General features: G+C 41.8%; 5 protein-coding genes across 26 annotated transcripts; 3 read left to right on the plus strand and 2 right to left on the minus strand.

Annotated features, from left to right (window-relative positions):
• Nucleotides 1-5975: 5975 nt before the first annotated feature.
• ZNF667 (zinc finger protein 667) lies at nucleotides 5976-39330 on the minus strand. Of its 7 annotated transcripts, none has more exons than XM_074024851.1 (6): nucleotides 39280-39330; nucleotides 25438-25528; nucleotides 23798-23924; nucleotides 21279-21371; nucleotides 14749-14869; nucleotides 5976-9452 (listed from the first exon to the last, which is right to left on the minus strand). In XM_074024851.1, exons 5-6 carry the CDS (start codon nucleotides 14828-14830, stop codon nucleotides 7873-7875), a joined length of 1662 nt encoding a protein of 553 aa, XP_073880952.1. In that variant the 5' UTR covers nucleotides 14831-14869; nucleotides 21279-21371; nucleotides 23798-23924; nucleotides 25438-25528; nucleotides 39280-39330; the 3' UTR covers nucleotides 5976-7872. The 7 variants fall into 7 exon arrangements, with proteins under 7 accessions (XP_073880952.1, XP_073880951.1, XP_005590523.1 ...); XM_074024850.1 differs by lacking the exon at nucleotides 39280-39330 and adding an exon at nucleotides 38534-38636; XM_005590466.5 differs by lacking the exon at nucleotides 14749-14869.
• ZNF471 (zinc finger protein 471) lies at nucleotides 38831-69835 on the plus strand. 11 transcript variants are annotated; one of them, XM_015441240.4, is made up of 5 exons: nucleotides 38831-39403; nucleotides 51503-51590; nucleotides 56900-57026; nucleotides 59114-59209; nucleotides 65522-69835. In XM_015441240.4, the coding sequence occupies exons 1-5, from the start codon at nucleotides 39249-39251 to the stop codon at nucleotides 67144-67146; spliced, it is 2091 nt and encodes a 696-aa protein (XP_015296726.3). In that variant the 5' UTR covers nucleotides 38831-39248; the 3' UTR covers nucleotides 67147-69835. The 11 variants fall into 11 exon arrangements, with proteins under 11 accessions (XP_015296726.3, XP_073880944.1, XP_073880947.1 ...); XM_074024843.1 differs by having other exon boundaries at nucleotides 39395-39430; XM_005590459.5 differs by lacking the exon at nucleotides 38831-39403 and adding an exon at nucleotides 47669-47740.
• A 9234-nt stretch (nucleotides 69836-79069) lies between these two features.
• ZFP28 (ZFP28 zinc finger protein) lies at nucleotides 79070-94826 on the plus strand. Of its 2 annotated transcripts, XM_065534980.2 has the most exons (9): nucleotides 79070-79352; nucleotides 79749-79840; nucleotides 86337-86470; nucleotides 86717-86843; nucleotides 87018-87113; nucleotides 88174-88337; nucleotides 88982-89096; nucleotides 89425-89520; nucleotides 92639-94826. In XM_065534980.2, exons 4-9 carry the CDS (start codon nucleotides 86810-86812, stop codon nucleotides 94345-94347), a joined length of 2214 nt encoding a protein of 737 aa, XP_065391052.1. In that variant the 5' UTR covers nucleotides 79070-79352; nucleotides 79749-79840; nucleotides 86337-86470; nucleotides 86717-86809; the 3' UTR covers nucleotides 94348-94826. The 2 variants fall into 2 exon arrangements, with proteins under 2 accessions (XP_065391052.1, XP_005590528.3); XM_005590471.5 differs by lacking the exon at nucleotides 86337-86470.
• ZNF470-DT (ZNF470 divergent transcript) lies at nucleotides 85923-105892 on the minus strand. Of its 3 annotated transcripts, none has more exons than XM_065535026.2 (2): nucleotides 105549-105892; nucleotides 85923-86480 (listed from the first exon to the last, which is right to left on the minus strand). In XM_065535026.2, the coding sequence occupies exons 1-2, from the start codon at nucleotides 105865-105867 to the stop codon at nucleotides 86437-86439; spliced, it is 363 nt and encodes a 120-aa protein (XP_065391098.1). In that variant the 5' UTR covers nucleotides 105868-105892; the 3' UTR covers nucleotides 85923-86436. The 3 variants fall into 3 exon arrangements, 2 of the variants coding, with proteins under 2 accessions (XP_065391098.1, XP_045236420.2); XR_006694435.3 differs by having other exon boundaries at nucleotides 86249-86480; nucleotides 105492-105653; XM_045380485.3 differs by having other exon boundaries at nucleotides 86249-86480; nucleotides 105553-105892.
• A 1-nt stretch (nucleotide 105893) lies between these two features.
• On the plus strand, nucleotides 105894-117886 carry ZNF470 (zinc finger protein 470). 3 transcript variants are annotated; one of them, XM_065534981.2, is made up of 7 exons: nucleotides 105894-106457; nucleotides 107182-107307; nucleotides 108974-109065; nucleotides 112549-112622; nucleotides 113040-113166; nucleotides 113284-113379; nucleotides 115350-117886. In XM_065534981.2, exons 5-7 carry the CDS (start codon nucleotides 113133-113135, stop codon nucleotides 117218-117220), a joined length of 2001 nt encoding a protein of 666 aa, XP_065391053.1. In that variant the 5' UTR covers nucleotides 105894-106457; nucleotides 107182-107307; nucleotides 108974-109065; nucleotides 112549-112622; nucleotides 113040-113132; the 3' UTR covers nucleotides 117221-117886. The 3 variants fall into 3 exon arrangements, with proteins under 3 accessions (XP_065391053.1, XP_015297048.3, XP_065391054.1); XM_015441562.4 differs by lacking the exon at nucleotides 112549-112622; XM_065534982.2 differs by lacking the exons at nucleotides 108974-109065; nucleotides 112549-112622.
• Nucleotides 117887-125875: the final 7989 nt, after the last annotated feature.

Genomic DNA, 125875 nt, shown 5'->3' on the forward strand with positions numbered 1-125875 from the left:
AAAAAAAAAAAAAAAAAATCTAGAAATCTATAGTGTGTTCCTCTTCTATTTTTTTTTTTTTTTTTTTTTTTTTTAACCTGAGTACAGATCAGAATATGGATGTGAAGAAACTACCTGAAACTGGGGAAAGAACTGAAAGAACTACAAGGAGAAATAAACCCAGAATTATAATTGTAGATTTCAGCATGCCTCTCAATAGAACATGTAAATAGAACAAATAGGATATTGAAGACTTGAACATTATCACCAGCTTGACCTAATTGATATTTGTGGAACTATTCACCCCAAGAAGAGTAAAACACACATTCTTTTCAAATGAACCCAGAACGTTCACCCAGACAGACAATAATTCCAGGCCTTAGAACACATATCAGTAAATTGAAAAGGATTAAAGTCATTCTTTCTTTCTTTCTTTCTTTCTATCTATCTATCTATCTATCTATCTATCTATCTATCTATCTATCTATCTATTTTTTTTTTTTTTTTTTGGAGACGAGTCTCACTCCATCACCCAGGCTGGAGTGCAGTGGTGCCATCTCGGCTCACTGCAACCTCTGCCTCCCGGGTTCAAGCAATTCTCTGCCTCAGCCTTCCGAGTGGCTGGGATTACAGGTGCCTGCCAGCACACCTGGCTAAGTTTTTTGTATTTTTAGTAGAGACGGGGTTTCACCATCTTGGGCAGGCTGGTCTTGAACTCCTGACCTCGTGACCCACCTGCCTCGGCCTCCCAAAGTGCTGGGATTACAGGCGTGAGCCACCGTGCCCGGTCACACAAAATATATTTTCTAACCAGAATGGATTTAAATCAATAACAGAAAAGTAACTAGAAAACACCCAAATATTTAGAACAAAAGAACACACTTTTCAGTAACCATATTTCTAAGAAGAAATCAAAAGGGAAAATAAATATTTTGAGTTGAATGAAACTTAGAAAAAAGCACATCAAAATGCATGGGATGTACCACAGTACATGGAAAGAAATACAGTGGCACTAAATGTCAATGTTACAAAACAAATGACTCAAATCAATGACTCCAATTTGCACCTAACAAATTAGAAATAGAAGAGCAATGAAACCCGAAGTTAACACAAGAATGGAAATGATAAAAATCAGAACGGAAGCCAATGAAATAGAAACCTGAAAAACAAAAGCTGGTTCTTTGAGAAGGTCAATGAAACAAAAAAATTGCAGGCAAAGAAAAAAAAGATTCTACAAGTTATCAGTATCTGGAATGGCAGATGTGGTATCACTACAAATGATACAGTTATTAAATGAATAAAAGAATGTTATGAACTTTATGCAAATAATTTGACAATTTAAAAATTCTTGAAAGAAGTTAACAAGGTTTACTGAAGAAATATTCAGTTCTATATTAGAAAAATGGAATTAGTGGCCAGGCACGGTGGCTCATACCTGTAATCCCAGCACTTTGGGAGGCCAAGGCAGGCGGATCACGAGCTCAGGAGATTGAGACCATCCTGGCTAACACAGTGAAACCCCATCTCTACTAAAAATACAAAAGAATCAGCCAGGCGTGGTGGCGGGTGTCTGTAGTCCCAGCTACTTGGGAGGCTGAGATAGGAGAATGGTGTGAACCTGAGAGGTGGAGCTTGCAGTGAGCCAAGATCATGCCACTGCACTCCAGCCTGGGCGACACAGCAAGACTCCATCTCAAAAAAAAAAAAAAAAAGGAATTTGTAATTTAAGCCTTCCAAATATTTTCAGATGTCTCTGTTTATTGCAACTTTAATTCTGGTATAGTCAAGGAATATAGTTTGCAAAATAATGTTTTAAATTTATTAATATTTATACTCTGTCTTGGTGAATGTTTCATGAACACTTAAAAAGAATGTGGGTTGTTTGGAATGTTTTATATTAACAAATGTCAACCAGGTCAAGTTGGTTGATTATGTTGTTGAGGTCTTCTATATCCTTACAGATTTTTTGTCTATTTGTTCTTTTTTTTTTTTTTTTTTTTTGAGATGGAGTCTCGCTCTGTCGCCCAGGCTGGAGTGCAGTGGCCGCATCTCAGCTCACTGCAAGCTCCGCCTCCCGGGTCTACACCATTCTCCTGCCTCAGCCTCCCGAGTAGCTGGGACTGCAGGCGCCCGCCACCTCACCCGGCTAGTTTTTTGTATTTTTTTAGTAGAGACGGGGTTTCACCGTATTAGCCAGGCTGGTCTCGATCTCCTGACCTTGTGATCCGCCCGTCTCGGCCTCCCAAAGTGCTGGGATTACAGGCTTGAGCCACCGCGCCCGGCCTATTTGTTCTATTAATTACCAAGAGGAGTGATGAAGTCTCCAATGACAATTGTCAATTTGTCTTTCTCTATTTGCAGTTCTATCATTTTTCCTTGCAATTCAACGTGTACTCATTTAGAATTACATTTTCCCAGCCAGACACGGTGGCTCACACTTGTAATCCCAGCACTTTGGGGAGGCTGAGGCAGGTGGATCACCTGAGGTCGGGAGTTCAAGACCAACATGGTGAAACCCCATCTCTGCTAAAAATACAAAAATTAAGCCAGGCATGGTGGCGGGCACCTGTAGTCCCAGCTACTTGGGAGGTTGAGGCAGGAAAATCGCTTGAAGCCAGGAGGGGGAGGTTGCAGTGAGCTGAGATTGCGCCATTGCACTCCAGCCTGGGAGACAAGAGTGAGACGAGACTCTGTCTCAAAAAAATCAATCAATCAATAAATACATTTTCCCAGTAAACAGACCCTTTTATCATTATGTAATCTTGCTCTTTATCCCTGATTGTATTCCTTGTTCTGAAGTCTACTTCATCTGATAATAATATACTCATTTCTGCTTTTTTGTTAATGTTTGCATGGTGTATCTTTTCCCCACCATTTAACTTTTATCTATGCCTTTATATTTAAAGTATGTTTATAGTTGGATACTGCTTTTTCATTCAATCATAGAATCTCTGTCTTTTAACTGGTATATTTAGATCATTGACATTTGATATTTTTAAATATATAGTTAGATTAAAATCTATCCACCTTGTTAACTCTATCCTTTGTTCTATCTGTTCTTTGGTTTTTGTTCTGTTTTTGCCTTCTATGGTCTAAATGACCATTTTTAATAATTCTATTTTATATTATTGTTTACATCTAATTAAACATTTTCAGTTGTTACTTTACATCTTTAATTGGAATATACATTCAAATAATATACAACTTAACATGTTAAGATCTTATATATTCCCATTTTCTCTGACATCCATTATGCTCGTCCTATTTTACTTTTATATGCTGTTTACCTGGTACATTTTTATTCTAAGACAGCCAGTTACTTTTTTAGATAAGTTTTAAAAGTTATTACATTCATGTATTCCATTTCCGCATCTCTTCATTTATTTGTGTATCTCCAAGTGTCTGTTGTGTTTCACCGTCCTTCTGTTTGAAGAACTTTTCTTGTAGAGTAGGTCTTAATGTATTATTCTCTCAGTTTTGTTTCTCTCAGAGTATTTATCAATTTGAAAGATTTTCATGAACATTTCGTGAAGACAGTTTTTTTCTTTAGCTCTTAAAAGATGCCATTACATTGTCCTCTGGCCTGCAATACTTCTGATGTCTGCTGTAAGTTTCTTAACTTTGTTCCTCTATATGTAATTTTTTCCCCTCTCTGGCTTGCTTCAAGATTATTTCCAGTAGTTTGAACATAATATGGCTGAGGTGGTGTGTGTGTGTGTGTGTGTGTGATTTTAATATTTATCTTTCTTGAGGTTCTCCGGGCTTCATAGATTTGTGTTCTGGATTCATAAATTTTGGAAACATATTGGCCATTATGTCTTCAAATATTTCTTCTGTCCCACTTATTATATATCTTCTGGGATTCCAATTATGTGTATGTGTTGGACCAATGGATATTTTCTCAGAGCTCTTGGATTCTCTGTTCCTTCTTGTCCTACCCCACCCGACTTATGTTTTAGTTTAACTTTTATTGTCCAAACGTCAAATTCATTTACCTTTTCCTTGACTATGTCAAGAATATTGATGAGCCCATAGAAGACATTGTTTTTCTGCTTTTTTCATTCCCAGTATTTCCATTTTATTCTTATAGTTTTGGTGTCTCTGCTCAAATTACCCATCTAATCTTGCCTGTTGTGCACTTTTCCATTACAACTCTTAAGATACTACTCATAGTTCCTTTGAGTTCCATGTCAGTCCAACAGCTATGTATTTCTGAGTCTAGTTCTGATGAATGTTTTGTTTCTTGGTGGGGTAAGGTGTTGATTTTTGCATTTTTGTATGCCTCATAGTTTTTGTTTGTTTTTTCCTGAAAGCCAAGTATCTTCTGTAGAACAGCAGATATGAAGGTAAATAAATTTAATTCCTGGAAAGGGGATGTTTTTCTATGTAGTCTTTAGCGTGTGGGAGATGGGTGGGTAAGATTTTTATTATTATAGCTAGGAATTGAGGAAGGCTTATGGTTTGTTGTTGCTGTATTATCGTAAGTTCACCAAAGGTTTCAGATATGAATAGTGATTCCTTATCTTTAGGGTCAGAACTGATTTTCCCAAGGATCTATCTCAATGTCAGGGTGACCTTAAGGTTTAGGTCCCATTGGATTATGCTTCAGAAACCCCATCTATACTATTTTCATTCATTCAAATATTTATTGAGTGCTTACCATTGAACTATGTGTCATTGTCCTAAATGTTGGAGCTTGTAACTCCCCAAATACTCTATTACTATTTGCTATTATTTTATGCATCTGTAATTTTCTCTTTGCCTTCAGTAGCTTTCCAACTTTTGTGTGCCTAGTAAATTCATGTTCTTCCTTTAATGCTATCTGCAAAACCAATCCCTGTCCCCGTACCTCCATCACCATGAAGTTTATCATCCTCTTCTCTGTACTACCTATGCACCTTATACAGAATTCCATATTACCTGAATTCCCTGGTAAACTGTAAGTGTCTGTTGCAAGGACAGTGTCTTATTCGTTTACATATCCCCAGGATTTAGCAGTGATTGGTCCAGGGTATCTACATGCACAACAAATATGCAGCTAAAATGTTTGCTAATGAAAACTGGAAATCTATAGGTGTCTATTAAAAGCAAAATACTGTAATAATGGGCTCTCCTACAACAGTCTAGGAATAAAGCAAAACATTTTTCTTGCCAGTTTTTTCAGGACTTAAAAAAAAACACAAAGTTGATTTCCTTCTTAGTTTGGATATATTTTTAAAATTCATGTAATGCAAAATAATTTAAATAATAAATGATTCAGCCTATTGGGATGTAACTGAGTTCCAAGCATTTGGAGGACACATAAACCCAAAGTTATCTTACCTTTATGGCACTTTCACAAATGCCTTTAAGAGTTTAAGAAAAGGAGAGAATAGACAAAACCAGATGAAATGAGGATTTTTGACTAGGCCAGAAATAAATCAGTGAAGATATGCAATTCTCACAAGTAATTCCAAGTTAACTTTATCATGTATTGCCATTCTAATGCTCTCTTGAAATCCCCAGGAGGAACAAGAAATGCAATAGGCAATGAGATAAGCCTGAGGAAATTAGGTTACCGCGGGCAGGGCATCCTCTTGCTTCTCCCCAGTCTTCAGGTGTGTCACAATTCATTCGGGACTGACGTGTATTTGTATGGCAGATTGGCAGAGGAATTAACAAGCTAGAGGGTGTGTGTAGAAAAGAGGGGGAAAAAAGGACATGCCTCTGCATGAGTAACCTCTGTGCTGTTTGCTCACCCATTTGCTCCAAGGGGTGGATTTTTATACTTGCTTTACAAATATGAAAGAACAAGTTTAACTGGGAAGTTAGTTGTACTATCCTGTATGCATGCTCACCCCTCACAATTTGGATTGTTGTTTTATCAATTGTGGTCAAAGTTAGGATGACCTAACCCATGTACATTCCACAAAGTCATCTTAAACTTTAGGTATTCTCAAAAATAGCTTTTACAGAAGGAAAACTTACACAGAAGAGCCCAACTGTATATGATCCAATTGCAAAAAAGTTCTCTGATTTTATTTCTTATATATTTGGCACAAACAGCAGAGACTGAAAGTTACTACACATGTTGAACTGCTGACAGGAAAAGAACCCAGTATATAAACCTAGGGTTTCCACTCCATATATTAGTTTGGGCTGCCATTACAAAACATCATAGACTGGGTGGCTTAAACAACAATTTACTGCTCACAGTTCTGAAGCCTGGAAGTCTGAGAACAGGTGGCCAGCATGGTTAGGTTCTGGTGAGGGCTCTCTTCCTGTTTTGTAGACAGCTGGCTTCTTGCTGCATCCTCACATGGTGCAGAGAGGAAGCAGGCTTTCTGATGTCTTTTTTGTTTGTTTGTTTTTGAGACACAGTCTGGCTCTGTCACCCAGGCTGGAGTGCAGTGGCGTGATCTTGGCTCACTGCAACTTCTGCCTCCTGGGTTCAAGCGATTCTTCTCCCTCCACCTCCCGAGTAGCTGGGACTACAGGCAAATGCCACCATGCCCAGCTGATTTTTGTATTTTTAGTAGAGACGGGGTTTCACCATATTGGCCAGGCTGGTCTCGAAATCCTGACCTCGTGATCCGCCCACCTTGGCCTCCCAAAGTGCTGGGATTACGGGCATGAGCCACTGCGCCCCGCCCAATGTCTCTTCTTATAAAGGCACTAATCCCATCATGAGGGCTCCACCCTCATGACCTCATCTAATTCTAATTGCCTCCCAAATGCCTCATTTCCAAGTAACATCACATTGATGGTGAAGATTTTAACATAATGAATTTTGAGGGGGGGGAAACACAAACATTCAGTCCATAACAACTCATATTTCATCACTTATTGCATACCAGTATTGTTACATGAAAATACCAATGTTTATTCATATAAATATAGATGATTTATTTCCAAATAAAACAATACTGATTTCTCCTGGCTTTGAAATCCTCATTCTTCACTGTATCTTGGTTCTTTTACTGATAGCTTGTCTCAGCCACGTTAGATGTTCACACCATGAAGATCATATATTCTCATATCCATGGAGATGGTACAATAAGGTTTCTACTGTTACACACCATTATGAGTGAATGATGCCTTTATCTACCTAAAGACTCACTTTTCTTTATTCTCACCCACAAGTTTGTCAGTTGAAAGTGGCACCCTGTTTTGCCAAGAAGTTCCTGATATTTGATAGTTCTAGATCTGAGAAACAGACTCAAATTCTTTCTTCTGTGACCTTAAACCAGGCTCAGAGCCCCATAATGGACTTCAGAATTATACTTCGTTATATGTGACCAATGAATTATCTGTAAAACTATGCTGGAAGTAAAATATCAATCTTTTTTTTTTGACACAGAATCTTGCTGTGTTGCCCAGTCTGGAGTGCAGTAGCACAATCTCTGCTCACTGCAACCTCCACCTACTGGGTTCGATTCTCCTGCCTCAGCCTCTCCAGTAGCTGAGATTACAGGTGCTCACCACCACGCCGAGCTAATTTTGTATTTTTCAGTAGAGATGGGATTTCACCATGTTGGCCAGACTGGTCTCAAACTCTTGACCTCATGATCCGCCCGTCTCAGGCTCCCAAAGTGCTGGGGTTACAGGTGTGAGCCACTGTGCCCAGCCAGTCATTCTTATCAAATAAAAAATGATCTTCATTTCCTGCCCAGTCAGTGATTCTTATCAAATAAAAAATGATCTTAATTTCCAATGGCTGACCAAACTTCTGAGTTTCCTTCAGTTAATTTCAAATCCTGAGGTCAAAATCACCAATGACTTTTGCTCTTTGGCTTTCAAAGTGGGACATATCATCAAATGGTCCCATATACACAAAATTTACATTATAGACAAATAAATATTTGCCATATCTTTGATAGCCTCATTTGTTGATTTTATAGATTTAAAATCACCTTAGGCTTTTTCTTCAGAATGTGTATTCTGATGTCGAATCAGGGATGAGCTCCGACTATATGCCTTCCCACATTTACTACATTCATAGGGTTTCTCTGAAGAATGACTTCTCTGATGTCGAATAAGGTCGGAGCCACTGCTAAAGGCCTTTCCACATTCATTACATTCATAGGGTTTCTCTCCAGTATGACTTCTTTCATGTAGAATAAGAGATGTGCGCTGACTAAAGGCCTTACCACATGTTTTGCATGTATATGGCTTCTCTCCAGTGTGAATTCTTTCATGTTGGGCAAGGTGTGCGCTCTGGCTGAAGGCCTTCCCACACTGATCACATTCGTAGGGTCTATCTTCAGTATGAATTCTCTTGTGTCGCGTGAGAGAGATTCGGTGGCTGAAGGCTTTTCCACATTCCTCGCACTGGTAGGGTTTTTCTCCAGTATGAATTCTTTGATGTTCAATAAGAAATGATTGGCGGCCGAAAACTTTACTACATTTATTGCATTTGAAAGGTTTCTCTTCAGAATGAATGTTCTGATGTATTTTAAGGTTTGCAGTTCCAGAAAACATCTTCCCACATTCCTTACACTCAAAGAGTTTCTTTTTCTTTGTATGAACTTTCTGATGTTGAATAAGGGATGAATGCCGATTGCAGACCTTCTCACATTTATTGCATCTGTATATATTTTCTCCATTATGAATTCTTAGATGCAGAATAAGGGTTGAAAGCCGCCTGAAGAGCTTGTCACATTTATCACATTTGTATGGTTTCTCTGAAGTGTGAATTCTCTGGTGAAGCATCAGGGGTGAAATCCTATTAAAGAATTTCCCACATTTTCTGCATTTATAAGGATTCTCTAAATGGTGATTTCTTTGCTGTAGACTCTGACTTAAGGCCTTCACATTTTCAGGGATTTTCTCTCCAGCATGAATTCTTTTATTTATAACAAGGGCTGATTTCTTTTTGAAGCCTCTCCCACATTTATTATATTTATGTGTTTTCTTTCCATTGTGAATTCTTTTATGAAGTAAAAGGGATGACATCTGACTGAAGGCTTTCCCACACTTTTTGCACTGGCAGACATTCCCAACAACGTGAATTTTCTGATGTATATTGAAAGACTGACATTGACTCAAGGCCTTCTCACAGTCAAGAATTTCCTTTCCATCATGAATTCTCCTATGTAGAATAAGGGTTGTTCTTTGATTGAAGCTTTCCCCACATTTATCACATTCATGGCTTTTCTTTCCACTGTGAATTCTCTGATGAAGTACAAGGGATGAGATCTGTCTGAAAGCTTTTCTACAATTACTGCATTCAAAAGGCTTCTCTCCAGTATGAATGTTCTGATGAAGTTTAAGAGAGAAGCTTCGACTAAAGGTTTTACCACAGTCATTACATTTTAAAGGTTTCTTCCCGGAATGCCCTTTCTTAGCCTTTATTAGGACTGAATTTTTGTTGCAGCCACTCTTTCGTGTAGGAGCTTTTGGTTGTGCAGAAACTAGTTTCTGGCAGATGCTTTGCCCAGATTTGCTGCATTGATTTGGAGGTAACTTCTTGGTCTCACACTTAGACCCCGAGTCTGAAAGACATAAAGGAATTAAATGTTTCTCCTTTCCTGTGCTGAAAAAATGAAGATTCTACAATATAAATGCAATTATCATTATTAATCATAACAATTTTGATTACCAAAACAATAACTTTTTAGTGTTTTATTATGGTTTTGATGACCATACTAAAGGCTTTACAGAGATATTTAATAACCAGAATTCAGAAGAGTCTGTAATTGGAAAATGAGTAAGTTAAGATTTTATTTATAGGGTAACTTTTATGCCATATACTGCACATTGAACTCCACAGGTTGTTCACTGGATAAACATATGTTTATTGGAGAATGTGTCCAGAAAAGGCAAATCTACAGAAACAGAAGATAAGTGGTTGCCTGGGACTCAAGGTAGGAATGAGGATTAACTGTAAATGGGCATGAGGAATCTTACAGGGGTGATAAAAATGTTCTAAAACTGGATTATGTTGATGGTTACACACTCTGTAAGTTTATCCAAAATCATTTAATTATATTCTAGATATAGTGACTTTTATGATGTTTACCTTAATAAAGTTGTAGATTTAAAAAAATGTATTCTTAAGATCAAATTGAAAAAGAACTAGTAACAATTAGAACTGAGTACAGTCACATGTTGCTTAACAATGGGGATATGTTGTAAGACATGCAGTGTTAGGCAATTTCATCAATGTGCAAACATCTTATAGTAGATTTACATAAACCTAGATAGTATAGCCTATACACCAATGTTATATTGTATAGCCTGTTCCTAGGCTACAAACCTGTACGTGATGTTACTATATTGAATCCTGTAGGCAATTTTAACACTATGATAAGTATTTGTGTATCTAAATATACATACATGTAGGAAAGGTACAGTACAGATACAGTTTTATGATCTTATAGAACCGTGGCCGTTTATGTAGTCTGTTGTTGACTGAAACATCATTATGCAGCATATGACTGTATGTAGATATTTACAAAGGTGAGGACTTTAACAAGAAGCAGGAAAAAACTCAGAAAAATAGGTAAGAGATTAGGCTAAAAGAAGGAATCTATTATTTAGTAAAATAGACCAATATGGCTGGCACAGGGTGTCAAAGTCCAAGATGATATAAAATAACTACTTGTGTAGCAAACTGACTATAAACCTGAGTGAATGTGGAATGATAAACATAGGTTTAGAACTATGCTATCCAATTTAGTAGCCATTAGTCACCTGTAGCTACTGAGGAACTGAAATGTGGCTGGTTTTGAGGTATATTACGAGTATAAAACATATGCCAGATTGTGAAGATTTACTACAAAAAAGTGTAAAGTATCTCATTGTGAAAAGACTGGTTATATGATATAATATGTTGGATCTATTAGGTTAAATAAATATATTACTAAAATTAATTTTACCTGTTTGGAAGTTCTTATACTGCTATAAATAAATACTTGAGTGGGTAATTTATAAACAAAATAGGTTCAATTGGCTCATGTTCTGCAGGCTGTACAAGCATGGTGCTGGCACCTCCTTGGCTTCTGGGGAGGCCTCAGTGAGCTCTTACTCATGGTGAAAGTCCAAGTAGGAGAAGGCACATCACATGGTGAAACAAAGATAAAGACAGAGTGTGGAGGTGGTGCCACATATTACAACAATCAGATTTTGTAAGAACTCACTCCCTATTGCTAAGACATCACCAAGGGAATGGTGCTAAACCATTCATAAGAAATCCACCCCCATGATCCAGTCACCTCCCACCAGACCCCACCTCCAACACAGGGGATTAAATTTCAACATGAGATTTGGTGGGGACACAGATCCAAACCATATCACTGTTTTTAAATTTTTATTTGAATGTGGATACTAAAGATTTTGTCAGTACATATGTGGCTCACATTATATTTCTATTTCCTAGCTGTGCTTTAAACACAGACATTACTGAATTAACTGAGGTGTTTTTCATTTAACTACATAAGCTTGTGACTCACTTGTTAACTCTATTACCATAAGCATATTATCTTGAAAATATAATCACCTACCTCACAAGATTTTCATGAGAATTGGAAATAATGTGCAAAATTTCTGGCACACGCTGTGACCTCTAATCTGCCATTCCAGTATTCAAAAAGCTGAGAACCAAAGTCTTTCCTTTTTTCTTTTCCTTTTTGAATGTTTGGACGTTTGGAGTGAAACCCCGTCTGAAATGCAGTAAGACTGTTCATAGCCTCCATTTATTGCTCTTGGGAAGTCTAGTCTTCGTAGCTATCTCAGTGTGTTTGATTTTGGGGTGCTGCTCCAGCCTCTGCTGGGTATGTTATGCCACATATAGTATATGACCTGTTTTCCTTTCTAAAATCTGCACAATTCTGAATTGTGAAACACATATTGCTCCAAGGGTTCTAGAGAAAGCTTTGTCGACCTGCAGTTGCTTAATAACTGGTAGTAGCTACCATTATAATTATTAATAGTAGAAGTTCCAGAAAACAACCAGACAAAATAAGGAATTAACACAGGAAGACAATGGAAATGTTTACAGTGAAGTTAGCAGCATCAGCAAAACAAGAAACCCAGGATTCCTCCTGTAGTCCTTCCCACCCCACATCCCATTAAGTCACATCAGTTAAGCTGCTTCTCCCTCTCACATTCTCCTAAAACTCTTAGCTTCCCTTCCTTTTCCTTGGTACCTTCCTTTGTTCCTTCTTGTGTGGAATACTAACATATCCTCTTAGCCCATCTCCCCATCTTCAATGTGGAAATCCTTAAACCACACCATACACCAAAATTAATCCCAGGTAAATTAGTTCAATATAAAGTACAAAATCACTACAAACTAAAATAATAGGAAATATACCCCAAATTCTAGAAACCAGATGAATTTCTAACTAAGGAAATAAAAAAAAGAAAAATTACATTGTGAATGCCAACACTTCCAATCACATAAAAATGAAAAAAACTTTCATATAACCAAACAGAAAAATAAGAGGTAAATAAAATAAGTCTTAAGAAAGAATGTGGAAATATTTGAAGTAAAATGTAATGTCATATGGTTAATGCATTTTCTATATGAAAGCTTACTATACAAGCAGAAAATAAAAAACAAAGTCACTGTTAGATAAAAGAAGAAGGATCATGAAAAAACAATTCACGAGAATAATTACAAACAGAAAACAAATGCTGGCAAATCTACAAGAAAGATTTATGGCCTATCCAGTACGGGTAAACTCATGTGGATATCCAGTCTATTCACAAGGGCTCAAGAAACAAACTGGTACTTCAGAGACTGAGGCAGGAGGACTGCTTGAGCCCAGGAGTTTAAGGCTGCAGTGAGCCATGACTTCTCCACTACACTCCAGCCTGGGTAACAGAAGACCCTGTCCCTATCTCCTTAAAACAAACAAACAAACGTGGCGACTCACACCTTTAATCCCAGCACTTTGGGAGGCAAAGGTGGGTGGATCACGAGGTTAGGAGTTCGAGACTAGCCTGACCAACATGATGAAACCCCATCTCTACTAAAAACACAAAAATTAGCTGGGTGTGGTGGTATGTGCCTGTCATCCCAGCTACTCAGGAAGCTGGGGCAGGAGAATTGCATGAACCCAGGAGGCGGAGGTTGCAGTGAGCTGAGATCATGCCACTGCACTGCAGCCTGGGTGACAGAGCAAGACTCCATCTCAAAAAACAAAACAAGAAAAAAGGAGAAAGTGGAGGAGCCAGATGGCCAGAGCCCTCCAGCGATTGTCCCCTCTGCAGTAACACCAAATTGAACAACTATCCACACAAGAAAACACCTTCATAGGAACCAAAAATTAGGTGAGCAATCAAAGTATCAGGTTTTAACATTGTATTCAAAGAAAGAGGCACTGAGGAGGGTAGAAAAGACAGTCATCATTTGCCTGCACCACCCCTCCCCCAATGCCTGGCAGTGCAGCATGGCAACAAGAGAGAATCTATGTGTTTGGAGGAGGAAGAATAGAGTGATGCTGGGACTTTGCATTGGAACTCAGCGCTGCCCTGTCACAGCAGAAAGCAACGTGGGGCAGAATTTGGCCAGCACCCCCAGAAGAAGCATTTAAATCAACTCTAGCCTGAGAATTGTCCACCACAGTGGTGGAAACTTGAGTTCCAGCAAGTACACCTACTACAGACTAAAACACTCTGGTGTCCTAAGTAAATCTGAAAGGCAGTCTGGGCCACAAGGACTGCAATTCCTGGGCACGTCCTAGTGCTGTGCTTGGCTCAGAACCAGTGGACTTAGGGTACGTGCTACCCAGTGACACACCAGCTGGAGTGGCCACGAGAGTGTTTGTATCAACTCTCTCCCACCTCCTGGCAGCACAGCTGGCAGCTCCAGCAGGAGAGGGAAGAGTAAAGAGGACATTGTCTTGCAACTTGGATATGAGCTCAACCACAGTAAAATAAAGTACCAAGCAGTGTCCTGAAGGCCTCATTCTAGGCCATAGCTCCTGGACAAGATTTCTAGACCTACCCTGGGCCAGAAAGGAACTCGCTGCCCTGAAGGGAAAAACAGGCCTGGAAGAATTTACCACCTGATGAATTAAGACCTCTTGGGCTTCAAATAAACATCTGTGGTAGCCAGGCAGTGGTAACCACAGCCCTTGGGCAAGAATGAGTACTATGCTGGCTTCAGGTCAGACCCAGCACAGTCCAGTGGTGGTGGCCATGGGAGTGTTTCTATCACCCCTTCCCCAACTCTAGGCAGCTCAGCACAGACAGAGAGACTCCATTCATTCAGGGAAAGTAAGGGAGAAGAATGACTTCCTGGTAATCTAGGGAATTCTCCTGGATCTTACCAAAAACCACCAAGGCAGTACCTCTGTGAGTCTACAAGAGTCACAGAGTTACTGGCTATGGGGTGATCCCTAATGCAAACATGGCTGCAGTGAACAAAGACACACCCTAGCCCCTTTGAATACATGGCAAGTCTTCTCTGGAAGGACCAGTACAAACAAGCCCAGACTACAAAGATAAGAATAAATACCTAACTCATCAATGACCAGGTACTGACAAACATCCATAAGCATCAAGAGCATCCAGGAAAACATGACCTCACCGAATGAACTAAATAAGGCAACAGTGACCAGTTCTGGAGTGACAGAGATAATGTGAGCGTTCAGTCAGAAAATTCAAAATAGCTATCTTGGCCAGGGGTGGTGGAGCATGCCTGCAATCCCAGCACTTTGGGAGGCCGAGGCAGGTGGATCACCTGAGTTCAGGAGTTCAAGACCAGCCTAACCAACATGGTGAAACCGTCTCTACTAAAAATAAAAAAAAAAAAAATTAGCTGGGCAGAGTGGGACACACCTGTAATCCCAGCTGCTTGGGAGGCTGAGGCACGAGAATCACTTGAACCCAGGAGGCGGAGGTTGCAGTGAGCCGAGATCATGCCATCATTGTAGTCCAGCCTTGGGGACAGAGGGAAACTCTGTCTCAAAAAAAAAAAAAAAAAAAAAAAAAAAAACTATTTTGAGGAAGCTCAACAAAATCCAAGATAACACAGAGCAGGAATTCAGAATCCTATCAGATAAATTTTAAAAAGACATTTAAATAATTAAAAAGAATCAAGCAGAAATTCTGGAGCTGAAAAATTCAACTGACAAATAATGCATCAGAGTCTCAACAGCAGAATTGATCAAGCAGAAGAAATAATAAGTGAGACTGAAGACAGGCTATTTGAAAATATAGTTGGAGGAGTCAAAGGGAAGAAGAATACTAAAGCATGCCTACAGGATCTAGTAAAGAGTCTCAAAAGGGCATATCTAAGAGTTAGTGGCTTTAAAGAGAAGGTAGAGAGACTGAGGTAGAAAGTGTATTCAGAGATAGTAACAGAGAACTTTCCAAACCGGGAGAAAGATGTCAAAATTCAAGTACAAGGATATTACAGAACACCAAGCAGCTTTAATCCAGAGAAGGCTATCTAAGACAATTTAATAAACTCCCAAATGTCAGGGATAAAGACATGATCCTAAAAGCAGCAAGAGAAAATAAACAAATAACATATAAAGGAACTCTAATACGTCTGGCAGCAGACTGCTCAGTGGAAACCTTATAGGCCAGGAGAAATAATTATGATATATTTAAAGTGCTAAAGAAAACAAAAACCTTTATCCTGGAATAGTACATCCAGTGAAAATGCCCTTCAAACATGAAGGAGAAATAAAGACTTCCCTAGACAAACAAAAACTGATTTTGTCAACACCAGACCTATCCTACAATAAATCCTATAGGGAGTTCCTCAATCTGAAAGAAAAGGATGTTAATGGCCAATAAAAAACCACCTGAACATACAACACTCACTAGCAATAGTAAGTGCACAGATAAATACAAAATATTATAATACGGTAATTGTGATGTGTAAACTACATATCTTAAGTAGGAATACTAAAAGATGGACTGATCAAAAATGGCAACTACAACTTAAGACACACACAGTATTAAAATATAAACAACAAAAAGTTAAAAAGCAGGGGAGATGAATTTAAAGTATAGAGTTTTTATTAGTTTCTCTTTGCATGTTTGTTGGTTTGTTTTTGCACAAACTGTCATCAGTTTAAATTAATGGGTTATAAGATGTTATTTACAAGCCTCATGGTGACATCAAATAAAAAAATACATTAAGAGATACACAAAAAAATATAATTCAAGAAATTAAAACATACCATCAGAGGAAATCACTTTCACAAAAAGGAAGACAAGAAGGAAAAAGAAAAGGCCACAAAATAACCAAAACAAATAACAAAATGTCAGTAGTAGGTCCTTACTTATAAATATTAAATGTACATGGACTAAATCTCCAATCAAAAGCCACAGACTGGCTGGATGAATTTTCAAAAAGACCCAATGAACTGTTCCCCACAAGAAACATGCATTCCCTATAAGGACACACATAGACTAAAAATAAAGGGAGGGAAAAAAATATCCCATGCAAATGAAAACCAAAATAGATCAGGAGCAGCTATACTTAGATAAAATAGAGCTTAAGACAAAAAGTAAGGAAAGATACAAAGAAAGTTATATAATGCTAAAAGGATCAATTCAGCAAAAGGATATAACAGTTATAAATATATACACACCCAACAATGGAGCACCCAGATATATAAAGCAAACATATTCGGAGCTAAGAGAAAGACAGACCACAATACAATAATTGTTGGAGACTTAACCACTTCGTTTTCAGCATTGCACAAATCATCCAGACAGAAAATCAACAAAGAAACATCAGACCTAATGGACCTAGTAGATATTTATTTAGACAATTTCATCCAATGACTACAGGTTACACATTCTCCTCAGCACATGGATCATTCTCAAGTATAGACTATGAAATATTAGGACACAAGACAAGTCTTAAAAATCCAAAAAAAACTGGGTGCATTGGCTCACACTTGTAATCCCAGCACTTTGGGAGGCTGAGGCAGGTGGATTGCTTGAGCTCAATGCCTGGGCACCATGATGAAATCCCATCTTAAAAAAAAAACACAAAAATTAGCCAGGCATGGTGGCACATGCTGTAGTCCCAGCTACTCAGTAGGCCAAGATGGGAGTATTGCTTGAGCCTAGAAGGTTAAGGCTGCAGTAAGTCGTGATCACACCACTGTACTTCAGCCTGGGTGACAGAGCAAGACCCTGTCTCAAAAAAAAAAAAAAAAGTCTTTCAAATTGAAATCATATCAAGTATCTTCTCTGATCACAATAGAACAAAACTAGAAATCAATAATGAGAAGAACTTTGGAAAGTTACAAACACATTGAAATTTAAAAATATAATACTGAATGACCAGTGGATCAATGAAGAAATTTCTTTTTTTTTTTGAGACGGAGTTTCGCTGTTCTTGCCCAGGCTAGAGTGCAATGGCGCAATCTCGGCTCACTGCAACCTCCACCTCCCGGGTTCAACCAATTCTCCTGCCTCAGCCTCCTGAGTAGCTGGGATTACAGGCATCCACCACCATGCCCAGATAGCTTTTTTGTATTTTTAGGAGAGACAGCGTTTCACCATGGTGGCCAGGCTGGTCTCGAACTCCCAACCTTGGGTGATCTGCCCACTTCTGCCTCCCAAAGTGCTGGGATTATAGGCATGAGCCACCACCCCCGGCCTGAAGAAATTTCTTAATTAAAATTTAAAAATTCCCTGAAACAAATGATAATGAAAACACAACATACGAAAACATGCTGTAACCTATGGGATACAGTAAAAGCAGTATGAAGAGAGTCTGTAACAATAAACACATACACCAAAAATGTAGAAAAACTTCAGATAACCTAATGATGCATCTTAATGAACTAGAAACGCAAGAGCAAACCAAATCGCAAGTTAGCAGAAAAAAAGAAATAGTAAGGATCAGAGCAGAAAGAAATGAAATTTAAAAACCACAAAAGAGGCCGGGCATGGTCGCTTACACCTGTAATCCCAGCACTTTAGGAGGCCAAGGTGGGCAGATCACCTGAGGTCAGGAGTTCAAGACCAGCCTTACCAACATGGTGAAACCCCGTCTCTACTAAAAATACAAAAATTAGCTGGGTGTGGTGGCAGACGCCTGTAATCCCAGCTACTTGGTAGGCTGAGGCAGGAGAATTGCATGAACACAGGTAGTGGAGGTTGCAGTGAGCCGAGATCATGCCAGTGCACTCCAGCCTGGGTGACAGAGTGAGACTCTGTCTCAAAACAACAACAACAATAACAACAACAATAAAACCCACAAAAGATCAACAAAATGAAATTTCTTCAAAAAGATAAACAGAATTGACAAAGCTTTAATCAGATTAAGAAAAAAAGACATAAGACCAGAGATGCAAAAGGAATGATTACAGCTGATACTCAAAGGATCATTAGAGACTACTATGAGCAACCTAGGCCAATATATTAGAAAACCTAGAATAAATAAGATACATTCCTAGACACATACAACCTACCAAGACTGAATCATGAAGACATCCAAAACCTGAACAGAGAAATAACAAACAATAAGATTGAAGCTGTAATAAAGTTTCCCAGCAAAGAAAAGCCCAGGACTTGATAGCTTCACTGCTGAGTTTTACCAAATACTTAAAAAAAAAAAAAAAAAAAAAAAAAAAACCCAATACCAATCCTACTCAAACTATTCCAAAAAATAGAGGAGGAGAGAATACTTCCAAACTCATTCTACAAGGCCAGTATTACCCTGATACCAAAACCAAGGACACATCAAAAAAAGAGCTACAGACCAATATCTTTCATTAATATTAACTCAAGAATCCTCAACAAAATACTAGCAAACTGAATTCAACACATTAAAGAGATCATTCATCATGAACAAGAGCGATTCATCCCAGGAATGCATGGATGCTTTGACATATGCAAATCAATGATATATATAAACAGAATGAAGGACAAAAAACATATGATCACTTCAGTTGATGTTGAAAAGCATTTGATAAAATTTAACATCCCTTCATGACATGATCCCTCAAAAAACTGGGTATAAAGGAACATTCCTCAACACAATAAAAGCTGTATATGACAGACCCATGGCTAGTATCATACTGAATGGGAAAAAACCCTGAAAGCCTTTCCTGTAAGATCAGGAACATAAAAAGAATGCCCACTTTCACAACTATTATTCTACATTCAACATAGCACTGGAAGTCCTAGCCAGAGCACTCAGAGAAGAGAAAGAAATAAAAGGCATCCAAGTTGGAAAAGAAGACGTCAAATTATTCTTCTTTGCAGATGATATGATCTTTTGGTTGGGAAATCGTAAAAAATCTACCCTAGAAACTATTACAACTGATAAATTTAGTAAAGTTGCAGGATACAAAATCAACATATAAAAATCCAGCAGCATTTCTATATGCCAACAGTGAACAATCTGAAAAAGAAATCAAGTAATCCCATTTACAATAGCTACAAATAAAATAAAATGCCTAGGAATAAACTTAACAAAAGCAGTGAAAGAACTCTACAATGAAAACTACAAAACCTTGATGCAAGAAATTGATAAGGACACAAAAACATAAAAAGATAGTCCATGCTATGGATTTGAAGAATAATTATTAGTAAAATGCCCACACTACCCAAATTAATCTATGGATTCAATGCAATCCCTATCAAAATACCAGAGACATTCCTCACAGAAATAGAAAAAATAATCCTAAACTTTATATGGAACCACAAAAGACCCAGAATAGCCAAAGCCATCCTGAGCAAAAAGAATAAAACTGTAGGAATCATATTGCCTAAGTTCAAATTATACTACAGAGCTATAGTAACCAAAACAGCATGGTACTGAGATAAAAACAGACACACAGACCAATGGAACAGAACAGAGAACCCAGAAATAAATCCATACATCTACAGTGAATTCATTTTCAACAAAGATGTTATAAATATATATTGGGGAAGGGACAGTCTCTTCAATAAATAGTGCTGGAAAAACTGAATATCCACATGCAAAAGACACTAGACCCCTATCTCTTGCCATATGCAAAAATCAAATCAAAATGGATTAAAGACAAATCTAAGACCTAAAACAATCAAACTACTAAAACAAAACACTGGCAAAAGTATCCAGGACATTGGTCTGGGCAAAGATTTCTTGAGTAATACCCCACAAACACAGGCAATGAAACTAAAGATGGACTAATAGAATCATATCAAGTTAAAAAGCTTGGGCACAGCAAAGGAAACAATCAACAAAGTGAAGAGACAATCTACAGAATGGGAGAAAATATAAACTACCTATCTGACAAGGGATTGATAACCATAGAATACACAAGGAGCTCAAACAACTCTATAGAAAAAAATGCAATAATCCAATTAAAAAATAGGCAAAAGATCTGATAGACATTTCTCAAAAGAAGATTGGCCGGGCGCGGTGGCTCAAGCCTGTAATCCCAGCACTTTGGGAGGCCAAGACGGGCGAATCACGAGGTCAGGAGATCAAGACCATCCTGGCTAACACAGTGAAACCCCATCTCTACTAAAAAAAATACAAAAAAAGTAGCCGGGCGAGGTGGCTGGCGCCTGTAGTCCCAGCTACTCGGGAGGCTGAGGCAGGAGAATGGCCTGAACCCGGGAGGCGGAGCTTGCAGTGAGCTGAGATCCGGCCACTGCACTCTAGCCTGGGCGACAGAGCAAGACTCCGTCTCAAAAAAAAAAAAAAAAAAAAAAAAAAAGAAGTACATACACATGGCAAACAGGCATATGAGAAAGTGCTCAACATCACTGATCATCAGAAAAATGCAAATCAAAACTACACAGTATCATCTCACCCTAGTTAAAATGACCTTTATCCCAAAGCAGGCAAAACAAATGCTGGTGAGGATATGGAGAAAGGGGAACCCTCGTACACTATGGGAATGTAAATTAGTACAGCCACTACTGAGAACAGTATGGGGAGGTTCTTTTATGAAGTAAAAGGGATGACACCTGACTGAAGGCTTTCCCACACTTTTTGCACTTTTTAGTGTTTGGAGGCTCCAAACACTAAAAATATGCTGAAATCTTACTATCTAAGGTAATGGTATTAGGAGGTAGGGCCTTTGGGAGGTGTTTAAATCACCAAGGTGGAACCCTCATGAATGAGATTAATATCATCTATAATCACCTATAATCTCTCTCCCAGAGAGCTCCCTCACTCCTTCCTCCATGTGCAGACACAGCAAGAAGGTGCCACCTATGAACCAGGAAGTGGTCCTCACCAGACACCGAATCTGCTCAGGCATTGATCTTGGACTTCTCAGCCTCCAGAACTGTGAGAAGTAGATTTCTGTTGTTTGTAAGTCACCTAGTGTATGGCATTCTGTTATAGCAGCCCCAGTAGACTGAGACATATGCCGTGGTTCTCTGTCACTCACCAGGAGCCCGGCGTCTTCTTACTGGCTCTACCATCCAGGGCGCTTTCCCTTTCTCCAATAAGGTGATCACATTTGGTCTCCGAAAGGAAAGACCTGTACATGGCACAAACATGGGAAATGATCATAAATATGGGCACCACAGAAGTCACAGCCACGTTCTGCATCAACAGGAATGCAGGTGTAGTAACATGAAGGGAGCACGCAGGATGTGAAGGGCAGCTGGAGAATGGGGAGTGTGAAATTGTGATTTCTAATAAGAAACATTATTTGCTTTTCACCCCTATTTCCTGGCACACAGCTCCTTAAACCCTTGGAATCTCCTGCATATGTGCCTTTTGTATGCTAATGAGAAGACTGTGGTTGGGGGCTCCTGGACAGCCTTCAGATGGGGGCCGGTTGCCAACCATGTGATTAGAGGGTTGGAACTTTCAGTCCCACCTCCTGACCTCTGGGGAGGGGTCAGGGGCTGGAAGTTGAGCTGATCACTAATGGCCAATGATTTAATCAACCTTGCCTACCTGAAGCCTCCTTAAAAGCCCCCAGTGGACTGGGTTTGGAGAGCCTCAGGGTTGTTGACCACGTGGAAGGTGGTACAGTAGAAGGTGCATGCTCTGTGCCCCTCCCCTATAACCTGTCCTCTGCATCTCTTGCATCTGGCTGTTCAACTGCATCCTCTGTAATATCTTTTACACTAAACTGGTAAGCATAAATAAAGCGCCTCCCTGAGTTCTGAAAGCTACTCTAGCAAATGACTGAACTTGAGGAGAGGGTCATGGGAATCCCCGAATTTAGAGTTGGTCAGTCAGAAGGCCTCTGAAGTAGGGGACAGTCTTGTGGGACTGGGCCCTTACCCTGTGGGATCTGACACTATCTCCAGGTAGACACTGTCAGAATTAAATTGGAGGACACCCAGCTGGAGTCTGCTGGAGAACTGTTTGTTGTGTGTGGGAAAATCCCCAAACATCTGGTGTTAGAGTGTGCGGTGTTGAGTTTGGTTGTTTAAATCTCACACGTGGAGGCAGAAATCTAAATTATAGCCAGTAGAGTTGTTAAACTTTAATTCTACAAAGCAAACTATTTTCCTGAGAATTAGGTCAGAAGCTCCTGAGGCTGGTTATGAACTTACTGTCTTTCTGCTCCAGACCCCCACCCTTTTATTGTCTGTTTTGTGTGCCAGGGCTGGGGCTTTGCTATCTTCACTTCTGCTTCACCAGCTGCTTCCTGTCAACATCCACCAATAACGGGCTTTGCTGGTTTCAATGTTTGGTTTTTTTTTTAGTTCTGTATTCCCAGAACCAGTTTCATCTGGCCCCTCAGAAGTATAAACAAATCAGGCAGCACACTGCCCCCTCCTTCAGAAGTCTGAGTCCCAGATCCAAGGAGACCTTCCTTGAAGCCCTAAAAACCCTAAACTCTTCCCTTTGTCCCTCCAACCCCAGGGATGGTGGCAGCATCCTGCAGTTACATCAATGTCCACAGTTCACCGTTCAACAACACCTCTTAAATCAATTCCTTAAATTCTATCAAAAGAGGGCCGGGCACAGTGGCTCACACCTGTAATCCCAGTATTTTGGGAAGCTGAGGTGGGAAGATCACGAGGTCAGGAAATCGAAACCATCCTGGCCAACATGGTGAAACCCCGTCTCTACTAAAATACAAAAAATTAGCCAGCTGTGGTGGAGCACACCTGTAATCCCAGCTACCTGGGAGGCTGAGGCAGGGGAATTGCTTGAACCTGGGAGGCGGAGGTTGCAGTGAGCAGAGATCGCGCCACTGCACTCCAGCCCGGAGATGGAGATAGAGCAACACTCTGTCTCCAAAAAAAAAAAAAAAAAGTCTATCAAAAGAACTCAAAAGTTACCTACAGAGTTTCCATATGACTCAGCAATTCTACCCCTAAGTCTATACCTCAGAGAAATGAAACCATACATCCACACAAAAAACTTGTACATGTTCACAGCAGCATATCAAAATAATGAGAGTGGAAACAACCCAAATGCCCGTCAATTAACTGATGACTAGATAAACAAATGTGGTCTATCCATACAATACATATTATTTGACAATGAAAAGAAATGAGGTATTGGCACATGCTACAACGTGATGAACCTCAAAAACATCGTAAATGAAAGAAGCCATGTATTTATGATTTCACACATATGAAAGGACCAGAACAGGCATATCCATAGAGATGGAAAATGGACTAGTAGTTGCCCAATCCGGGGGGTATGAGTGGTTGGGGGAGACGAAGAGTGACTGCTTATGGGTACTGGGTTTTGGGGTGGGAATAATGAAAATATAATCGATTGTGGTGATGGATGCATAACTCTGAATATACTATTATAAAAACCATTTAATTGTGCACTTTTTATGGGTGAATTGCATACTATGTGAATTATATCTCAATAAAGCTCTTTAAAAACAGAAATTGCAGTGGTTTCCATTTTCCAGACCAGACCCAGAGTGATGCATGTCCCTCAGTAGGCTGGTTCTGGATTGTTGGGGAAGAAGAGCCTTACCAAGCGAGACCAGGTTCCGGTAATTCTCCAACATGACATCTTCATACAAATCCTTCTGAATGGGGCTCAGCCATTCCCACTCCTCCTGGGAGAAGTAGATGGCTAAGTCCCCAAATGTTATAGGTGCCTGAAATGAAAAATCAAATGTCTATTCACCATGGACTTGTGCTTCCACGTGGCTGGAGGAAACGGTGCGCACATCTTAAACATGGGAGACACGAGGTACCAAGAATCATTCAGGAAGCATTCAGGGTTCTGAGGCCAAAAGGGGCAGGTGTGTTAAATAAATTAAATAAAATACAATAGAAGACATAGCTGTTATTAAAATTATGTTGCATTAAGAACACGCGGCAGCCTGGATCGACCAGGCATTTACAAAGTCAAGGCATTCTTCTAAGCACCTGACTGTGCTGGTTCACTTAGTGCTCATGTGAATCAGTGACAGAGGCACTGTCAGCAGAATCACAGGATGTTACAGATGAGGAAACGGAGGCCCAGAGACAGAAGAAAACTTCCTGCAGGTCTCACAGCTAGTAAATGGAGAAGCTAGGGTTCAGTCCAGATAGTGTAGCTCCCGATTTAATCTCCTAACCACATGCTCTCCAAGAAACCTGTGAGTATGTTACACATGACAAAAGGTTCTTTGAGGGTACAATCAAGGTTACTGACCACTTGACCTTGGCGGATTATCTCAGACTTGACCTGGCCAGTTGGTTATTGGTTCTTGCTGTCTTGAAGATGAAAAATGAGGGTCAGGTGGAAAGTGTGAGAAGGAACTGAATCTGGCCAATAACCAGCAAGCTTGGAAGAGGACCTCAGCCCCAAATGAGAACACAGCCGACCGACACCTTGATTTCAGCCCTGTGAACTCCAAAGCAGATGACCCAGCTAAACCACGTTGTGCCTGGACGCCAACCACAAAACTGCATGATAATAAACACGTGTTGTTTTGAGCTGCCAAGTTTGCAGCTAATCTGTTAAAGCAGCAAGGGGGAACTAATACACGTAAGTGAAAGCAAACACGCTTGTTATGGGAAACTGCATTTGAGATGCCTGTTGTAAAAATCACTTGATGATTGACAGCGGTGGAGCATGCTGACCACAGGAGGCTGCCCATACCACCTCAGTGCCTGCGCCAATGCACTCAATGGAATAGCAGGGCTATGTGGTGCCTCTGAGTCTTGGGACCTTAGCTGGAGAGATTTCCTCCATGTAAATATGGGTTTTACAAGGAGAAACAAAACCACACAACAAGACTAACTCCAGAGCACATGTCAAATCCCTTCTGCTACTGCAGTCCCCACCTGGGCATTTATCTGCATGCTGAGAAATCACAGTGGCTCTCATCTTCCTCCAGAGAGGATGACATTTCTCCCGGCACTAGCAAAGCCCCTAGAAATGTTGAACCAACAGGCAAGTGGCCATGTGCACACTGGGGAATGGAGAGAGGCCCACTGGGCAGTTTCCTGGCTGCTGGGCCCTTCTCAGGCTCTCATCCCCCATGGCAATGGAAGAAAACCAAGGGCTAGGTGTTGGATGGATCTCCAATAGGCAACAAGTCTCCATGGAAGGAAAGCAAATGGTCCACATCTCACAGGACACGATGGGATGTTCCTGAAGAAACAGGAATTGCCACTTACCTTGGATTTGGATTTCCCCCGTGCAGCTGGCATCCCTTCTCCCCCTTTAGGGTCCACACTCAGAGAGGGGCAGAGAGCTGGTAAGGCGGGGCTGTGGGGAGAAGACAGGTCATGAGGCCAACTGGGTCTTTTGGGCAGTGCCAGAGCGCACAGGCCCCTAACCTGGAGGCGCACACACACACCCAGACGCACACACACACACCCAGACACGCACACACACACCCAGATGCACACACACACACCCAGACGCACACACAGACGTCAGAACACCTGGCGCATTTCTGTCCCCCTCACCCTCTCACGGTCAGGGAGGGGCACGGCCAACACTTTTTGTGCCTAAGACTGCAGCAGGTTCTTGATCAGGAGGCAAATAAGGACTGTACAGACCTCTGGCCATCCATTTGACAAGTATTTACTGAGCACCTACTAGGTGTCCAGCTGTCCCAGGTAGTGGGGAGACAGCAGTGAGTTACAGTGGAAGACTGCCGGCTCCCAGGCACCTTACATTCCAGTAGGGAAAGCAAGTCCATATAAAGAACAATGATAGGCCGGGTGCTCAGGCCTGTAATCCCAGCACTTTGGGAGGCCGAGGTGGGTGGATCACGGGGTCAGGAGATTGAGACCATCCTGGCTAACAAGGTGAAACCCCGTCTCTACTAAAAATACAGCGACTTGGGAGGCTGAGATAGGAGGATTGCTTGAGCCTGGGAGGCAGAGGTTGCAGTGGGCAAAGATCATGCCACTGCAGTCCAGCCTGGGTAGCAGAGTGAGACCCTGTTTCAAAAACAAAGCTAAACAAAACAAAATTAACTCTAATGATAAATGTGTTGCTTTTTACCCTTTCCAATGTAGCTACTGGAAAATGTAAAATTATATGCCTCACATTATGTTTCTGCGAGGCAGTGCTGTCCCATGCTCTAGTATTGTATTGCCCCATTTTCCACACAACACTTACCACTTTCCGAAAACAGCTTGTTTATGTGGGTAGTACCTCCCGCCTCCCTACACACACACAGTGATCTGGGCTGGAAAGCGGAGACTTCGTTTTGTTCGCCGCTCTCCTCCCAGGGCTGAGAACCAACCTAGCACAGAGCAGGTGCTCAAGAAACACTTGTTGACTAACTCAACCAAATCCTCAGTGTGCTGAAACCCCATCCCAGAGACACAGTTCTGTCGTGGCCATTCCCTGGCCCAAGGTGTGAGCATGACTACCAGCTGGGTCCTGGGAGACCCTTGAGAATGCTGGAACCTGGGAGGTGGCCCTGCAGACTCTGAAACATAAGCCAGTAAGAGGTAACCCCCACCTCTTGTTAGAGCTCTTGTGAGAGGGATCCCTGGTTACCAGGCCTCTGGTTTAATAAAACATGACCAGGGTGACTCTGTCTTAAAGTGAGTAGCTAGACGTTCACAAGGCCCCCGCTATAAGGTTCATGCTTACAGTCTGAAAATAGCTACATCCTGAGCTGACCACCTATTATAATTACAGAAAGTTTATGGACACACAGAACATCTCCCACCAAGCCTGCAGAATGTCCAGGTGTCCTGAGAGTGCAGCCCACTTTACTCAGAGATAACATCAATGACCAGGCTTCGGTTGAAGGATGAATGGTCATTGATAGCACAAATAGCCCCTACCTTCAGTGAGCTCATCTGCACATTCCGGGTTTAATGATAGCTGCTTACAGTTTCCCATTCCTTCTCCTGCTTTCTGAGAACACCCTACTCTGTAACAGAGTAGTTCCCAATAAACTTGCTTCTTTCACCGTGCTCTGTGACTCACCTTGAATTCCCTCCTGCGCAAGATCCAAGAAACCTCTCTTATGGTCTGCATTGGGACCCTCTTTTCCAGCAACACTCACTGGGCAAGAAGGGGTGGGGTCCCATGTGGGTGAGCCATGGTCCAGGAGGGGCCTCTAATTAGCACTGTGTGCCACGCCGGCCACATCAGGCTAAGGGGGATACCTGACTTCATCTGCCTGGGAATGGGATCGGGGGACGAGGGCCCTGGGGCATTAGTGACTGTGGCAGACCAGAGTTATGGCCCCCACAAAGATATGGACATCCTGATCTTCAGAACCCATGAATATGGCACCTTACATAGCAAAAGGAACTCTGCAGATGTGATGAAGTTAAGGATCTTGGGGGCGGGGGACATTATCCTGAAAATAGAAAAAACACAAACCGTTTTTCCTCTGCTCTCACACCACAGCAATCAATACAGAAGACTTCCATGACCACATGTGTGAGGAATTTTCCCCACACCCCCAGCTGGTTGTCTTCCAACTCAATTCTGACACTGTGTTCCTGGGCATAGAATCAGATCCTAGAGCTTGAGGGCTCAGCCCCCAAGACTGCCCCACATTCAGATGCAAGTCCGGACTTCAGGAACATGCGACTGACTGGCTTTAAGCTGGGGTTCCCACAATCCCCTTTTGGGGATTATTTATATATAAATATAATAATAATTATTAATAATTATTCAATTAATAATTTGCTAAAGCAGCTCACAGAACTCAGGCAAATACTGACATTTACTGGTTGATGATGAAGGCTACTCTGAATAATACAGAGGGAGAAACGTGTAGAAATACAAGGTATGTGTGAGGTGGTGTGGAGCTTCCATGCCTTCCTTGGGAACCCTCCAAGAACCTCCACGTGTTCAGCTATCCAGAAGCTCTTCAAACCCTGTCCTTCTGAGTATTTATGGTGGCTTCATGACACAGGCAAGATTAAATTACTGGCCCTTGGTGATCGACTTAACCTTCAGTCTTTCTCCCCTCCCCGGAGGTTGGAGGGTGGAGCTGAAAGTCCCAACCGTCTAGTCCTGCCTCAGTCTTTCTGGTGACCAACCCCATCCTGAAGCTACCCAGGGGCTACCAGCCACCAGCCATCTCATTAGCATACAAAAGACATGTAAAAGAAAAGGGCATGGTGGCTCACGCCTGTAATCCCAGCACTTCGGGAGGCTGAGGTGGGCAGATCACTTGAGGTCAGTAGTTCAAGACCACCTTGGCCAAAATGGGGAAACCCCGTCTCCACTAAAAGTACAAAAATTAGCACATGCCTATAATCTCAGCTACTTGGGAGCCTGAGGTAGGAGAATCGCTTGAACCTGGGAGGCAAAGGTTGCAGTGAGCCAAGATCACGCCACTGCACTGCAGCCTGGGTGACAGAGCCTGGGTGACTCTGTCTCAAAAACAACAAAAACTCTGGACCCCAAAATCACTAAGCCAAAGGGAAGTCAAGATGGGAACTGCTTCAGGCAAACCTGCCTCCCATTTTATTACTAACCACATACCTCCCTCACAGTTTGCCCACAAGGAAATCCTTTATGGACAAAGGACACACAGAATTCATGAGACAAACACGTATCTGATTGCTTCCTCTGCCCTATTTCACTAAGCCAGACTAAGGCATACGTGACTACTCCTCTACCCTCCTCTCACATGTAAACTGTGTATTCAGTGAAAGGCTAATCAGAGACTCAAGGAATGCAACTGTTTGTCTCTTATCTACCTATGACCTGGAAGGCCCCTCCCTCCCTTTGAGTTGTTCCACCTTTCCGGACCAAACCAATGTACATCTCACATATACTGGCTGATGTCTCATGTCTCCCAAAACCGTATAGAACCTAGCTGTGCCCCGACCACCTTGGGCATGTGTCAGGACCTCCTGAGGCTGTGTCACAGGTGTGTCCTTAGCCTTGGCAAAATAAACTTTCTAAATTGACTAAGACTTGTCTCCGATATTTTGGGTTCACAGACATCACTTTGGAAATTCTAAGATTTCAGGAGTTGTATGCCAGGGAAGAGGTTAAAGGCTAAATAGATCATTTTCAATAGCATAATCTTGGATTGCCCAAGTGGGCTCAACATAATTACAAGGGTCCTCTTTATAAAAGGGAGGCAGAAGGATGAGAGTCAGAGAGAAAAAGAAATTGCAAGATGGAAGCTATGCTGCTGGCCTTGAAGACGAAGGAACACCTGCTGACACGGCTTCATAGCTCTGCCTTTCAGAACTGTTAAGAGAATACATGAGTGTAGCTTGAAGCCATTAAGTTTGTGGTAATTTGTCACAGCAGCAAGAGGAAATGAACACAGTGACCCTTCCACCATTTCCTTCCAGTCCTCATGCCCAATAAATGGGCTTCTTTGGCTTTGTCAGTGACCAGGTGCTGAAAACATCGGTAATTCAGGGGAATCACAGGGCTACGGTGAGATGAAGAGGTAGGCTCGTGATCACTGAAGTTGGCCTGTGAGGCCACTCCAAGAGGCAGAAAGGATTCCAGAAACACCAGCCCTGCCTGCCTCCCTCTTGCACGCACGCGTGTGCGCACGCACGTGCATCCAGAGCTCCCTCATGCTGAGGAAGCTCAGGGTCTTGCCTTGTTTTAGCCAGAGGGAAGGGCCAGGCGGCCACCAGTGGTGGTAAACACATCACTCTGGGGTCAGATCACCTGAGCGTGGCAAGTGTTCCTATCAGCTGTGTTACCCTGGGCAAGCCACTGGACCTCTCCGTGCTGCAGGTTCCTCACCTCTCAACTGGGGACAATTCAGAACCTACTTCTGGAGGGAGTTGTAAGAATCAAGAATCACATTCGGGTCCCACACCCCCATCCCCATGCCGGTGCTTCCCTGCTAGTCCCTGAAGGGGCTGCCACAGCCCCACCTCACTTCCTTCAGTCTGCTCAAACCTCACCTTCTCAGCAAGCCTCACTAACCATTCTATTTAATAACGCAAGCTGCCCCCACCTACCCTTCACAGCTGGTTCAGATATTTCTTTTTTCAGTAGCTCTTATCATGGTGTAACTCACAGCACAATTTGCTTATTATGTCTAGTGCTTACCGTCAACCGTCCCGAGGACGGGTGTCTCTATTCCAAGTGCCTTAGACCAGCATCCAGCACACGGAAAGGGCTTAAGTGTTTGCTAACTGAATGACTGAACGGCTCTGTAATATTAACTTTCTTTACCAGCACTTTTTCAAGGAGCCTTTCCTCACCCACTAAACCGGGGTAGGGCTATCCTTCGCATGTATCAGGTGCCACTTCTTCACAGGGGAAACACGTTCCATTGTGAGCACATCTGCCTTCTGGCTTCACCTCTTGTCCTTCACCGGACAATGAGTTGACCAATGTTCTCATGTGTGTAGCTGTGTGATCCTGAGCAAGTTACTGAACCTTGATGGGTCTTTATCTCCCCCCTTTACATCTGCAAAGGGAGGACAAAGGGCTGTTGGAGGATGAGATGAGATCATATCAGTCAATGCTCCATTAAGGTAAACTGTATTTACCATCATTGCTGTTGAGGTTACAAGTGCCAGGTGGGGCCAGTTCTGTGGGAGGTGAGTTTGGTAAAATGTCACATTGACCGTCCTTTGCCCACGTGCTCTATGCACGTGCTCAGGTGTGTGTGTTGAATGTACCCCATGCCTGGGCAGCGACATCACCTCTGCAGTTAACAACGATGAGAATAAAAGCTGTGCTGGATCCTTTATATGCATTACACCATCTCCTTTAACCTTTAATGGCAAACCAACCACCCAGGGTTCCTATTTTCCATCGCAGGGATGAGGGATGATGACCCGTCTGTTGTCACAGAGCTTTAGCTGATGGAGCCTGGATTTGAGGCCCTATCCACAAGCTGCACACACTGCACTCCTCACACGGGGCAGAAGTCCACTATCCACCCTGGCAGGGTACAGGAGGCGTCAGTGTGGTGAAATGCTTACTGAAAACATCCCCATGTTTCTGTCATAGTAGAGTGGCCACAGGAGTTGGGGGAAATTTGAGCATATCATGTTAAGACTGAGGAGCGAGGGCTCGGTGACGAACTGAGCAGACTGGCTTTTGATTCTGACTTTTCTGAGCGAGGCTTCCTTCGTACAGAGATGGGGACCAAGGGGCCTGCCCTGAATCCTGGACACCTGAATTCTGGGCTGTGTTAGACCCTATGACAATGGTGTGCTGGGGAATGTTTAACAAGCAGCTTGCTGCAGGGGTGATTTATAGTGTTTACTAACTTCCACGGAGTAAATCCTCTGATACCATTTGGCTCTGTGTCCCCACCCAAATCTCATGCTCAATTGTAATCCCCAGTGTTGGAGGTGGGGCCTGGTGGGAGGTGACTGGATTATGGGGGTGGATCCTTCGTCAATGGTTGAGCACCGTCCCTTTGGTGCTGGTCTCATGAGTCAGTTCTCACGAGATCTAGTTGTTTAGAAGTGTGTCGCAACCCCCGCCTCTTTCTCCTGCTCCCACCATGTAAGACACCTCCTCCCACTTTGCCTTCTGCCATGAGTAAAAGTTTCCTGATGCCTCCCTGGAAGCTGCTGCTTCCTGTACAACTTGCAGAACCGTGGGCCAATTACACTTTTCTTTTCTTTTTTTTTTGTTGAGACGGAGTCTCGCTCTGTCGCCCAGGCTGGAGTGCAGTGGCCGGATCTCAGCTCACTGCAAGCTCCGCCTCCCGGGTTTATGCCATTCTCCTGCCTCAGCCTCCCGAGTAGCTGGGACTACAGGTGCCTGCCACCTTGCCCGGCTAGTTTTATGTATTTTTTAGTAGAGACAGGGTTTCACCGTGTTAGCCAGGATGGTTTCGATCTCCAGACCTCGTGATCCGCCCGTCTCAGCCTCCCAAAGTGCTGGGATTACAGGCTTGAGCCACCGCGCCCGGCCTAAACTTTTCTTTATAAATTACCAGTCTCAGGGATTTCTTTATTAGCAGTGTGAGAACGGACTAATACACACTCCCACCACAGCAGGCTGTAAGCTACTGAACTGACGTCACTTGGCATGGGGCTGAATGGCTTGGGTGAACCAGCTCCAGCACACCACTGCTGCAGGGCCTTCGAGAACAAAGCCCTATTCTTTGCCTGGGAATTCTCAAACTTTGGGCAGATATCCCTGAAGAGTACAGGAGGGCTGATGCCTATTTCTATGGTTTGCGGTAAATCCCAAAGCAGCTGCCCATAACAGAAAACTCTTTTGACTTCTTGTTTTGAAACATGTTCATTTGTGCATACTACTTCAGAATAAATCTGGGTTTGTGTTAATGTAAAAATCATGGGTTTTTTTTTTTGTTGTTGTTGTTGTTGTTGTTTTTTTTGAGACGGAGTCTTGCTCTATCGCCCAGGCTGGAGTGCAGTGGCCGGATCTCAGCTCACTGCAAGCTCCGCCTCCCGGGTTTATGCCATTCTCCTGCCTCAGCCTCCCGAGTAGTTGGGACTACAGGCGCCCGCCACCTCGCCCGGCTAGTTTTTTGTATTTTTTAGTAGAGACGGTGTTTCACCGTGTTAGCCAGGCTGGTCTCGATCTCCTGACCTCGTGATCCGCCCGTCTCGGCCTCCCAAAGTGCTGGGATTACAGGCTTGAGCCACCGCGCCCGGCCAAAAATCATGTTTTAAATGATTTACCAGATAAGCAGATCACTTGGCTTTCCCTGTCCAATTACTCAGGTAAAATGACTTGTTCCAGAAAGTTGTAATGCATTCATCCTGCAGTTTTCACAGGTGTTTGCACTCAGCCACGCACCCCAAATTTGAGAAGCATGATTCTTGTCTGATGTGGTCTGGCTGGGTCCCCACTCAAATCTCATCTTGAATTATGGCTCCCATAATTCCCATGTGTTGTGGGAGGGACCTGGTGGGAGATAATTGAATCATGGGGGCAGTTTCCCCCATGCTGTTGTCAGGGCAGTGAGTAAGTCTCATGTGATCTGAGGGTTCTGGGTTCTGTAAGGGAAACCCTTTCCGCTTGGCTCTTCTCATGGCAGTAAGTCTCACGTGATCTGAGGGTTCTGGGTTCTGTAAGGGAAACCCTTCTCGCTTGGCTCTCCTTCTCTCATTCTCCCTGCGGCCACGTAAGACAGGCCTTTCACCTTCCGTCAGGATTGTGAGGCCTCCCCAGCCACGTAGAACTGTGAGTCCGGTATGTCTTTATCAGCAGCGTGAAAACAGACTCATACACTGTCCATAAAACAATTTTCTTCAAGGAACTCGGCACTACTGGGGAAGAAAGAACAGCAGTTTGATATTAGATAATCCTGGATTCAAAGCTTGTCTCTGCCAATTACCGGCTGTGAAAAAATTACACAAAGCCTTTTTGCTCATCTATACAATGGGGTAAAGAAAACCTACCTCACCTCTGCTGTTAGGATATTTACACGTGATGTCTTCGGTAACTGGAACATGGTCATTGCTTGCCTTCCTTTTCCTCTTCAACTCACAATACAGTGGACCCTTGAGCCACGTTAGTTTGAATTGTGAGGGTCCACCTATATGCAGATGTTTTTCAATGGAAGTTACACTGAGTGTGCCTACCTCTCCTGCCTCCCCTTCCAGCTCCTCCACCTCTTCCACCTGTGAGACAGTAAGACCAGCCCCTCCTCTTCCTCCTCAGCCTACTCAACTTGAAGGCCATGACTATGAAAACTACTCCTACTTAATGAACAGTAAATATATTTTCCTTATGATTTTCTTAATAACATTTTCTTCTATCTTATTGTAAGAATAGGGTATGTAATACATGTAACACACAAAATATGTGTTAACAGATTGTTTAGGTTATTGCTTAGGTGCCAGTAAAGTGACCATTAGACTATCAGTACTTAACTCTTTGGGGAGTCAAAACTATATGTGGATTTTCTACAGTACAGGGGGTTGGTACCACTAACCCCTGCACTGTTCAAGGGTCAACCACATACCACGCATCCAAGAGACCAACAAAGACTAGACCCACTAAAAAGGCTGAGATTAGAATTCTTATCTAGTGCTGGAGGAGAGAAATTGGTATAACCTCAATGGAGGGCAATTTGGCAATGTCTTTAAGACTGAAGATACACATTCTTCACCCCTATTATACTCTTTAATCCAGCAATCTTATTTCCTGTACATGTCTTCAGATGTCTTTGCACATGTGCACAATGAGAGACACACAAAGGTATTCACCGTGGCAGAGTTTATAGAAAGAGGCAGTACATTTCCTTGGGTAAGGGTGTGGGCCTGCAGCAGGCTGTCTAGGTTCAGTATTTAACTCTGCCATCCGCTATCTGTGTGGACTTAAGACACTCTACGTGTCCTCTCCGGGGCTAAGCTTCCTCATCTGCAAGATGAGACAAAACACAGTAATGACTTCACAGGGTTGTGGTGAAGATTAAATGAGTCAAAATAAGCAACACATTTAGAGGAGTGCCAGGAAGCAGGGTCAATGCTAAGAATTTTATTATTACTACCACCATCAGGAGACTGGAAACAACCTAAGGGCCCATCAATAGGAAAATGGTTCAGTGAATATTACATGCATATAATGAGATACCACGTATTAAAAGGAACAAAGTAGAACCATAGTAGTGATTCCTAATTGGGGGTAATTTTGCCCCCCATGAGAAAATTGCAATGTCTGAGGCTGTTTTTGGTTGTCACATCTGGGAGGTGAGGTACCCCTGGCATCCAGTGAGTGGTGGCCAAGGATGCTGCTCACCATCCTGCAATGCACAGGACGGCCCTCCAGAGCAGAGAAGGATCTGGCTCAAAACATCAACTGTGCTAAGGCTGAAAAACCTCCAAGATAAAATGGTATAAGGGGAAAAATATAGAAAAGCCATTTAGAAAACCAAAATATAGTATACAAATACATGACTTTGAAAAGGCGCTGGAAAGATAAACAAAAAGTTTGTAGCAGTGACTGTCCCTGAAGAAAGGAACGAGGTTATATGTGTGGGAATCCACATATATAACATATTTTGGATTTGGAAAAATCCAAAACCCGCTTTTTGCTCTCTATGCTTTGTTTTTGTGTCATGAACGTATAATTACATCTTCAAAACAACAAACGAAATAAAAGAAGGCTGGGTCGCACATACCCCATCAAGGCAGGGCTGTAAACCTGGCTCGTCTTCTGAGTCCCTGATGATAGATGAGAAAGGGCTTTGAAAGGCACAAAGCTACGTCCTCCTGAGGTGAGGACGGCTGGAACATGCTTCAAAGAGCTACTGAACAGTGGTTGTGCCTCCCCTCTGAGGCAAATAACTGAGGGGCCTTCCCCTCCTGCCTTGGCACCCCTTTGAGCCTGGGGGGCTGTGCTGGGTATTGAATTGGGGGAGGGTCCTGATATACTGAAAACCAGCCATTAAATGCACTGCCACAGCCTCACTGCCTCCTTTGGGCCAGTCAGCTTTTGCTGTACCAGCTGTCAAATATTCAAAGATCACTCCTGGCCTGAACCTGCCAGTCCCAGAGGCCAGGAACGTATGTAGGCAATTTCACCAAAGACCGCAGCACAGCTGTTACAGGAAGAACACAGGCTATGCATATGCATGTCTAGCCTGCCATTTCCCCACTTTGTGTGGGAACAGATTAGGTTTCCTCACTTGCAGGATGAGGCTAGGAATATCCCTACTGCAGGAAAGTGCAGCTCTGAGGACTGTTTTTGATAAGATATCCAAGCAGAGGTCACTTGCATCCTCCCCCTGACTCCTCCAAATCAATTTATCTCATTCCCAGAGGCCCCAAAGGAGCCTGGGCTGCAGGCACTCAGAGCTGTAGCTCTCAACTCTGTGCGTACATTAGTCTCTTGGGAGCTTTCTAATAAATAGTGACAGCTGATGGCAGTTCACTATGCCAGACCAAGTAAATCAGAATCTCTGGGGATTGAGTCTGACCCGCCTATTTATTTTATTTTATTTTTTTAATAAAGCATTCCAAGGTGACAGTAACGTGAAGCCATCATTTAGAGTAACGTTTGAGTCTCAGAGCCTCAAGGACAGAGCTAGAGATCTGACCTGTTTCTGTTGAAGTCCAGACCTCAGTGAAGAGAAAAGTCTTTGGTAAGATCAAAGTCAAACTCTTAGATTCCCTAATCAAGGGATTCCAGAGGGTCACTGCTGGTGGCCATTCCTGGCTCTGGAGTTGACCAAGATGCCCATGGGAGACCTGGATGTTGACTCTGAAAAGAACACCTAACAACACCCGGTAATCCTTTTACCCTGCTTTCCTTTTCAAAATACAATCAGCACCTATTATAGACTTTATTTTTGTCTCTCCCACTAAATGCAAGCTCCAGCTAAGTAAAAACCTTGCCTGTTTTGTTGAGTGACTAGCACAGTGCCCAATCCGTGGTAGGCACTCACTGGCTAAACGAATGAATGCATCTCGGAGCTTACCGGGGCTGCAGGTCATGGACACCTTTCTTCTCATCTCAGAACACTATCCCTTTGATCTCTTCCCTCCCTGCCTTCCCCAGCTCCCTTACTCTTCTCCCTCTCATCGTGCTCTGGGTCTGTCCATGCTTTTGCATCACCGTCCTCTCAATCAGAGTGATTTTGCCCCTGCAGAGGACACTTGACAGTGTCTGGAGACATTTTTTTTTTTTCGCTTGTCACAATCTGAAGGGAGGTGCGGTGTGCTACTGGCCTGGTAAATAGAGCCCAGGGTTGCTGCACAACATCCTATAATACATAGAATAGCACCCCCTCCCATCTCCCAACAAAAAACTATCTGGCCCCAAATGTCACAGTGATAAGGCTGTGAAACACTGGTCTGGACAGAAACATTTCCAGATCCATGTGTTATATGAGAACATCCCTTAGTCCCTGTCACTTCAAAGTTCTGTTCTTGACCCCATGGGTTCCCCATGGGCTCCCTAGGGACATCTCCATCAGGAAGATCCTTTGTTCCTGATCCCACCTCCTCCACCCTACTGCTGCCCTCCCAGGACCCTGACTACACAATTCTGAACCTAAGCCCTGATCTAGACGTCCAAGTTATTTTACCTCTGAACCTGAAACCTTTACTCTAGGCCTCATCTTTTTGCTTTTCTACCTATGGATTTTATTCTCCAGGTGTGGGATGCCCGCGATTATGCTACTAATAAAACGATGACCATTTATGTGGCACTTCCTTGTGCCAAGTTCTACTTATGCTCACCATAAGCCTGAGGTTGGTTCTGTTATGACTACTGTTTTACAGGAGAAACCGAGGGGTGGTGGACTTAACTAAGCTCTCCCAGTCACAAAGCTAGCCAGTGGTGAAACCAGGAGTCAACACCAGACAGTGGGGCGCCACAGTCCATACTCTTGTTTCCAAGCTACGCTGGTAGGAAGGGGACACAACCATACGCAGCGTCAGTGGAGGGCTCTGTCCTCCACTCAAATGCACACATGCAGAAAACAGACGACACAGGTGGTTGGCGGGGACAGTGCACCACTGCTCAAATGGAGGTGGTCAGATGCCCTGGTATGTGGACAAAGATCGCCCAGTCCCAAGTTCAGAGATGCAAACTCCTCCAGCATTCACCACTATCTCTGCCTCTGTCTAGGGTCAAAGAAAAACGACCACCAGCACCAAAACCAACACCTAAACACGGTGATTAGTATGTGACAAGGTCTGTCACATGTCAGGGTGTTTCAGCTACGTCATCCCATTTAATCTTCCCAATAACACCCAGGCAGGTGCTATTAATATACTATTGTACCAAGGAGGAGTGTCATGCACAATTAAACAGTTCCACAGATTTCCAGGGCAGCCCATCACACCTTAGAGCTGCTCAGAATTCTCCCCCTGCGGGCCTCCATTTCCATGGTTACAGTGCAATATACACCAGAAGGGCACAGTCACACACTCACAACCGCAAAGCCACTGACGCTAAGTGGCAGACAGACGCCCAGACAAATCACACAGTAACCCAAGGCTACAATAAACGCCCACATCCGCTTGACACTGACACACACGCACACACTCCCGCAACACAAATCTTCACAGCCAGCGTCACACACCCACTCCCGGCTTCCCACTGGCTCCATTGTTTCCTTCGCGTGGGTCACGCAGCGATACACATCCGCAGTCCCGACATAGCTCCCTCACACACAGGCACACATGGCGCGCCTCACACGCGGGCGCACAAACCCCGAGAGCCACAGCAGCGAAAAGGCGCAAACCCCATGCAGTCGCGGGCCCAGAACCCACGCAGGCTCGAGCCCACGGCCCCCGCAAGCACCCGCGCAGACGCCCACGCGCGCCCGGGCAGTAAAGTCCACGCAGTGGCGGGCGCGCCGCCCACGCCCTCAAAGACACACGCGCACACTCTCGCCAGCCCCCTCACCTCGGTCTTCCCAGGCTCCGACCCCAGCGGCGACCACCGTGACAGCCGCGCGGGGACCCAGCGCCTGCGCAATCCCCTCCGGGACCCCGGGACCGCGCGCCGCACCCCCCTTCACACACGCACCACGCAGGCAGGCGCGTGGCCCCGCCCCCAAACAAGGCCACGCGGCGCGCGCTCACCCGCCTCTCGGGGAGGGAGCCACCAGCCCCGGCCTGAGGCCCCGCCCCCTCAACGCCACACGCTCAAGCGCGTTCGCACAATCGGTGCAGTCCTGGGGGCGGACGCTCCAGGCCCCGCGCCTGCGCACACTCCCGGGGCTGGCACGCGCACCGGGCTACTAGGGGACGGGCGCTCGGCCCTGCTTTTCATCCTCTCAGGAGATCACGTGTGGACACTGAGGCCCTTCCTCGAGCTCTTTAACTAAACGCAACCTCCCCAGTTCGCCGCCTTCCCGGCTCCCACACCCACACGTTCCCGTGTGAGGGCTTATTGCCCCCCACCCGCCACCATCCTTCGCCCCCACATTCACGAGGTTTGGAGCCGGCCTCACCCGCGCGTGCGCACTACGCAGTCACCCTGCAACTTCCAGAAGCCACCGGGGTGCAGCGAGGCTGTGGAAGGTCCCACCCACAACGTGAGGTGAAGAAAGCTTGGGCTGCGCTGGTTCTGCTCTGTCCGGGTCGGAGATGAACTGACCCGGGAGAGTAGCACAGGGATGTTTCTTTCCGCCGACGGTGAGGACTCACCTGCACGTTTTGCGAAGACGCCCACAGGCCTTTGCGTGGCGCCCGGACTACATTTCCCAAAGGCCCCTGCGCGGCCTGCGGCTCTTCCTTGCGGTGTTGCGGCTGCGCAGCCGGCGGGCTGGTGGTGAGACTGCGTCGGGGATGAGACGGGGTAGGTGAGGCGACCCGGGCTGGGAGAAGCAGCGAGGAGGGGCGGGCAGCGGAAGGTCCGGGAGTGTCCGCCATAAAGTCTTGTGTGGTGACCGTTGCGTAATTGTGAGTCTGTGAGAGAAGATGTGAAGTATGGCTTCGTCCCGGTCATCTGGGCGTGCGGGTCGCGGGTTTTGATCGCACTTTTGTGTAGGTGAGACCCACATTGTGTTACCCTGAACATGTGTGAGGACGAACCTTTGTGTTTCCTTAGACGTGTGTCTCCGAGCCGAATTTTGTGGTTTTGTACGTCGCGGGGGGGGGGGGGGCATTCATTTTGAATATGTGTGTATGTTCTGGATATCTGTTTAGCTTCTGCATCCACGTTTACGGAAGCGCAGAGTTGAGTAGGTGGCAACAGGTACTGTGTGACCCCACAAAGCCTGAACTGTTTACTATTGACTCTAGAGCCCAGTTTTTGCGGTGTGTACATCCCTGTGGGGAACCACTGATTTTGAATATGTATACTTGTGTATATTTACGTCTATTCTATGACTGCTTTTGCACAATGGTAGGGTTCAGTAGTTGCAGCAGAAATCTTGTGACCTAAAAGCCTAAAATACTGTCCTGCTAAGGTTTCTAGCACTAGCCAGTTTTTGTGATTGAGTGGTGTGTGTGTGTGTGTGTGTGTGTGTGTGAGAGAGAGAGAGAGAGAAACCAGTGTTTTATTTATTTATTTATTATTATTATTATTTTTTTTTGTGACGGAGTCTCGCTCTGTCGCCCATGCTGGAGTGCAGTGGCGCGATCTTGGCTCACCGCAACCTTTGCCTCCCGGGTTCACGCCATTCTCCTACCTCAGCCTCCCAAGTAGTTGGGACTACAGGCTCCCGCCACCACGCCCAGCCAATTTTTTTGCATTTTCAGTAGAGACAGGGTTTCATCATGTTGGCCAGGATGGTCTCGATCTCTTGACCTCGTGATCTGCCCGCCTCGGCCTCCCAAAGCGCTGGGATTACAAGCGTGAGCCACCATTCCTGTCCCCAAGTATCTGGAATCTTATTATGACAACGTGTTTGTGTTTGGAACATGAGGGAAAGGAGGAGAGCAGGGGAAGGGAGGATTTCTGAGCTGATCTTGGGAACTGCAGGACAGACTTGGCGTCTTACAACTCCTTTCTCCCTAACTTTGCCTTCCCAGGACAATTTCTCTTCAAAAAGAGGGATCAGGAGGAAAAAATGAGCAATCAGCTCACTGCAGCACTACTCCTGCCTCAGCCTCCCAATTAGCATGGGACTACACGTGGCTAATTTTTTGTAAAGACAAGTTCTCACTGTGTGGCCCAGGCTGATCTCAAACTCCTAGGCTCAAGCAATCCTCCCACCTTGGTCTTCCAAAGTGTTGGGATTACAGGCATGAGACATGGCACCTTGACAAAAATCACTTTTAAATTTTAAAGTCATGTCCCAAGTAAGTTGGCATTTCCTTCTCCTGTGATTTTCAGTCTTTTCCTTCAGCACCTTGCTGTCTCATAAAGACCTTGTTAGGGTCTTAGTCCTTATTTCTCCCTTTCTGGCAAATGAAAGACCAAAAGGGATGGCTAAAGTAGCCCAGTGCCCTCTGTCGACGTTCTTCTCCGCTTAACCATCATGTATGTATTCACTATAAGCATTGTGCCTACGATTCTGTGAATAACTGGTGGCTGAGAAATGTACCGTCTGTAGAGAAAAAGGGAGCTATCCTTGAGAAGCACGTAAGATGATGAGGGATTGATGCCTTGTTATGAGGTACCATGCCCCAGATAGCTCTAGCCTACTCTGAATATCTGTGAGCTCTGGCTTGCAGTATATTCTAGAAGATGATTTTGTTCTTAAAGGATGAGGTCTGGTCAATGGGGACAGGAAATTTGCTATGAGGAATTAAGATTCCATGGAGTAATGAGGTCCTATTTCAAGATGATACTGTGGCCACATCTGTGGAATGCTGGGGTCTTTTCCTATATACAGAGAACAAAAAAAGGCATATTGTTAGGCAGGATAGAATCAATTTGAGAAAAAAATAACCAGGAAAGTTTTAGGAAAAAAGTGGTATTTAGGAGGGTTGAAGCCATTACATGAAGAAAATATGCTCTTTTAAATAGAATATATCTACACTGTGGATAAAAAAAAAAAAAAAAACTTTCAGAAGAGTAAATGGTAAGAAGTACTGCCACCTTGACCCAATTCCCTCCCTAAGGCTAATTAACTTTTCATTGCGAGATCATTGTAAACTCACAGGAAGTTGCAAAAATAATACCTTTCACCTAGCTTTCCCCAGTGGTAACATTCTACATGACAGTAATATAATATCAAACCAAGAGATTGATATTGGTACAGTACACAGACCTTATTCAGATTTTACCACTTTGAATATGTACTCGTTCATTTTATTAGGGTTTTGCCATTATTATACTCATGATATTGAATCCCTTATCTAAGAATACGATGTGTGTTTCCATTCATTCAGGTCTTTTAACTCCATTGGTAGAGTTTTCAAAGTTTTCATAAAGGTCCTGTTGAGTATATTACCAGATATTTTCATCTCTATTATTGTAAATGGTGTCATTTTACTCTGCCTATTTTCTATGTATTTTGTATGGTGTATTAGTCTGTTCTTACATTGCTACAAAGAAATACCTGAGACTGGGGCATTTATAAAGAAAAGAGGTTTAATTGGCTCATAGTTTTACAGGCTGTATAGGAAGCATAGTGGCTTCTGCTTTTGGGGAGACCTCAGGAAATTTCCGATGGGGGGGAAGGCAGAGGGGGAGCAAGGAGTCTCACATGGCAGGAGCAGGAGCCAGAGAAAGGTGGGGGTAGGGGAGGTGCCACATGCTTTTAAACGACTAGATCCCACAAAAACAAACTCACTATCCTAAAGACAGTACCAAGGGGATGGCGCTAAACCATTCATGAGAAACCACCGCCATGATCCTGTCACCTTCCTCCAGGTCCCACCTCCAACATTGGCAACTACCATTCCACATGAGATTTGGTGAGGACACAGATAAACCATATCAGTGTACTATTTATTTTTTGGATCATATATCTTATTGTAAACATAACACAACTTATTTAACTCTTACTATCACGTAGGTTTTTTTGCCTTAAATCTGGCTATCATAACCAATGCTATCCTGATCCATTTTTCAGCTGATTTTGACCCTCATCTGTAATTATTTCCTTAGGATCCATTTCTATATATTTTTCTTTCCAATTACATTGGAGCATTTTAAACTTAGTTGATCTCCCACTATTTAAAAACTTAATACTATTTGGATGGAACACCAGCAGGGATTTATATATTGTAATTTGAGTTTAGGTCTAAGTAGCCTGTAACATTTGCCTACTGTACAATCTAAGTACTGTAGGAAATAATCACTTCAAATTCATATGCTTCAGTTCATGTCTTTTGCAGGGACATGGATGAAGCTGGAAACCATCATTGTCAGCAAACTGTCACAAGATCAGAAAACTAAACACCACATGTTCTCACTTATAAGTGGGAGTTGAACAGTGAGAACACGTAGACACAAGGAGGGGAACATCACACACCGGGGCTTGTGGGGGTGGGGGGCTAGGGGAGGGATAACATTAGGGGAAATACCTAATGTAGGTGGCGGGTTGATGGGTGCAGCAAACCACCATGGCACATGTATACTTGTGTAACAAAACCACATTCTGCACATGTAACCCAGAACTTAAAGTATAATAAAATAAATAAATTCATATGCTTTTAAAAACACACCTAACAAAAAATGATACACTTGAAAATGAACTTTTTTAGTTGTAATTGTACATTCTAACAAGATAAAGTTAGTTACATAAAGCTTTTTCCTTTTTTTGGCTGTAAAATATGACTCAAACTTGGTAACTTTTTTGCCCTATGATGTATAGGTTTGCTACAGCTGCTATAATAAAGTACCACAGACTGGTGGCTTAAATAGCAGAAATTTGTGGTCTCTTCATGTCATTTTCCCCCATGCATGCGTCTGTGTGCAAATTTCACCTTTAAAATTTTTCCTTTTAATTTTTACAATTTTCTTATTTTTAATTTTTGTGGATACATAGTAGGTATATATATTTAGAGGGTACATGAAATATTTTGAGAAGTTTCCCCTTTTTATAAGGATACCAGTTAGATTAGATTAGAGTCTACCCTAATGACCTCATTTTGATATAACTAATTATATCTGAAACAACCAAATAAGGTCACATTCTGAGGTGCAGTGTGTTAGGCTTTCAGCATAAGAATTTGTGGGGACACAGTTTATAACACATGAGAAAAGCTTTTCTAAATGTCTCCATTTTACATCTTAATATAGTGTTGCTAAAGCATAATCCTATTTTATGTAGCATCAAATGTTAAGCTTAGGTTTTTTGGTTTATTTTTGGCTAAGACAGGTTCCATGTGAGGAGAGGCATTTTAAAACGTACCCTGGATTTTTAAAAATCAGGTATGGTAAGGTGACAGACATGGAGACAACTGCCTTTGCATGAAGAGTTTATTACTTCCATTTCCCAGCAGAAGGGAGCATGCCACACCGTACAGAGCCACATGGGGATGTCTCAAGATTTGGTCAGGAGGCAGAATGAGTGCCTGGGCAGAAGGGAAAAAGCCTAGACCCAGAGCCTTTATCATGTTTTCTTTAGAAAAGGCAGAACCAGGCAGGGGCAACAATTTAGGATTGTCTAGTTTGAATAATGTCGCCAGGCTCTGGGCTACGGGGGTAGTCTCTAGTTGTCTGGTCCTCAGGTTGGTTTAGGGCAGGGGAAATAATGGTTGGTGTATGAGAGTTAGATGAAGATGGTAATTGGGGTTATGGGCTTTGGGTTGGTTGGTTGCATATAAAGGGTATATTTATGGGCAAGCTGTTTACTGCCTTTAAGAATTAGCTAGCTGTAGGAGGGGCTCTCCCCAGCCAACTACAGCTAGCTCCCCTACCCTAATATGTTGGAGCATAATAAAATATAGAAAATAAAAACATATCTCTAGAATAATCAGGCCCATAAATACAGAAAGTAGATTACTATCCGCTTTGTGTTAGAGGAATGGGAGGTGAGGAAGGGGATAGCTAAAGGTTATGGGGTTTCTTCTTGATGTGATAAAAATGTCTAAAATTGACCATGGCGATGGTTATATGTCTATGAATATACTAAAAGTTACTGATTTTTACATTTTATGTAGGTGAATTATATAGCTTATGACTATATTTCAATAGAACTCTCATTTTTTTAAAGATACAGTGGTGGAGTCAGAAGTCAAATTGAAGTAGATGACATTCTTCCTCCCTATTCAGGAATCAGTTGAATGATGAAGATCCTTAGTCTTATCTACTCCAAGAGAGATTTCAGCTGGGTCCCATCTGTTGCCATTTGGAATATTAAATAGTTTGCCAAGGATAGAAACTAAGTCTGTGCAAGAATGTATAGAGAGTCAGAATGGTCACGCTTCTATACCTCCTCCTCCCCACCCACTTCTTCCCCAAGTCATTCTTCGATTCCAAGGGCAAGGTGAGCTACCTGTGGAATGTAAGTATGGCCTATTTTTTTGTCTGTCCTGAATGCCAGCACTTTAGGAGAAGTGAAAAGTAGATTCAGTAACATGAGAATATTAGAAAACCTGGTTGTAGGCTACAGTGTCATATACTAGATAATCTCCTTGGTGTTACCCTAGAGAATACTCAGTCTTCATTAGTTAAATACATCTCTGCTGCACCCACTGTGAAATACTGGACGTTGAGTTGCCCATGTGGGAAGCAGCTGAATTATAATCACTTACAATTCAGAGGGAATATGGATTTGATGCTTACTTTTTTTTTCCTTTTTTTTGTGAAATTTTGGTCATGATGGCCCATGAACAAAAATGGGGTATACATAAGGTAAAAATTAGATAAAGAAAACATTATATATGTAATGTAATGATAATTTAATACATAGTATGATAATGGAAATATCCCTTACTTCCTTGGTGGGATGAATGAGGACAGAAGAATCAAAATAACCTCTTGTTACTGGTTGAATTTTGGCTGCCCCAAATTTTGCATGTTGAAGTCCTAACTCCCAGTATCTCAGAATGTGACTGTATTTGGAGATAGGATTTTTACAGAGTTAATTAAGTTAAAACGAGTTCGTTAGGGTGGGTCCTAATGCACTCTGACTAGTCTCCCCATGTCTCCATGGGTTTTCTCTGGGTACTCCAGATTCCTCCCACATCCCACAGATGTGCACAAGAAGTTAACTGGTAGGTCTAGGTTGTCCCAGTCTGAGTGAGTGTGGGTGTGTAGTAGGCTACACCATCTAGGTTTGTGTAAGTACACTCTATGATGTTTGCACAACAAGCTTCTTAGGAAATTGCCTAAGAACCCATTTCTCAGAATGGATCTCCATCCTTTAGCGATGTAGACTGTATTTTCATACTGTAAATAGTCCCCTTGTGGTAGATTTCAATCTATGAGTATGACATCACTGAATGTGGAGTTAGAAAGAAAGGTACAGTTCATGGCTCACAGTTCTTACAGCCCTTTTAATCTCCTAAATGACTACAGCAATAAAGTATCTTTTGTTAAAATATCTGGCCTTTTGTTCTTGGTTCCTGAAAAAGCTCCAGAACAGCTCCAGAGCCATAAATGTGAAAGACAGTATTTCAACCACACATGAGTTTATGTTAATGAGGTGATTTTTGGAAACTCACAAGATAATCCCAATATTTGGGGGGAGCAGTAGCTAGTTGCCAGAGGAACCAGCCATGTACTCAGAGGATTGGAACTCACAGCTCCACCCTCTACTTCCTGGAAAAGAGAGGCTGAAAATTGAGTTGATCGCCAGTGGCCAGTGATTTAATCAATCACATCTACATAATGAAACCTCCATAAAAACCAAAAAGACCTGAGTTCAAGCGGCTTCCAAGAAGGTAGACAAAAACACATCCTCATGCTGGGAGGGTGGTGCACCCCAGCTCCACGGGCACAGAAGCTCCTGCACTAGGGATTCTCTTGGACCTTGCCCTACATGTCTCTTCATCTGGCTATATATTTGTATCCTTTAAAATATCTTTTATAATAAACCAGTAAACATAAATGTTTCCCTGAGTTCTGTGAGCCGCTCTACCAAATTAATGGAACCCAAGGAGCCGGTTGTGGGAGCCCCAAGTTATAGCACATCTCTCTGAAACACAGGTACAACAATCTGGAGTTTGGAATTGGCATGGGAAGTGGGGGACAGTCTTGTGGGACTGAGCTGTCTAACCTGTAGGATCTGATGCTCTCCAGGTAGCGTCAGAATTGAATTGGAGTGGAGGTCACCTGGCTGGTGTCTGCTGCAGAAAGGTTGTTTTGAGATGTTAAGACATTATAAGAGACAATAGAAAAAATGTATACGATACAACCTTCTCTGTGTTATATTTCTCCATAGCCCTTTTTACTATTCATCCGACTATTTATCTAACTCATGAATTTGTGGCTTGTCTCTCTCCACCTCAAAGTAAATTATATAATAAGAGGGCAGGGATTTTTTTTTCTCTGCTGTATCCCCCTGAATTGCTTTACCTTATTTGTCTCACCTTCCCATACTAATTCTACAGTTTTCCTAGTAAGGGCTAGTCCCCTAAAACAGGGACCATTTCCATTCTTTTAAGGGGCGGAACGCGGTTCAATCCTAGCGGACTGGTTCCAAAAACTTCGTGTTATTCACTGCCTCTGAGCAGTGATATTCCCATTTTGCAGCTGAGAGAGGTATTTATTTGCTAGAGTCACAACACGGTAGGGGTTCCGAGTCGCTGTTCTTATACCAAAATAAGCTTAGCACAGAAAGATAATCACATTCCCACGGACAGGCACAGAAGGCCGCGCTCCGAATGACATCGCGATCATAGAGGCACAGACAGCGTCACAAAGCCGCACACATGCTCACACCGAAGGCTCAGCCATCGCGCGCTTCACTCCCAGTCCCCAGAAACCGGTAACTAGGGACTCTTTTGGTCTCTAGGCGAAAGGGTGGGTGGGGGAGAGCGCAATCTTTGCGCCTGCGCACACTCCGCTCTTACCCGCCGGAAGCCCTGGGCCACGCCCACCTGTCATAATCACGTACTGCGCAGGCACCACCCGCTCCATCTCTAAGGTCCCTCCCACTCCCACAGCAGCCCGAGGACAAGCCCCTCAACGCTAGGCCACGCCTGGTCTCCGCCCGTCACGTCCGACCCCTGAAGAGAGGCTGGCGCCTGCGCGATGGAGGTTCCGGCGTCGACTCAAGAAGTCCTTCGGATGAGAGCTTCTGGGTGCCAGACGAGGCCGGGGGTTTGTTTTGCGTGGTCTGGGAGTCCGAGCCCGAGGGCTGGGCCAGGAAGGGCAGGCGAGGCGGGCGGCTCAGACCCGGGTCGCGAAGGCCCAGCCGCGTCTTCTGTCCCCAAGACGACTACATTTCCCAGAGGCCAGCGCGGCGCGCGTACTCGAGTCTGCGGGGCGGAGGCCGCGGCTCGGGGCTGCTGGGCGTTCGGGGCGGCTTGGGGCGGCGGGACCACGGGAGTGAGCTGTGGGAGAGATGGGGGTGTGCCTGTGTGTAAAAGATCGGTCAGCGTGTGAGGCTTCGTGAGAGGGTGCGGTTTCTGTGTGTGTGTGTGTGTGTGTGTGTGAAGACCGAGAGTCCAGAGTGTGAGACCAGGGTGTGTTCGTGTGTGACAGAGCGAGACGGGTCAGTGCGAGAGACCAGTGAGTGTGAGAGAGATGGGGGTGTGCCTGCATTTGAAAGAGAGCGTGTGAAGCTCTGTGAGAAGATGCGGGATGTGTGGGTGTGTAAGTGTGTAACAGACCGGGTGTCCAGAGCGTGAGACCAGGATGTATTCGTGTGAGAGAGGGAGACGGGCTGGCGTCTGAGAGACCAGTGTGAGAGAGATGGGCGTGGGCCTGTGTGTGAAAGGCCGGTCGGTCGGTGTGTGAGGCTCAATGAGAGGCCAGTGTGTGTGTCAGAGAGAATCACCACGTATGCGAGACTAGACGGTGCGAGGCCAGAGTGTGAGACTGTGGTGTGTTAATGCGTGAAAGGGAGACCAGTGAGTGTGAGAGAGATGGGCGTGGGCCTGTGTGTGAAAGGCCGGTTGGTCAGTGTGTGAGGCTCAATGACAGGCCGGTGTGTGTGTGTTTGAGAGAGAAGAATCACCATGTATGCGAGACTAGACTGTGTGAGGCCAGAGTGTGAGACTGGTGTGTTAATGTGTGAAAGGGAGACCAGTGAGTGTGAGAAATGCGTGTTTTGGGTGAAAGACCCGTCAGTGTGTGAGGCTGTGGTTTATATGTGTCTGACAGACTGAGACCAGAGTGTGAGACCAGGGTGTGTTCGTGTGTGAGTCTCTTTCTCACAACCTGAGTGTTCTCTACACAGCATGACACCAGTGAGTGTGAGAGAGATGAACATGTGGCTGTGTGTGAAAGACCAGTCATGTGAGGCTCCTTGAGAGGCTGGCGTGTGTGAGAGAGAGAAAGACTAAACTGTGAGAGTCTGAAGAGTGAGACTACGGTATGTTGGTATTAGTTTGTGAGAGAGGGAGGCGATCAAAGTAGAGTGAGACTATGGTATGTTGGTATTAGTTTGTGAGAGAGAGGGAGGTGATCAAAGTATGGGACAAAGTTATGTTTCCTGGCATACAACTTCCAAGATCCTTGCAATCTCCAAAGTATTAAGTGTCTTTTTGCATGCTAATGATTGGTGGGCCGGCAGCCTGTAGGTAGATCATGGTAAGGGCTGGTCATCAGAACAACCTAGGCAGGATTAGAGGGTTGGGATTATCAGTACCATCCTCAATCTCCAGGGAGAGGAAAGGAAGCCACAGGTTAAATGGATCATCAGTGGTCAGTGATTTAACCAGCCATGCCTAAGTAATGAAGCTTTCGTAAAAACCCAGAGGGACTGAGTTCATCAAACTTCCAGATAGCTGAACGCTGGAGTCTCCTGTAGGATGAGCCCCTTCCTACATAACCTTTTCCTATGCATTTCTTCACCTGTATCTTTTGTAATAATTCTTTATGATTATAAACGTGTTTCCCTAGGTTCTGTGAGCTGCCCTAGCAAATTAATTGAATGCAAGGAGGGGGTCATAGGAACCCCAATTTTATAGCCAATCAGAAGCACACATAAAACAACCTGGGGCTTGCAATTGGCATTGGAAGTAGGGAGCAATTTTGTAGGACTGAGCCCTCAATGTATGGGATCTTATGCTATCTCCAGGTAAATAGTGTCAGAATTGGGTTGCCCTAGAGGTCACCCACCTGGTATTCATTGAAGAATTTATTGCTTGCCTGGTGTGTGTGTGTGTGTGTGTGTGTGTGTGAAGACCCCACACATCTGGTCTTAGAACTGTTTTGTGTTGTGAGAGTAGAGTAAGAGAAACAGTTTGTTTCTCCTCTTTGTCAGCTGAGTGTGTTATCAGGGACTGGACTGTGAGAATCCAGAGTGTGAGCCAGGGTATATCAATGTGTGAGAGAAATAGATGTGCCAGTGTGAAAGATTAACAAGTATGAGGCTCCCTGGAGTCTGAGAAAGATCATGTGTGTGTCTGAGTAAAAGCAAGAGACTAGACTGAGAGTTCAGTGATTGGGAGAGAATAGGGTATGTTGGTGTGAGTGTGTGAGAGACCAATGGGTATGTGAGAGACTAGAGTATGTCTCTGTCTGGCCTGGTAGGTAGGGAGATGGTGTATCACAGTATGAAAAAGATTGGAGTGACAGCGACCAGTATGTATTTTGTGTGCATGAGATAAAGCAGTTGGAATGTGAGAGATCAGAGTGTGTTTGTGTATCTGTGTGAGATACTGGTGTATTTGAGTAATTGAGGCCTCTTTGAAAGATACCATTGCATGTGTATGTATGAGAGAACATCATGTTTGTATGTGTGAAAGAGGGAGAGAAAGACTAGTGATGTGGTTGGGTAAGAAAGAAACTATGTGAACCATGGTGTGTTATCCAAAAGGCTTTACAAATATAACCTCTCTGAGGTTGTGAAGCATGAATGTGTGAGACAGAGATAGGGGACAGTGAGCTGTGTGTGTGAGAGAAGTAAGATTAGGGGTATGTGTGAAGGTGTTGGTGAGTCACTGTGTGTGCTTATATTCATGTCCTTAGACAATGGAAATGTGACTGTATATGTGCTTGTTTTGGGGTGCTTGTGATTGTGTCCTCTGTGTGACCAGGAAACTTGTTAGTGTTTGTATGTCACCCTGTATACCTGTAATTGTCTCCCTGTATGACTGCTGTGTGTGGGGAGACTACTTGGAAGATGGATAGTATTGGATTGTTTATGAGTGTGGCTGTTTGGAATTGTGTGTTGCCGGGATAGGAAACATGGAATAGAATTCCTGTCCACAGTCCAGGAGTTTCAGTAAGAAGCAAAAGCTGGGGTGACTGAAACTCCTAACTGAAGCAGGAGACACCCTCAGTTCTGTGTGACAGGAGGGTAATCAAGGGGCTGGGACAGAGGTGAGAGTGAAAGTGGCAGAATTGAGTGCTAAAGGTTCCATCGTTTCAGGGTGAGGAAAGTGAAACATTGCCAGGGAGCAGGGCAGGGGTGCAGTGGTGGGGGTTGAGTGAAGGAGGAGAATAACCCTGGCCCCTAGTGGCATTTGGGAGTCAGATTTTCCTTTTTCTTTTGTTTTTTCCCAAAAACCCCATCCATCTGGCCCAAAAAGGAGCCAGATTTTCAAAGAGTAGACTTTCAAAGCATGAAGCAGAGACCCAAGAAGAGAATGACTCCACCTTTACCTGTAAAAATAGAGGAAATGACTATTTGGTAGGATTATTTCAAAAATAAAGCGAGATAATCTAATCTATGCAGAGTACCTAATACATCTGAATGGGAAGGTAAGTCTTTGAAAAAGATTAAATTTAGGACCTCAAGCATGAAAAAAAAAAAAAAAAACCAGTTATGAGTTACAGCCCTTCAGTTGCCATAGGTTGCTCATACCCAGTTATGGGATCAACCAAAGCTGGGAAGAAGAAGACAGTTTTAGGCTAGTGATTCTGGGAGTGCAGCAAAGGCCTCATCTCTCACTAACCTTTCCCTTCCTTCAGCCTTGCCTTCCCAAGACACTGCTCTTCAAGAGAAAGACCAGAAGAGAAGGCAAAAATGAATGTTGAAGTAGTAAAAGTCATGCCCCAGGTTAGTTGATATTTTCTTTCTCTTCATGAAAGACAGTCTTGCTGTTTAGTACTTTGCAATGCTTCTTTTCTTTTGAAAATTCCCTGATTAACAGTCCAAGAGCCTAGTTCCCACTTCTCTCAGAGGCCACTGTCTTTAACTCTAATTACCTAATGAGTGAGTAATAGCTTAGTATAAAAAGTCATGGAGGCCCCTGGGAGATTCCTCTTCCCACCTTGTGTACATTTTAAATTTAGTGCTGACTCTTGTGAAAAGACTTGATTTATATTGTATGGAATATATCTGTGGATATCTTAGTACTAGTGAGTCGGGTTCCAGGTTAAATGCACATCCAGTGCCTCTCCTATATAGAGAATGCATCTACCTGAATTTTTGTCCAAATCTCTGAGTATGTCCTTAAGATAAATTCCTTAAAAGATTTTCTTTACATTTTAAGTATGAATTACCAGCCTCATTTGTTCACCTGAAAAAATCTTATTCTACTTAATTTTTGCAAATTTTATAAATTTAAATAGGTGAGATGTTTACATGGTACAAAATTTAAAAACAAATTTCACCGTTACCTCCCAGTTCTTTTAAGAAGTTATTCTCAGCTTGTATCTCATTCACAGCTATGTTATGCCTTTGTGTGTATACATAAATACTTTCTTCCCTTCAAAGTTAATGGTGTTTTGTGTCCTGTTGATGAAATTTTTGTCTACCTTTAGGTCCTATTTTTCTTCTAAGATTTGTTTTATCCTTCACAGTTAAGTTTCTGGTAAGCTTAGACTTGATTTTTGTGGTTTTCTATCATGGTAGAGCTGAAATTACATTCACTTTTTATGTTAAATTTAATTTACATTAAATTTTTATATTAAATGTATAATTTATAATAAGTGAGGCAGAGATTTATTTTTTCAAGTTGGCGCAATGGCATTAATTGAATTACTCATCTCATTCTCACTAATTTGAAATGCCACCTATACCATGCACTAAACTCCTGTGTATATTTGGTTCTGTTGCTGTACTACACTCAGTTTTACTTGAATTTCTGCTTTTAATTTTTTAATTTTTAAATATTATATTGCACATGTATAAAGAACCATGTATACAAAAGGAACCCTTAATTCTCCCACTGTGAAATTCCCCTTCACATTTTTTCTAAGTGGAAAATGTGTTTTCATGACATACATGAGTGTCAGATGTCCATAATTAGTGCTTAATTAATTTAATTATATGCTTCATATCAAAAGTTATGTTAAATTAATTTTGAAACACTGCTTTTTTTTCTTGCACTGTCAGAGTTCATGAGATATTAAAAAATATTTACATGGATTCTGGGCATCTGTGTCTTCCTCAGCATTAAACCATTTTGTGAATTATCTAACATAATTTTCCAAAGATACAGACCTTTTATGGTTTGTGTGCCTGATGTTGTCGTTAACTTTCTGCCTGAAGTCACAGGCACCATTTAATACAACAGAATTATTCCCCTGCCATTTGCCCTCTAGAAGTAAGTTATCTCCACAATACTACTTACTGTCTTTAGTTTTGATATTTAACCTCATACTCCTGAATAATGTTCCATACACTGTTCCATACACTATTTCTTGATTATTTTAGTTTTAGAAATTATCTAGTAACCTACTACTATAGATGATAAAGATGCAGTCCATTAACCCCATCACCTGAAATGCACACATACATGCTTATTTGATAGACGGTGAACATTATTCACTATTTTTGTTTTAAGTCAGTGTTCAGGGTAGCTTGGTGTCTTTCATCAATTTGGAAATTTTTCAACCACTGTCTTTTTAAATATTCTGAAACTTTCCTGTTTGTAAGATTACAATTATATACATGTTAATTATTTTTCACACTGTTTTACATGTCACTTATGCTTTAATTCTCTCTTTAACTCTGTAATCTCCTGTTAAGCCCATAATGGAATTCTTAACTTCTGTTATAGAATACTTAGTTCTAGAATTTCTATTTAATTGTTTAATGTAATTTTCTATTTTCTTCCTGAATTCACTACCTTTCCTTTTAACTCCTTAAAAATATTATCATAATATTTTGATAGCCTTGTTGGATAATTCCATTATCTGAATCTCTTATGTGTTTCTATTTTCTGATTCTTTGAAAATTATCTTGATTTTTGTCTTAAATGCCTCATTTTGGGTTTAGTGCTAGACTTTATATATATTTAAAAGATAATTTGAAGTTTTGATGTCCTCCGCTTGAGAAGGTTTACTTAAAATATAAATTTTATTTTTTAGAATAGTTTTATATTTGTAGAAAAATTGCGGAGATAGTATAGAGAAATCTTATACCACACCAATCTTCCCCTATTAACGTTTTACATTAGTGTGGTACTGTTGTTAAAATTAATGAACCAATATTGATATGTTATTAGTAACTAAAGTGCTTAGTTTAGATTTTCTTTCATTGTTTCAACTTTTTAATTTTTTTTTTTTTTTTTTTTTTTTTTTGAGACACAGTTTCACTCTGTTACCCAGGCTGGAGTGCAGTGGCAGGATCATAGCTCACTATAACCTACCTCTCCAGTTCAAGCAATTCTCACGCCTCAGCCACTTGAGTAGCTGGGATTATAGGCATGCAGCACTGTGCACAGCCAATTTTTGTATTTTTGGTAGGGGTGGGGTTTTGCCATATTGTCCTTGCCATGCTATGTAGGCTGGTCTTGAGCTCTTCGCCTCAACTGATCCACCAGCCTTGGCCTCCCAAAGTGCTGGGATCATAAGTGTGAGCCACTGCACCTGGCCAGGTTTTATCTAATGTCTTTTTTCTGTTCCAGGATACTATCTAGGAAATTATATTACATTTAGTAGCCATATTTCCTAAGACTCCTCTTAGCTGTGATAGTTTTTCATACTTTGCTTATTGATGACCTTGTCAACTTTGAGGAATACTCGATTATTTTGTAGAATGTCTCAAATATGATGTTTTTTCATGATTAGAGTAGGGTACTGTGTTTTGGGGAGGAAGATTGCAGAAGTAAATTTCCTTTTTCATCACATCAAATCAGGGGTGCACACTGTCAACATGAGTTATTACTGTTGATGTTAATTGATGTTAATTAACTTTGAGGTAGTGTTTGTCAGATTTCTCTATAATAAGGTGACTCTTTTTTCCCTCACTTTTCCATACTGTACTGTTTGTAAGGAAGTCACTATGCACAATCTACACTCCAAGAGTGGGAAATTATGTTCTACCTCCTTAAGGGCAAACATAAATCATTTGAAAATCTTCTGAATGAGATGTTTGCCTATTTTTCTCATTTATTTTATTTAGTCTTAATTAATTTAGTCACTTATGGCCGGGCGCGGTGGCTCAAGCCTGTAATCCCAGCACTTTGGGAGGCCGAGACGGGCGGATCACGAGGTCAGGAGATCGAGACCATCCTGGCTAACACAATGAAACCCCGTCTCCACTAAAAATACAAAAAAAATTAGCCGGGCGTGGTGGCGGCGCCTGTAGTCCCAGCTACTCGGGAGGCTGAGGCAGGAGAATGGCGGGAACACGGGAGGCAGAGCTTGCAGTGAGCTGAGATCCGGCCACTGCACTCCAGCCTGGGCGACAGAGCGAGACTCCGCCTCAAAAAAAAAAAAAAAAAAAAAAAAATTTAGTCACTTATTCAGTCTTAATCCTCCTGGAAATTTCATAAATTATCTGATACCTTGCAATAAATGGTTTTTTCCTTAAAAAGAAAAAAAGAATTACAAGCTCTTCAGATGCTATCCATTGGGATTTACCTCATTGGTTATAGCATTATCAGTTAAAAACATCACTACATATACGTGTATATATATATATATAAAGTTATTTCATTGATATTGGTAAAATTCTGGTAGTATAAATACCAGATTATTAACCATGAGTACCAGGATCAAAAGCAATCAGTTTTTTTTTTCCTGTGGGAACAGCCAAAGCTCCTCTGTCCTTAATCGTCACCAAAATTATCCTAAATACTGGAAAGAATGTGAGCACCTTTTGCTTGCATTGAGGAATTCATCTCATTTTATAAGAATATGTGAAATGGTGGTTCTTAGTTCTCAACTTACTAGAAGGTGAAAACTAGAATTCAGGAAAACTGAGAGTTCACAGAGAAACAGACAATTTTGTAATTCTTTTATATGAAAAATATATTAAACATTTTTCTTTTTTTTTTTTTTTTTTTTTTTTGAGACGGAGTCTCGCTCTGTCACCCAGGCTGGAGTGCAGTGGCCGGATCTCAGCTCACTGCAAGCTCCGCCTCCCGGGTTCACGCCATTCTCCTGCCTCAGCCTCCCGAGTAGCTGGGACTACAGGTGCCTGCCACCTCGCCCGGCTAAGTTTTTGTATTTTTAGTAGAGACGGGGTTTCACTGTGTTAGCCAGGATGGTCTCGATCTCCTGACCTCGTGATCCGCCCGTCTCGGCCTCCCAAAGTGCTGGGATTACAGGCTTGAGCCACCGCGCCCGGCCATATTAAACATTTTTCTAAAGGTATGTATATCTTCTGAAGTCCCCTACATTGAATATCTGCTTAAAATTTGCTTTTAAACACTAATCTTTAGAACAAAGACATGATACAGAGATTACTGTTTAAAGCAAACTAAAATGTTGTGCTCCTAACCTTGTCTTTATTTAGTTATATTTTTGATAACTTTGCATCAGGCACTAAGATTAAGAAGATATTCATTTTCAATGGAAATAAATCTGAAGGTGAAAAATGCCCACAATAACTTTTAAAATTTCTTACAACCTGCTGGTGATTATAACTGGTCATTAATTTTTCTCTAAGAACATTTAAAAGTTATAACTTCAATTTCATTTTGTTCTGCAACTGTGGGTTCTACCAACCGTTGGTGGAAAACACAGTATTCACTGATGCAGACATAAGAAAATTGCATTCTTAAACATGTTTTTATTATTTAAGAAAAAAAAAATCAGCCACATTAGTTCAATGCCTTTCTCCTATCCCTGCCAATAAAACTTGGATCCCATGGAGAATCATTTAAAAAATATCAATTTAGATATTCCTTTTATGCTTTTGAAGATTCAACACAGGTATGTGTTCTTCCTTGAAGCCCTCTTCACTGCCTTGTAGTTATGCACGCACATTTCTCTATGTTCGGAATTGGTTGGCACCATTGTACCCAATGCAGTTAAACACTTCCATAAGTACTATTTTGACTTGGATCTTCATATTTATGTTTTTTCTCTTCTATGAGTTATTTCTCACATAAAGTAGAGACATCTTGCATCAACTCAGAGTTATCTTTGGACATGAGTATTGGTCGGTTAAGAATATATTTATCACTTCAGGACTTAGTGACATTCAAGGATGTGGCAATAGATTTTTCCCAGGAAGAATGGCAATGGATGAACCCTGCTCAGAAGCATTTATACAGGAGTATGATGTTGGAGAACTATCAGAGCCTGGTATCACTTGGTGAGGATCTTTTCCCTCCTGCATAATCTACCTTTAAGGAACTTTTATGTTTTTATATATTATGAAATTTGTTTTTGTTATATGTAGGTCAGAATGGAATCTGGGAATGGAATCTGAGAAACAGAGGATATTGAGGGACTGAAGAAAACTTGAGATTTAGAGTTAGTGAATTTGGTGAATATCAGATATTCCATGCGTACACCCTTAAGGCAATTGGGAACACAGGACACAATGTGAATCTCACCAGTCTCCTGGGTTTCCTTGTTCTCTCTCTCCTACAGAATTATTATCACCACTAGACAACAACAAGGTTCACAAAGAATATATAGCTAGATTACTATAAATTCAGAATATCACTTTTAAAATCTGTATCTTTATATTAACTTGTGATAAGTAACAAACTGAAGACACAAACTGAAAATGGCTTCAGATCGCTTACAGTTAGGGAAATTCATATGGCCTTTTCTTCTAAGCACTGGGGCCACCTCATTGGCTAAATTAGCTTTCTGTTCTCTAGAAGCCCTTTTGATTATGCTTGTGGTTCATTGAGCTTCTTGAAACTAAATTTATATCTTAAACCAAATTTGGGAAATTTTTAGCCATTATTTCTTCAAATCTTTTTTTCTGTTCTTTTATGTTTTGGGACTTCAGTTACACCTATGTTAGATTGTTTGATATTGTGCCCTAGGTAACCAAGGATTGTTTCACTTTTAAAAATCTTTGTTCTCTGTTTTAATTTCTCTCTCTCTCTCTTTTTTTTTTTTTTTTAAAGACAGTCTTGCTCTGTTGCCCAGGCTGGAGTGCAGTGGCGCAATCTTGGCCCACCACCTCCCAGGTTCAAGCAATTCTCCTGCCTTAGCCTCCCAGGTAGCTGGGATTACAGGCACCCACCACCACACCCAGCTCATTTTTTTTTTCTTTTATTTTTTTGAGACAGAGTCTCACTCTGTTGCCCAGGCTGGAGTGCAGTGGCTCCATCTCAGCTCACTGCAACCTCTGCCTGCCGGGTTCACACCATTCTTCTGCCTCAGCCTCCCAAGTAGCTGGGACTACAGGTGGCTGCCACCATGCCCGGCTAATTGTTTTGTATTTTTTTAGTAGAGATGGGGTTTCACTATGTTAACCAGGATGGTCTTGATCTCCTGACCTCGTGATCCACCCGCCTCAGCCTTCCAAAGTGCTGGGATTATAAGTGTGAGCCACTGTGCCCGGCCTAATTTTTTTATTTTTAACAAAGACAGGGTTTCACCATGTTGCCCAGGTTGGTCTCGAACTCCTGACCTCAGGTGATCTGCCCATCTCTGCCTCCCAAAGTGCTGGGATTACAGGCACGAGCCACTGTGCCCAGCTCAGATTGGATAATTTCTGTTGATTCATAGTCAAATTCCCTGACTCTATCCTTACCCTCAGTGTTTGGTTAGGTGCATCTAGTGAATTTTTAAGTTTCAGATGTTATATTTTTTAAATTATATAATATTTATTTGGTTCTTCTTATAGTTTCTTTTCTGAGATTTTCTGTGTGTGCATTCATTACAAGTATATTTGCCTTTATATTCTTAAGTATTGATATAATAATAGCTGTTTTAAGATCATATGCTATTTCTTCTTTGTTATTGCAGTATGAGCATCTGTTGCTTGCTTTTTCTAATGGGCATGATTCACTTTTTCCTTATGTCAAGTAATTTTGAATTTTTTCATGTGTACTGTAAATAAAACATTGTAGAGCCTCTGGATTCTGTCATATTCCCCTAAAGAGTATTTATTTTTTTCTAAAGCAGGCAATTATCTCAAAACTTCAAACTCTTTCTAGGGACCTTTTAAAATACCTCATTTACTACTGTGTGATAATATTCAGAAAGTGTTGGACTAAATTTCTGCCCTCAAGCCCCTTATAAAATAGTTCTCAGAGTTAACTGTTAGCAGTCTTACTAGGCTATTCCAGAGTTTTGTGTAGTCTGTCCTTCATATGTGCTTTATCTCTTATCTAGTATTCCTACTATATCATTCCACCAGAATTAAGGAACTGGCTTATAGTTCTGAAATAACCCAAAACATGACCAATTTTCATGTCTTTTTTTTATATGTAGGTCTTTGCATTTCTAAGCCATGTGTGATCTCTTTATTGGAGCAAGGGAGAGAGCCTTGGGAGATGACAAGTGAGATGACAAGAAGCCCCTTCTCAGGTGAGTGTGGAAGAACCAGAGAGAGGAATCTTTTTGACATCATGGCTCAGCCATTTTTAGAGGTGATACCTTCTCACTTATGCATCTCAGAAACTCTACATCAGCCTTACAGGCCTGGGGTAGAAAACGGAAACTTTATGCTTAACATGGGCCCCTCAAATATCTTCTCTTCTACTTGACTATCTTCTCTCTAAGAACTAAGATTCTCTAGAGATTAGAGAATCTTAAATCTCTTAAGATTTTTGTCTTGCAAAAATCTTTATCCAGCTCCTTACCATCCCCTTTTGCTTTGCCATACAGACTTATATAAACTTTTGTGTTTCTTAAATCTTTTCTTAACTCTTGCATTAGGTTCTGCTTACAAATTATAATGTACCCTTCTGTTCTTTCATTCCTTTCCTGTAGCAGATAGGAAAAATCTAAACCCTGTTAGCCTCTTCCTGACCAGCTCCCTCCTACTTCTATAAACTCATTCTTTATTACTTTTTAGCTTTTTCATTATACTTTAGTCCAGAGTTTGCTAAATTTTGTGAGATACCGAGGGTATGTTTCAAGTGAGTTACAGGTATACCAAGCTACTGAGTCTGTCAAGAGCCTTGGAAGACTAGATGGGTCCAGAGGTAATTCCAAATCTGATCGCCTCTGAGTCACAGGCAGTATCATTCTTTTGCCTGCTCCACCTGTGTTTTACAGATGTCATATTGAATAAGTATTCATCTAGCCCATGGGTCAACTTTTCTGAACTCACCAAGCTTTTTACTGACTCAGGCATTTGCATTTCCTGTTTCCTCTACCCAGAATGTTCCTCTCTTGGGTCTGTCTACCCTGAATATCAAGTCAGAGCTAAAAAATCATCTCATCAGAGGCCTTCCCTAACCACCTTATGTAACAAACATTTCTCCATCCCAACCCATAACTGCCCAACGAGCCACTGTTTATTTTCTTCCTAATACTCAGGAAAGCCTACAGTTAACTTGTTTATTGCTCAGTGCTTATATTCTGCCTCTCCCATTGAAATTAAAGTTCCAAAAGACAAGGGCATATCAATATATACCGTTACAATTATACCTTAAAACATTCTCCTTTCCCTTATGTAACAGTGTTTGATCTTTACATTTTGGGATAATTTGGATCCTAAACTGTCTGTGTCCTCCAAATACAATAGTCCCCCTATTAAAGGTTTTGCCTTCTGCAGTTTGTTACCCACAGTCCACCACTGTCCAAAAATATTAAATGGAAAATTCCAGAAATAAATAATTTATGTTTTAAATCGTGCACCATTCTGAGTTGTATGACGAAGTCTTGCACCTTTCTATTCTGTCCTGCTCAGATCATGAATCATCCCTTTGTCTAGCACATCCATGCTGTATGCTCTACCTGCCTGTTAGTCTCTTAGTCTCATCTAGCTTTTCAGATCTGTTGCATGTGGTGAATATAGCGTTCAGTATTATTCCAGGTTTCAGGCATCCACTGGGTCTTGAAATGTATCCACTGTGGATAAGGAGGGATGACTATACCCACACATCAGAAGGGAAATAGACTCTGCTTAGATGCACTTTATACTTTGGTTTTGTATGAAGATGCCATCTGCCTTAAATAGAGAAACAGAAAAGAACTTTCCTAATAATTGGCCCTGTGAAGAACAAGTAGAAGAAGGGAAAAGGAAGAAGCTATAAGTCTGGTGGGATGCTGAGTCAATGTGTAGATATAAGTATTATTGTATGCATAAGATATCTTAGTGTCTGTTTAAAAAGGCCAGAAAATTAGGAACAACCATGGCTCTCTGTAGGAAATTGAAGTTGAAGACAATCTTCATGTGACAAAAAAGTAAAATGTGAGAAAACAGTAGATGATGGACTCAGCTTTCTGTGTCTTTTTCTAGTATTGTTACTTCAGTCTGTCTATGTAGGAAAAATTATAGGTGATTAGTTCATTAACCCCACATTGCCTCAGTTCTTGAAGCATGGGTACCCTTGTCTGAATGTTTGTGTGCCCCTGAAATTCATGTGGAAATTATCTTCTCTAGAGTGATAGTGGTAGGTGGGACCTTGGGAGGTGATTAGGTCATGATGGCTCATGAATAGGATTATTACCTTTATCAAAGGCCCAAAGGAGCTTCCTTGCCCCTTCCACTGTGTGGGGAAACAGGAAGAAGGCACCATCTGTGAGAAAGCCAGCCCATGCCAAATCTGCCTGGGCCTTGATCTTGGATTTCCCAGTCTGCAGATCTGTGAGAAATAAATTAGCCATGCCCAGCTAATTTTTTATAAGTATATTAGTCTGTTTAGTTATAAGTGTTGTTTGTAAGTGTATTAGTCTGTTCTCAAGCTGCTAATAAAGACATACCTGAGACTGGGTGGTTTATAAAGGAAAGAGGCTTAATTGACTTATAGTGCCACATGGCTGGGGAGCTCTGACAGTCACAACAGAAAGCAAAGGAGGAGCAAAGTCACTTCTTATGTGGTGGCAGTCAGGAGAGAGTTTGTGCAGGCGAACTCCCATTTACAAAACCATCAGATCTTGTGAGACTTATTCACTACTACGAGAATAGTACGGGGGAACTGCCCCCATGATTGAATTATCTCCACCTGGCTCTACCCTTGACATGTGGGTATTACTACAATTCAAGGTGAGATTTGTGTGGGGACACAGCCAAACCACATCAATAAGCTACCCAGTATATGGTACAGTCATGGGCCACATAAACAATATATCTATCCATTATGGACTGCATATTAAGACAGTCATAGAAGATTATGATGGAGCTGCCCTATACAGGTGTAACTTTAAAAAAATCTCTTCTGGCTGGGTGCAGTGGCTCACACCCATAATCCCAGCACTTTGGGAGGCCGAGACGGGCGGATCACGAGGTCAGGAGATCGAGACCATCCTGGCTAACATGGTGAAACCCCGTCTCTACTAAAAAATACAAAAAACTAGCCAGGCGAGGTGGCGGGCACCTGTAGTCCCAGCTACTCGGGAGGCTGAGGCAGGAGAATGGCCTAAACCCGGGAGGCGGAGCTTGCAGTGAGCTGAGATCTGGCCACTGCACTCCAGCCTGGACTACAGAGCGAGACTCCATCTTAAAAAAATTAGCCAGGTGTGGTGGCGGGTGCCTGTAGTCCCAGATACTCGGGAGGCTGAGGCAGGAGAATGGCATGAACCTGGGAGGTGGAACTTGCAGTGAGCCGAGATCATGCCACTGCACTCCAGCCTGGGCAACAGAGCAAGGAGACTCCATCTCAAAAAAAAAAAAAAAAAAAAAAAAAAATCTCTTCTATTGCTTGGCATGGTGGCTCATGCCTATAATCGCAGTACTTTGAGAGGCTGAGGTGGGAGAATTGCCTCAACAGGAGTTCTAGACCAGCCTGGGCAACAGCAAGACTTTGTCTCTACTAAAAATAAAAAATTAGCTGGGCATGGTGGCATGCACTTGGTACTCCCAGCTACTCAGGAAGCTAGGCAGGAGGATCACTTTAGCCCAGGAGTTTGAGGATTCAGTGAGCCATGATCATACCATTGTACTCCAGCCTGGTGACAGAGGGGGCCCTGTCTCAAAAAATATATATATAAAATGTCCTCATATCATACTTTACCTTCTTTATGTTTGTATATGTTTAGATACAAACATATCTAAACATTTAAATACCATTGCGCTTCAATTGCCTGTAGTATTCAGTATGGTAACATGTTGCACAGGCTTGTAGACCAGGAGCGGTAGGCCATATAGGCGAAGTGTGCAGTATGCTATACCATCAAGATTTGTGTAAGTATGCTCTGTAATTGCCCATCCATAATGATGCATTTCTCAGAGCATGTCCCCATCATTAAGCGACACAATATTATTTTGTTATAGCAACCCAAGTTATTCAAGACACTGGATATTCCTGATACCATGAAGACCTGAACTACAAAGCTTGTTAATACCTCAAAACCTTTCTTAACTGCTCTAGTGGATTTGATCTCTCCCATCTCTGAACTTTTATAACAATTTAATCTCTTTTTTTGTTTGTTTTTTTGTTTGTTTTTGTTTTGTTTTTTTTTTTTTTGAGTCGGAGTCTCGCTCTGTCGCCCAGGCTGGAGTGCAGTGGCCGGATCTCAGCTCACTGCAAGCTCCGCCTCCTGGGTCTACGCCATTCTCCTGCCTCAGCCTCCCGAGTAGCTGGGACTACAGGCGCCCGCCACCTCGCCCGGCTAATTTTTTGTATTTTTTTTGGTAGAGACGGGGTTTCACCATGTTAGCCAGGCTGGTCTCGATCTCCTGACCTCGTGATCCGCCCGTCTCGGCCTCCCAAAGTGCTGGGATTACAGGCTTGAGCCACCGCGCCCGGCCAACAATTTAATCTTTATCACATGGGCTCACACTTGATTATGTTTTATATTATCTTCTCAAATTACTTTTTTGTTGTTGGTCTTGTCTTCCTAATTACTTTCTAAACTTTTCAAGAACAATTCCTTCATTACTTTGATATCACAAATGCTTAGTGCATAATGTATAATTGCTTAGGAAATATTGGATTAGTCAATGATTTCCTATGGATGACATAGAAAAGGAAAGTACTTCCTTTGCCTTTTCTTGAACCACCTTTTCCCTCAGGTTTTCTCTCAGTATCACCTCTTCAATATAAATTTCTTTATATTTTACTGATAACGTTTTATATATGCCCAGATTTCTTCTATCTATGGTAAGTGATGTAGCAATATTTTTTTCTTTTTTCTTTCTTTTTTTTTTTTTTTTTTGAGATGAGTTTCATTCTTGTTGCCCAGGCTGGAGAGCAATGGCGCAGTCTCGGCTCACTGCAACCTATGCCTCCTGGGTTCAAGCGATTCTCCTGCTTTAGCCTTCCAGGTAGCTGGGATTATAGGCAGGTGACACCATGTCCCGCTAATTTTGTGATTTTACTAGAGATGGGGTTACACTACATTGGCCAGGCTGGTCTTTAAACTTCTGACCTCAGGTGATATGCCCGCCTCCCAAAGTTCTGGGATTATAGGCATGAGCCATTGCGCCTGGCCGATGTTGCAATAATTTTTAAAGGACATTTATTCCTTCTCTAAACTTATGTTCTAGGTCAGCAGTTAAGAAAGTTACTCGTGGTAGTAAATAAGAATGTGATTAATAGTGATATCAACCTACATATCATTATAAAATTCATTTCTTCAAAAGGGGAAATGGTAAAACCCTGTTAAGCAGTGGCTTAAGGTGCTGGGTACAGTGGCTAACACCTGTAATCCTAGCTACTCAAAAGAAGGTGGGAAGATTGCTTAAGCCCAGGAATTAGTGAGCTATGGTCATGCCACTGCATTCCAGCCCGGACAACTAAGTGAAACCCTCTCTCTCTCTGTCTCTTTTTTTTTTTTTTTTTTTTTTTTAATAAAAAGGTGGTCTAAGAAGTGATAATTTTACCAGGCTGTTGAAAGTAAGGTGAATGGAAAAAATCTCTTAATATGCAGATTAAAGTTCAGGGAACTCAGAATTGAAAAGTTCACTTTATCAAAACATGTAGATGATTTCATTGGAACACCATTTTCTGATTATGAAAAGATAACCATAGGATTTCACCTAAATCCTAAGATAATCACAAACCATAGGGTATGTGGTTACTGGAGATCTCTAGAGAGTTTTCAGCAGCAGTAGTGATACGATATTGGTATTTAAACAAAGTTAACATAACTATATATGAAAACCAATTACAAGTGGAAGAGAGTAGATGACGAGAGCTTAATTTATAGTCTGTTAGGTCAATACAGGCATGAAATATTACCATAGCAGACTACTTCTCTAGGATTTCATCCTACATTGAGGTTTTTGTTTTTTGTTTTTGTTTTTGTTTTGAGACAGGGTCTCGCTCTGCCTAGGCTGGAGTGCAGTAGGGCAATCGTGACTCACTGCAGCCTCAACTTCCTGGGCTCAAGTGACCCTTTGACCTCAGCCTCCTGAGTAACTGGGACTACAGGCATGTACCACCATGCTTGACTAATTTTTGTATTTTTTGCAGAGATGGTGTTTTGCCATGTTGCCCAGGCTGGTCTTGAACTCCTGGGCTCAAGCAGTCCACTTCAGCCTCCCAAAGTGCTGGGGATTATAGGCCTGAACCACTACACCTAGCCCATTTAGTTTTCTTAATCACCTTTTCCATGTTCCTTCATAAGCTGTCTTTCTTGGGGTCTCCCTGCATATTTTCCAGTTGACATGCCTGTACATAACAGGTTTTGTGAGATTTATTAAATATTTTTAAATTACCTTTTTCACAATGTCTCCTTTGATGTAGCCATGATAAAGGAAACATTCACTTTTTTTATATCTTTCAGATTGGGAATCTATATATGAGACACAGGAATTACCTCTGAAGCAGTTCATGTATGATGATGCATGCATGGAGGGAATTACAAGCTATGGACTTGAGTGTTCCACTTTTGAAGAAAACTGGAAATGGGAAGACCTTTTTGAGAAGCAGATGGGAAGTCACAATATTTTTAGCAAGAAAGAAACAATCACTCATAAAGAAACCCTCACTAAGGAAACAGAATTCAAATATACTAAATTTGGGAAATGTATCCATCTGGAAAACATAGAAGAGAATATTTATAATCACACATCAGATAAAAAAAGCTTCTCCAAAAATTCTATGGTAATAAAACACAAGAAAGTCTATGTAGGAAAGAAGCTTTTTAAATGTAATGAATGTGACAAAACCTTCACCCATAGCTCATCCCTTACTGTTCATTTTAGAATTCATACTGGTGAAAAACCATATGAATGTGAGGAATGTGGAAAAGCCTTCAAGCAAAGGCAACACCTTGCTCAACATCACAGAACACATACTGGAGAGAAACTCTTTGAATGTAAAGAATGTAGGAAAGCCTTCAAACAAAGTGAACACCTTATTCAACATCAAAGAATTCATACTGGAGAAAAGCCATATAAATGTAAGGAATGTAGAAAAGCCTTCAGACAGCCTGCACACCTTGCTCAGCATCAGAGAATTCATACTGGAGAGAAACCCTATGAATGTAAAGAATGTGGCAAAGCCTTCAGTGATGGCTCATCTTTTGCTCGCCATCAGAGATGTCACACTGGGAAAAGACCCTATGAATGTATTGAGTGTGGGAAGGCTTTTAGGTATAACACATCTTTTATTCGTCACTGGAGGAGTTATCATACTGGAGAGAAGCCTTTTAATTGCATTGATTGTGGGAAAGCTTTCAGTGTTCACATAGGACTTATTCTGCATAGGCGAATTCATACTGGAGAGAAACCTTACAAATGTGATGTGTGTGGAAAAACCTTCAGCTCTGGTTCATCCCGTACTGTACATCAGAGAATTCACACAGGAGAGAAACCTTATGAATGTGATATATGTGGGAAAGATTTTAGCCATCATGCATCACTCACTCAGCATCAAAGAGTACATTCTGGAGAGAAACCTTATGAATGCAAGGAATGTGGGAAAGCCTTTAGGCAGAATGTACACCTTGTTAGTCATTTGAGAATTCATACTGGTGAAAAACCCTATGAATGTAAAGAATGTGGAAAAGCTTTTAGAATCAGTTCGCAGCTGGCTACTCATCAGAGAATTCATACTGGAGAGAAGCCTTATGAATGTATTGAATGTGGAAATGCTTTCAAACAGAGATCACACCTTGCCCAACATCAGAAAACTCATACAGGAGAGAAACCTTATGAGTGTAATGAATGCGGGAAAGCCTTCAGCCAAACTTCCAATCTTACTCAACATCAAAGAATTCATACTGGAGAGAAACCCTATAAATGTACTGAATGTGGAAAGGCTTTTAGTGATAGCTCATCCTGTGCTCAACATCAAAGACTCCACACTGGCCAAAGGCCCTATCAGTGTTTTGAATGTGGGAAGGCATTCAGAAGAAAGTTATCCTTAATTTATCATCAAAGAGGTCATACTGGAGAAGAACCTTAAGAATGTAGTGCATGTGGCCAAGCCTTTAGTTATCATCAATCCCTTACTGTTAATCAGAGATGTCCCACTGGTTGAAAAACATAAACGTAAGAAATGTAGAAAAACCTTCAGCCAGAGGCTGGCAAGATGGCTGAATAGGAACAGCTCTGGTCTGCAGTTCCCAATGAGAGCAACACAGAAGGTGGGTGATTTCTGTATTTCCAACTGAGGTACCCGGCTCATTTCATTGGGACTGGTTAGACAGTGGGTGCAGCCCATGGAGGGCGAGCCGAAGCAGGGTGGGGCGTAACCTCATCTGGGAAGTGCAAGGAGTCGGGGATCTCCCTCCCCTAGCCAAGGGAAGCCATGAGGGACTGTGCCATGAGGAATGGTGCACTCTGGTGCAGATACTAAGCTTTTCACATGGTCTTTGCAACCCATAGACCAGGAGATTCCCTTGGGTGCCTATGCCACCAAGGTCCTGGGTTTAAGCACAAAACTGGGCAGCCATTTGGGTAGACACCAAGCTAGCTGCAGGAGTTTTCTTTGATACCCCAGTGGCACCCGGAACACCACTGAAACAGAACCACTTACTCCCTTGTTAAGGGGGCTGAAGCCGGGGAGCCAAGTGATTGAGCTAAGTGGGCTCATGCCCACTGAGCCCAGCAAGCTAAGATCCACTGGCTTGAAATTCTTACTGCCAGCACAGCAGTCTGAAGTCGACCTGGGATGCTCAAGCTTGGTGGAGGAAGGGGCATCTGCCATTACTGAAGCTTGAATAGGTGGTTTTCCCCTCACAGCATAAACAAAGCCACGGGGAAGTTCCAGCTGGGCAGAGCCCTCCATAGCTCAGCAAAGCCTCTGTAGCCAGACTGCCTCTCTAGATTCCTCCTCTCTGTGCAGGGCATCTCTGAAAAAAAGTTCAGATAAAACCCCCATCTCCCTGGGACAGAGCACATGGGGGAAAGGGGTGGGTGTGGGCACAGCTTCAACAGACTTAAACGTTCCTGCCTGCCAGCTCTGAAGAGAGCAGCAGTTCTCTCAGCACAGTGCTCGAGCTCTGCTAAGGGACAGACTGCCTCAAGTGGGTCCCTGACCCCCATGCCTCCTGATGGGAAGACACCTCCCAGCAGGGGTCCACAGACACCTCATACAAGAGAGCTCCAGTTTGCATCTGGTGGGTGCCCCTGTGGGACAAAGCTTCCAGAGGAAGGAACAGGCAGCAATCTTTGCTGTTCTGCAGCCTCCACTGGTGATACCCAGGCAAGCAGGGTCTCGAGTGGACCTCCAGCAAACTCCAGCAGACCTGCAGCAGAGGGGCCTGACTGTTAGAAGGAAAACTAACAAAAAGGAATATCATCAACATCAACAAAAGGACATCCACACAGAAACCCCATCTGAAGGTCACCAGCATCAAAGACCAAGGGTAGATAAATGCATGAAGATGGGGAGAAACCAGTGCAAAAAGGCTGAAAATTCCAAAAACCAGAATGCCTCTTCTCCTCCAAAGGATCACAATTCCTCGCCAGCAAGGGAACAAAACTGGATAGATAATGAGTTTGACAAATTGACAGAAGTAGGCTTCAGGAGGTGGGTAATAAACTCCTGTGAGCTAAAGGAGCATGTTCTAGCCCAATGCAAGGAAGCTAAGAACCTTGAAAAAAGGTTCGAGGAATTGCTAACTAGAATAACCAGTTTAGAGAAGAACATATGACCTGATGGAACTGAAAAACACATCATGAGAACTTCGTGAAGCATACACAAGGAAAACCTGCAGCCAGATTGAATGCTTTACATGGAAGAATTCATACTGCAAAGAGGTCTTAACAATGTAAAGAATGTGCAAATGTCTTCAGACGAAATGCACACCTTGCTCATCAGTGAGTTCATTTCAGGCATCCAGCTCTCCCTCACCCACTACATCACCAAGTCCTGTGGATATATCTGCTAAATACTTTTGGAATTTATCCACTTCTTTTCGTTCCCCAGTTCAAAACACAGTCATTTCACCTTGACTACTATTTCAGTCATTACACAGGTGTCCAACCTTTTGTCTTCCCTGGGCCACATTGGAAGAAGAAAAATTGTCTTGTGCCACACATACAATACAGTAACATTAACAATAGCTGGTGAGCTAAGAAAAAAAAAGTCTATGCATAATTTTAGTGATACACCACCTCAAATAAGCATAAAAGTCCGCACATTCAATGGGTTGGATACCCGTGAATTCCAAAACTTCATCCTCTTTTGTCCCTTTCGAGTTAACATTACAGCCACAGTGACCCTTGAAAAATGCAAATTAAATTACTCTCTTAAAACTCTAGTTAAAATACTTGATGTACATAGGGTGCTTAGCAAAATGATCAGCTCATACTAAGTGCTTGGTAAATGTTAGATAAGTATTCTTCAGAGTTGATGTAAGTTATTTTTAAACAGTGTATTCTTGAAAGCAGTTTGGCAATCGTAAAAATTTTGGAACCGAAACAGTATCTTTTTTTAAACTAAAAAAAGTTTTAAATGGGGTCTTACTATGTTGCCCAGGGTGATCTCAAACTCCTGTGCTCAAGTGATCCTCCCACCTCATTCTCAAGTGGCTGGAATTACAGGCAACCAGCCTGACTTAAAACAGTATCTTAAGGTAGACGGTGATTAGCACATGTAGTATGCTTAACGTTTAATATTATAATAAAACATCAGAGTGGCTCTCTCATGATTAAGGCTGTGTTCCCTTGTTGGTGAGGAAATTAATTATGACTTGATGCACAGAACATGTTTTAAGAAGTGGCTATATAGCTCTGGATAAAATGAACAAAAGAATTAGAATTCCTGGGGAGAATATATAAAAGACTGTATTTAGTCAAGCAAAAACAAAACAAAACAAAAAAAACTAATGTTTAACTGAAGAAAGAGAAATTGAGTAATATAGTTGTATTTCAACATGTGGGTTCACAGATTTAGTCTAACCTTTCAAGGATCCACTAGTAAAGTTGTTCTGGAGTGTATTTTTAAAAACACACACACACTTAAAATGTTCCACTTCTTTCATGAGGCTAAGTCAACTCTGATATCAAACCAAGGGGAAAAAAATGAAAGTATAGGTGAGTTTACTTAGTTATATACAAAAGGAAATTATTAGCCTCTATTGATGGAGAACAGAGGCTCTGAATAAATGGAGATCCATAACATGATCCTAGATGAATATTTCAATATTGTAATCCTGTAAGTTACTTTTACATTGACAGTTCTGAAATTCATGTTGAGTGTTAATTAGGGAGCTATCAGAAGGGAGATTTTGTAGAAGGTCATATCCCATGGGTTTTTTTATATTGCAGAAGTGTTTTCGATGTATCATTGGGGGAGATTAAATGTCTTTGACAGTTACCCAACTGGAAATAAAGTCAGCATCCCATTTTATTCCTTACACAGAAGTTCATTCTATACTGGTTACAGATGTAAGAGGAAATACTGTTACAATGGTAGAGGAGAATGTAGAGTATTTCTGTGCCTTTAGGTTCAGGAAGTCTGGGAAGCAGGACATGGTCCAGAAGCCATGGAGAATGACAGGACTATGTAGAAGATTTAAACCTTTTTCATGGCATAAGATACTGTATGCAAAGTTAAAAGGCATATGACAGGCTGAGAGATATCTTAAACATACATTAGAAAGGATATAGCCCTTGAAAAAGGGCTGTTGGAAAGCAGCAAGGATAAGGTACACAGTCTTACAGAGCACATCAACAAAATTTATTGGATGAAGAAATTAAAATGGTTAAATAGAAGAAGTTCTCAACCTCACTAATGATCAGATAAATGCAGACTGTAAAAGTCCTCATCACCACCAACACAAACCAGCAGAAATTTTATGTGAATGTAAAGTTTGGATAATATCCAGTATTGTTACAGATGTACGAGAGACCATATTTTCATATATTGACAGGGTAAATTAGAGGAAAGCCATTTTAGAGGGCAATGTGGTGTTACCTGTCAGCATTTTGGATGTAATTACCCTTTGCCACAATTCTACACCTAGTCATTTATGTTCTCAAAAAGCACAAGTGCAGAAATATATATGCATAAGCAAATACGTTGTAGAATTGTGAAAAATTTGGAAAAAAATGTTTAGAACTAGTAAAGTTGTGGGTTACTTACGTTACAGATAATCAGTTTAGTAGATCAGTATGTAGTTACAGAAAATGAGATGGATCTCTATGTACTCAAAGTTGTCTTGCAGTTTATGAACAAATGTAATTTCATAACTAACACGAAGACATCGTTATTAACTACATAAACTTCATAAAGCTTAAAAAATGCATTCATAGTATCTGTTATTTGTAGTTTTTGTTTACAATACAAATAGAAACCATGCACACACAGATACAAGAACTCCTTCCCTGTTTTTGTTTTTGTTTTGTTTTTGGTAGTGGGCGGGGTGAACTGCTCTCATGTTATTCCATGAGGTTTTTTTGTGTGTTGCTGGTTGTTCATGGTTCATGTTTTATTTTTATTTTTTGAGATGGAGTCTTGCTCTGTCGTCAGGCTGGAGTGCAGTGGTGCGATCTTGGCTCACTGCAACCTCCACCTCCTGGGTTCAAGTGATTCTCCTGTCTCAGCCTCCCGAGTAGCTAGGACTACAGGATAGTCTCGATCTCTTGACTCATGATCTGCCCACCTTGGCCTCCCAAAGTGCTGGGATTACAGGCATAAAGCACCGCATCCCGCCTGTACACAGTTCATTTAAATCAAATTAGATACTCCTTGAGACATGGGTGAAGTTGAACATGAGTTATCCTTTGGCCATGACTTAAAGATAGTATATGAGTTTCTGCTACTCTGCTCCCTAGACCTGACCCGATTCATGCTTCTGCCAGGTTGTAAACATGTTTTGTCCTGCTGAATTGGCAGAGTAGCCCCAAAAGAACTGTGACTAAGGTATGCACATACTGAAGAAAGGAATATAACCAGTATTTCTGGGAGAGCTCTAAGGAAGGTAGACTTCTGTTGCAGTCATTCAGAAGAATTATGGGTGGTGATTCTTGCACAAGCCCAGCTCATACATCTAGGCTAGAAGTTGCTTAGATATCTTTATTAGTGCCTGGGGATGTTTTAAGGCCTTTGGTTGGGTTTAAGCCTGCTGGGAAAAACCTTGGCTCAAAACGACTCCTGAACCTGTGCTCAAGAGCAGCATTTTACCTCTAGGGAGTGCTTTACTCACCACCCATAGGACATTTCAAAGAAAGACTGTTTTAGGAAAGTGGTTTCTTATCTCTTAAATTTATTGAGGCTCATTTTCTGGCCTATAATATGGTCTATCTTGGAGAAAGTCCAATGCGCTGTTGAATAGAATGTGTATTCTGTGGTTGTTGGATGAAATGTTCTGTATATATCTGTTAAGTCCATTTTTTCCAAGGTATAGCTTAATTCCATTGTTTCTTTGTCGACTTTCTTTTTTAAAAAATTTGAGACGGAGTTTCACCCTTGTCACCCCAGCTGGAGTACAATGGCATGATCTCAGCTCACTGCAACCTCTGCCTCCCAGATTCAAGTGATTCTTCTGCTTCACCCTCCTGAGTAGCTGGGATTACAGGTGCCTGCCACCACACCCAGCTAAGTTTTGTGTTTTTAGTAGAGACAAGGTTTCACCATGTTGGCCAGGCTGGTCTTGAACTCCTCACCTCAGGTGATCTACCCGCCACGGCCTTCTCAAGTGCTGGGATTACAGGTATGAGCCACTGTGCCAGACCTCTTTATTGACTTTGTGTCTTGATGACCTGTCTAGTGCTGTCAATGGAGTATTGAAGTCCCCCACTATTATTGTGTTGATCTCTATCTCATTTCTTAGGTCTATTAGTAATTGTTTTGCAAATTTGGGAGCTCCAGTGTTAGGTCATATATGTTTAGGATTGTGATATTTTCCTGTTGAAGAAGGCCTTTTACCATTATATAATGTCCCTCTGTCTCTTTTAACTGCTGTTGCTTTAAAGTTTAGTTTGTTTGATATAAGAATAGCTACCCCTGCTTCTTTTTGGTGTCAATTCACATGAAATGCCTTTTTCCACCCCTTTACTTTAAGTTTATGTGAAGTCCTTATGGGTTAGGTGAGTCTCATGAAGGCAGCAAATACCTGGTTAGTGAGTTCTTATCCTTTCCACAGTTCTGTGTCTTTTAAGTAGATCATTTAAGCCATTTACATTCAATGGTAGTATTGAGATGTGAGGTACTGTTGCATTCATCATGCTCTTTGTTGCCTGTGTACCTTGGTTTCTTTACTTTTGCTTTTTATTTTATTTTTATTTTTTGTATTATAGGTCCTGTATGATTTATGCTTTAAAGAGGTTCTGTTTTGATATGTTTCCAGGATTTGTTTCAGGATTTAGAGCTCCTTTCAGCAGTTCTTTTAGTGGGTGGCTTGGTAGTGGTGAATTCTCTCAGCATTTGTTTGTCTGCAAAAGACTGTATCTTTCCTTCATATATATATGGCCACCCAGCAAGTCTCCCTGGCTCTGGGCTGGTACTGGTGTTTGTCTGCACAGAGTCCTGAGATGTGAACCACCTATGGGTCGCTCAGCTGTCGATACCAACACCTGTTCTGGTGGAGGTGGCAGTGGGGTGGAATGAACTCTGTGATGGTTCTTAGCTTTGGTGGTTTAATGCTCTTTTTTTGTGCTGGTTGGCCTCCTGCTGGGAGGTGGCACTTTCCAAAGAGCATCAGCTGTGGCATTTGGAGAGGAACCGTTGGTGGGTGGGGGCCTAGAACTCCCAAGATTATAAGCCCTTTGTCTTCAGCTACCAGGGTGGGTAGGGAAGGAACATCAGGTTGGGGCAGGACTAGGTATGTCTGAGCTCACACTCTCCTTGAGCAGGTCTTCCTAGGGCTGCTGTGGGGGATGGGGGTGAGATTCCCAGATGAATGGAGTTGTGTACCTAGGAGCATTATGGCTGCCTCTGCTGAGTCATACTGGTTGTCAGGGAAGTGGGGGAAAGCTGGCGGTCACAGGCCTCACCCAGCTCCCACATGAACCAAAGAGCTGGTCTCACTCCCACTGTGACCCCCCAACAGACCTGAGTCTGTTTCCAGCCAGTGGATGCACCAGGCTTGAGAACTTGCCCCAGGCTACCCGCCTCCCAACTGCAAAAGAAAAGGGCTTGGTTCTTTCCCCACCTGGGGAGTCTGCACACCTGATCCATGCCCTTCCCCAAGTTCTGACCAGGAGGCTTCTCACCCAGTTCAAAGTGCTACAAAGTGCAGCTGGAGATTTCCTTCTCCCTTTGGTGTTTTCCCCCTCTCCCCGGGTGCCTTCCCAATGGATCCCTGTGGTGTCAGGCAGGAATGGCCTGCCTAGGGCCCAGTGAGCTCCCAGGGTCTTTCCAACTGCTTCCTCTACCCTTGTATTTTGCTCAGCTCTCTAAATTGACTCAGCTCCAGGAAATGTCAGCAACTTCTCCCACAAACAGACCTTCAGTTTCTCCAGCTGAGGTGGGGTATATTTGGGAGAGGAGGATCTCCCTTTCCCATTTCCGAAGTTGGGGCACTCACAGTATTTGGGGTGTCTCCCCCTTCCTTCACAGGGTCTGTGGGTACTCTTGGGATTTCTGGTTTGTTCTTGCAGTCGATCTGGAGCTAAAATTCGTAATCGGAAATGGTATTGTATTTTGAATTTTAGTTACTGCCTGTTCATTGCTCTGAAGCAGTGTTTTTCCCCCCAACTTTTTTCCTCTGTGCTTCAGATTGGATAATTGCCATCAATCTCTCTTCAAGTTCACTTAGTCTTACTTCTTTTGTTTCCATTCTGCTTTTAAGCCCAGTGAATGTTTTATTTCACATGCTCTGTATCTCAGTTTGATGAAGGCCAATTTATCACTTTATTGCTTTTAAAGTAGGCTCATAAAATCTAACCTAAGTGAGATTTCACCTCTTGGTCTGAGGCTTTGTCTTCCATTTTCCAATTAATAGTAAGTTATGAGTAAATATTCTTTACAATAAAAGACAAAGTCTATGCCACTGCTTTCCATTTTCAGAACTACCTATGGAAACCTTTTCTTTCCAGTCTGATGTTGACAGACCATTTTAACCAAAGCTGAATGAAAGAATTTGGGGCTTATAATAATTTTATTCCATCTTCTTATCAAGTAAGGAAGCTCTCCACCATACCTAGTTTGCTAAGCCTTTTTCTTTTTAAAATCACAGATGTGAGCTGCATTTTATCTCAATCATCTATTGAGATGATTCAAGAAACTGTTTCATCCTTATTTATTAATAGTGGTGAATGATATTAACAGGCTCCCCACCCTGGCACTCCTGTGATAAATTCTTGGCAGTATAAACTGTCGGTTACCTGCTTGGCATCCAGTCTCCTTTTTATCTTTTCTAACAAAACTCAACTTGTGCTCAGGTGACTCTTCCACCCTCAGATGATTCATCAAAAGCTGACCGAATTCCCAGTGACAGGAGTAGACTGCCACTTCGTCTTAGCCAGATATCACAAGGCTTTTCCTGAGTGACTAAGGAAAGACTTATGTCCCATGATGTGGTAAGGCCCTATGGACATACAACATAAAATGCCTCTCCAGAGAAAAATATAAAATCAGAAATTATGATGTTACAGAAAATTCATATTTTTAATCAGTAGAGTCCCTGGATAACTAAATTCATTGGACTAAGTATTATTTCCCAAATCAAGTGTCATTATGTTGTACATTCTGTTTGTTAAATATCTGACACTTAAGCATATGACATACTTTCTTTGTGCTATAAATATTCTTTTTGCCTATTGTGAGTTCATATTATTCTTTATACTGGATTTTTAAAAAAATAATAAAAGAATTTATAAATATGGCAAATGTGAAGATAGGCAGTAGTTCATAAGTTGTATCAGCTTAATCTAAATGATTCAGCAGGGAGATTATTCATCTTTCTTGTTGGTTTTTGTTTTTCAAAAAGTTATAGTTTTGGGTTTATAAAAAAGCACAGTGTAACTCCTGGTGGTTAAGGTGAGAAATTTTGTCATCTTCCTGCTGCATCAGAACTTAATAATGAAATGATTCTTGTAGCTCTCTAAAAATTTGGATATATTGAGAATTTTTTCTTCGTAATTCTTTAGTGTGTTTGTTGCTTCTCTGCTAAATATGAACAAGGACACATATAGCTCCATATAATAGGAAAACAGCATATAGCAGTCATATGAGAATAAGTGACTGCTACAATAAAAATATTGTCAACTCTGTCAATAAAGAAGATTTTATTGCCTTCTCAAGTAACAGCTTCCCATGTAGGTAGGTGGCAGGTCATGGCAAGAAGACAGCTGTGCTCCATGTCATCAAAGGACCTCGTTCCTTCTATGCCATTTCTCCATCAACTCAGGATGCTGTCTTTATCCACATAGGTGATGCCTCTATGTTCCAGAACATGAAAGTATTCTGACATATCTTCCTTGGATATGACATATTTTTCTAGGTATTGCTGGACTATGTTTATTGTCACTTTAGGTAGGATTTTAATGTGTATGTTGTCATTGAAGATTGGCAATTCTTTCCCTATTTAAATTCTTTCCCTACTGTCCTTGTCCAGTTTTGGTATCAAGGGTGTCTAGTTTTTAAATTCTCCAGTGTAGTTTTATAGGATAGGGATTATCTATTGCTTTGGTATTCACAGAAAAGCCTCAGAACTTATTTAATGATTTTCCCTTTCTTTTTGAGTCAGTTTTGGTACTTATAATTTTCTCTCTGGTAAACCCTTGCATGTTTTAAATATATTGAGATAAGGCGATCATAGTATTTGTAAAATTCTAAAAATTTCTGTGATTATGTTCACTTTTTCATTTCTAATACTATTTATTTGGTTCTTTATTTCTCTTTTTTTTCCTGCTAAGCCATCTTTAGCATAACTGTCATCCTCATGATGTCAAGGTGGCTGTTTGTGGCGGACCCTATCCCTGTTGGACTGAAAAAAGGATGACAAACATAGGAATAAAGACAAAGACAAAAGAGTATATTTGGAAGAAGGGATATGGGGGCTCCTTGCTTCTAGTGAACAAGGGCCCTGAGCTTTTACAGCCCTTCATATTTATTAGGTAGAGTGAATAGGGAGAAGCGGGGGTGGTTGTCGGTCGGTAGCTTGATTTACAGCAGGCTTGCAAGACTGCATTCTTCAAACAATAGGCTCTAGATGTCCCATTAGATAACCTCAAGGAGCATGGTGCCAGGAAGTGATTGCCTTCAGCAAACCTTCTGGTGGCAGGCACAGAAGCAAGTTTGCCCACATTCTGCATTCATGATAAACAATTTGCTGTTTGATCATATAGCCTCCAGTGGAATGTTGAGTTAGTCACAATCCCTTTGCCAGGTCTCTACAGCTGTTCTACCTGTTGACATCCTGTGTCATACCCAAGCAGGAAGAAGGTTGTGTGAGATGACAACAGGCCAGAGTTACATGCCAGCTGTGTCTCTCTCCACACACCCACCAAACCCCCAGCAAATCTGTACTTAAATTTCACTGGTTACAGAGCCACTACTCCTTACAAGGAAACTGGGGAGGTGAGCATTATAAGCTGGACAGGTGGCCACTTGAAGATCATCAGTGTTCTGCTGCAGAAGGAGTGCAAAATAGACACTGGAGAGACCACCAGCAGCGTCTGCCACAGCTATTACATGGCTAGGTCCACCTGACTCTGAAACTAAGCCTTTTCTATGAGACTGAAGTGCTTTGAAGAGAAATGCTGGGCTTGTCCTTTCTGCTGCTTGTGGCTTTCAGTCACCCTTGGATTCAGAGATAGAAGTCATCTTAATTCTATCACTGAGGCCAGGAAACCTGACGGAAATCAATTCAACAGTAAGGAGACCAGGCGTCCAGTGTGACTGGGCATGCAGGGGTCAGTGCATCTGTGATGACTGGTAACAGCATCACTGCCTGTGAACCAACAAGGCCCTTGGCTCCCAGGATGAAGCTCTCCAGCTCTGACAAGGCCCCTGGGGGAGAGACCGGTCCTAAACATGTACAAGAATAAATCCATCAGCTAACTTCAGATCGTGATTCACACAAGAAGGGAACTTCAAGAGGTCGCCAGGGCTGGTATTTTTGAAACGTTAGGCAGCCCTCTCTGAGGCGATGACAAGTGAATGGCATAAAGGAGCCAGCCCTGACGAAAATTTGGGGTTAGACTATTCCGACCCAGGACGTGCAAATACATAGGTTACAAAATGGAAAATGGTATTTTGGAGGATGGGAGGCCCGTGTAGCCAGAGAGAACGGGAGGTGGTGAGGGCGCACCCAAAATCAATCCCACAAGCTCTCTACATCTCTTCCTAGCCCACACACATGCCCCATCAGAGTCATCCTCCGGACTCCAGAGGCACCCAGGATTGCCTTTCCCTTCCCCGTCGGCAGTGATGCTCCCGCAAGGAGCTGACACCCAGGCCCCACACCTGTCACAGCCAAGCACCGTTTTTCTCCACAAGCCCCTCCTCACCCGGCCTGCCGCTGCACCTACGCGACTCCCAAAAGCCTTTGGGGCGTGGGTGTGTAGTCAGGGCGGCCTCTGCTTCCGGCCACACCGAGGCCCGGCGTTGGCGACCAACCACTTATGCGGCGCTGCGGTCCAGGGACAAGTGGGAGCGACCCGCAGAGGGCAGGACTGACGGGCGTTAAGTAGGCCCGGGGCCAAACCGTATCTTGCAACAGGAGCTCCGAGGACCGCCGCTTCTCTCCCTGCTTGGGACTACGCTTCCCAGCGGGCGTTGCGCGGAGGTCCCGCCCACTTCCGGCGGCGCTGGCTGCGCACTGGGAGCGGGTCGGGCCAGGCTGCGCTTGGCGGCGGGGAGGGGCGGGGCGGCGGGGAGGGGTAGGGAGGTGTAGGGAGGGGCGGGGCGCGGCCGGGGGCGGGGCGGCTCCGCGGCGCGGCCCCGTGGATGCCGGGGCTTGGGGGAGCGCGCGCGGGGCTGTTCGCTGGGCGTGGCGGGCGGGTGTGGCCATGGGTGTGGGTCTGTGAGGGACCGGCCGGGAGGGCGTCGCGCGGCCTCGGGTGACATGCGGGGGGCGGCGAGCGCGGGTGCTCGCGAGCCGACGCCGCTTCGGGGTAGAGGCGCCCCCCGCACAAAGCCCCGGGCGGGCCGAGGCCCGACGACAGGGACTCCAGCCACCTTGGCCCTCCCTGCCCGGGGAAGGCCGCGCTCAAGGAATGGCCTCGCAACCAAAGGCCAGCGAGGAGCGGCCACTACGGGGCCTGGGCACAGAGGTGAGAGTGACAGGTGTTTGGGGCCGGGCGGACAGGGACGAATTCATCTCGGGATGAGATCTGGGAGGGGGTTGGGCTCTCGGGGACCAGTTGCTGGAGAACTGTGCCCCTGGTCTTTGAAGCTGGTGGAGCGGGGGAATCTGAAGATTTGGAAGCTCAACTGACTCAGAGCGCCAAGCCGCGGTAAAAGGGTGTTGACTTTCCCAGGGTGACTCTAACTGGACACTTTTCCTCTTTTCGTGCTCCCAGGGAGAAAAAAAAAACTATCTCTACGTTGTGGTAGTTCCTAGGCAGGGTAATGACCTGATCCCACCTGCTCATGCAGGAAGGGACGTTTCTAGGCTGGTGATTTGGGACTGTGTAGACCTGGTCTCTAGCTACTCCCTTCTCTTCCAGCTCTGCCTTCCAGGGACACTGCTCTTCCCAAGGAGAGAAACCAGAAGCTGGAGGCTGCGGGGACAGGAATTGAACCTAAAGCCATGCCCCAGGTGAGTTGGCATTTCATCTCTCGTCTCTGAAATGCAGTCTTGCTTTTCGGGACTTAATGTTGTTTATTTTCTTGAAATTTTTCAGTTTAAGAGACCTGTTTGGGTGCGGGTTTCTATTTCTTCACATTCTAGTGAAGTGATGGGCTACAGGGAAAAGTTTAAGCTGCCCAGGGCCTCCATGCCTGCTGCTGCTTCATTCCAGTCAGCCTTCGTTCTTGATTGATGAAATGAGTCAGTATCTCCCTTGTACCGCTTTTCTCAGAGGCCCTCTGATGAAGGAAGTGTGCTCCTTGAGGAACACGGCAGACCCTTCTGCTATACGTGGTTTGTTCGGTGACCACTTTGTGCCAGCCACTGGACAAACCAATAGCTAAGCCCCATTCCCTGCTCTGGAGCTCACAGCCTGTTGACCCAATGTCAAGGAAACAAGCAAGATTCTAGAATGTGATCATCCTTGGGCCAAGTATTGTGAACGAGGACTACAAGGCCCTCCTGGTTTCCAGCCTCTTGTAGCGGAAGGGTAGGCGTATTTACCAAGGAGGTGATTTTTGAGCCTTGCCTTGAAGGGAGAGAAGATGTTTGGGAGGCACAGTAAAGACAACATTTTAGGGAGAGGAGGTGCAATATGAAAGGCTTTCTTTTTCCCACTTGACTTTGTGGCTTTAAAAAATGCCAATAAATAGTTGTGTTTGTTTCTGTTGGCTGTGTCCCATAAATATCATAGCTAGCTCATTAATAGATGAACCATTTCACTTCCACTGGGGCCTCAAAAAATATATGTACAGATGATTCAGCTTCCGGTTGACCTGCCCAAACTGCTCTTAAGCGGGTTACTGTGATCTTCACATTACCAGATGCAGTGCTCAATTCTTAGTCTTTTTTGACCATCATTGGGATTTGAAATAGCTCAGAGGTTGGCAAACTTGTGCTGGATGAGGGCACAGCAGAAAATATGTTAGGCTTTGAGAGTCTCTGCTGTGCCTACTCCTTTCTGCTCTTATAGAGCTAAAGTAGCCAAAGAATGAATGGATGGGCTGTGTTCCAGTAAAACTTGATTTACAAAAACAGGTGGCTGCCAATCCCTCAAATAGTTCACCCCTGTCCTTCAGTAGGCTCCCTTTTTCCCTTGGCTACTAGGATCCCACACTCATCTGACTTTCATCTTCCTGACTTCTCAGTTTTTGCCACAGTTCTTACTCACCTCCCTGACCTGGAACAGCGTGTGCCTCAGCACTCTGCTCTTGGCCCTTTCTTTGTTGTCTGCATGCTGTCTCCTGGGGATATTAGCCTGTTCCTTGTCTGTAAAACCTACTCACATGGTGCCTCCTCCCAAATTCACATTGTGAGCCCAAACCTCTCCTCTGAGCTGCGGGCCTGTGTATCCTGCTCCACTCCTCTGCCTGGGTGTCTAACAGGTAACTCAAGCCAGCCTGTCCAGACCCGAAGTCCTGAGAGTCTCCCATAAACCAGCTCCTCCCACAGCTTGAGTCCTAGTCAGTGGCCGTTTCATCCTCTCAGTTACTCAGTCCAAAAGCCTTATCATTATTGTCTCATTTCTCTCCTTCTCCTTCCATATTTGGTCCTGTTGCAAATCCTGTCAGTTCTATTTGCAAATTATGTGCAAAATCTGGCAGTTTTCATCACATCTGTCACCACCAGCAGGTCCAAGTCCTCCTATCTCTTACTGTCAGCTTCTTGACTGTGCTTCTGTGACCTCTTGCTTCTGCTCATGCTCCCCACAGCCCCTTCCCTATGAGCAGCCAGAAGGGTCTATTCAAACATGTCACCTTGTGTCACACTTCGTAGGCAAGGATTTGGGGCAGTTTTGCCTAAATGTTTGATACAGAAAATATTTGGTGGATGAATGTTTGAATATAGTCTTAAAGTTCTCTTGTGGCCAGTGTTTTGATATTTAGTGTAGTGTTAGAATAGTCATTCTTATACCTGAAAATGTGCTTCTTCCCTGATTTTGTTTTTCTGTTTTGTTTTTTGCTTTTAGAGACAGGGTCTCACTCTGTCACCCAGGCTGGAGTACAGTGGCACAGTCATAGCTAATTGCAGCCTCAAACTCTGGGCCTCAAGCAATCCTCCCATCTTGGCCTCCTAAGGAGCTGGAATCGTAGGTGTGAGCCACCATGCCCAGCCCCTGATTATTTTGTGTGAATACATTCCTAGAAGTTTTTCTTTCCTCGTGGATTAAGGTTTCCTAAGCTTATGTGAAATCAGAATACTTCTAAAATTATTATTTTGGATAGAACAGCAGTGGTGCCTCAAAAGCTGTAATTCATGCTTTGTAAAATGCATGCTTTGAAAAAATGTACACTTCACGAGGAAAAATAGTTATTACCAAATAAATGTTTATTCATATGTTTCAAAAGTTAACTGAATTGAATTGAAACAAATCTTTTTAGTGTATTTTTTCTATAAAGTACTTCCTGTTCATTCTTTTCTATGAAATTTCAACAGAAATATTTTTCTGTAAGTGTAAAGTTGCTTTTATTTTTTGTTGGTTTGTATTCTTTTAATGTCTCCATCTTCGTGTGTCTGTGTGTGTGTTTATATATTATATGTATATATGTATGTATATATTATGTAATATATGTATATATAATACAGAATATATGTAATGTGTTTACATATATAATTATATATATTTTATATATAAACATGCATACACACATATATACATATAAATTATACACATATTACATACATATATAATATACATATATTATATATAATATATATTACATCTATTATATATTATATGTATATGTATATATACTTTTATATATGTATATGTATATATAATTTTTTTTAAGGGAGTCTCACTGTTTTGTCCCAACTGGAGTATATTGGCTATTTTCAGCACAACTGTAGTGTGCTACAGCCTCAAACTCCTAGGGTCAAGGAATTCTCCTGCCTCAGCCTTCTGAGTAGCTGGACCTATAGGCATGTGCCACCATACCCAGTTCATATGTGTATTAAGATGAGTTAACTTACATCAGATGCCTATATCAGGAGTAGATTCTGTGCCTGTATAATGTTTTCTCTGTGGTATAGTGTAAAAATGTGAAACCCGTTTTGAAGTCTGCATATTTATGTTGCAGCAACAGGAATAAGAACAGGACCTGCACATTTGACAATGTTTTGTCTCCATCTAAATTAAGTAGGTTGATGGAGACATCAGTTAGGGAAAGTTCTTTTTATTTTTATCTGAAAATGTGTTTTCTCCTGGAACTTGTTTCACTATCAGGGTGAATGGATACTAAGTATTACTGCTATTATCAGAGTGGAAAGTTTTAATAGAAGTAGAATGGCAAAGTGGTCAAAGGTCATGGACTAGGTTCACATGCTAGCTCTAGCATCTAATCACTGCATAACCTTCAGGCAACTCAAGTGACCACATTTTCTTCATCTATAAAATGAGGAAAATAATTAGACCTGCCTCAAGCAGTTCTTGTAAGGATTAAGTTGTGTATAGTGCCTGAAACGAGGTACGTGGCACACAGTAAGGACTTACTAGTGTTAGCTGGCAGCATCCTCATGTCACCATGACGGTTTTAGAAATTTACAGGCAAGACACTTAGATGGCGTACTTTTAAAAAAAAGTGTGTAATATAGGACAGAACTGGGCAAATTATGGCCTATGGGCCAAATCCAGCCCACCACCACCTCCTTTTGTGTGGCCCACAAGCTACAAATGAGTTTTACATTTTTCAGTGGTTGAAAAAAATCAAAAGAAGAATACGTGAAAATTAAATGAAAGTCACATTTTGGTGTCCATAAAAAAAACTTCATTGTAGCACAACATACTTGTTTGTTTATATATTATCTGTGATTGCTTTTGTGCTACAGTGGCAAAATTGAAGAGTTGTGGCCGAGGCCATGTGGCCCACAAAGCCTAAAATATTTACTTTCTGGCTCTTTACAGAAACACTTTGCTGACACCTGAAGTGGAGGTTAAGAGCATGGACTGTGGAGTCAGACTCCTGGGTTCAAAACCCAGCTCTACAGTTGACTGACTGTGATCCTGGGCATGTCACAGCTCAGTATTTCCTCATCTGTAAAATGGGAATAGTAATAGTACTGACTATTAGGATCATTGTGAGGATTAAATAAGCTAATATATAAGTATATAGAATAGTGTCTGAAGTGTTGTAAGTACTTTCAGCTATTGTTATTGCTGTTATTTACAGTAAAAGACATTTTTAAAACAAAAGTCATTGATTCTGTACATAAAGAGCTGTCCGAAAAAAAACAGAAAATGTCTTAGGAGGATGTATGTATGTTGCTAAAGTTGGGTCCCCGTACATGATTAAATTGAAGGCATTTAACAAACCACCGATACAAAAGCAGATCACTAATGCATAAACAGGATCAACCTGGGAAACTAGGGTTGATTCTTCTTGGCAAGCAAATAAGTTCCTCTTCTTTTATGCCAAGATGCTTCAACTTGCAAAATTATTGCTGAGAGCTGACCAGCATTTGTTTTAGACTAGCTTGCTCAGGTAGCCATATTAGTGTGTCTTTTGCTCAAGGACATTAAGCAGTTCTTGGCTGTTTCCTGCAAGTATTACCTCGTGGTTTATACTGCAGGGGGCCTTTCAGTCCCCAGCTTAGGAGATTTCTCCATCATGAGTTTACCATCGAGAGTGTAGCTCTGCAGTTGACTGATTCCACTACCTCTGCAGTTGATCTTCACTCAAATCGGGATATCACTTACAAAACCTTTTTGACCTATCTTTACACAATTCAGTTAAAAATGTCCTTAAAGTTTGGTAGCAGGTTAAAGAACATGTGATTGTATATTATTCAGCAGAAATTCAAACCTCAAAGGGACTTTTGTTTCTAGTAGCATAATGTGAATCTTTAAAAGGTTCAGCTTTTGGTTGGTGTTGTGGTTTGTTAAGTGAGGTATTTAAATTAGGTTTTGTGTAGTCAGATGCAGCATGGTGAGGGACAGTCAGAGCAGAATGGCAAAAAGATTATTACTCGCAGATTCCAGAGAACGGTGACCAGCACACCTTGCAGGGCTTACTGGAAGGGCCCAGAGACATTCAAGACACACATGCCCAGCCAAAGGGTGGGGACCAAGAGGGAGGGAGGGACCTGTGGGCTGGAGCTTTTATTGGGGTCCAGGGCATCATCTAGGTGTGTTTTCCAAGACAGGGTTGGCTTGGATACTTTGAAGGGAGCTCAAGGCTCAGTAAGGGAACTTGAAGTTTACATTATCAGGTTCACCAGGCTTCATGCAGACGTACAGTGGTCAGTTCATAGTATGGGGCCTTTTCTATCTAGAACATACAAATGGGGACTGGGCGAGGACTGCCTGAAAACATATAGGTCAAGGGTGACAAGCAGAGGGAGCATCCCTATGAATGAGAGTTATGACAGTCAGCATCATCATAACTCATGTTCACTGCATGCTTCCATTGTGCCTTGCACGTTCTAAGTGCTGTGTATGTATTGCCTCATTTAATCCAAAACGTAATCTATAAGGTTGGTATTGTTGCCTTTTCCATTTTATAGCTGGGGAACTGAGGCACAGAGGCATTAGGTAACCAAGTGAGGTTTCGTAATTCAGCTTTTGGGGTAGTCCAACTGTTTTTCATGTTCATTTAAGTTTAGACTTGGAAAATCTCACAGCTGCTAGTCATTTAAATCTGCCTTCTGTTAGCCACAGGTTCCTGGGATTAGAGTTGCAACTGAATAAATGTTTAAAATACATTGGAACGTATCAGAGTTGTAGGCTGAAACTGTAAAACTACACTGCATAAAAATCTGCCAGCAGGAGCTGAGCAGCCCATCTTGCCCGTCGGTCAGGAAAATCCTGCTCATGCCGAGCTGTTAGCAAACGTGCTCCTGATAGCTCCTCGTAATGCGTAGCTTCTCCAACACAGCACCTTGGTTCTTAAAAGCATTTCATTAATTTAAAACATTATAGTGTTTTTCATTCTTATTACATATTCATTTTAGAAAAAGAATATTGCTAGATTTTTTTAAATGAACCTCTACTGAACACTAACAGTAAAAATAGAAATTCTTAGAACCCGGTTTAGTCATGAATAATATTGATGCTTTGAGGTTCATCTCAAGTTTATTGCCCCATTCTTATGCTGCTTCAGGCCACTCAAATGTCCCCATGCTGGACAGTGCTGTAGTACCTATTGTGCATAGAACAAGTTAGTCTTCGTTATTTATAGTTTTGAATTGATGTCAGGGGTTTTTCTTGCGGCTGCCTCCTTTCACTCCACAAAACTGCAAGTTCTCCAAAGGCAGGGGCTGTCTCCATATTTTTCTCTTTTCCCTGGAGTTTAAGACAGAATGAGGCTAGCTGTATAATACCTAACTAGATCTCCAGAGTACTGAGTTTATAGTCTCTTACTCAAAATGAAGACAAGGAATCTTTAGACCCCTATATTAGTTTGTTAGGGCTGCCAGAACAAATACCACAGAGTGGGTGTCTTAAACAACAGGAATTTCTTTTCTCAAGGTTCTGGAGGCTGGAAGTCCAAGATCAAGGTGCCTGCAGGTTTGGTTTCTCCTGAAGCCTCTCTCCTTGGCTTGCAGACGGCCGTCTTCTCCCTGTGTCCTCACGTGGCCTTTTCCCTGTGCCTGCACACCGTGGTATCTCTTCCTATTTTAATAAGGACACCAGTCAGATTGGGTTAGGGCCCCACCCATATGACCTCATTTAACCCTAATTACCTCTTTGAAGGCCCTGTCTCTAAATACAGTCACATTCAAAAGTGCTGGGGAATAGGACTTTAATGTAGGAGTTTTGTCGGGGGACACATTTCTTTCTATAACAGCCCCCCAGTCATGTCGGGGCATGAGCACTGGTTGAGCAAGAACATGGTTATATCATTTCAGGGCTTGGTGACATTTGGGGATGTGGCCGTAGATTTCTCCCAAGAGGAGTGGGAGTGGCTGAACCCCAATCAGAGGAACTTATACAGGAAGGTGATGTTGGAGAACTACAAGAACCTGGCATCGCTGGGTAAGGGCTCCCACTCCTTTTTCCACCCCTCACCCTACCCACTTCCTTGACCTAGAAGCCTTTCATGCCTTTATCACCAAGACCTGCACTGCCCTCTCGCGTCAAGCCAAGGGGACTGCATCTCAGTCTGGACAGCCACACAGTATGTGACCAGGTTGTTTTTTATGTGTCTAGGACTTTGTGTTTCTAAGCCCGATGTGATCTCCTCATTGGAACAAGGAAAAGAGCCTTGGACAGTGAAGAGAAAAATGACAAGAGCCTGGTGCCCAGGTGAGTGTGGGAGAACCAGGTAGGGTGAGGCCACTGCTGGTCACAGTTCAGCTGCCTCAGACACGCAGCATCTTCAACAGACTCTTCCTAAGCCTCTTGCAGTATCTGTTATTTATACTATTTGGGAATACAGAAATTTCAACTACATCTTTTATTTCTAGAACAGCAGATTATCAAGTAAGACAAGGAATTAGAATTATAGATTTCTTTCAGAGGTTTTATCCTAATAGGAAATGGTAACAGTTTCTAAAGAACTGAGAATCTTACAAGGTTTCTTTGTTCAATTCACATTTAAAGGAAACGCTTGCATTGACACCAAGACAAGTTACTGACAGTTATAAATTAAAGTGACTCACATGGGTCAGTATATGGCATCAGAGAACAAGAATGTTTGTGTGAAGTTTCCAATTTAACATCATATGAAATCATATACTTCGAGCTAGTTTAATGACATAAAACTGTTTTTTCTTCCTGCAGATCCTTCATCTCTTGTTGAGACTAGTTAATTATGAAGACTTACATTTTTAAGGCCAGGATCTGGACTTTTATTAGTTAGCATTGTAATAAAAAAAAAAAAAAAAAGGAGGTACGTAGAGATAGAGATGAAATTTTTGCTAGGTGAAATGGACAGTGAAAAAGAGTTGACTTAAAGCTGAAATAAGGATCATATAGCAGTTTTTTTCTATAGCCTCCACTTTCTCTTTATATTAGACATTTTATCATACATTTTTTTTTGTGAGCTCCCTTATCTCTTGATTTTTAATTGCTTTTTCCAGTCTTCTGCTAAAAACATAATGTGAACTCTTGTTCAGCTTTTAGGTGGGAAAGGTCTTATTGTGTCCTTTAGGACTATGGCTACACAAATTTAGGAATGTAGGGTTGGTTGAGTATTGCTAGTAATATAAGAAAGCTTTCAAAACGATTTGCTTTTCATTTTCTTCCATAAAAATAAGTGACTATCATATGCTTTTTTGTGGCTTTTAATTTAATGGTTACATTTTGGAATTTTTCTTCATACTAACACGATAAAAGATATATTCGCCTTCTTTATATCTTTCAGACTTGAAGATTGTGCGGAAGATCAAGGAGTTACCTCTCAAGAAGGACTTCTGTGAAGGAAAGCTATCCCAGGCAGTGATAACAGAGAGACTCACAAGCTATAATCTAGAGTACTCCCTGTTAGGGGAACACTGGGATTATGATGCTCTGTTTGACACACAGCCGGTAAGTCAGAAGACACATTTCAGGCAAGAGGAAGTATCCTTCATGAGGAAACTCTTCTTGAGGGAAGAGACCATGACTACAATAACTATAGGAGAAGTTTTCATTTGAATACAATACTTCTTATAGACAGATTATCCCCTCAGAACAGAGTGCCTAATCTCAATACACATAAGAACAGTGGAGGGGGAAACTGAGTTGTAATGAATTACAAACAAATCTGTCAAGGTCAGAAATGTTTGACTTGGCGATGAATGTAAGAAAGCTTTGAGCAGAATATCGACCTCTCCTTTTCATCAAAGATTTCATACAAGAGAAAAACTCTGTGGACTTGTTGAATAATTTGCATGAATATGGGAAAGCCTTCCGTCTGTGTTAAAAGGTTCATACTGTGTGTAAGTTCATACTGTGTGTAAGTATGACAAACTCTCCATAGCAGAAAGTTTCTCCTATTTTTCTGTGTTTTTCCCCAAACATATATGCTATAACTAATCCCTATCATTATGTGACCTGGTGTACCAGAACTTAAGTTGCAGTTCTTGGTATGGAGTGCCTTTTTTGCAGTGTGTGGACACAGTCCATCCCACTGGGACCAGGTGGGTTCATGAACATGGTTTGATTTAAAAAACGTGCTTTTACCATTGCAGGGCTTGGTGACTATCAAAAACCTGGCTGTTGACTTCCCCCAGCAGCTACACCCAGCTCAGAAGAATTTCTCTAAGAATGGGATATGGGAGAACCATAGTGACCTGGGATCAGCAGGTAAGGATGTCCTTCTCCCATATCTGAATCTGTCATTGGGTACCTCCATTTTCAAACCAGTTTTGAATTATGGAGGAGGGAGGGAGTGTCTTCTGACGTGCTGGCCTGAATTTTTGTTGTGGATTCCTAAGACAAGAATTTGGCATTTGTAGAGGTGAAAGATGGTGTCTTTGTTATGCTTAAAGCGTTATCTTCTGTGTCTTTCAGATCCTACTCACCTGTTTTACTGCTTCTTTCAGCAGTAACACTTTTCTATCAACAAGGAGTGGTTCTCAATTTTAGGATGGCAAGAGTATTGGCCAAACCTCCTCTCTTTTCACTTTTGCAGGACATTGTGTGGCTAAGCCAGATTTAGTCTCTTTACTACAGCAAGAAAAGGAGCCCTGGATGGTGAAGCAAGAACTGACAGGAAGCCTGTTATCAGGTGAGTGCAGGAGAGCCTAATGTGGAAAAGTCACTGTGAGAGAGAGCAGAGCTTTTATTAAAAAGGTTGCATCCTCACTAATATACAGTAGGAAATTTTACCAGGCTCTCCGGGTCTGGAAAGAAAATTGAACTCCAGGATTTCCAAATAATTCTTTCCTCCTCCTTTGCCCCCTTCTCTCCAGTAACTCCCATTTCCCTGAAGTTCCTTTTTTTCTTGACCACTGGGACATTTATCATCCACTCACTTCCTTAAATGAGGAACTGGGATGTGTATCATCTACTCACTTCCTTTTCCGGACCCTGATGCACTTTTGAGCTGACTTCCAAAGGTTTTCTCTTCTATGGTTAAATAGCCTATTATTTTCATCATGCATCCATTCCTGTGAGAACCTCCAATTGAAAGTTATGTGACTGAGCCACTCTGCTGAGTATTGGCAGGCGATTGGAAACGGAGAATTACGCATAAATGTAAACCATCAGTGAATTACTGTAATGGAAAGGATAACACATGTTTATGGATAGCTTGCATGAAGTCAAGTTTGCAGAATTTCAAATAGGGCATTACAGAGACAAAGGAGATGTTGTTCCCAATGGCTTCTATGTTTTAGTAGGACAGGTGGGCAGAAGTTGAATTGCAAGAAGGCGGAAGTAAAGGATCTTTTCTTCTTGATACACAACGGAAAGAAAGGAAATTTCCATAGAAATAATGGTTTGTAGAAAATGTAATGGTTTAGTTTGGCAAAAGAATAGAAAACCATGACCTTATCACAACATACACCTTAGACCCATTTAAGTTAGGATAAACACATTTTTCACATAGTAGAAATTATAGTGTACATTCAGTTATGCATTCACATGTTTTTCATGTAGATTCCACATTGTATATGTCATTGCTCAGTTAGGTTGCTTTACATTTCTTAGTGTTAAAGATAGAATAGATTTTTCAAGTTAAGTGAAAACTACACATTTTGGGGACTGCTGTATTCCTGGATATGAGCACCTGCTGGGCTCTGAGAGTTGTTTGTTTTTGGTGACTAGCAACAATTAGATGGATGAGTTTAATTGCATCTTGAAAGCACTGGTTATTTACATGAAAACTTGCGCTCATTATTTGTTGAAAGATTATACACTAAAATTTTTATGAAAGAAATTGAACATTTTTTTGTAAATTTGGTTTTTCTCTTTATCTTTTTGTAAAATGTCTGTCATTCATACCCAGTTCACTTGTGTGTTAAATATTTTAACAGTCTCAGTGATTGCTATGTATATAAGCATACTAATTCTGTGATATATTGTCTCAAACTATTTTTCACCTATGGCAATAAGAGTTTTTATTTTAATTAGGTCTTTTAAAATTATGGCATGTAAAATTTTTCAGTTTTTATATAGTCCAGTGTATTATTTCTAATGTGATTTATCCTATTTGTGTGCCTAACAACTTAACACACATAGTTCTACTTCATTTTTAATGACTATTTAGTATTATAACATATGAATATATATAATTTATTTAAATTATTTACTGTTGAGGATATTTAAACATTTAGGAGGTCTTCTCCAGTTTTTACCTATAATCGACAGTGGTCCAGTTTGTATGTATCTTCTTGCTTACATGTCAGAATATTTCTTCAAGATATATGCTTGGAAATGAATCTGTATGGTCAAAGCATACATATTTTTAAAGTGTCATAGATATTTTGCTGTACCATTGGTAAAGAATATATGAGAATACTGTTTCTAGACATCATCACCAATATGGCTATTTTGTAGTTTAAAAATAATTTTGCCACGCTGCTAGATGAAAAATGTTTTATTTAATTTGCATTTCCCCAACTACTTATGATGTTGAGAATATGTGCACTTAAATCTATTTAGAGTTTGTATTCTATTCATAGTCTGTTTATACTCATTACTCACATTTCTATTGGTTGTATATTTTCCTATATTTATGCAACATTGATATGAATGCTTTTTTTATAAGTTTGATAAAATTTTCCCCCAATTTTCTGTGGTCTAGAAGTTTGCAAATGGTATTTCTTACTATATAGTAGCTTAACTTGGGAGTTATCTTCATTTATAGAAGCATGTACTTTGTTGATTTTTTCATTTGTTTCACTCCTAGATTTTAAAAAATGAATAGATGTCCCATTTGAATAATATAATACATTTGTTTGACCTTCTGTAACTTATTATTTCTCTCTCCTATATCCCCTTCCTTCCTTTTCTTTCTTTCCTTCTCATTTTCCCCTTCATTCCTTACCTTTCTATTATCTTCTGTATTTTGCTGTGTGGTCTGTTTTATTTTACATTATTTTTTACATGTTTGTTTTATTTTACATTTTTTTACGTTTGTTTTATTTACATATTTTTATTACAGAAAAGGACACATAAAATTTAACCATTTTAAAGTGTACAATTCAGTGACAGTATGTGAGGTGATATGTTAATTAGCTTGATTGTAGTAAACATTTCACCATGTATGAGCATATCAAAACATTTTATACCTTAAATATATACAATTTTTATTTGTCAACTGTGCCTCAATAAAGCTGGAAAAATATTTATTGCCCAAAAAAGAGAAAATGCAAGGCTTCATTGTGGAATGGCCAGAGAACTGAGGATGTTTTCAGGCTTGTGGAAGTAGCCACGAAAATGTGAAAATTATTATTATTGTTTTTTGAGTCAGAGACTGGCTCTGTTGCCCGGGCTGGAGTGCAGTGGCCTGATCATAGTTTACTGCCACGTCAACCTCCTAGGCTCAAGCAATCCTCCTGCCTTTACCTCCTGAGTAGCTGGGACTACAAGCACATACTACCATGCCTGGCTAATTTTTTAAAAAGTTTTTTAGAGATAGGGTCTTGCTATGTTGTGGAGGCTGGTCTTGAACTCCTGGCCTCAAGTGATCTGCCTCAAGTGATCCACCTCAGCCTCCCAAAGCATGGGGATTACTGGTATAAGCCACTGTGCCTGGCCCTAAATGTAATAGTTTTTAGAGGTGTAAAATGTATGTTGATGAATTCACCAATCAGTGAATTAATTCACTAGTTTTCCTTTTGGCAGATTTCTTTTTCCTAGCACATGAAAAAGGAAATGTGTGTTTTCTTGGTATCTTTCAGGCCAGCGATCTGTACGTGAGACCCAGGAATTATTTCCAAAGCAAGATTCATATGCTGAAGGAGAAACAGACAGAACCTCAAACACTAAACTTGAGTGTTCCAGTTTCAGAGAAAATTGGGATTCTGACTGTGTGTTTGGAAGGAAGCTTGCAGTAGGTCAAGAGACACAATTCAGGGAAGAGCCAATTAATCATAACAAAACCCTCTCTAAGGAAAGAGAACGTACGTATAACAAATCTGGAAGATGGTTCCATTTGGACGATTCAGAAGAGAAAGTTCATAATTGTGATTCAATTAAAAATTTTCAAAAAAGTTCAGTGGTAATAAAACAGACAGGCATCTATGCAGGAAAAAAGCTTTTCAAGTGTAATGAATGTAAGAAAACTTTTACCCAGAGCTCATCTCTTACTGTTCATCAGAGAATTCATACTGGAGAGAAACCTTATAAATGTAACGAGTGTGGGAAGGCCTTTAGTGATGGCTCGTCCTTTGCCCGACACCAGAGATGTCACACTGGCAAGAAGCCCTATGAGTGCATTGAGTGTGGGAAAGCTTTCATCCAGAACACATCCCTTATCCGTCACTGGAGATACTATCACACTGGGGAGAAACCCTTTGATTGCATTGATTGTGGGAAAGCCTTCAGTGACCACATAGGGCTTAATCAACACAGGAGAATTCATACTGGAGAGAAACCTTACAAATGTGATGTATGTCACAAATCCTTCAGGTATGGTTCCTCCCTTACTGTACATCAAAGGATTCATACTGGAGAAAAACCATATGAATGTGATGTTTGCAGGAAGGCCTTCAGCCATCATGCATCACTCACTCAACATCAAAGAGTACACTCTGGAGAAAAGCCTTTTAAGTGTAAAGAGTGTGGAAAAGCTTTTAGGCAGAATATACACCTTGCCAGTCATTTAAGGATTCATACTGGGGAGAAGCCTTTTGAATGTGGGGAGTGTGGAAAATCCTTCAGCATCAGTTCTCAGCTTGCCACTCATCAGAGAATCCATACTGGAGAGAAGCCCTATGAATGTAAGGTTTGTAGTAAAGCGTTCACCCAGAAGGCTCACCTTGCACAGCATCAGAAAACCCATACAGGAGAGAAACCATATGAGTGCAAGGAATGCGGTAAAGCCTTCAGCCAGACCACACACCTCATTCAACATCAGAGAGTTCACACTGGTGAGAAACCCTATAAATGTATAGAATGTGGGAAGGCCTTTGGTGATAACTCATCCTGTACTCAACATCAAAGACTGCACACTGGCCAAAGACCTTATGAATGTATTGAGTGTGGAAAGGCATTCAAGACAAAATCCTCCCTTATTTGTCATCGCAGAAGTCATACTGGAGAAAAACCTTATGAATGTAGTGCGTGTGGCAAAGCCTTTAGTCATCGTCAATCCCTTAGTGTACATCAAAGAATTCATTCTGGAAAGAAACCATATGAATGTAAGGAATGTAGGAAAACCTTCATCCAAATTGGACACCTTAATCAACATAAGAGGGTTCATACTGGAGAGAGATCTTATAACTATAAGAAAAGCAGAAAAGTCTTCAGGCAAACTGCACACTTAGCTCATCATCAGCGAATTCATACTGGAGAGTCGTCAACATGCCCCTCTTTACCTTCCACGTCAAATCCTGTGGATCTGTTTCCCAAATTTCTCTGGAATCCATCCTCCCTCCCATCACCATAGCCTCAAGACGTCATTTCTGTTTCAGTACTCCAGCAGTTTAAAACCCCATCTCCCTGCCCTTTTGTTTTCTTTTTGTCCCTTATTAGTTTGTTCTTCACATAAGTGTAAATGTAACTTATTCACTCCTCTTGTAAAACTTAATAGTTTCTTTAATTGGTTAACGCGTGAGATGTGCTCAGCACAATGTCTGGTCCATATTAAGTGCTCAGTAAACTTAGCTCTTTTAAAAACGTTGTATTTGAACATTGAAAAGTTACAGTAGTCAGCTCTGATAAACGATGCAGTAGGATGAGGGTAGGAAAAAGTACATTTTAGATCAGGAACAGCGTTCTCCAGTAGTGGGTGAGATTTTGCCTTTGTTGGTTTAAAACTTGATTCTATAATGCTGAGTTAGTTTTGTGGCTTTCCATCTGACCCTGTGTGAATGTAAGGTGATGTGACATTGTTGGTGAGAAAATTAAACTTTACATTTGACTTGATTTGTTTTAGAAAGTCTAGAGACCATGAATGAATAGGCCGCCTGGGACAAATGAATTTTAAAAATCAGAAAAAAATGCAAGATTTATATGCATAAAGTTAAAACAACTGACATGTTACTCAAGAATTAGAAAACTTTGCAAGATTTGACCTGTTTAAAAATCACATTTATAAATGAACTGTATTAAAACTTTTAAGGAACCATTCATTGTGAGGTAAATTGATCCAGAGTAGGGGTCAGCAAACTATGACTCATGGCCACAGTCTCACTGACTGTTTTTGTATGGTCCATGATCTAGAATTTTAAAAAAATTTAAAGGGTTGAACAAAGTGAAAAGAATATTTTCAACATGAAAATTATATGAAATTTAAGATTTGGCGTCTGTAAATAAAGTTTGGTTGGCTTCAGCCACACATTGATTTATACCTTGACCTTTATACTGGGCTACAGCAGCAGAGTTGAGCAGTGGTGACAGGAGATCATGTGGCCTGCAGAGCCCAAATATCTACTGTCTGATCCTACACCGAAAATGTGTGTGATCCCTGCTGTGGAGCAGAGGTTATCAAACTAAAGCTCATGGGCCAAATCCTGTCTGCTGCTTGTTTTTGTAAATAGAGTTTTATCAGACCACAGCCATGCTTATTTGTTTAGCTATTGACTATGGCTGCTTTAGACAACTGTGACAGACTGTATCGCTCGCAAAACTTCAAATATTTCCTGTCCTTTAGCAGGAAGTTTGCCAACCTCTGCTCTAGAGAAAAATGTATAAAAGATTCTAATTTTATGAGGGTAATACAACTCTCACATCAAAAACAAGAAAACAAATGATAAAGGAACTCATTTATCAATAGAGGTGAAAGGAAATTATTAAACTATATTGAAAAGTAAAGATGTCAATAAAAGGAGAAATAATATTTTTCTAGAAGAAATAATATTGCTCAAATGTTTGTAAATTATAATTCAGTCCCAGTAAGATGTATTTACTTTGACGGTAACAGGGAAGTATAATTAGGCAAGAATAGCAAGAATTTTTTGTTTTTTGAGATGGAGTTTCACTGTGTTGCCCAGGCTGGAGTGCCAGTGGCACAATCTCAGCTCACTGCAACCTCCGCCTCCCAGGTTCAAGCAGTTCTCTGCCTCAGCCTCCAAGTAGCTGGGATTACAGGCACCCGCCACCATGCCCGGCTAATTTTTGTATTTTTAGTAGAGATGGGGTTTCACCACCTTGGCCAGGCTGGTCTTGAACTCCTAACCTCGTGATCCACCCTCCTTGGCCTCCCAAAGTGCTGAGATTACAGGTGTGAGCCACCATGCTTGGCCAAGATTTTTTTATTTATTTTATTTTTTTTTAAGAGATGGAGGCCTCACTCTATCCAGGCTGGAGTGGAGTGCAGTGCTAAGATCCTAGCTCACTGTAACCTTAAAATTTTTTTTTTTTGTAGAGACTGTGTCTCATTTTGTTGCCCAGGCTGGTCTTGGGCTCCTTGCCTCAAGTGATTCTCCTGCCTCAGCCTTCCCCAAAATTTTTGAAATAGATTTCTTTGCATATGAGATTTTGGTATATAATAGCAGTGTTATTTCAATGTCGGGGAAATGATGTTTTGACAATTTTATCCACCCTCTCCAAGAAAAAAGTTAGAAGCACATTTACACCTTACAGAGAAATATGCCTATCGTATTTGACATATCTAATCATAAAATAACATGTTAGAGGCAAATGTAGAAAAAGGGAACCTTTTATCAAGTAGGACATGGAGTCCTACAAGCCATAAAGAAATCGAGAACAAGTTGGGCTATGCAACGATCTAAAACTTCAGCATGGTGAAAGGCACCAAAAACTCATAAAAGACAATCGAAGGCAAATGTATGCAATTTAGAGAAAACAACAGAATGCTGTTACATATACAGAGCAGTGGGGAACAACTGGCCATACACACTCGTAGGCAAATCACCCTGAAGAATCCAAATGAATAAAGAAAATTCGTGAAATTCTTAACCTCATTAATCAGAAGAATATTAATGAAACCGCATTTTCCTGGCTCTTAGGTAGATTACAATACAAAATTTGGATAATATCCAGGAATGGTGTTACTGTGGGAAAACAGGTCCTTGATCATTATTAGCAGTGTCACTTCATCCCCTATCTCCTTGGGTAGCATGACCTACCAACATAAATGTGAGGTTTTTTCAAACAGTAATTCCAGATCTAGGAAGTTTATCCCATTGGAATAGATAGGTAGATATAAATAATGTTTTCTTGTAGAACTGTCTTAATTATGACAAATAGGAATTCAGTGCCCTGCCAAGTGGATTGATTAAACTGTAGTTATTCAGTACGGTGTTGTGCAGTTAGTAGAAAGCAGTTAAGCTCTACATATACTCCTGTGGAATGGCATCTACAACATATTTAATGAAATATGTGGTTTACAGAACCTTACATGTAAAATGATCTAGTCAGAGTCAAAATTAATACTGAATATATATGTGTGTATGAACACACATACATATGCACAGCCTCAGTATATATGTTGAAATCTGGTTTTGTCTTTAACACACAGACTTTTCCTAGCATTTTGTGGGCCCTTTCCCTCTCTTCATTCTGTATTGTTCTGGTGAACTGTCAGTGACATATGTTCCAATTAAGCCAACCAGATTCATTCTCTCTATTTTGATTGAAAGACACTGGGACAGGAACAGGGCCAATATTCAGCTTTATGAACCAGTATGGCCAAAATGGATGTTCTGTTTTAGTCAATATCCATTTTGATTGATGGGACATTTTTGTACCTGCTGTGAAGTTTGTGGGATATGACTCCTAGGCTGGAACTCGTTTGAATTAAGTCATCCTTCGGCAGCAACTTAAGGATTCCTCCACCTGTCACTGAAATCCATTGGGATGATTCCTGCTTTCTCACATCCTGGATTTGAGTTCAGTTCTTTGAATCTGTGAACTACCTGGTATTCTAATATTTCTAATTTTAAGTTAGAGTCAAGTTCTTTGGTTCTCAAGCAAAGAGAGCTAGCCAATACAGAAATTTATACTACAGAATGATTACTAGGCTGTAGAGAAGCAGAGTGTTCAAGATGGATGTCGAGTGAGACAGATCAAAGCACAGGTAAATTCCTAATCCTATTTTGTGCTGTGAAAGGATATTCATGATATAGCAGAATTCTAAGCCCACTGTGCACTAGGGGCTGGATAGCTCCTACCAAAAACAAAGGTATTGAGGAATACTACTCCCAAAAGTATATATGATACCTATTTATAATGAAATTGGGTAATTAAATTTCAAGGCTACTTGAAATTCTGGCCTTAAGGAATTGAATCATTACCTGTATGTCTGTGTTGGCAAGAATCTCATACTCCTTCTAAGCATGGGGCTGCATTTGCTAAAAATCAAAGGCAGCAGTAGATGCAGTTATTTGCTCAATGATGATGCTTACTGAATTCACAACCTTGTCACTTCTGTTAAGCAATGAGGGAAATATTGGAATTTGAATTATTGGGATGAGACTAACAAGGAGGATTCAAGGATCTTAGAAAACATCGACCCTCTCTTGACTCTCCCTCTCAACCGTTAAGCAACCTCCCCACTGATTCTACTTTCCATGCTTCCCTTGTAACTGGAAACTTCTTTCTCTCCCTCCTTCCTTCCCTCCCTCCCTTCCCTCTCTCTCTTCTTTTCTCTCTTTTCTTTTATTTTTCTTTCTCAGCGTCTTGCTATCCCCCAAGCTGGAGGGCAGTGATGTAATCATGGCTTGCTGCTGCCTTGACCTCCTGGGCTCCAGCGTTCCTCCCACCTCGGCCTCTTGGAGTAGCTGGGACTATAGGCGTGTGCCACCACACCCAGAATTTTTAAATTTTTTGTGGATAGATGGTTGTGCCATGTTGCCCAGGCTGGTCTTGAACTCCTGGGTGCAAGTGATCTGCCTGCCTCGGCCTTCTGAAGTGCTGGGATTACAGGTGTGAGACACCATACCCAGCCTGTGACTGAAAACTTGATTGTCCCTTTTCTCACATGGTCACCATTATTGCTTGGCTGGTAACCAAAATCAGAGCTTAATATGACCTGTAGTTTGAAATACAGGAAGTTAGGAAGGAGATTAATCTCACCCAGAAATATTTAATTTCCTTCATTATTGTTATAACATCAAAAATCTAGGGAACATTGTTGGAAGTGTATTTTGAGGATTAGAAATTACTTTGCATAATATATATGGACTGAAAGAATTCAGAAGTTCATAATGCTGGATTGGATCATTTATGTCCATGCCCTTCACTCATCTGCAAGTTCCCCTGTCAGGGCCCAATAGCCTTTCCATATTCCTTTGACATGAAAGAAGCACTGAAAAATATCCCTCTACCTCCTCCTTTAGGTGTGGAGAGTTTTCATGAGTGATTACATTTGAAAAGGGTATCCGATTTCTGTAGAACTGTGGCATTTGTAAAGGCTGGATTACGGGGCAATCATTAACTATGAGAAGAAAGTAAAAAGTTGTAACAAACCTCAGAACTCTAAGAGTGTTCTGATTTCTGATATTTCCACTGTAATTAAAACAAATTGATCCCTAGCGTTGAAACTGCACTAGCCAGGCGCGATGGCTCAAGCCTGTAATCCCAGCACTTTGGGAGGCCGAGACGGGTGGATCACAAGGTCAGGAGATCGAGACCATCCTGGCTAACACAGTGAAACCCCGTCTCTACTAAAAAATACAAAAAACTAGCCGGGCGAGCTGGCGGGCGCCTGTGGTCCCAGCTACTCGGGAGGCTGAGGCAGGAGAATGGCATGAACCCGGGAGGCGGAGCTTGCAGTGAGCTGAGATCAGGCCACTGCACTCCAGCCTGGGCGACAGAGCGAGACTCTGTCTCAAAAAAAAAAAAAAAAAAGAAAAGAAACTGCACTAAGGTTTTATTTTAATTAAAAACACTCCATGGCATGGCATCCAAATCTCACACTGACTTAAATCAGTGGCAGGGGACTGGGCACTCCTGAATGACTGTAAAATTTCTATGAACAATTCCATGGGAATTCGAAAAAGACTTGCATTTATGCAGAGTGAGGGCTTATGGAAGAATTCTTATATAAGCGTAGCTTAGAACAAGGTCTATTGAGACCACAAATGCACACTGTGGCTATTTTCCCAGGTCCTGGGTATGCATTTGTTAATGATATCTATGATGTGTGACCAGATGACACCAAAAGTTTGTCTTTTCTGTTGTCTAGAATTGATCCTGGGATGTGTCTGCCCAGGCACCGTTGCTTCCAGTTTTGTCTATCAGATGAATTTTCTTCAGTGTGGTGTGAATAGAAGCAATATGCCACTCGGGGCTTGGTTTTTAGGAAAAAGATGTTCTGTCCCGACGGAAGAATCATCTTAATCATATGGAATGGCAAAGCTGAAAGATAGAACTCTGTTTCCCTAAATCACTATTTGGAGGAAAGCTCCCCAGTCATCAAGGAACACCAGCAATGATTATATGAGTGAGAAATAAACTTATATTGTATTAAGGTAATATTTGGATTTCAATTGTAATAGCAGCTACTATAATTCTGATCAATATAATACCTTTGACTAATGATAGAATTCCTATTTTCCCTCACTGAGTCATAGAGTAGGAACTGTGATGGTGTGTTAATTGCTTGTTGTTATAACAAATTATCCCCAAAGCTTAGTGGCTGAAAACAGATAGATGTTCATTACATCAATTTCTTTGGGTAAGGAATCCAGGCACAGCTTAGTTGGGTGCCTGTGGCTTAAGGTCTCTCAGAAGGCTACAGTCTAGCTGTTGGCCAGTGCTGCAGTCATCTGAAGATTTCGTTAGAGGATAATCAGCTTTCAAGCTCAAGTAAGTGGGCGGGACTCAGTTCCCCACAGGCTTTGGCTGGACATGTTTGTTCCTTTCCATGTGGGCCTCTCTGTAGGGCAGCTTACAATATGGCAAGTGGCTTCCTTGAAAGTGAGTGAGCAGGAGAGGATGCCCAAGATAGAAGATGAAGTCCTTTTGTAACCTAATATTAGAAGTGATATCCCCTCATCTTTGTATTTGGTTAATTAGGAATCACTAGGTTTAGCCTACCTTCAAGGGGAGGGGATTACAAAGTAGTTTGAATAAGAGGAGGTGGGGAACTTTGAGAGGCATCATAACGGCTGTCCACCACAGTCTTCCCTCTGTCCCCACATCCCAGTGATTCACGTCCCTTCCACGTGCAAAATACACTCACCCCTTTCAAGGCCCCTCTCAGAGGCTCACCTCATTACACAATCACCTCAAAGTCAATAATCTTGTCATCTAACATAGGTACAGGTGCTAATGAGGTCCACAAGATATACTTTCTTAAGTATGGGTATTGATCTGCAGACCTTTAAAGAAAATAAAGAACAAGTTATGTGTCTCCCCTCCTCCACCACCCCTAACCAACACAGTGGAGCCACTGCTCCATAGCAATTCTGAAATCTAGCCAGACAAATGTTTGGAAATTCCTTTATTAGGTCACAAGGCCTGGGATAATTATCCACCATCTGAACTCTAGGTTCTGCCCTCTGAATCATCCTTTTTTCCTGAAATGCATTTGCAGCTCAATAGTTTCTTAGCTTGCTTACTAGAGTTTTAGGAATCTAGTGGCGGCTCTTCATTTTGTGCTGTCTCTGTCCCTCTCACTCCAGTTGTCAGAGTTTCTGCTGATTCTTCTGAAAATGTTGTGGGCTTCATGAGAACCTCATTGGGGTTCACTGCACAAGCCAAAAGCCACAGCCACAAATCTGAGATAAGCTTCTTAGAGGCCTCATTATTTGAATAAGAGTGTCTGTCAGGTCGCCTTAATCTCTTTACAGAGCCTCTGTGTGGTTAAATATACTCTGAGATACAAGCTTTGGTCTTTCTGAGGTTCTGGATTTTACAGACATGCCCTTAGTTGTTTATCTAGACCAGTTTTCCTACCAGTAACTTGGATTTCATTTTTGCTTGGAAGCCCTTTCTTGCTTTTAGCATTGTTTGCCACCTACAGAGGTTAATAATTTTCAAAATCCTAATGTTCTCTTTGTTAAGTTATTCCCTCAATTTATATCTCTTCTTTTGCATGTTTCTGTAAGCAGCAAGAAAACAATAGCAACAGGACGTTCAACACATTGCTTGAAAATCTTAGCTAGGTCACTCAGTTCTTCTTCCTGCATTAGCTGCAAATAACAGGCTGCTAAACTTTCTCCCATTACATAACAAGGACCTTCTTTCCTCCAGTTTTTAATGTAGTATTTCTCACTATCCTTTTAGCCTTCACCAGCCCTTAAGACTCAAAATTTCTGGACAGTCCCTTTTCTATACAAGTATTTGACAAACTCCAAGCATCCCAACAAAGGCTTTAGCATTACCTGCCTCAGTGAGACACGAGTTGGAGATTGAGTTCAACACAGTGAACTGCCTACTAAAAACAAAATTCAGACAGACTTTTTGTCTGTAGAGACAACAGAGTCTCTACAGTGTGTTACTCATACAATAAGAATTATTAGGTATGTGAAAACGTAAGCCACATTCAAGAGAAAAAAGCAATACCAATCCTTAAACATTGGAATTTGCAAACAAGAATAATAAGGCCCCTATTATAATTATTCTGAATGATATAAAGGAAAATGTGCTATTAATGGATAAGCAGATGGGAATTTCAGCAAATGAGTAAATCAATTTGAAAATGGGAATTCTAAAACTGAGAAATACAATGTTTGAAAGTAAAAATCCACTGGATAGGTTTAACAGGAAATTTGAGGTGGCAGAATAGTTAATGAAGTTGAATATAGATAGAAATTATTTAATCTGAAACAAAAAGGATGGAAAGAAATTAGAAGGACTGAATAGTGCTGGTGATAATGTCAAAAGGCGACTTGTGATAATGCTTTGTGTTCTCTGATCTTCCTAGATCTGTGGTTTGGTGTTCGTTTTCTTGCTTTTAGAGACAAGGTCTTGCTTTGTTGCCCAGGATGGAGTGCAGTGGCAGGATAACGGCTCGCTCAAGTGATCCTCCCACCTCAGCTTCTTGAGTAGCTGGGACTACAAGTGCACAGCATCACACCCAGCTAATTTTTGTATCTTTTTAAAAGATGGGGTCTCACTGTGTTGCCCAGGTGGTCTCAATCTCCTGGGTTCAAGCAATTCTCCCACCTTGGTCCCCCAAAGTGCTGGTATTACAGGCATGAGTCACCACACTGGCCTGGTGTATGTCATTAACTTTAGAAAATTCTCAGTCATTATTCAAATATTTTCTCTCCTTTCTCTCTTCCCCTCCTGGTATTCCAGTTATGCATATATTTCACCTTTTGTAATTGTCCCACAGTTCTTGGATATTCTGTTCTTTTTCTTTTTTCGTTCTTTTTTCTTTCCTCTTTGTATTTCAGTTTGGGAAATTTCTATTAACATATCTTCGAGCTCACTCATTCATTTCTCAGAGTGTCTAGTCTACTGACGAGCTCATTAAAGGTAATCTTCATGTCTGTTACAACGGTTTTCAATTGCTAGGGTTTCCTTTTGATTCCTTCTTACAGTTTGCATCTCTCTGCTTACATTACTCATCTGTTCTTGTATGTTGTCTACCTTTTCCAAGATGCTTCTCCTTCTGTGGGCTTCCCTAAGAACTCCTTCTTAAATAAAGTCCGTGCCTCACAGCTTTCTCTGTTGTAATCTACTGTTATTGACCAGAGCCCCATTAGTGTGGCAATGAGGTACAGTGGGGAGGGAAGCATTCTATAATCTTATTATTAAATACCATTTTTCTAGTGGGCTTGAGTCCTTGGACTGTGATCTTCACAACCAGTTCTTAGCCTTTTAAAAATCCTGCCTTACTGAGACAGACAGGCTATAGAGGGACTGGAGCTGGCCAATTGCCTCTCCCCAAGGTCCAACAAGACTCTAGTAAGTAGTTTTCCTTGGAGTGCAAGTGTTTATTATGGAGAATGCTCTGGTTACTTTTCTCCTCCCCTTGCCCCAAAATCTGAGATTTTTTCCCATTCTTCACTGAGGGAATTTGATAGGGCTTCTGGAGGTAAAATTTATGAAAGTGTGGGGGCCCATCTAAGATTAGGCCCCTAGGAGTTTTTAACTCACAAGTTAACCGACACTAACTTGTGGCTATTCATCAAAATTATAAAATAAATTTTCTACCAGTTTATAGCTCCAGTGGCTTCTGCTTCAAGTAAGCTAATCTTGGCTATAATTTTATGTATTTTTCTTTCTCAGGGTTTTGGGGTATCAGTTTCCTTTCTATCTTCAGTTCTCTGATGGATCTAAAAAAGTTGATTTTTTTTGTTGAATGGTTTTGTTGTTGTGAGGATGGGAATGAAGGCTTCTGAGCTCTTTATATGCCAGAGCTACAATGAGAATATTATCATTTTTATCCAATTCAGATAACCACAATAGTTACAAGCTCTAAGATGACATTTGCTGTTTCATAGAGAAAGTATCTTCACAGCTAGACTCGGCTTTATTATGGTGTTTATGATGTCTGATGTAAACTGGATCCAGGAGTCCAGTCTAGATGTCACTGTGTGGCCTTGGGTGATTAAGTGTGACTGGGTGAGTTAATTTCTGGTGAGCCAGCATCTATGACGCTGTGTCTTGGTCAGCTGCGGCTGCTAAAACAAAGTATCATAGACTAAGTGACTTGACTAAGAGACTTTATTTTTCACAGTTCTGAAGACTGAGAAGTTAAAGTGCTGGGACATTCAGTTCTTGGTGAGGGCCCTGTTGGCTTGCAAATGGGTTACATCCTGCTGTGTCCTCACATGGCCTTTTCTTGGTGGTTGTGTAAACATGGAGACCTCTCCTTCCTCTTTTTTTTTTTTTTTTTTTTTTTTTGAGACGGAGTCTCGCTCTGCCGCCCAGGCTGGAGTGCAGTGGCCGGATCTCAGCTCACTGCAAGCTCCGCCCCCCGGGTTCCCGCCATTCTCCTCCCTCAGCCTCCCCAGTAGCTGGGACTACAGGCGCCCGCCACCTCGCCCGGCTAGTTTTTTTTGTATTTTTTAGTAGAGACGGGGTTTCACCATGTTAGCCAGGATGGTCTCGATCTCCCGACCTCGTGATCCGCCCGTCTCGGCCTCCCAAAGTGCTGGGATTACAGGCTTGAGCCACCGCGCCCGGCCTTTCCTCTTTTTTAATAAGTGCACTGACCTCATCATAAGGGCATCACCCTTATGACCTAATCTAAATCCAGTTACCTCCCCAAAGTCCCACCTCCTAACGTCATCACATTAAGGGTTAGGGTTTCATTATATTAATTGTGGGAGGACACATTCAGTCCATAACATGTATCATGGTGCGGCTGGCAATGCTAGATTTCATGATTTCCTAAAAAAATAAAAAACTAAGTACCTACTATGTGCTGTTTTAGTCACCGAGAATATAACCCTGAACAGGATGTAAGCTGTGTGCCTTCTCGGAACCCTCCTTCTAGCAGGGAGAGATAAAATGGGGTCGAGGGAATGAGGGGCGTACCGTATATCAGAGAGTGGTAACTAGCAGACATGAAATAAAACAAGTTCCACACGCGCACCATCAGAAAGTCACAAGCGTGCAAAGCAGACAAATCCAAATCTCTTCACTTTTGTATCCCGTAGGCCCCGCACGCGCCCCAAGCCCCGCCCTATCATGGTTTTCTCTCCTGAGGTGGCCGCTACGCCTTACCCACTGCGTTTCAGTGCTGTCCCACTGCTCCTGCACACCCCACGCCTGCGACCATACCCACCACGGACGGGCGCTCCTGCGAGCTGGAAGTCAGTTCCCTGTGCCCTGAGTCTGGCAGCTGCATCTGAACACTCGGAGCCTGGCGATGGCTTCCAGAAACCCCTGCGCCGTGATTCGCTTCAGTGAAGCGGCCTGTACTTCGGCAACCCAGAGTCCGGGCTGAGAGGGCGCCTAATCCAACCAGGAGGACCAGGAGAGGCCCAAAAGAGGACACAGGGCAGTAACCGCCAGGCTTTGAGAGCAGCCGCTCCTCGCAAAGCCGGAGCCCGCTTCCGGAACGCTGGCTCGGTTCGGGACTACACTTCCCAGGGGCCATTGCGGCGGAGGACGCGCCTACTTCCAGAGAAGACCCGAAGCCGGGCAACCGCGCGCCCCGTCGGGTGCTGAGGGGAAGGCGGGCCTAGGCGGGGCGGCGGCCGAGGCTGGGCCGGGGCGCGGCGAGGGCGGTGTCCCGGCTCCTGCGTGGGCGGCGGGCGTGAGAGTGCGCGTGTGGCCTGGTGGCTGTGAGTGCCCATAAGTGGTGAGCGTGTGGTGCGGCGCTGAGCTGGGCGAGCGCGCGCGGGGATGGCGGCCCGGTGTTGTGACTGCCCGGTGCGTGGCCACGAATGTGCGCCTGCGTGCACGTCCCGGCGGCGTGCGGAAGGTGGTGTGTGATGGAATGAGTGAAGCACGTTAACCGGCCGAGAGCAGGAAACCTGGCTGGAGGAGGCTTACCCCGCCCTCCCCTGTATCAACTGCCTAGAGCCCAGTGTGGGCAAAGCCCTAGACCCTGGGGAAGGTACCCGGGCGGGGCGGCCTCGGCTGAAGCATTTCCCGTCGGCCCTATCTGGAGGGGGCAGAGCTCAGGACACGACTCCATGTCCACAGGACAGCGAGGAGCGAAGACCATGGGAACAGAGTACACAGGTGAGCGTGACAGATGACGGATGCAGCTGCAGGAGTGGACATTGAGGTTTTGGGTGCTGTCCTTTGGGGTTCAGGTGCTGGAGGAGGATGTCTCCGGTTTCTAAGGCTAGTGGACCCGGAAGTCCAAAGATTTGGAGGGTCACCTTGGGTCAGAGTGGAGCTGGGTTTAGTTAGGGAGTGACCTTGACTTGGCCAGAGACACCTAACCAGATACCTGACTCAGGTCCTTGGGATATCACTAAGGGCCCAGGGGAGAGAACACTACCCGTTATATTACCCACTATAGCATTACCTCTGAGTACTCTGCTGCTCTTCAAGGAAGAGCTCAGCATTTAGATTTTTACCCTTCAGAGCGTTGTCCCATCTATCACTGTAGGATGGGACTTGGGAAGAAGGCGAGATTCACAGCTTCACCTAGGAATGCCGAGGCATTCCAGCCTTTCTACGGGTTAAACACGTTCTAGTCAGTAACGGAAGCTATCCCCATTCCTTGGGCTTCTCTCCCTCCCCTCTGGCCTCCTACTCCAATAAAGAGAAAGGGGGAAGAAGGGCTAATTTTAGCCATATTGTTCTTTGCTTGTTTAGCTTCCTGCATGCAATAGTAATAGCTAATGTTTAATGAGTGTTTATAATGTGCCAGACACAGTTCTAAGACGTTTTGGGAGCATCAACACCAAACTTCACAACATTATGAAGTAGGAACTACCTTATCTCTTTTTTACAGATGAAGACATTGAATCATAGAGAGGATAAGTAATCACTAGTAAGTGGCAGAACCGGGATTCAGATCCAGAACAGGCTGACTCCAGAGTCACTGGCTGTCATGTAGTCTCCCCAACTACTGTCTCAGGTAGGTTTCTTACCCACTTATGACAATTGAAGAAACTGAATCTGAAAGGGTTAAATAACTAAAGAGTTCATATCCCGGAACCTCTACTGAGCAGGTTTGGGGTTTTTTTCTTAAAAACTTTATGACTGTAGGCCAGGCACGGTGGGAGGCCAAGGCCAGTGGATCTCGAGGTCAGGAGATTGAGACCATCCTGGCTAACACGGTGAAACCCTGTCTCTACTAAAAATATAAAAAATTAGCCGGGCGTGGTGGCGGGCTCCTGTAGTCCCAGCTACTCTGGAGGCTGAGGCAGGAGAATGGTGTGAACCTGGGGGGCGGAGCTTGCAGTGAGCGGAGATCACGCCACTGCACTCCAACCTGGGTGACAGAGCGAGACTCTGTCTCAAAAAAAAAAAAAACTTTGTGACTCTAAGTTCTTAGGTAAGATGGAGATGATAATATTCTATACCTTACAGTACTGTCATAAGGATTAAATGACCTCATACATGTAAAGCACTTGGTATAGTCCCTGCCATGTAATGTGTTCATTTTTATCATCATTATGATAATCCTTTGAGAAGGCAGTGGAATTTAGATGAAAGAAACCAGAATTCAGATACTTTATCCTCTTCCTAATTAAGGAAACGTGGCTCAGTGGAGTCAAGGGACTGCTTCAACACTGTAGTTTGCCACAAAACAAAATGAGATCCTGGGCCTCACGAGGATTTTTTTGTTTAGTTGTCTGCAAGTCACATGGACTCTGTTGTAACAAAAGGAATGCCTCCCTCTGGGAAACATGGACTTCTCCAAGGAATTTGTCTCATAGAGTCTTCACAAATCCTGGCCAGTTGCACAGAGGACATATTTTCTGCTATTTTCTGGTGTCTGAGCAAATAACTTTTGTGGTAGAGTTAGCCAGACCTAGGTTAGGGACTGTGTTTCTTTATTTACAAACTCGTGTGACTTGTGAAAAAGACTTGACTTCCCAGAGCTTTCATTTGTAAAATGGTGACAGTATACCCTATTCTGATTGAAGATTGTGGAGATTTAAAGAGAGTATTAATATATACAGCACAGACATGGTGGCTCATGCTTGTAATCCTAGCACTGTGGGAAGCCAAGGCAGGAGGATTGCTTGAGGCCAGGAAGTTGACCAGACACCCAACTCTATATTGCCTCAAGCAATATAGTGAGCAATTGGGCAATATAGTGAGACCCCCATCGCTATAAAAAGTAAGAAAAAAACTAGCTGGGCATGGTGGCACACGCCTGTAGTCCTAACTACTTAGGAGGCCTAGGCAAGAGGATAACTTGAGCCCAGAGTTTGAAGATACAGTGAGCTATGAACATGTCACTGTACTCCAACCTGGGCAACAGAGTGAGACCGTGTCTTAGAAAAAAAATGTACACACACACAGAGAACACCTAGTATTAATACATCTGTTGTTAATGAATTGGTGGCTGATGGGAAGAGGGGGTCAAGATATATTATGCTCATCCTGAAAACCCAGAGCAGAGGGGAACCCCAGCTATATATTTCAAATCTCCCAAAGAGCATCTGGACTGTGGGGTGGGGGAGTTGGAGGGAGGATTGTGAGTGAGGACAGAAGAAGCTGAAGGGAAGAAAGCATTTTTAGACTGATTATTAGTGCTACTTGGTTTCTCACTACTACTTTCTCATCCCCAGCTCTGCAATGCCAGAGTAAAGCTCTTCTCCAAATGAAGAGCCAGGAAGAGGTAGAGGTGGCAGGAATTAAACTTCGTAAAGCCATGTCCCTGGTGAGTTAGTATTCCCCCTGTCGCCACTAAAATAGTCTTGCTTTTCAGGATTTGGCAATGCTTGTTGTCTTCTGAAAATTTTGTGCTTAAGAGTTCCACCCTGAGGCCTGTTTCCTGTTTCTTCCCTTTCTGAGATGTGATGGGGTTGTGAGTGAGTGAGAGACTCACACAGCCCAGTGCCCTCTCAGAGGTTCCTTCTCTTCTTCCTACTCATTGTTTATTTTTCATTCAAGAAATGACCCAGTCTGAGCCCTTCCCTTGTGCTCAGTCTTTTCATAGGCATCCGACAAAGCAGAAGTGCAATCCTCAGAGGAAATTTCCATGCCTAGTTCCTACGTCTCAGTCCTGATTCTCAGAGAGGTTATAATCTGTTGGAGAAATGAAAAGGCAGCAAACACTTACGCAGTGTGATAAGTGCTGCAGGCAGAGAGTAGACTCACAGTGGAATACTTGGGAAGGGCCATTAATAGCCCATATGATATCTTTGGGTGAATTAGAAAAAAGATGCGTCTTCCTATCTACTGGTGAAGCTCTGTGACAGGCCGCACAGTATGGCAAGAGGAAGTCTACCGTATTTTAGCTCCTTCCTGCCTCCTTGGTGAGGGATCCTTGAGCAGGATATAACCTGCACCATCCTACGCACTGCTGAGCGCAGGAAGGGTTGGGGGAACTTCACAGAGGAAGTGATTCCTGAGTTACGCCTTGAATGAAACGGAGGAAGTGCAGGCACAGGTGGAATTGGTGGCATTCTGATCGGAGTATGCAAAGGTTTGTTCTCCCCATTTGACCATGGAGCCGTAAACATCTTTAAATGCCAAGGAATGTTTTACATCCTTTCTTCTTTCTAGGATGAATACCATAATCTGTTTAGTCAGCCCCTTGATGTTCCATAGGTAAATTGTTGACAATTATCTGCTATGAATAGAGTGTTGCAGTAATCATTCTTGTGGTTGAATTTTTGCCCTCATCTCTGATTATTTTCTTTAACTAAATTCCTAGTTTTTCATTCCTTGTGGATTAAAGTTTCTCAAACTGACCCTACTCCAGAACATTTTAAATTTTATTATTTTTATGGCCAACAATGGAAGCTTCAGAGCTACAGTTCATGTTCTGATTAAGATAAACTGCTAATCTAGTTTCACCAGCAAATTGCTTATTGTAAGAAAGTATTGAATTTGGTGTACAAACTTAGAAAATTAATATTTTTTTTAATGGAGTAGTTTGTTTGTTTTTTTTTTTTGAGATAGAGTCTCACTCTGTTGCCCAGACCAGAGTGCAGTGGTGCAATCTTGGCTCACTGCAACCTCTGCCTCCCAGGTTCACGTGATTCTCCTGCCTCAGCCTCCCAAATAGCTGGGAATTCAGGCATGTGCCACCACGCCTGGCTAATTTTTTTTTTCTTTTTTAGTAGAGATGGGGTTTCACCATGTTGGCCAGGCTAGTCTCAAACTCCTGACCTCAAGTGATCTGCCAGCTTCGGCCTCCCAAAGTTCTGGTATTACAGGTGTGAGCCACTGTGCCTGGCCAAGTTTTTTTTTTATAATAGGCATAACAACTTATGGCCAGAGCATGACATCTTTTCTTAGGTATAATGCCACAAAACATACACTACCAAGGTAACTTGTTTCTTAGAACATTTAGACATTTTAAACAAAAACATTCATGTCAGTTGCCAGAGGAAAATATTTTAAGAGTGGCGGAATTTGTCATAAAGGTTAAGATGAACTATGCACACTCCACTCTTTTTACCACTGAAAGTTGCTATAAAACCAGGACAGCATGCCTGTAACAGCAATCTGAGGTCTCTGTAAAGTTAGTAGCAAGCAGGCTGGGCACAGTGACTCACACCTGTAATCCCAGCACTTTGGGAGGCTGAGGCAGGTGAACTACCTGAGGCCAGGGGTTCAAGACCAGCCTGGCCAACATGGTAAAATCCTGTCTCTACAAAAAAAAATAATAAATAGCCAGGTGTGGTGGTGCATTTTGGTAATCCCAGCTATTCGAGGGGCTGAGGCATGAGAATACCCTTGAACGTGGGAGGCAGAGGTTGCCATGAGCCAAGATTATACCACCGCACTCCAGCCTGGGCAATAGAACAAGGCTCTGTCTAAAAAAAAAAAAAAAAAAAAAATAGTAGCAGTCAGATTGGGGAAAAAGCCCCAGATTTGAAGTACCACCAGACCATAGTGCATTTACCTTCAAGAGACCAAAACCTGCAAGTGAGTAATGGTGTGGACAGAAAGAGCTGCAGGAGAAGCCTTCTAGTCGATAATCAAACTGCTGAAAACTAAAGACAAAAAGTCTAAAAAACCAGCCACTGAAAAATGATGAAGAACTGTCAACCTAGAATACTATGTCCAGGGAAATAGCCCTTAGGAATGCAGATAAAATAGTTATTCATAGGAAAGAAAACTAAGAACATTCACTGCCAGAATTCTACAAGAATCACTAAAGGAAGTTCTTCAGATAGAAATTATGCCTGAAGGGGACTTAGAGCATCAGGGTGAAGGAAGTGCAACAGAAATGGGAAATATTGTTTGTAAATACAATAGACTGTTCTCTTGAGTTTATAAAAATATCTTCAATGGTTAAAAGCAAAGCTAATAGCTCAACTAAACAGAACAGTATTTTAATATAGGTAATCTAGATTCAAAGACCATGTCTAAACTATTGTAGCATACTACAGTTAGGTAAAATAAGATGTAAGAACTATTACTGAAATACTAAATGAAATGTTTCACCTGTTCTTCTTGGCCTCCTCCTCTTCCTTCTCTTTGTTTTTTCCCTTCTGTCTTTCTTCATCCTTATAATAGGCAACAATTCTCAAGCAATTACGTCATGCCAGGCACTTTAGACCTGTTTCTTCATTTAATTTTCACAATGCTGCCGTGAAGCAAGTACTATATTTCCATTTTTCAGATGGGAAAACAGGCACAGGGAAGTTAAACTTGGCCAACCTCACCCAGCTAGTCAGTACTAGAGACCAAATTCATTGGAGTAATCTGACCTTTTTTCTGATTTATTCAAAACTGGTATTTATTTAAAAGTCTGATGTTGATATAAGTGAAGTCATGAAATAAATTGAAAATCTGCCAGTAACAGTCCAGTTAATCACCTTGTGGGTTGGTTAGGAAATGGAGCTCGTGTAACAAAATACAGGTTGCTTGATATGTGCTCACATTACATTATTTCTTCTGATAATTTGCCATTAGATTATCCAAAAACAACTTTTGGGCATGTTGGCTCAGGCCTATAATCCAAACTCTTTGGGAGGCTAAGGTGGGAGGATTGTGACAGGCCAGGAGTTTGAGATCAGCCTGGGCAATATAGTGAGACCCTGTCTCTACAAAATAAAGAAATAAATAAAAAAGGAAAACGAAAAACAACTTTGCAAATGTGTTCTTCTCTCCTAATACAAATATATTTTTATGTCAGAAGAAAAGACTATAGCTAGGTGTGTTTTTTTTTTCTTTCATTTTTTAGGCATACCCCTTAACATCTCAAGAACACTAAGATTTCTTAGAAAATATTGTGGAGATTGAAATCCTGTTCATCAGGTCAGCATCCTTCCTTGCAAGTTTTTCTCACAGTTCCAGAGCTCTTTAGTTTCTCCATGTAGAGAAGTGATTTAGCTCCTAACATGAATAGCATTGCATTAGCACTTGATTATATCCTGTTTTGAATGTAGTCAGCATTTTTTTAATGGTAATGTATTCTCACCACCTAGAATTGCAAATGTTTGAAGAGCAAGGGGTATCTCATTTTTTTCTTTTTCCTAATATGTACAGCATTACAGCATAACTAGGCAGAAAAGTTGTCCAATAACTTACCTGACCTGGATCATTTAGACCCTTAGTGCAGTTACTTATACATAGTGTTTTTAATCCCAAAGTGAGAACAGCATAACCCTTTACCCTAGAGCCACATTGGAATATGAACACTGAGTGAGCAAGATTATATTTGTGTCATTTTAGGGTTCAGTGACTTTCACAGATGTGGCCATAGACTTTTCCCAAGATGAATGGGAGTGGCTGAATCTTGCTCAGAGAAGTTTGTACAAGAAGGTGATGTTAGAAAACTACAGGAACCTAGTTTCAGTGGGTAAGAGTATCTTCCTCCTTTTGCCTCCCCATGACTCAGTAGTCTTTTATGCCATTATCAGAATTTCCCACAGTCTTCCACAGCATAGGCAATTTTTATATGTTTTTTTACATGCAGGTCTTTGCCTTTCTAAACCGGATGTGATCTCCTTATTGGAGCAAGAGAAAGACCCTTGGGTGATAAAAGGAGAGATGACCAGAAGCCTGTGCCCAGGTAAGTGCAGGATACCTAGAGATAGAGGAACTGTTCTCAACATGTTCTTCTCTCTGAAATTTGTTGGAAAACACCTCTCAAACTCCCTCCCAAACTGAAACTTGTCTTCTAACACTAGTTTTTGAATGGTTATTCTCTTCCCTACTGGTGTAACATACCTCCTTTACCTTTACTGATTTCTTAGGCATACCAGGGTCTATTTCTGAGCTCTTGTTTTACTGATATATACCTAATTCTACTCAAGCACCATGTTGTTGTCATCATCCCTGACTTCAAACATTTCTGAATCCTTTAGACAAGCTGATGTTTAGTTTTTGGAACTGGTTTAAATATTTTCCTTTCTTTAAAAGGTGAGTTTATTGAGTTAACATGTATTATATCTATTTTCTTCCCTTTGCCTTTTTCTCTTTTGTATTTCTTTTGTTATTTATTCTTGTTTTGTTGTTTATTAGGTCTGTTTTTTCTCACTCTCTTCTTTATACCACCCAACCTTTGAATTAGAAAAGTTTTTAGTTCTGTAAGTTGTTACCTTTATGTCTTTATATATTTTAAGATCATTTAGAATTTTTCTGCTTGATATTCCAGACATTATCTTCTGCTACCCTTACAAAAGATGAAGAAATTAGCTCATGAATATTACTTTCTTTCCCTGTGTACGTCATTTCCCCACTTATATTGTGCTCACTGGGATTTTTGACCCAGGGTATTTTATTCAGTTTTTTCAAATTGCCCTTGCTTTGTAGCTGTTTTACTGATTTAGAAAGCTAGATAAGAGACAACAGAAATATATTGCAAGAAAATGAACCTCAGATGAGATGGTTCTGGTTTAATCTGTGGCCTGAAGCATAGACTTTTCCTACTTTCAGTTCTTCATTTTGTTTTATTTTATTTTACTTTTTAAAATTAGAGACAGGACCTTGCTATGTTACCCAAGCTGGAGTTGAACTTTTGGGCTCAAGCAGTACTCCCACCTCAGCTTCTTGAGTAGCTAGGACTACAGGAATGCACTACCATACCTGGCCCTACTTTTCAGCTCTTACAGTTCCAAGAAGAGGATTGTGGGTTACTTGTGGTCCTAACTATGTATGTTAATAAATAAGAAATAATGAAAATCAGTAAACATCCAATTCACAATATTAGAAAAAGAACAAAAAGAATTTAAGGAAAACCCAGATAAGTTATATGTAGTGATTTATACTTCTGCAAATAAAAGTAGGGATAAATGAATTAGAAACAGTAGCGCTACTGAAAATTATAAAGTTTTGTATATACTTCATTAGAAAACCAATACAGTATATAAACTGTAAGGACAAATGAGAGGAAACACAAAAACAAAATAATTATAAATAACCACACATGCATAAGAACTTAAAAGAATCATATGAATCTATTTTCCTCAGCTCTCCATAAATAATTTGAAAAAATAGATGATATTCTAGGAGAATATAATAATGTAGGTTACCATAACTGATACCAAGAGGAAATACAACATTTAAACAAGTAGGTTACCATCAAAGAAATGTAGAATATTGTATAGGAACTGCCTCCCCCGAGAAAAGAAGCCACGTCCCCAAATAGTTCTTTAAGGAAAAATATCACCAATGTTGTTTCAATTGTTCTGGGATAGAGAATAAAAAGGAGAGCTTAAAACATTTTCATTTATGAATACAGCGTATCCTCTGATACCAAAATCTACCAAAATAGCACCAAAAAGGGAAATTAGAGACAAACCTCAATTATCAATATTGGTTCAAAATCTTAAAAGGTCATATTGAAATAGTATACCATGACCAATGAGGATTTATCATAGCAGTGCAAGGATAGTTGTATCACCTAATCTTACATAAGAACCATAAAAACATGTACCTCTGCTTGTGGATTTCAATAACTATGTGATTCACATTTTCATTTTCGAAGTTTCCATTCTAGCATTTAATAAAGGAGACATTTGCTTTCTTAATATCTTTCAGACTTGGAGTGTGTGTGGGTGACAAAGTCATTATCTTTAAACCAGGATATTTATGAAGAAAAATTACCCCCGGCAATAATAATGGAAAGACTTACAAGCTGTGACCTCGAATGTTCAACATTAGGGAAAAACTGTAAATGTGAAGACTTGTTTGAGAGGGAGCTTGTAAACCAGAAGACACATTTTAGGCAAGAGATCAGCACTCATGTAGATACTCTTACTGAAAAAAGAGACCACTGTAACAAGTCTGGGACAGTTTTTCATCTGAATACATTATCTTATATAAAACAGATTTTTCCCATGGAAGAGAGAATGTTTAATTTTCATACAGATAAGAAAAGCTTAAAAACACATTCAGTTGTGAAAAAACACAAGCAAGACTGTGGAGAAAAGAAACTTTTAAAATGTAATGACTGTGAGAAAATATTCAGCAAAATCTCAACCCTTACTCTTCACCAAAGAATTCATACAGGAGAGAAACCCTATGAATGTATTGAATGTGGAAAGGCCTTTAGCCAGAGTGCCCACCTTGCTCAACATCAGAGAATACACACAGGAGAAAAACCTTTTGAATGTACTGAATGTGGGAAAGCCTTCAGCCAGAATGCTCATCTTGTTCAACATCAGAGAGTTCATACTGGTGAGAAACCTTATCAGTGTAAGCAGTGTAATAAAGCATTCAGCCAGCTTGCACACCTTGCTCAACATCAGAGGGTCCATACTGGAGAGAAACCCTATGAATGTATTGAATGTGGGAAGGCTTTTAGTGATTGTTCATCCCTAGCTCATCATCGAAGGATTCACACTGGGAAAAGACCCTATGAATGTATTGACTGTGGAAAAGCTTTCAGGCAAAATGCTTCTCTTATACGTCATCGGCGATATTATCATACTGGAGAGAAACCGTTTGACTGTATTGATTGTGGGAAGGCTTTCACTGATCACATAGGACTTATTCAGCATAAGAGAATTCATACTGGAGAGAGACCTTACAAATGTAATGTGTGTGGGAAGGCTTTTAGCCATGGCTCATCTCTGACAGTACATCAGAGAATTCATACAGGAGAGAAACCTTATGAATGCAATACCTGTGAGAAAGCCTTCAGCCATCGTGGGTCTCTTACTCTTCATCAGAGAGTTCATACTGGAGAGAAACCCTATGAATGTAAAGAATGTGGGAAAGCTTTCCGGCAGAGCACGCATCTTGCTCATCATCAGAGAATTCATACTGGAGAGAAACCTTATGAATGTAAGGAATGCAGCAAAACCTTCAGCCAGAATGCACACCTTGCACAACATCAGAAAATACACAGTGGGGAGAAACCTTATGAATGTAAGGAATGTGGTAAGGCCTTCAGTCAGATTGCACATCTTGTTCAGCACCAGAGAGTTCATACTGGTGAGAAGCCTTATGAATGTATTGAATGTGGGAAGGCCTTTAGTGATGGCTCATATCTTGTTCAACATCAGAGACTCCACACTGGCAAAAGACCATATGAATGTCTTGAATGTGGGAAGGCATTCAGACAGAGGGCATCCCTGATTTGTCATCAGAGATGTCATACTGGTGAGAAGCCTTATGAATGTAACGTTTGTGGGAAAGCCTTTAGCCATCGTAAATCCCTTACTCTACATCAGAGAATTCATACAGGAGAGAAACCTTATGAGTGTAAGGAATGTAGCAAAGCCTTCAGCCAGGTTGCCCATCTTACTCTCCATAAGAGAATTCATACTGGAGAAAGGCCCTATGAGTGCAAAGAATGTGGAAAAGCGTTCAGGCAGAGTGTACATCTTGCTCATCATCAGCGAATTCATACTGGAGAGTCATCAGTTATTCTCTCCTCTGCCCTCCCATACCACCAAGTCCTGTAGATTCAATCTTGTAAATGCTTCTAGAATCCATCTGCTTTTTTCCAGCACATGTTCCATCATCATAGTCCAAGATGCAACCATCTCATCTGGATTTCTGCAGTAGCATAACTGTTGCCCCTTTTGCTCCTATCAAGTACACGTTTAACACTGTAGGCAGCCTAACCTTTTAAAAATAAAAATATATATTTACTTTCCCATTTAAAACCCTTGATTTGGAAAATATATTAATCCATTTCAAGGGTTTAGCACACACTGGCATATAGTTACTGCTAAATAAATGCTAGCCATTAAGGTAAGGTTTCCTTACAAACTGTCATATTAAGCAGCAAGTAAACCAAACCAGTAAGTCAAGACTAAGATTTTAGAGCAGACAGAAGACTCTAGTCTGATAGAGAGGAAAGATGAACACACTCAGAATTGAAAGATGTATAGTACACAAGGTAACATGGTGGCTTATCACTCCCTCTGTGGCATTGTTGAGCAACTCTCACTTGACCTGACACTGAGAAGAGAGAATCAGTCAATTAGAACAAAAGCTTTTAGCTGGGCACAGTGGCTCATGCCTGTAGTCCCAGCACTTTGGGAGGGCGAGGCAAGCAGGTTGCTTGAGCTCAGGAGTTCAAGACCAACCTGAGCAACATGGTGAAACCCTATCTCTACAGAAAATACAGAAATTAGCCAGGCATGGAGGTGCACACCTGTAGTCATAGCTACTCAGGAGGCCGAGGCAGGAGGATTGCTTGAGCCCAGGAGGTAGAGGTTGCTGTGAGTCATGATCACACCACTGCAATTCCAGCTGGGGAGCAGAGCCAGACACTGTCTCAAGGAAAAACAAAAGAAGAACAAAAGCATTTGGTAGAATGTAGGACTAACCAGGGTGGTTAGCATTAAACTAAAAGTAACAAGCCAAAAAAACTTGAATAGATTAATAGCCATGAAACAAACTGAAAAGGGTAATTCAATATACTTTCACCTTTATAAAAGTACCACAGACAATTCCTGTGGTAAAATTATTCTAGCATAAAATAAAATGCAATAAGACCTTCCATCTGGTTCCATGAGATTGACAAGACATGCCAAAACATAAAAATAGGTACACTGCAATTAATTTCTGAATGTAGATATTACAACTTAAACTTATTTTTAAAATATTTAAAAATAGGAAGGCTAGACATGCCTCTGTATAGAAAGGCTGATAAAAATATTTCTCCCTAAATTAAATTTGTAAGTTCATTGATATTCCAATAAAAATGTTCATATATTTTTTAGTTGAGAAGCTGATTCTGATCATCTGTAGAATTTTGATTTTAACAAGGAATGTAGTTTACACTGGGAATGTAGTACTAATACTAACTGAACATTTGCTAATGTATCACACACTGTTTTAGGTGCTGGGGGATACAATAAGGTACAAAATGGACAAAAATACGTGCTCTTACAGATCTAGTAGAACAGAAAAAATTAAATGCATGCCATGTGATAAATATATGATATGTCCCATAAAGAGAAATGATCTAAAAAAGAAGCTAGGGAGTGCTGGATCAGGCACCTTACTGTCCCCAGAACATGTGGGTATTAGAGGATGAGGGAAGAACTAGAGGTAACTGCAAGACACAAAAGGCATAATGAAAATAGTCATGATAGTCCGAAGGCAGATACTGTTTATGATGCTTTGAGTGTTGGAGGAAGAGAGGACTAATGGTTTCACAGAGATCATGGCAGTTATATTCACTTATATAAATGTTGATTTAGAAGCTGGTGGAAGGGTATTTTTTGAGTGACAGCTTTATTGAGACAAAGCAATTCTGGAGAAGAACACCCATACCCTATCCTCTCTATCCATCAGCAGAAGTGAAGAGGGAGCCCCAAAGCTCCACTTAAAGTGTGCAACTTACAGCTTTTATTTCATTCACAGGGTTGTGCAGCCATCACCGTCAGTTTTAGAACATTTTCATATCCTCAAAGAGGAATCCCTTGTCCTTTTGTAGTTACGTTCATCCCTGGAAGAGTACTTTTTTTTTTTTTTAACTGAAGCACCCAGAGCTCTTGGGTTCCTTCTTAACTGCTTTCTGTGGCAGTATAGAGGGCTATGTGAGGGAAGCTCTTATCCAGAGTACATGACTGCTAGAAAATGGAGCGTGCGGCTCCCTCTTCACTTCTGCTGATAGAAATATAACAGCTAGGGGATGGGTAGCTTCACCAGAGAATGTGGAGTTTCAGACTCCCCTTATATATGATAAAAAGGATTTTTCATTGTAGTGGGGAAAAGGTGGTTGGATTAAACGGCATTGGGAAACTTAGCTCACTGGAAAAACAGATCTGTACCTTTCACACTAATGAAGGCCTGAGAGATTAAAGGTCTAAATGTAAAATTAAAGTACATGAAAAACAGAATAATATTTCTGTACCCTTGGTTTGAAATAGACTAAGCACTAATGCATAACCCCAAAGCTGATATTAGGCTTTCATATGGTGGAAAACATCATAGTCAATAGGTAAATGAGAGACTGACACAAAGTGTTTGCAACAAATATAACAAAGGACTGTAATTAATGATATTCAAAGTACTATTATAAATAATAATCTGCAACTTAGAGAAATGGACAAAGCTAATGGCCAGTTCACAAAAGATGAAATAAAAGCAGTTAATGAAAATTATCCAATATCACTAGAAATCAAGGAAATGCAAATTAAAGTGATTATTTAACTACTTTTCCCCCAAAAGACTGACTGACTGATAACATTCGGTATTGGTGAATGTGTGGAAACAAGGGCATTCCATTGTTGATTATATATCTATTGCTTTGTGTATATACCCTTTTAATTAATATTCCTTGGAAACCAAAATATACAAAGGTAGGTAAATGTATTAGTGGCAAAAAAATTAATGGTAAACTATTAAAATTACCTAAGTGTCCATCAGGGTAATGAATAAATTAATTATGGTATATATCCATTCAATAGGAATTACGCAGCTGTTGAAAAAAATACCAATTTGTATAGTCATTGAAAGATAGCTGTGCTATACTAAATGAAAAATTGCAGACCTGTATTGTAGTATAGACCCACAATTGTAATATCGAAAATAAAAAATCAAAATACATATTATAGTAGGCATCTGTTTTTCTCTGCCCAGTTTCGCTTGCCTCCTCCTTTTGGCTGCACTATCTCATCTTTTCCTTTTGAGTAACTGGCCATACCCTACCATATGTTTCTGATGGATGTGGCCAATAAAATCGTCTCTGAATTTCAAAAGGCATTTGGATCTGTGTCATCCAATGGCAACTCCCTCAAAGCTTGATGCAGTTATTCTTTTGATTGGTCCTGGAACCACGCTGGTTTTTGTACTTTCTAAGTCTGTGATTGCTCGAACTACCCATTATCTTTCTGGCACTCGATTTTTGCCTCCTGTTGGTCAGTTGCTTGCAAGTAAAGAAACATAAAGAATTTGGTATGAAAATTGGGGTATAGGCATTAGAATCTTTGGAAAACCCGGTATTGGAAGTTGATTTTTGGATGAGATGGGGCAAATAAGACTTATTTTCTAGACTGGAAAGCATCTCATGGTGTGCAATGAGCAAACACCTGATTATTATTCATTATAGTCACCTGGGATGAATAGAGGTCTAGGGTTCTGGATAATGACAATTTAAAGAGGATGGAGAACGCTGAATCCAAAAGTTATATGTAATACTGGTATCTCACTGCTTTGAATAACTTAAAGTTTAGCTCTTGAATTTCTAGCATTAAGGCAAAAAAATTAAACTAAGGGATTTTGTATGATATTGTTGAAAGCTGTCTTACATTATTTAAAGTCATAGGGTTAAGATGGCTCATAACCAAATTTAGAGACTATTTTTATGCTTTTTTTTTTTTTTTTTTTTTTTGAGCTGGAGTCTGGCTCTGTCACCCAGGCTGGAGTGCAGTGGCGCGATCTCGGCTCACTGCAAGCTCCGCCTCCCGGGTTTACGCCATTCTCCTACCTCAGCCTCCCGAGTAGCTGGGACTACAGGCGCCCGCCACCTCGCCCGGCTAGTTTTTTGTATTTTTTAGTAGAGACGGGGTTTCACCGTGTTAGCCAGGATGGTCTCGATCTCCTGACCTCGTGATCCGCCCGTCTCGGCCTCCCAAAGTGCTGGGATTACAGGCTTGAGCCACCGCGCCCGGCCTATGCATTGTTAAAGTGAAATGCTGGGCTGGGCGCGGTGGCTCAAGCCTGTAATCCCAGCACTTTGGGAGGCCGAGACGGGCGGATCACGAGGTCAGGAGATCGAGACCATCCTGGCTAACATGGTGAAACCCCGTCTCTACTAAAAATACAAAAAAAACTAGCCGGGCGAGGTGGCGGGCGCCTGTAGTCCCAGCTACTCGGGAGGCTGAGGCAGGAGAATGGCGTAAACCCGGGAGGCGGAGCTTGCAGTGAGCTGAGATCCGGCCACTGCACTCCAGCGTGGGCGACAGAGCGAGACTCCGTCTCAAAAAAAAAAAATAAATAAATAAATAAATAAATAAAATAAAGTGAAATGCTGGTTAAATTTTATACTTTATTCGCAAGAGTCACTGTGAATAGAATTGTGAATTCACTTCTGAATTGTGTTCCCATCAGCACCACCAAATGCTGGCCTCTACCACCACCAAATTTACTTGTGAAGTCCTAAACCCCAAAGTGACTGTATTTGGACATAAGGCCTTTAAGAAACTAAGGTTAAGTTAGGCCATAAGAGTGAGGCCCTAATCCCATAGGACTAGTGTCCTTATAAGAGGAAGAGACACCAGAGCTCTGTCTCTCCACATGTGCACAGAGGAAATGCCATGTAAGGACACAACAAGAATGCTGCCATCTGCAAGCCAGGAGGAGAGACCTCACCAGGAACCAGCCCTTTCAGTCCCTTGATCTTGGACTTTTAGTCTCCAGAACTGTGAGAAAATAAATGTTGGTTGTTTAAGCCACCCAGTCTGTGGTATATTGTTATGGCAGCCTGAACTAATTAATGCAATTACCATATAATTTATTGTCCAAACTGGGACATTTTTGAGAGTGAAAGGGATAACTAACTGCACAGGGCACTTAGCAACAGGTGTTCATATCCTCAGCAAAGCAGGATATATGGTCATACTTGTGTAGCAGAATATTGATAGAAAAAAATATAGCTCTACTATTGGAAAGGTGATATTGGAGATGATCCGAAGGGTTGGAACATACTGAACTTCTGGATTCGTGTGATATACCACCTATTAACATCTGTTTGCATAGGTACATATGGCTGCCCTGAAGAGACCGCTAACAATTCATCTTATTCCCCCATTCCATTGTTGCTCACATGGAATAACAAAGTAAATTTAACATGACCATAAAATTAAATGCAAAATCAGGCTGAGCACAGTGGCTCATGCCTGTAATCCTAGCATTTTGGGAGGCCCAGGCAGGAGGATAATTTGAGACCAGGAGTTTGAGACCAGCCTGGGCAATGTAACATGACCCTATCCCATCTCTTAAAAAAAAATTAAAATTTCCAGTCATGGTGGCACCTAGCTACTCGGGAGGCTAAGGTGGGAGGATTGCTTGAGCCCAGGAGTTTGAGCCTGCAGTGAGCCATGATCACAACACTGCAATCCAGCCTGGATGACAAAGCCAGACCCTGTTTGAAAAAATAAATAAAATCATACATACATACAACATTAAAATAGGGCAAAGAGTAACTGTATCTTAGAAGAATTTTCAGCAGTTAGTTTACTAGTGTAGATTAAGAAAAATCTGGGGCATTTGTGAAAGTGAAATTTGAGGAGGCTGAATATATTGACAAAGTGGCTTGAGTAGCCTGCCATGGTTCTAAGAATTTGTTGAACTCATCCATGTACCAAATGCTGGCCTCTAATAAATTATGTTATAAGGCCAGAAATTTCTTAACATAATGTAAAGGATGTTGTTCAGACTTCAAAAGGCAGGAATGCTGGATTTGTTTCTTGTGTTGCAACATCAGGTCTCCTGACAAGGGTCTGGAAGCCCATACATTCATTCTTCCCATGAGAAAAACACCATTTGTCTTATGGATTTTAAAACCATTATACTGCCTCTCTGGCAGGTCAAGAATTCTATGTAGAGAGATTGTAATTGAAGGAGCATCTCTGATCAAAAGAATTGAAATGGGAATGACACCAAACTGCCCTGCCAGGTGAGCCTCCTCTGGGACTAATGTGACTTCAGAGAGAGCTTTTAACTCAGCATGGCCCGAGGGTCCTTGGGAAGGTTGTTTGGGGCCTCGGGGAGGCTTTTTGTCCTGGAGGCAGAAGCTATGAACAATTTAAAAATAAGATTTAAAAAATTCTACCTACAATAGCATCAAAAGGAGTTAAATACTTAGGAATCAACAAAAGTACAAAAGTTAGATTCTGAAAACTATAAAATATTATTGAAAGAAAATCCCATATTTATACATTGGAAGTCTTAATATTATTAAGATGGCAATGCTTCCCAACATTATTTACATGTTCAGTGCAATCTCATTTCCTTTTTGTGGAAATTGATGAGCTGATCCTAAAATTCATATGGAAGCACAAGGGACACAGAATAGCCAAAACACATTTAAAAAGCAAAACAAAGGGACTCACACTTTCCAATTTTAAATCAAAACTGTAGTAACCAAGACTATGCAGTACTGGCGTAAGGCTAGTTATAGAGATAAATGGAATAGAAATTAAGGTCCAGAAATAAACCCATACATCTATGGTCAATTGATTTTCAAGAAGGATGTCAAAACAATTTAATGTGGGATAAGAAGAGTCGTTTTGGCCAGGTGCTATGACTCACACCTGGAATCCTAACACTTTGGGAGGCCGAGGCAGGTGGATTGCCTGAGCTCAGGAGTTCAAGACCAGCCTGGGGAACGTGGCAAAACCCAGTCTCTACTAAAAATACAAAAAATTAGCCGGGGGTGGTGGCGTGCACCTGTAATCCCAGCTACTCGGGAAGCTGAGACAGGAGAATTGCTTGAACTCAGGAGGCAAAGGTTGCGGTGAGCCGAGATTGCACAATTGCACTCTAGTGTGTGTGACAGAGTGAGACTGTCTCAAAAAAAAAAAAAAAAAAAAAAAAAAAAGTCATTTCAACAAATAATGGTGGGACCACTGGATACCTACCTGCAAAAGAATGAATTTGGGGCCGAGTGCAGTGGCTCATGCCTGTAATCCCAGTACTTTGGGAGACGGATCACGAGGTCAGGAGATCGAAACCATCCTGGCTAACACAGTGAAACCCCATCTCTACTAAAAATACAAAAACTTAGCTGGGTATGGTGGCACACGCCTGTAATACCACCTACTCGGGAGGCTGAGGCAGGAGAATGGCGTGAACCCGGGAGGTGGAGCATGCAGTGATTCAAGATTGTGCCACTGCACTCCAGCCTGGGCGACAAAGTGAGACTCTGTCTCAAAAAAAAAAAAAAAAAAAAAATTTGTACCCCTACCTCACACTATATATGAAAATGAATGCAAATAGATCAAATATCTAAATACAATAACCCAAATTGTAAAACTCTTAGAAGAAACATAGTGGTATATATTCATGACCTTGGATTTGGAAGTAGTTTCATAGATAGTACAAGCAACAAAAGCAAAACAAGTTGGACTACATCAAAATTAAAAACATCTATGTTTCAAGGCTGGGCATGGTACCTCATGCCTGTAATCACAGGACTTTGGAGGCTAAGGTGAGAGGTCCACTTGAGGAGAGGTTTAAGACTAGCCTGGGCAACATAGTGAGACCTCGTCTCTACAAAAAAAAAAAAAATAATAATAATAATAGATGAGTTGGTGCATGCCTGTAATCCCAGCTACTCGAGAGGCTAAGGTGAGAAGATTGCTTGAGCCTGGGAGACCAAGGCTTCAGTGAGCTGTGATTGCACCACCACACATCAGCCCAGGTGACAGAGCAAGACACTGTCTCAAAAACAAACAAAAAAATCTGTGCTTCAAAAGACACCATCAAGAAAGTGAAAGAGTAAATTCATGAAATGAGAGAAAAGATTTGCAAATCGTTTATCTGTAAAGGACATGAATCCAGAATTACAACTTAACCATAACAACACAACCCAATTAAAAATAGGCAAAAGGCTTGAATAGACATTTATCCAAAGAAAATATGTGAATGAAAAACAAGTATATGAAAAGATGCTCAATCATTAGCCATTAGGGAAATGTGTATCAAAACCACAATGATCTCTCCCCCGGAAGGGTCAGACGGGAAGGAATGCTGGGGTGGGGTTTTGTCATCCTGGTGATGGATAACCTCATCTCTGTAGGTGACAGAGCTTTCCCAATGTTCTCACTCTCCAATGACAGCTGGAAATGTGGTGTTTTGTTTTGTGGAAATGAAGGCAGATGAGTCATGAGAAGAATGGGCTAATAACTGCAACACTATATCCTGAGCAGCCAAATGGGCAATCATCTTTTTAAGAGACTCCTGTAACCGAGCTATAAAATCAATGTATGGTTCTCTTGGTCCCTGTTTTATAGCAGTAAAGGAAAGGTATTGTTCCCCACCTGAAGTGATTTTTTCCCAAGCTCTAATGCATACTCCTCTAAGCTGTTCTATGGCATCATCGTGCATGACCAGTTGTGCATCTAAACCAACCCAGCCGCCAACCCCTAAAAGTTGGT

Source organism: Macaca fascicularis, chromosome 19 (assembly GCF_037993035.2).
Source record: "Macaca fascicularis isolate 582-1 chromosome 19, T2T-MFA8v1.1".
Classification (NCBI taxonomy): Eukaryota; Metazoa; Chordata; class Mammalia; order Primates; family Cercopithecidae; genus Macaca; species Macaca fascicularis.

Bases quoted from the DNA above. Each gene is read 5' to 3' on its own strand.
- ZNF471 (XM_015441240.4), top strand. From the start codon at position 39,249: ATGTTTCTTTCCGCCGACGGTGAGGACTCACCTGCACGTTTTGCGAAG. The intron at 57,027-59,113 runs GTGAGGATCTTT...TTTTATATGTAG, and splicing joins TCAGAGCCTGGTATCACTTG to GTCTTTGCATTTCTAAGCCA. The intron at 59,210-65,521 runs GTGAGTGTGGAA...TATATCTTTCAG, and splicing joins GACAAGAAGCCCCTTCTCAG to ATTGGGAATCTATATATGAG.
- ZNF470-DT (XM_045380485.3), bottom strand. From the start codon at position 105,867: ATGGCCCCTGGGAAGTGTAGTCCCGAACCGAGCCAGCGTTCCGGAAGC. The intron at 86,481-105,552 runs GTGGGTATGGTC...TTATTAAAATAG, and splicing joins CGCAGGAGCGCCCGTCCGTG to GAAGAGATACCACGGTGTGC.
- ZNF470 (XM_015441562.4), top strand. From the start codon at position 109,006: ATGAAGAGCCAGGAAGAGGTAGAGGTGGCAGGAATTAAACTTCGTAAA. The intron at 113,167-113,283 runs GTAAGAGTATCT...TTTTACATGCAG, and splicing joins CAGGAACCTAGTTTCAGTGG to GTCTTTGCCTTTCTAAACCG. The intron at 113,380-115,349 runs GTAAGTGCAGGA...AATATCTTTCAG, and splicing joins GACCAGAAGCCTGTGCCCAG to ACTTGGAGTGTGTGTGGGTG.
- ZFP28 (XM_005590471.5), top strand. From the start codon at position 79,145: ATGCGGGGGGCGGCGAGCGCGGGTGCTCGCGAGCCGACGCCGCTTCGG. The intron at 79,841-86,716 runs GTGAGTTGGCAT...ATATCATTTCAG, and splicing joins AACCTAAAGCCATGCCCCAG to GGCTTGGTGACATTTGGGGA. The intron at 88,338-88,981 runs GTAAGTCAGAAG...TTACCATTGCAG, and splicing joins CTCTGTTTGACACACAGCCG to GGCTTGGTGACTATCAAAAA.
- ZNF667 (XM_005590466.5), bottom strand. From the start codon at position 25,470: ATGCCAGCTGCACGGGGGAAATCCAAATCCAAG. The intron at 21,372-23,797 runs GTAAGGCTCTTC...TGCCATGTACAG, and splicing joins CCGGAACCTGGTCTCGCTTG to GTCTTTCCTTTCGGAGACCA. The intron at 9,453-21,278 runs GTGAGTGACAGA...TATGTCTTTCAG, and splicing joins AAGAAGACGCCGGGCTCCTG to ACTCGGGGTCTAAGTGTGAG.